This window comes from Vanessa atalanta, chromosome 3 (genome assembly GCF_905147765.1).
Source record: "Vanessa atalanta chromosome 3, ilVanAtal1.2, whole genome shotgun sequence".
NCBI lineage: Eukaryota > Metazoa > Arthropoda > Insecta > Lepidoptera > Nymphalidae > Vanessa > Vanessa atalanta.
The window spans coordinates 6,793,694-6,901,665 of record NC_061873.1 but is presented as its reverse complement, the minus strand read 5'-3'; the positions used below and the strand labels follow the sequence as shown (position 1 = coordinate 6,901,665).

The window sequence follows — 107,972 nt, the reverse complement described above, 5'->3', positions numbered from 1 at the left end:
TGTTCAAAACATGATTACATGATAAAGAAACATGGAAATAGTATCTTTAAAGCGTTTATCCACTGGGTTACACGCAGCAGGTAATACTTCTTAAAAATGCATTCTCCCAGCATGGCACTGAGGAAATTCAGTGATTTCGATTACTATATCGTCGTAAAACGAAGGTATACAAGGTATTTGTTGTTGATTAATATAAATATGTAAACGCAACCTTTCCAATTAACCCATACCTCGGTATAGAATTATGAGCTAGCCATTAGACAAATTTATTATATAAAAAATTAACAGAAAGGTTTCTTTCAATATAAATCCTATAATTTTCTTTAAATAAACTTTAAACCGATCGATGCTGCTATTTTCTCAGCCAAGCGGCGACACCCAATAAATACCAATGCGAGATTTTATTTTTTTATTTACAATCTGAATACTTTGATTAAAAAAAACGCAAACGATTAGGATTTATACATTTGGATCTTTGCGTATAAAAATTAAAATACAATACGTAATGTATTTTCCCGCCATTTTTTTCATATGACACCTAAATCCAAATAAATTAATTATTAAATCAAAATAGACTTTAAAACAATGGGAGCAACTACACAAGAATTTGAAATATTTGAACAGCAATTTATAGAATTAATTGGTGAATATCAGACAATTTCGGTATGTTTTTTTGTTTCTTTAAGAAAACAACATGTAAGTTACTTTTTATCTTAACAAGTATGATTAATACTCTTAATCCCGATATTTTCAACTTCAAATTTATTTACGGCACATAAAACTTGAATATTAATATTCAGAACTAAATATATATAAACTCCCATTATATTTTTCTATGATTAAAAACCACCAAAGTAGTCGACGTTTCGCTGATATAATTAATCTAATTAAGTTTGACTTAAGAAATGTTCTTCGTAGAAGTAATTCTTGTGGTTTCAAAATTAATCCCATTTAAATATTAATTATTTTTATCAGCAGTAAGAAAATTATTCCTTTAATCCCCATTTAAGTTATTATTATCGGCAGTAAGAATTTGATTCCTGGCGTGAATTACATTATTTTTAATAACACTGTTATTTCATATAACAGGAATGTAAAAGAATATTGATCACTTTCGAAAACGACTTTTCTTGGACGTTACAAATTAGTGAAGTAAGCAAAAAATGGTTTTTGTCCAGTTGTTTCCATCCATCGATTATCAATTCCTACCAAGATACGCAATAGCACAATTTATCTACTATGCGTACTGTTCAATTCCAATACTCCCAACTAATTAAAACAACGATTTAAATAAATGAAACATTCACGTAACCATTTTCTTTGAAGTGATGATAACCTAATCATAAAAATTTCCTTCTCAATTTTTTTCCTTTTATTCAAAACCCTATTCTGTCTGTAGTACGTTTGAGCACTGACCCTTTGACATCAGACGTGGTCAATCTGTTAATATCTTCAAAAATCAAGTAATAGCTTATTATTTAAATCGTCTCTTTAATTTTTATATATATTTTTAGTTAAAATTAAAATGCTAGGTATATTTTAATTAATTTACGTGGACTGTTCTGTACTCAAAGGTCGCCTGGAAGATATTTAAGCAATAAGACCGCTTTTCGTACAAAATTCTGTATCGAACATTATATCTCTGTATATTATTTTTTTAGTTTTTTTAGTGTACAATAAAATTAAATATTAAAGTGGACATATCTGAAGTCTTTACTGTTTTGTTTATCTAACTTATTTCTAACAAAGTATTGGTCACTACCACTACTAGCATAACTTTTGTCTTAATCTAAGAGGAATATGCAATATCCGAACAAAATAATGTCTAGTTTAAAGGTTAATTGAAATGGTACACTTGTTTGCTGTTTTTGAAGGGAAATGGGGTAGGTATAATAAGACACGTCTGCACTGTTTGACAATGTTTTTAATAATGAATATTAAATAATCAAGTAAAGCTGTTCGTTGATTGAATGAGTGGTGAGCGAATGTGAATGAGTGAAAGATTGAATAATATAATGAAAGAGAAATCTATTATGTATAGAGGCTTGAATTTTTGTATATTCCAACAGTCCCCCTCAAAAATACAAGTTAATATAATATAACAATACCATAACATAATTTCTTTCATTACTCATTTTTACAAATAAAATACTAACTATTTAGTTACATAAACCATAGTTTTATTTATTAAATAAACTCATTCCTTCATTTACTTGATTAACACAAAACATGAATTATTTTTCAAAACAAATTTAAATTCTTTCTTAATTCTATAAATCTCTTGGAGGGTATCGCTTTTGTGAACATGTCAGCTAGTTGATTTCCTGTGGAAATAGGTTCTAGCTTTATTATTTGATTAGCGATTTGTTCCCTAATAAAATGATATTTTATATCTATGTGCTTAGATTTTTTGTGATTTGTGGGGTTATTGGCAATACATATACAACTATTATTGTCTTCAAATATTACAATAGGCTCTGTTATTTGTATAGAAATACTATTTAACAATGACCTTATCCAGACTGCTTCTCTCACAGCCTCAAAGAGAGCCATGTATTCAGCTTCCGTTGAAGAGACGGCGACAGTATTTTGTTTTCGTGTGGTCCACGAAATTGTACAATTATTAAAAGCCTTAAACAAATAGCCAGTTGTACTTTTTCTGTCGTTCTCGTCACCTCCCCAGTCGGAATCTGCATACCCACTTATTATCTCTTTATATTCAGATTTTTTATAAACTAATTTTAAATTAATTGTACCTTTAATGTATCGTAAGAGATGTTTTAAATATTTCCACAACTCTTCGTTATTTTTAGATTGATATCTACTTAATATATTAATACAAGCACAAATATCTGGCCTTGTGCAAAGCATTGAATACATAAGGCATCCTATAACATTTTTACAAGGTGCATCATAGTGAGTGTCTGAATTTAAAGCTACAAAATTGATTTTAGAAGGAAAAGGTGAATTCGATGGATTACAATCTTTCATAGAAAATTTATTTAGAACATTTTGCAAATATGTTGTTTGATCTAAAGAAATTGTATTAGTTGTTCTTTGAATTCTAATACCAAGAAATAGTTTTAAGTCCTTCAAATCAGTCATTTGAAATTTTTGCATTAAACTGTTTTTAAACGCTTGTAATAAATTACTATTTTTAGTAGTAATAATTAAATCATCAACGTACAGAACTATATACACGTTTTTATCTATACAATTTTTATCTAATATGTACAGACAAGGATCTAATTCAGAGTTCTTAAAACCCATTTCCTTGAGAATGAGATCGAACCGTGCATACCAACACCTGGACGACTGCTTTAGGCCATATAATGTTTTATTCAATTTACAAACCTGGTTATTACTTGCTAAAATACCTTCCGGTACTTCCATATAAATATTTTCTTTCAATATACCATTTAGAAACGCGGTTTTAACGTCCATGTGGTGTAAATGTAAATCAAACTGATTTGCCAGTGCTAATATAAATCTAAAAGTAGTTATCCGAGCCACTGGTGCGAACGTTTCGTGATAGTCTTGTAAATACTCTTGAGTGAAACCTCGAGCAACCAACCGAGCTTTATAACGTGTAGGTTCACCAAATTCATTATTTTTAATTGTAAATACCCACTTGCAACTTATAATATTAACATTTTTCGGTCTAATAACTAATGTCCACGTTTGGTTGCTTCGAAGCGACTCAATTTCATCCTGTATAGCGTTCAACCACTTATCAGAATCGTGCCTATCGAAAATATTCTTATATGATGTAGGTAAAGATTGCGTATCATTAAAAAGAGATAAAAATAAATCAGGATCGTGCATTTGCTTATAATTCTTTGGGGGTAATTCTCGAATTCTTTCGCTACGTCTTAAATTAGTGGTATTCGATGAACCGTCCAACGAATTGTCATTAAAAGAATCTTGTTGTTGATCTATTTTTAGCTTTGCCGAATCAATTTCGGGCTTACTAAATTTTGAAAGGGTTTCAATGTTGTCACTACTGCTACGTGTAGGGCGTGATTTTTCAAAGTTTAACTCGTCAAAAATAACATCGCGAGCTATAAAAACTTGATTATTTTCGATATTGAATAATCTATAACCGTTTGCATCGTAACCGATCAATATTGACTTGAAAGATTTCTCATCAAATTTAGTTTTTCTAGCTTTGTTATGAACGTATGCAGTAGATCCAAACATTTTTAAATGATTTATTTTCGGCCTTTTACCATGCCACATTTCGTATGGTGTTTTATTTATCAGAGTTTTAGTGGGTAGTATGTTAATTAAATAAGTAGCTGTTAAAACAGCTTCACCCCAAAATATTTTATTTAATTTCGCACTTGTAACCAATGTTCGAGCCATTTCGGTTAATGTACGATTCATTCTTTCTGATACACCATTTTGTTGTGGGGTGTAAGGAACCGTTAAATGATACATTATCCCTTTGTCAACACAAAATTCTTTGAATTCGTTTGAAAGATACTCTCGGCCATTATCGCAATATAAATTAACAACTTTAGAATTAAATAAATTTTCACATTTTGTTACGTAGTCTTTCATACATTTATATGCTTCAGATTTAGAATGCATCAAATACGTTACTGTATAATGAGTAAAATCGTCAATAAAAGTAATAAAATAATTTTTATCATCAAATGTAGGTGGTGTAATAGGACCACAAATATCGGAATGAACTATAAAAAGTGGCCTATTTCTGACTGATTTATCTTTTGATTTTGCAAAGGGCAACCGCGACTGTTTACCAAGTATGCAAGACTCACATAATGTATCATTAGGCATAATATCATTAATTAGGTAACTATCATCAATTAAGTTTTTTAGAATGTTAAATTTATTTTTGTTTAAGTGACCTAGACGCTTATGCCATAGTTCGTAAGATGTAGAAGTTTGAGACAAATTTAAATTATGTTGAGATCGCGTATGCACTTGAAAAACTAATTTAAATAAATTATTACTGATAACACTCGATACTAAACACTTGATACTATTGTTAATATAAACACTGTTATTTTTAAATATAACAACCATACCTCCTTGTTGAATACGATATACAGATATTAAATTACATGGCACGTCCGGCGCATATAATACATTATTAATCGCCCCTTGAAAACCTAAATTAGTAGTGACATTTATTTTACCTTTACCAAACGCTTGAATGCTTTCATTGTTCTTAGCTATACCAATTTTAATCGGTATTGTGAACTCTGAGTAGGAAGAAAATAATTCCTTACTATTTACAACGTGGTCAGTTGCACCCGAATCTAAAATGAAAACAATATTATTAATATGATGTTTATAAGAATTTGACAACTTACACGTTGAAAACATAAATGCGAAACTGTCCTCGTTATCGTTTCTGATTTGCAAAGCGCTCGCAGCTGCTGTTTTACTGCCGCTACTACCTCCATTTTGTTGTAACTTTTTGAAAAATCGACAATCCTTCTTCATATGATTTCGTCGTCCACAATAATCACAATATAATTTTGAAATTTTATATGATGAATTTCCGGCGTATGACTTCTTTTTATAATAATTATATGATTTCCTTTTATCGAATCCAATTTTGTTCTGCGATTTGAATTTATTCGTTGATGTATATAAAACTTTGAGTTCTGTCGTCGTGGTATTCTTTAGTTTGACTTCGTGATCTAGAAGACGAGTTTTTACAAAAGATAGATGCAATTGTTCCTCTCCAAGTGTTTCCAGTGCCGTTATAACACCATCGTATGATGTGGGTAGAGTTAAAAGTAAATGTGATATTTTATCCATCTCATCCAATTTTGCACCAGCCGATATTAATTCAGTAATGATATTATCGAAATTGTTAAAATGTTCGAATAGTGTCACATCTGGCTGTAGTTTCATATTAAGTAACTGTTTACGTAAAGCTAATTGAGTCGCTAAGCTCCTCCGCTCATATACTTTGTCTAGTTCGGCCATTATGGATTTTGCAGTAGAAGAACCTCTTGCAAAGCTTAAAAATGTGTCACCCAAGTAATCTACAATCGTACCTTTTGCTAGCATATTCTTCTTAATCCACTCATTATCTGGTATTGGTGGTGGTTCTTCGTCAATAACAGGCAATAACTGCATTTCTTCTAGTAGTGACCTTATACGAAACTTCCAAGTACTATAGCGATCACCGTTAAATTGTTGTATATTTCTTTTACTTCGCGAATCCATTTTGAGTAACACTTTTACTATTAATTTTAATTATTTAAACAACTTTAAACATGACCTGGGCCCATAACCTGAAGGGAAATGGGGTAGGTATAATAAGACACGTCTGCACTGTTTGACAATGTTTTTAATAATGAATATTAAATAATCAAGTAAAGCTGTTCGTTGATTGAATGAGTGGTGAGCGAATGTGAATGAGTGAAAGATTGAATAATATAATGAAAGAGAAATCTATTATGTATAGAGGCTTGAATTTTTGTATATTCCAACAGTTTTTGCTATATTTTATATGTGTTAATAACTGACACAATTAAATAAATTAACAATGTTTGAGAATATTTAAATGACAAGAAATAAAATTGTTATCAAAATTCTATGTGAATTAAAAAAATAATATTATATAAAATGATATATATTACAAACTGACAGAAAGAAAGGGAAATAGAGGAATAGGTCACCAGGAACCCTTCAGCATAACTCTTTTCCTTACGTGATGGTTTCCGCCAGTTCAATGTCATTCAAAAAGTATTGTAAACGCTAATGGTTTAATAAATATAAAAAAAAAATAATTATATATCATGTAAGGGTTCCGAAAAGCAGTTGCGTGCAGAGCTTCGTAAAGAGGCAACGCGTGCAGAGGGAGCCGAAGCAGCGCGAGATGCGGCAGAGCGGGCGGCGGCGGAAACTCGCGCCAGCGCCACCGCCGCCACCGCCGGCGCCGCACAGGCCGCCAAGGCACTCGCATCGGCACAGGAAGAGCTTGTCACTGTTAAAATGCAATTGGATTTGTCGGTGAGCCATTAAAAAAAAGGCTTCCTCTTTTAATATACACAAATCCTTTTAAGATTCTATTTTAACTTCCAATATTCAATGTTTCTAAAAATAAATATTGTTAAACGAATCGATGGTGTGCTTAAATAATAAACATATATTTTTGTTTGCCAGGAAAATCAGCGCAGACTCTTTGAAGATAAATGCACTGAGATGTCTGATAAAATAAACTGCTTACAAAAAGAATTACAGCAACTGCAACCTCTACAGTCCGCACACGGTACCATACAGCGTCAGTATATCGAATTACAGGGACGCATTCAAAACGTCACAGAAGAAGCACGGAGGTTCCTAACCGTCCTTATCGACTCATTTTGTTGCTTATTTTTTGTTTATGAACTAGGTTTATAATATTTGGTTTCAAGCGAGGTGTCCAAACTTGAGGTTGAACTTCAAAGAGTAGAGCGTTGCGCCGGCGCGGGCGCCGAGTTGCGCGAGCGCGCGCGGCTCGCGGCGGCGGCGCATGCGCGCGAGCGGACACTCGCAGCCAACGAGCTCGCTCACACTACTCGAGAGCTGCACGCAGCTAATGGTATACAATTCGAACATATTGACTCGAGAAAAAATATATCATATAAGCGAAAGATATTTACATTTCAATTTGTTTTTATTAATAGGTATCTCAACGTTACTAACAACAATATTAATGATTTTTCAGCTGAAATAGCTCGACTCAAAATTAAAGTAACCGAGTTACAGTATCAGTTATCCAATAGAGAGTCCCTCAACGAGAAGCATGACCCGGAATCTCAAGCTTTAGCCGAAGTGCGTGCGGCTTTAGAAGCTGAGAGATCAGGAACGGCTAAGTTAGAACGGGCGTTAGCTGCGGCTTTAGCTGATAACGCTACTTTAGCGTCTGAATTACATATAAAAGATAACGATTCATCCGTAGAAAAAACTTCAATACCAGAAAACCCTTCGTCTAATATATGCCCCATAGATTCATTTCTTGCAGACTAAAAATAATTTTGAAATGTACTTTCACTTTAAGAAATGATAGTAAAAAAAATATATTACTTTATATTTTTTATTTGGTAGGCCTGAAATTAATAAACACTAAACCTTTATAATGACGTCATTTAGTACATATTTTTCATTATTAAATAGAAAAGTCCATATTTTTTTACAATTTGCAGTTGTCGCACGCGGCTTCGCTCGCGTTTTAGGGCTTGGTCATCAGGTGTCAGGTAAATAAAAGCAACCTATATCCTTCAGTGGAGTTGAAGCTTACCTCATACCATTTTTCGTCCAATTCGCTAGAGTGGTTTGGTCGTGAAAGAGCATCAGACAGACAGACAGACAGAGATACTTGCACATTTGCAATATTAGTATAGAACTATAGATAAGCTCTAAAATGCTTTTACCTATATAAGTAGATGATTTTTCACAATGCACCAATTGCAAATAAACAATCATTATTAATTATATTAGAGGTGATTTAAATATATCTTAAATTATTGCAAGCGTTTAATTTAAAGCTCAAAACTACATTCAAAAAACTATTGTGGGTGAACCAGCTCACTCAATGTTCACCATTTTGCAGTCGAAACGAGTTTCCAAATTAGGACATGGATGATTTAACCTTTATTTTTAAACATTTAAATAAATGAAGAGTATGCTATGGATCTGGTTATTGCATAACAATAATTCATATTGTAAGAATTTGTGTATGAGTACCGTTGAACATAACAGAAATAGAAACCGGTGGACGACCTATTGTACTGCATCATGCTAAAACCTGTTTCTAGATATGCGCTTGACCACACCGAACGATATAATATTCTGCATAATTTAGGAAATCTTACTAAATAATCCATAATTTGAAATATATCTAATTAAAATATTTGCTTTCATTGATTTATAACTTAGACTAAATCCTCTAATAGAATTATTACGACGATTTAACTCAATAAGTCGAGTGATAGATAGGCTATAGACTTATAGTACAGGTATTTTTAATTTGTATTTATATTTTCCAAGTTGTTTCTAATATGTTTATTTTTTAATGACATATTTTAGTTTCTTTTTATTAATACACATTAATTAATCAATAAGTTTTGGAAAGAATGGAAAATATCTCAGATATCTAAGGAAAATACGCTAGACGTTTAATCTTGCGCAGTTTGTTAAATGATCAAGGATATTTACAAAATACCAGAAAACGTAAATAAAATAGTCACTGCAAATATAAACATTGTTCTATTTAATCACTCATGCATATTTTAATGCTTAAAAAACTATTAACATTGTTCGTTTGTTCATTTTTAAATACCCGTATATCATATCTACCGTGCACAGGAAACATCGTCCAATGTTATGTGGGCAGTATTTCCTCACTGTTTTGGTCGATGGAGGTAGAGTGGGTGCAATAAGCAAGCTGTGACGCGGGGTTTTCGCAAGGCTTCGCGGCGCCCCACCTCGCAGCCGACCTGCGTAGGCGCCTCGACTGTGTATTGTGGTACTGTACGCAGTCAGTCATTCTTCGACATCGCAAGTCGTGGCCACTTTGCGCGACGGCCCAGACCAACGCACAAATAATGTGCATCTGATAGAAACGATCTGTGATATAGTGTTAAGTTACATGCAATAACTGAAAGTGAAAAGTTTTATTCGAGTGAAATCTCATGGATATCATAACGGCACTTAATATAAAGTGAGCACGATTCTGCGCTTTTGTTTCATAACACAAAAATCTTATAAACACCATCGTTATAAACTATTGACCATACGGTAGGGAAAGCGAAAAATTATGAGAATATCAAATATTTATTTACTTATAAAGCATGTATGAATATAGTATGTATCAGTTCCGTGATCTGATACCAAACACATTGTATTATTGTAGAGAAAGTACCTTTCTACAATTACAAGCCTATTTTCATTTATTCTGTGCATAAATCTGTACCTTCATGGTTCAAATGAATTTGAAACTTTATTGGAACCAGATTAATCTTCAACTAACTACTGGTTACATAAGAATGACAGCATAATAAAAATATAAGTATATAAATATACATAACATTTGCCTTATTAGGCTAAAAGACTATTCCACCAACGCAAATAGATGTATGTAATGTTTATACAGTGAGTCAGAAAAGTCTGAGGACTCAAGGACGGTGAGCTCAATATGTGGAAACAGTTATCATGAGAATTCAATGGGTACATTACAATAAGCCACCCACGACACCTGCCATCTCTTTTATTAGCTTAGAGTATTGTCCGCACGACATAAATTGTTGTGTTAATAAAATAATTATACGTATGTTATTTACATGTAAATAACTTGTTTATATGTTTTACGCGAAGCAGTCGATTCTAACAATAAATGATTTTTATGCATATTTTGCAACTATGTAAGTATATTAGTATAATATTATGGCATTAACACAAGATATAACAAATATACACCTGGGAAATATTTCAAAAATATATACTTTAATACAAATATTTGAATTAGCTATTAATTGCCATTTGGGAACACTTAATATTTTTCCTCATAGTTTCTGAGAGCTTTTCTTAAAGACCCAGTAAGTCGTTATCCCGAAATATTCATACTTGTCGAGTAATAAAACAATAAGTCGGACACTTTATTTATATAATATATATATTTAGAGTTGTGTTACGTAATAGTGTATGAGTAAACATACATTTAGGTGCCTTGGTGGCGTTGTTGGCTTTGTAGTCTAGTGATAGCTGACTTACTTTTATGGCTGATTCCAATCGTATTATCAGTAGCAGGTCGAAGCTTGTATGTTGCCACTTTACAAATTGTCTGAACTCTCTCTAGTCGTATAGGATCGCTCACCTATCTGATTATGACAGAGAGTGTTCTTGTGTTGTATACAGACTTTACCATACTATTGTCTCCTAAATACCTAGTTGGCTATTTCTTGTTGAGATTGACAACCGAATCAACACCAAAAATTATTCCTTAATAACACTAAAAAACCTTTAATAAATTAATAGCTTTATCCATATTCATTTGTTTGATCAAAATCAACCTTATATATTAAAACTAAAAAAAGACAACGATACTAAAAATTATGATTTTAATTTCAAATAACTGTTTTTTTATGGTATACCATAGGTATAGGTAGGGAGGAGTGCTAATGGACCACCTGATTTTAAGTTATCACCACCGCCCATAGAAATTGACACTGTAAGAAATTTACTTACAGTGTCAATTTAATTAACCATTCCTTACACCGCCAATGCGCCATGAACCATGGAAACTAAAGACCCTTGTGCCTGTAGGTACACTGACTCACACACCTTTCAAACCGAAACATAACAATACTACGTATTACTGTTTGGCGGTAGAGTATCCATTGAGGGAGTGGTACCTAACTAGACCGGCTTGCAGAAAACCCTACAACCGGCAAATGTTGACTATTTGTTACTCATATGATTATGATCTATGTAATAACATACAAACTTCTTTTTTATTTCAGTAAAATGAAGAACCATGCTCTATTCTACTTTTTAATGGTTTTAATTACATCAAGCACGGTTCAGTGGTAAGTCCCTTACTCTACTTTACTAAGTTAGTTTACTTTTATCAACTCTCAGTGTAAAATATCTTCTTATAAACTCTGTTGTGGTTAAACCAAAGACACGCTTCAACTTTCAACTTTATAATAGAAATTCAAATAAAACATTGGACTTGTAATATTACTACGTTTATTTTTAGCAAAAAAAGAATGAAAAAAGAATTAATCATTTAATTTAAACTGCAAAATTTTCGTTAGAATTGAAACTGGTCAAATTACAATTATAAAGAAAAAAAATCTTATTAGTTTTTTTCAACGAATAATAATAATAATTGATCAATACATTTTCCCATGAAGACACAGTTTAAAAAAATCATGTCATTTTACTGTATAGACACTTATAAGCAATAACGACGCATTCGCGACTTGAAACGGTTTTTATCACCACTTGTAACCGTAATTATTGTTAGTTGAAATTAATTAAAATAACTTTCGTTATGAATTATGTAAAAAAAATGTGAAATAAGTAAAAAATATATTTTAAAACAAATAGAACGATAGCGCCGATAATATATTTTCTTGCTTGTATATAAGTATGTATAGTGGATAAACTTGAATAGAGACCAATATTCCATGGACAAAATAAATAAGTTTATTTGTGATTTCCTAATAATATATTTGAACATCTGTTTAAATGTACAATACAATAATGTTATTATTTTTTTAGAAGGCAAAAATAACATTTATACCTTAATTGCTATTCTAAATGAATGAACGAAGATGCCAACAGTTCGTTATTGAGACAATTATATAATAAATAAATGTTCTTGTTAAGATAGTCCATTTTGACATTATTATTTTTTTAATATTTTGTAGCGTATCAGTATTAGGACCAAAAGCGCTAAGGCCGTTTGGAAATTATAAAGTCTCCATAGCCGGCGGTTCCCGCGCCCACAACCTATATGTTGCGGTAGAGGGCAAGCGAGCTACTGGAGAGCAGTTCTCACAAGGAAGACTTGTGCAGGTTCCACCAGCTGCCTCCAGGCTAATAGATTTGGAAGTGAGTTCCTTAAAAACATCCTAACAAAAATTGTCACATGAATATCTTGGAAAATATTTCTATGACTGAAGCTTAATACTAAAACAATATGCTTAATGTAGTTAATGACAAATGACTCATTATTATTTGTCATGTTTTATGTGTCATTTATGTCACATATAACATGTGATTCACGATCGATTGTGTATTTAATATTAATAATAATAATAATATTAAGATAATTTATCTTCAGCTATGCCTATAAAGTCGAAAATATATATATGTTTCATTTTACGCAGATAGGGGACCCTGGGCCTGGTAAGTACAGGCTGATAGCTCGGTCTACCTCAGGTCCTCTTTTCGCAGCATCAGCCTCCCTAGTTTATCAACCGAGGAGTTTTTGTATTTTCATACAAACTGATAAACGAGTGTATCAACCTGGAGATACAATAAACTTCAGAGTTATTGCTTTGGACAAGTAAGTAGAGGCAAATCTTTTAAAATAAATACGAAATTGAGATCGTTATTATTATTAAAATCTTTTGCCTAATTCTTTTAAAATAAATATTAAAAAAATAGCATACAATTAGAGCACAAAACATTAACACACAAACTAAAACACTTTCGATTGTAACATCACAAAGCGATCCAAGTGTTCGCACCCTAAGATTACGTGTGATTACCGCGCGGTCGTCGACCCGTTGCGCAGATACCTGCCGTTGACGGTACACAAACCGTGAGCGAGTTGAACACGAGAGTCGTCGTTGTGCTAGTGGGCCACTGTTCCGCTCCACTTGATAGTTCTTAAAGATCAGTTTATTAAACCCGTGTTATTGTGTTTATTAAAACCGCGGTAAGTGGTCACCACTGCCTATAGATATTGGCGAAGTAAGAAATTTTAACTACTCCTTAAATCGTATAATGCGCGATTAATCTTGGGAACTAAGACGTTATTTCTTTTGTGCCTTTCATTACACTGACTCACTCACCCTTCAAACAGGAACACTAGAATAGGTGTATCTGCTTGTCAGTAGAATACACGTGGTATCTACTGGCATGCACAAAGCCCATATACCATCATGAAGTAAAATGTTCTAAGTTATTAAAACGCTTGTCATGTTTGGTTGCGTTGGCTCACCTTTGTACGAGAGTACTTGCACAATTGTTTTGAGAAATTATTATTAACCATTGTTTTAAAAGTACTGTCGAAGTCAATACACACACATATTTCCGATGACTACTTTAGGAGGAGGTTCGTTTTCATAAGTTTCTATATTCCCAACACAGATACTTGTTACCATTATCAAGCACGGTGGACGTGAGCCTGTTAGACACGGGTGGGTCACCGGTGCGCCAATGGGCCGCTAAGCCTTTGGATCGAGGAATTTTCGCCGAAGAATTGCTCCTAGCTGACGAACCAGCGCTTGGACAATGGACTATACAAGTACTTATTTCTAATGGTCTATACTTAAACTAGTCGGACATTTATTTACAAATCATTGATGTTGTTAAACGCACTTTTATATTATTCCATTTATAACTTTTCAAGCCTTTTTTCCAAGTTCACGACCAGTATTGTTACTATCTTCTAACATATATTTTACAACATATTATGATTTTTCTTTGAAGTTAAAATTCTTTCAAACAGGTTTCCTCGTATGTGTTGCATGTAATATGTTACAATTTTAAGAAAAATACGGTAATATTTTGATACAAATGAATTCCAACTAAAAACCGGTAAGCCGGACGTATAGCCTCCAACCAACAAGATAACCTTTGTCAGTGCAAAATAATGTTAATTTGTAAATTACGCTTTTTTTGCTAAAGGTCGAAGTTCGCGGACAAAAATACTCCCGGCAGATATTGGTAGCAGATTATGTGCTACCCAAATTCCATATGGATGTGCAAATGCCAAAGGAAATGTTATTCAGCGATGGGCGTTTCAACATAAATGTTACTGCCAAGTACGTTATTATCTTCTTAAACAACGAGCGACCACAACACTGGTACCATAGGAATTTAAGTAATTAAAACCTACTTGTTTAAGAAAGAAAATATTCACCGTAGTGAAATAATATCTTGAAATACTTGAATACTTAAGTTACTGACTTATATTAAGTTACACAGTTACATAATGAACATGTTTCAGTTATGTCAACTCACTATATTTTAATATGAGGTTTTTTATATTTATCTACTTTTGTTTAAATGAATATTACATAGAGTCATAGCTCATGATTCAGATTAAAATATTTATTTTATATTATCTATTCTGAAAATAATTTAAAAACTGAAAATATCTAATTTTCTAAAAGTACCATTTTAGATCTATAGAGTTTCCGAACCACAATAACAAAGATAATATTTTTCAATGAGCAAAGCTCTTTTCAATATTGTAATATAAAAATCTAATTCAATATACGTCATAATAATTATATACATCAATTTACGAAACACAAAATGTCTGTGAGTTATTATTAGATATTGGAAACTAATTTTCTGTTCAAAGGAGACGTAATCCCTTGCTTATTGAGAAAACAAGAATTCATTTTGTATTTTACTGCTATGGAAAATGATAAGATTTGTGAAAATAAAGTTGTCTGTTATGTCTTATATACGTAATGTTAATATCGAATTTCCGTATTAAAAAGTTTGAGGAAAGTCAAAAATGATCTCTGATTGACAGCATCTACCGACACCAGTTAATTGCGTGGGAGGTGTCATATGAATGCGAAATCAAAGATAGACTCTCTTTTTCCCTACTCTCATAATCCAATGGGAAGGTAATCTGTTCGAACGGAGAGAGTATACCTATGCGTCGGTCCATAGATATTTTACTTTTCGAAGAACACTGACAAATTAATTTAATCTGAATATCTTCTTTATTAGATAGAATAATGAAACAAATACTTATTAAATAATTTTATAAATTCGTTCGCAGCCATTTCAATGGACTTCCAGTCAAAGGTGAACTGACCATATCTGCTTATGCAGTTTTCTTCTCTGGCCTATTACAACCAGTATTCTCGACACCCGCTCGAAAAGTCATCGACTTTAATGGTCAAGCAGACATAGTGTACGACCTAAAGACTGACCTAGATCTTGCAGAAGATGCTGCAAGACCATTAGTAGTTGAAGCCGTTTTAGAAGAGAAAGACACATTGATACGTCAAAACATTACGACGAGGATTCTCCTCCTACGAACTCCGTACAGACTTAAAGTAACAGCTCCCGATCGATTTAAACCTACTCTTCCATACATTGTTCAGGTACGGTTAAACTGGTGAATAAATTCGAAAAAAATTGTACCTAATAATTGTATGTGTTTTAATATTATTAAATAATTATAGATCGAATTAGTAAACTCTTCTGGGCAAACTATGAAAATATCTGGTGACGTCATTGTTGAGCGACTATGGGACGACGGAGCTCCTGTTAACAAAACTACTATAGCTCTTACTAAAGGCTTCGCAAAATATACTTTCACACCAGATTTGGCTCACGAAAATTCAACCCTTAATTTAGTGGTATGTTGTGTATCGTATATTTTATTTCCAAGTGCATTCTTTATCATCGGTTTTCTACTAAAGCATCTGACAACACTTAAGGTATCTTAAGTGTCTAACAGCACTTAAGATATTTTAGCCAAACTGGCATTTGATATAAGTAATAAGAGTTTTCTGTGATTTGTGTAATTGTATGTGTGTTTATGTGCAATTTTCGGAATTGATCGAAGATTTTAAATTATGTATTATTATTAGATTAAGTACAAAGAAATTTCGGAGCGGGTGGTAAACGTCCAGAAAAGTATGGAAACTGGTGGACAATTCTTAGTGATGGAGCTTCTAACCCGCAATACTTCCGTGGGTGACGAGATGCGGGCTCGGATCACCGCTACTGAGCCGATGGATCTCGTTCATTATGTCATCATCGGTCGCGGTGATATCCTCGTTGCCAAGACTTTAGAAGTAAGTACATTATTTTTTAATTCAAAGATAGGAAGACGAACCTTAGTCATACTCACCTACTTTTTGTAGAAACTCTAAAGACATTAGCATTCTAAGAGAAATAAATATTCCTACAACTGGCAATTAATACAAGATTTGTATAGCGATATCTAAGAATAACAGATTTAGAGTATTATCTTTTACTTCCTGTAACTCGTCTGCTACACGGTCACTTGATAACCGTGCGAATGTGTGCGCGTGCAGTTGAGCCCGGCGCGGCGCAGCGTGGACGTGTCGGAGCGCGTGTCCGCGGGGATGTCCCCGGGCTGCACGCTGCTGGCGTGGTACCCGCGCCTCGCCGCCGACGCCGTGCGCGCCGCCGCGCTCTACGCGCCGCAAGGCCAGCTGCTGCGGCACCAGGTACCGCGGCAACTTGTGACTAAATCATACTTTAGTTATGTATATAGTCCTATTGCAATGAGCACCACAATTAATGTTCTACTCTTAACAAAGGAGTCCAAAAATACGCAGATAATTTATTGTTTTAAAGCTATAACAACATTCATTTTTTTTGTTAAATTTAAATTTCAACCAATAAGGCAAATTCTTTTCGATTCCCTTTCCATAAAACTTGGAACTTACCGATTATGTAGCTTTTATTACCTACAGTTTGTCCTTTATCAAATAATTTGAAATCATCTCATAGTTTGCCAAAAGTTTGTGTGGTACGATCAATTGCTATATCTTAAAAAAAAATGAATCATACATATTACATACATATTATTTAATGCTAACCTAAATTAAATTTATGTTAAACTGTCCTTATAAGTAACTTGTTTTTATTTATATTCAATATTGGATGAAGCATAAAAATGGTACAACTGTTAAATATGAAACAGGTAACAGTGACGTCAGTTACATCAGGCTCCTTACTCCGACCTAACGGGTTGGTGGAGTTCCGTGTGACGGGCGAGCCTGGCGCGCAGGCCGCCCTCATCGGGGGCGACGAAAGCTCCATCGCGACTGGACTGGCCGACGACAATGGATTGGGCAGTGGCCTTGATATGCATACGGTATAATATTTGAAATAATATAAACATGTGCATTCGATATAAAAAAATCTAAATATCTTATATATTTAAATGTTTTGTATTTTACAACCTCACAAACACATAACTATTTACTTATTTCATATTGCATTTAATAATGTATTTACTGTTGTTATGTAACATACACGCATAATAGAATTGTGGCACTAACGTAGTGATTCTACCGATATCTTAATCACACACAGTAAAAACCGTGGCGTAATGCTAGTGACATTTTTGTACGCTCATAATAAATAGGAATACTAAAGTTATGCTACTTATATTTTTATATTTCCGAAACAAAAAATAACCAAAACCTTTGTTTTTAAAATATTAGGATAATTTTATTTGGTTATTGCGTTTAAATACTTTAACTTTGTAAATAGATCGAACGAGAAGTGGAAAGCTACAGTGGACTAAAACATTCGCTCTTCAAAAACGAAGACCATTTGCCGAGTTTGGGACTAGACTTAGGGGGGAAAAATACAACCGATGTATTTACAGTATGTATTATATTGTAATTATATTGAAGATTATTATTATTATCTGAATGTTATTTTCTATATCTTTTATTTACATTTTGTTTTAGAACGCCGGTGTAGTGTTTCTGACTGATGGTCTCGTTATTAAAGGCGATCATAAAGGTAGTTGTCAAGTCTGTAATTAAAGAACGGTTTATATTAACAATATCTGCCTTTAGCAAGCGACGTATCAATTGTTGAATAATTATTTACCGTCCTGCGTGCAGACGGTTCGTCGGTGGAAACGGGCACGCGCGCGCCGCAGGCCGGCCCGTACGCCTTCAGCCGCGTGCCGCCGCCGCCCGCGCCGAGACACTACCTCACGCGCACACTCTCGCCGCACACCACGTGGATGTTCACCAATCTCACAATCGGGTAAGACGAATTCGTCCCGCAGCTATTCTTATGACTCGTACAAATGTGATGAATTTATTTCGAAATATCCAGTAGATGCAGTTAAACATAAATTCAGATATTATATATATCGGATATATATTTACGGATATCTTACCAGGGTGTCCATACGTTGACAATACAAAAAAACATTTACAAACAACAACAAACAAACATTTCATATTCATTAGCTTTGAACATGCATAGGAGAAAGTCGATTGTATAAAAACTTTTATCGCCGTAAAATGGATTCGGTAAATTATATGAGTCTTCATTCGAAAATACTTTCGCCGTAACTTAACAAAACGATAAGGTTCTAATAAAAATGAATATTCACTTTCGTGTCATTTAACAGGTAGGTTTTGTTTCAGTAATGACGGCATGGGCACCAGGGAGCGCTGGTCACCAATTACCCCCGGTGAATGGTCGGTCGGTGCCTTTGCGATCCATCCCACTTTAGGGTTAGGTCTGGCTGCACCGCGCAAATTGACCACTGCTCTACCGCTCTCCATGACTGCCGAGCTCCCGGAAAGTCTACAAAAGGGGGAGACCATAGCCATCATAATAACGCTCAAGAGCTCCCTTACTGTAGATACTTCAGTCGAAGTAACTTTCCACAATTCCGATCAGTATTTCGAATTCGAACCTTTAGAGAATAACGTCGATTCATCTAAAAGTAAGTACCTACTACTTTGGTTATCTCAGTTTATTATAAATTCAGAAATACAGCAGTCCTAAGACTTATTCCTATTTTAACATATTTAAAAAACAATATGAATATATTATAACAAAGCCTATTTACTGGAAATGCAAGATATCATATTACTATTATCATTATTTTTAGTTCCATCCATCCCACAAGATTTCAAAATTGCCAATAGTTTTCCTTTTAAGAATTTCTAAATTCCAGCTCGGCTTTAGAATGTTTGCAATGTTACATTCTCGTGCCTCAGAAATCGCGTAAAAGTTTCGCTTGCGCTTGATTTCTCTTTTGTCATGTCGGTTTACTGTCTCAAAGAATTAGGAAATTAGAAAGTGCATCTTTACGAGAATACGACCACGCTATAGTACCTGCATATTGGACGAATTCTTTAAATATGCTTGTATTCATAATTAATGTCCATGGTGTGGTCAGAAATCGAGCTGTTCCGTCGCGTGCGCGTCACGGTGCCGGCGCGCGCGCTCGCCAGCACGGCCTTCCTCGTGTCGGCGTCGCGTGCGGGCGAGGCGCCCGTCATCGTCGAGGCTAACGGGAACGGAGTCTCCGCCTCACTATTTCGGACCATCGATGTTAAGGTGAGTCTACACGTTACAAAGACACATCTTTCATAATTGTACGGACGGTTTTATCTTTGCGGTGTACTATTTCTATCTTACGCGTTTATATTCTAACTAGAAGTTAGTTACATTATTGAACTCATGGCACCGTGTGCATGAACATGTCGTCAATTTTAGTATAAAGATACTAGTCTCAATTTATATCACAAAATATGTTTCTTGCCTACCTACCAGTCACAAATCTCATTTGTGTTCTAAATGTCGAATATAATTTAATAATGAAATTGTAGACATATCCTGATAATTAAGTTAAATACACATGTTTATAATTTCAAAAACTAAATAAAATATACTGTATAACCGGATCACCATTTATGACAACACGTAATAAGTCACGTTCGTCATTTTAAGATTACAGAGCAACATTTCTATACCTAATAAATATTGTTTACAATATAAACAGCCTTAGGAAAAACAATATAATAAAAAAAAAAATATGGCGGTACAATTACGAATCGCAGTCACGTTTCATTAAGAGCGCATACTAACGAGGAATTTAAATACAAGGCAAATGAATGCTAGTAGTTTTTCCTCAGTTTATGTGATCGAGTATGTGTACTTCAGTAAACACAGTTGTTAAGGCCTCGTGTTACATACATTAATATTTTCTCTCCATTGTTAGCTCGGAAGGCAACATCGGTTTCTCATGATTCATACGTAAGAAGTATACGATGGAAATAATTACGTAATTAAAGATTTTGCTCTATCAAAGAGAAACAGTTTTTTGAACGATTGAAATGTTTACAGACGTTCTTTTTACATAGAACTATAATTGGACTTTTTCTTCAAATTTTGATTTATATGTAAGTAGTGATATTGCTTCAAAGTATTTCAATGAGTTTTTCATGGTTTATGTTAATTATAGTAAGTTTTTTTATGTTATATGTATGTAGACAAATGACATAAGATAATTAATTAACAAATTAAATAACAATAAACAATACGTTTTTTTTTTTTAAACTCAATTATGAAGTTCTTAAGCACAGCGACCTCAAGCTGAAGTGTAATCTCTAAAGAAACAAAAAACAGTCCTTAAAACAAAGGCGTCAAAATATAAAGTAATTTTTTTTAAAAAATAATCCTGGTAAATCTGTTAGTTTTTTTTTAATGTATCATATATTTTTCAATCTGTATTAAAGACTACTAGAGACTACTAACATAATCTATACTAATAGTATATATGCGAAAATAACTGTGTCTGTCTGTAAAGCTTGAAATCCAATTAAGGAGATCAGTTTCTTTTTTATGCTCTAATGTCTGACGACCAACACCCTAAAATGCGAGCAAAGCCGCGGGCAACAACGAGTATCTAAAAATAACTTAAAACTTATTTCAGGACGGATATGTTGAAGACATTTGGTCATGGGCACTCCTGGACGGTCGGCGTGGAGTAGCTCGAGTGAACGTCTCGTTGTCACCAGCAGCTGGCACTAAGCTAGGCGCTGTGTCCTTAGAAGCCACTGGCGATCTGCTGGCTAATGCTCTGAGGGCGATGAAAGCGCCTCCTGTTGTCGCAGCAGACGCTAATTATGCGCTTCGGCCAATGGCTCGAGCGTGCATTTTACTGGATTATCTTCAGGTTCAAAGATTAATAATTGCAATTTTTTATTGTATTTAAAAAATGAATACTGTGATATTTTTTTTTTATAATAAAATATTCTAATATTAATTTAAAAAATAACGTGAAACGACCATTTGTGTAGATATAGTCAGGTACCAATGGCGAGTCGAATATGAATTGTTTATATTTTCATAGGCAACGGAGCAAGATGACGAGACTACGATAGTCAAGGAAGCTCGTGTTCAGGCAGCCACTGGCTACCAACGTCTTATGGCTTTCCGCCGACCGGACGGCTCCTTCTCACAAGAAATCGGCGACGAAGCTATATCTGATGTCTGGTTAGTATACTTAACAATAAATGAAGTACTAACTTTACTTTTCAGCAGCATCTCTTTGGTACATCCCCTGTCCACTGATCGAATTAATAATTATTCAATTCATTTATAAACTAAACAGGCGGTTCGATCACATTGTATTTTATCAGGTTACGTCTAATACAAGGTGTTGTAACGTAGGATGACATCGGTGGCGGCGCGCTGGCTGTCGCGCTCGTCTCGCTACGTGGAGGTGTCGCCCGAGGCGGCGGCGGCGGCGGCGCGCTGGCTGGTGGGCGCGCAGGGGGCGGACGGCAGCTGGCCGCAGCCGCGCCAGCGGAACGACCCGCACGCCCAGGCCGGCGTGCCGCTCACCGCGCGCGCCCTGCTCGCCCTGCTGGAGACCAAGGTACGGGCCCGGTGTGACCTCATATTGAAAAGTTGTAACGTCGCGTCAGCTATACCACAAACATTGTAACAATATTTTTAAAAAGGAAACAAGACCTGATGTTAAAATTGTTACGCACATCTAAACTCATTCCTCGTTATTCATTACTAACTCAAAAATGACAATGGTTGTCATCTTGGTATTTGGTTTTATCAATGTAGGGTATTGAGGATGCTTTCGCACGGTTTGCATTTGCTATCGCAAAATAATGAAACGTAATCGCTGTAATAGCTTGATATGGGTGAAGCTAACAAAACAAAAGGCGATAAAGTTAAAACATTATCATTCAATATTCTAGTTGTATCCGTTAATAAGATAATAATTGTGAGTTTGAGATTCGATTAGGTAGCAATTAAAAACATTGATCCTGAGTCCATATACCTTGGCATTTTACTTACTGGTGATGTGGTTGAAACGCTTGCAACATCAAATCACAATTACTAACTTTTTATACTTATATTATTTAACAAAAATATTATATTTATAATATTAATTTCCTCGTTATTGTTTTACGCATATATCCCATCCCCAGCATTAAATCTGTCGTGTGCGATCCAAGGATCAATATTTCACAGATTTTGAATCTTCTATCTGAATATTCAAACGTCGATATTGCTTGGTACAAAAATTATATTCCAGTATTCCTTTCATGTCCTTAAAATCAAGAGCAGATACGAAACAATAGAAGACACAACGCAAATAGGGCTTTCTTGATTCGGATACCTCGTAAAGCACTAGCAATAAATTCACTTCTAGCGCCGCCGCAGAAAATGTGTTAAATCTTCAGCATATTTTCAAATTCGTTCCTCACTCGTCGCAGGCCAATGATGTGCTGTACAAGAACGCCATCAACAAGGCCACGGACTACCTGGCCCGCGCGCTGTCGGCCGACTTGGACGCCTACTCGCTGGCGGCGCTGGGCGGCGCGCTGGCCGCCGCGCGGCACCCGCAGGCGGCGCAGGCCCTGCAGCTCCTCGACCAGTACTCGAACACCACGGGTGATTATAACGTTCCTACTTTTCCTAACATATATTGTTTTCTTAAATTTATTCGTTACTTACTATTTTTTAAAGTCCTTGATTATGTTGCTGTAAATAAATAAATAGTCTTGAATATTGTTGTTGTTACAGGATCTGCCCTATATTGGCCGCGTAAAATACCAGCTTCAGAGTGGAGGAATCCGTGGTTAAAGGGAAATAGTCTAGAGGCTTCGACAGCGGCGTGGGCTCTGCGCGCTATGCTGGCTTCCAACCTTATAGAAGAATCAGTTCCCGTTGCTCGCTATCTATTGCAAGCGCTAGGACCGAAAGACCAAGATCCTGATGTGGTATGATATTACTTATCAAATTTTCAATACATTTTTTATATTAAAGCTCTCTTAAAGCTCTTTATCGATAAACTAAAAATCTGGATTTTCCGAAAAGCATTAATAAATATAATTGCCCAGTTGATTTATAAAATATACACAAATAAAGAACGTAGTAATTTTCCCCCCCAATCGTAGTGACCCAACCAAGTCATCACCAATTGTTTCTTTAGATACGAGAACCTTATACATATTTGCTGTCCCATTTGATATTAATAAATGTCACCGGCTCTATAATCATTTTTTGTTCCAGTTGGACGCGTTATCGCAGTTTGCGCAAACAATAAAAACAGCTACTAAGCTGAGGGTGTCGGTCGCAGTCTCCGGATCTGAAGAGCCGCGGCAGTTCAACATAGACAATGACAATGCTCTCATCATACAAACGCAATTGGTAATAATCTTTAAAAATTGTTTACCATTTTTTCAAATTTGAATTACTTTATGCTACATTTCTACAGCGTTTCATTTTCGCTGTGTCAAATATTGCGTAGCTTACTGAACCCAGTTAACCTCAAATTAATGTTGCGCAATTATGTGTTCCTACTGTGTCGCAGGTGCGTGAAGTGCGCAATGCGAGCGCAACTACGGAAGGTCGCGGCGTGTGCGCGGTCGGTCTGACTGCGCGCGGGCGCACTAACGTGACGGGAGCGTGGCCGCGATACACGCTCGACCCTCGCGTCGACCAGGTCTCGACCCGACACCGCCTTCAGCTCTCCGTTTGCGTTGGGTGAGTGATCGGTTTCTTTTAGAGGGTCCCATGTAATTAGATTGACTACAAGAAAATTAGTTATACCTAATCCGTGTTCGAAATTATTAATACCCTACTTGTTACGTTCAAAAAACCCTTGATCGTAGAGACCCTAAAATATTTTCTTATTTTTAGATTTGTTCCAGTAGGAAATGAAACTGAAAGTGGATTAGCGCTTCTTACAGTACAGCTACCTTCAGGATATTTAGCTGACATAAACACAATTACAGAATTAACGGTAAATGTTATTTTTAACAATATAAAATATCAATATATTTATCACATATATAAAAATTCTAAAACTTGACTGGTCTTGAAAACTTACTTAAGCGGGTTTCATACACGCTTGAGATTCGTTTATTGTCGTCACTTACTTTTTTTTATTACGTGCAACCGACTCTAACGCAAATATGGTCGCAGGCGGCGCGGCACGTGGTGGGAGCACGGCTGTATGCTGGTGGGGCGCGAGTGTCGGCGTGGCTGCGCGCGGGCGTGTCGGAGCGCTGTGCCACGCTGGCGGCACCGCGAGCGCTCGCCATTGCGCGACAGCGTCCAGCCTGGGTCACACTCGTCGACCTATATGACTCCAGTGAGTAAACGCATATCCAAAAATATGCTATACGTGCTCGAACTTATATCGTAAACCCTTTACCGTTACCTTGTATGAAGAACTACGGTGTTACAGATAACGACCCCTTAGAAGTAATTGACCCCTAGACTTAATTAGGATAAGGTAAAGAACCGTTTCCGTGCCCGCAGGCCACCGCGCCCGCGTGTTCTACCAGACCGTGTCGAGCTCGGCGTGCGACGTGTGCCGCGCGTGGCCGTCGTGCGAGCGCGCGTGCGGCGCGGCGGCCGGGCAGCTCGCGCCCGCGCCCGCGCCCGTCCCGCGCGCGCCCTCGCCCGCCGCGCGCGCCTCGCTCTCCGCCCTGCCGCTGCTGCTGCTACTGCCACTACTGCGGTAGTCGGGCATCACACCAGCAAGAGATGTATTTAACCCGCCACGGGAGTAAAGAAAACGCTCATAAGAACGAGAGTCATCTTCAATAATGTAAATAAATAAAATTGTAAATTGAATTGTAATTGTCACTTTTCTATTGTGACTATTCAGGCTGTCTATGAATGAACTAAACAAAGTGTTTCTGTGATCCTAAGTTATTAATATCACAAGTTTTAAAGACCAGTTCCAACTTTTCATAAGAAAAGTTCAATTTAAAAACAATAAGTCGATGAAACAAATATTTACGTAATGAATTTAATAATCTCTTTTCTTTTATCCCCTAAATATTACTTGAAGCGAATTTATCTACCTATTACTCAAAAATTCATGTAATAGTATAACTAAGAAAAGAAGAGCTACCTCAAAGGCTTATAACTAAAAATTAAGGTTGATGTGTTTTATTGTCATTGATTCGAATTCGTAAAAGCATAGTTTAATTAACAAAAAGATCAATCACAAAGAAAAACCTTTGTTGATTTTTTTTTATTTACTGAAAATTATTTTCCAAGAACGTGCATTTGATTACAAACATTGTGTATATTGAGTGTCGTTTGCCTAGTGTTACTTCGTCACAAGATTATCGCCGAGGAGAACCTTATTTAATAAGATTTATTATTTCCATAATTTCTAACAATCATAGTCAATGTTAAAATGTTAACTATCGTCATTCTGAACTGGAAGTTTTCTTTCATATAAGCTTTAATAATCGTAATAGAACTGTTGTTATAATTATAATGTTCTTTAAATAAAGTATTACATTTTTTAAATAATAAAAAAAATATCGCAGTTTATTCTTTTCTTTTCGAGGAAATAATAGAATTCGATAAAATGTAGGATAGCAGATAAAATATAACACACAAACATATCTATTATTATTTTTCTATATAATATAATGTAATTTAAACACATAACAGCAAATTATATTAAATTTTCTTAATCTTTTATTTCTTTATTAATTCATTTAAAAAATATATTTTCTATACATTTTTTTCTTAGTGTTTTTTATTGGTAAAATTCAATTTCTGAACTTGTTTTATTTTCTCATGGTTGTGAAAATTTTTGTTTTACTTTTTAGTACAAGTGTGAATACTGTGTGTATTATTTATATCTATATTAAATTATAAATTATTCAAAGAAATAAATACACTTACAAAACTAAATGGCAACTCTTATTTTTATAGTTTTGCACCGTAAAGAATATTACTGAAGAACACATTATATATTTTCTGGTTGAAAAAGTTTATGCAAAGAAAAACTCGAAATTTTTAAATAAGTATATTTAATATAATTTTATTCGTCGTCTTTTCCTATATTTGTACAAATTGTTTAAGCTGTGTAAAATATATTTACTTAAATAATTATTAGGTAGAATATTCTTATTTTTTTTTTAACTCGAATTTTTCGTATTTAAGTAAATATACATATGCAAGCACAACCGAAAAATAAATGAAAATATATTCTATTAAATATCTATTTTTCTGATCATCCAATGGAAAAATCCCAAAACGGAGAAAGACATCGTCAATGGAACTGCGGACGCTTTGATCCAACTCCACAGACTGCAAAAGGATTTCAGATAAAAAAGTTTAATAAGATAAGACACATGAAATATATGACATATATAATAAAAATCATATTTTATTACTCAATAATACATGTGATATTGAAAGAAATTTTAAATTTGTAGAACTGTAAGTCGTAGGTATTTCTTTTAGGATATAGGTAGACAGATGAGCAAATGGGTTAACTGACGGTAAGTGGTCATTGCTGACAATGGCACTGTAAGAAATATTAACCATTTTTACATCGCCAAAACGCTACCAACTTAATAAGATGTTATGTCCCTTCTATAAAATAAATAATTATTATTGAAATGCCCGGCAGATTCTGTTCAAATCTAATACACAGTCGATATTGCTTGTTCATACAAATTAGGATTATAGAATATAAAAATCTTCACTCACTCATATGGATCGTCGGAGATATAAAATGGTTGCGTGGGCAGTAGGCCGCAATCAGCTATGTATACGCGCATCTCAGGACGATCTTCGATATCGGTTGGAGTCTGTTCAACTATATGCACGACTTTCTGACCTTCCACTACCTTTTTAATTAAAGATTACATTATTAATAAAACATAAAATTATAAATATGTAAAACCTTTAAATGAAGGTTTAGCTTTATTGAATCACTATCAACAAATTAAGGGCCAAGGACAGGTTTATTCTAATTAACCGGGGGCAATAAGTAATATTGATATGTCAAATCTTTACTAATGAGTGTCCGCTAAATATTTCTGCGTGTAAGATAGAATTGTATCACCTGGATTAATAGATAGAGAATTCCCATTTGGGATAAAATCTCTAATCTGTTTTTTTTTTCTAACACATTTTTGTCAATAATGTGAGTTACAGATTTTCGCGGTAACACGGGCAGACTCAATTAAGTACATCGTAATTCAATAACAATTGAATTACGTCACATCACCTTTCCTATAACTGTATGTAAACTGTCCAACCACGGAGTGCCCTTTGTTGTTATAATAAATTGACAGCCATTAGTGTTCTTTCCTGAAATCAAGGTATATATATGTATATAAAATAAGAATATTGTTCCCTTCATGTCAAATTAATTCATAAAATTTAAATTGATATTTATTTGCAATCTAAGTAGTAGTCAGCAAATTAGTTGATAAATGAAAATACGTGTACGGCGCTTGTAATATAATGGTATTTAAAATTCGGACAGTTCACGGAACTCACCTTTATTAGCCATAGAAACAAAACCTGCTACAGTGTGTTCTGTGTCTAAATTTTCGTCGTCAAACGTTTCACCATAAATACTTATAGAGCCTTTACCATCGTCTGACACAACATCACCTCCTGCAAAGAGTTTAGTATTTTTCAAATATAAATGCTCATTATTTTTTTTAATTATTTCAAAACTAATAACTTACCTTGTATCATGAATCTTTTAATTATACGATTGAAACTAGTATTTTTATACGATTTTCCTTTTATACCTTTTGTTGCAAGGACCTTAAAATTTTTTACGGCTTTCGGCGCTAAATCTCCAAAAAGTCCTATAACAATTCGGCCTATATGCTTATTCTCTCTATGAACATCCAAATAAACTTGATCAGTTACTCGAAAATGACGCGCCTGTAAGCAAATAGTAGTACTCTAATTTATTTATAGTTTTCAAATAATCAGCCCGATCTTTATTAAAAAGTTTATCCTCTTACACTGATTGCACAAAATATTTGTAGAACAATTGTTAATAATAAATGTAACTTCATATTGGAATAACACCTATGTCCATATACACTCAGAAATGGAATAAAAGCAAAGTTTGTAAGAGTCGTCGATAATTGGATAAAAGATTACAGTTCGGAAGTCTTATAAATGCATCGCACCATCATAAATATAATATGTTGGTATCTATTAAATATTAACTAGGTTTACGTGGTTTGGGATATACAAACCCATCAAAGCAACTTTTTAGTGTTTTTTTTTTGTAATTTCTTACTTCAAATCACTGCTATTATTTATAGTTTCACAAGTATTACAAGTATACTAGTAGCAGCTAGTATATTGGTATATTGATTTACAATCAAATACTTATATGAGATCTAGTAATTTCCCAGATATTTCTACATAATATAGATAAGAATAAATATTATAAGATATTTGTATGTCACTTAGTTTATATCCGTAAATACACATATCTAGTATTTAATAGTAGGAAGAGATTATATGATAACAAGAAAACCAGCATTCAAATTCAAAACAAGTTTTTAATTGATGCCTCTTGGTTTCATTAAAAACAACTAGTAAACCGGCTTCGCTTCGCATGGGAAGAACAAAGGGGGTTCACGTGGCTAAAGATAGGTCAAATGATCTGTGACATAACAAGAAACACATTTCCGTAGCTATTTGAAGATGTTATGGATATATTGCCTGCTTCATCTTACGATGTGACTTTTAACTTAAAATCACCTTGATCTACATACTGACTTTTAAATGTCGTCATTTTAAATTAACGAATTATTTAGTTGGTGACATGTAGTGAGCAGCAGTGAGATAAAAGCAACGTAATTATATCCAATTTAAGTAGCCAGTTGAAACAGCACTTGTCAAACTTGATATGGCTCTATCTATGCCCAACTTCGGAAAACTCAACAAACCTTAAACACCTAAGTAGTTCTAGTATACCTTTTTGGATACTGGTTTGGGTTTGAAACTTTTTTTTATTTATATATATAAATTAAAGATAAATGTTTATTTAATACACTGAGGTTCGACGACATTTATTTTATGGTGTTACATGTATTGTGGTTTTTGCGAGGTAAACTAAGAGGTACCTACATAGTTTCGCAAAGTAAAGCTTAGAACTGTTAAACAATTTCAGTATTATATCTATAGATTATTTTCATTATTATGACTATCCCTTAGTCCCTCTGGTATAGTCGGTATCTTTATTCTTATAATATTGCAGGCCCAAAGTTCTAGATTCAAACGCTGAATCAATAAAAATGGTCGCAAGTGGCAAAAGTAAGTTTAAGCTTCCCTTGGTGTTGTTTTATTCAAAATGCTGATGTTAATAAAAAAATCTTGAAGGGAATAAATATGAAAACTGAGGTTACGTGCCCCATTTATTTTATTATTCCTAATTGTTATTACAAAAAATGGAGGACTAGTAGTTTAGTATACTAGTAGTTAGAAATAAAAATAATCCATAACGAAATCTACAGTGAATGGTAAGCAGCGGCGGCCTTAGGGAGTGGCGAACGGGGCATCGCCCAGCGCCTCGCTCTTGCAGGGGTCTCGCGCAAAAATCCAAGCAAAATTGAAATAGATTTTTTTTTTAACTTTTGTTTTTGGTGCCTAATTATTTATTAAGATTATAACAGTAAATTAAAATAAATTTAGTTAACTAATTTATTAATTCAGAACATAATATATCGCACCTCGAAACACTTGAAGATTGGTTTTTTAATCGCATAGTACTCGGCCCATGCTTTAATTAAAGATTTTAGTGTAAGGAAGACGCCAAAAACATCAATTTAAAAATTAAAATTTCTTTATTTATTAATTTTGTAATTCTTTCGATGTAAAATATTTTAAAAGTACACAAATTATATTTATTTCTATAACTTTACCATCACTCGTTAAAAAAAACAAATACTTTAGGTACTAACCAAAAAACCAGACCTACTTTCGAATCACATACATACTTTTCACCGAAGACAGGGGGCCTCGCAAAGACCTACCGCTCGGAGCCTCGCAATGGGTAAGACCGCCGCTGATGGTAAGAAGCCATTATTGAGATCCAAATGCAGTTCAAAATAAAAAGATAGTGCTTGATAAAAAAAAAACATTGTCAGAAGTTGATATGGAAACCTACAAAAGACAATATAAATATAAACAAGACTGTATCATTAGGGTCTTTTCCTTTAAACAGAAAAAAAAACATATTGTCAGTTCTCAGCTGTCATTTTGACGGCTACTCAGGCATTTGTTGTTTGTTTGACAGTAACTGTAAATTAAGCTTTAGAGTATGAATGCAAAATAAAAATAATTTTCTTGTTATATTTCGGGATAAAATTATATCAACAAACTTAGTTCTGTTGAGGTCTGTCAACGTTAAAAGTAAATATGACTGTAAACAGTACTATTGCTCACCAACGCTTAATACTTAGCGGAGACCGGGAAAGGTAAAACGTCACTGTTATGTCCTCAATAACTTTATATTTAATAACAAAAACATTAATAAGACTACAAGTATATTTTACTAATGAAATATTTATGTGAAAAATTATAATTTTCATTATATTTGCCATAAGTTACTTGACAAACATTATGTAGTATTAAAAGTGTTTCATGTTAATTAGAATATAGTTATATTGTGTATTCTTTTATGTTTGAATTGAAAATAATGAAATATGTACCTACTGTTGAATAATGTACATTTATAGGTTTAAAGAACTACTGAGACGTCGGTTAATTGAATGTGGTTGGAGGGATCAAGTAAGGATGCTGTGCCGAGAAGTAGTTAAAGAAAATGAGGGCAACAATGTCACATTTGATATGTTACTGACAAGAGTAACTCCTCAAGCTAGAGCTCTTGTCCCAGACTCTGTAAAAAAGGAACTATTGCTAAAACTTAAGACTCACCTTCTAACACAGAAAGATCAATAACATATTATTTTTAAGCTTTATAAATGTATGCCTTGTATTTAATTTTTCATTTAATAAAATAATCACTATAAGAAATATAATAAAATTATAAGTTTACAACCAACAGTATATTTTTATTTTAACCAAAATACATATTGCTTACATACACACAAACAATACTGCCATTATATACTATTAAAGATACAATTGTATCTGACATGTTATGGATTGATTAAGTTGGGATTGTCATGGAAATGGAATAACAAATTTTAATTACTGTACAAGTAGGTAAAAATGGCAATAAATATATTTTAATGTTTATTTATACATGACAACATCATCATTAAAAAAAAAAAAACAAAACAATTTTACTATGTAAATTGAACATAATGTTAAACTGATCTATCCTTGTGCATTATTTGCATAATAATAATAATAATATATACAGGTTTATATTATACATAGTTATTAAGGAATAGAAAATAGTTATAAAAGAAAATAGTTGCTATGATTAGCAATACGAAAAAAAGTCTTGTAACAATCAAAACCAGAACCAACCATTACATAAAAAATATATTTCTATATTCAAGGACAAAACATAAGATATGTTTATATTTTGAGATTATTCCTCTTGTTAGTAAGACAATTCTGGACAAGAAATTACTTATGGTTTAATATAGATTATTTCAATATTTTCATGCGTCTTCTGTACTGTCTCACTGTATATATATATATATATATATATATATATATATATATATATATATATATATGACGCAATTATTAACTTTCAATTACAATTGAAATGTTTATTAATAATTTACCTACTATAATTTCACATCAAATACTTTGAGCAATATAAATACCTAATCAATAATCTCTGTGATTTAAAGTTGCATAAATGTTGTGTTGATAGTATTAACACATATTATTTAATGCAGTATGTACTATATGCAATATATAATCAGCTGAACAATTGTCATTAATCTACATGGTAATACATAAACATAAATGTCTACTTTTTGTATTTATTATAAAAGGTGGGGCATTATGAAAACATATAATTCGAAAGTTTTTGTGCCATAGACACGATAATTCTAGGCTTATTTCATAACAAAAAAGGCCTTTCGAAATAGAGATACTATTATTCAAAAATACATTTATAAATGAAAATGATATATTTTTTAATTTATAGGGTCCTGTTATCATTGTGTTTAAGTATTTCTCATCTATAGATATAATTTTATATTGTTTGACAACAATTTCCCTTTGGTAAGAACTTCACTAGATAGTAACTATTTATACAAAGATTCAATTAATGTCTTAGATATATGACACTTGTGATATATTTAATTACGAAAAATACTCTCTTGAATAAAATACATTTCATATTTTATACAAGTTTAAAGCATGTAAGTATATTGTGATAGTTAATTATTATGCAAACTGTACTGACATTTAACACGTCAGCAACAGAGATCAATGCAGTATTCATAAACAATTTTCATTCTTATAATATATTTTTTTATACCTGAATCACAGGACAATAATCACGTGAACTAATTCATTCTAATATAAAAGAAAAGATTCATTACCAATCGCGAGTTTAGAATAAATAAATGCATTAAATAGTATATAAAAAAATGTATAATGAAATAATGAGCAATCAATTTTCCTAGAATAACATCCTTAAAGCTTTTAGATGCCCGATTTACACTCAATATATATATATATTTTATTTCCTTATTTAAACTGTATGTACAGGGATATACAATGGAATGTTTTATGGACTTTTTATACCATTATGGGTATAATATTTGATCACACATATCTTACTCAAATATTAATAACAATATCAGTACTCTCTTATATAATTATGCCTAATAGTTATATTTTACCTTAAATTAAACCATAACATGATTCTACTTATACACCGACTAATTGATTATTAATTTCCACAATACTGCTGATTACCAATGAGCAATTCATATTTAGGAGCTACATGCAATGCATGTTTTGCCACGAATAATAATATAAATTTAATAAAATAATCAAATTTCGAAAGCTTTTCGAACGAATCGATCTACGATTGTCATTTTTTAATTAAAATATACAATCAATGTATTAAACGTAATCAGCAACGGTTTGCAATTCTTGAGCATATTTATTAAAAATCGTATAATAATCAAAAAATCGTCATCAAGTGCAATAAAAGGTACAAAATGATTGCTAAAAATAAAACATTTACGATTTTATAATTTAAAATCACAAAAGAGGACCAAAAATGTTTGTGTAATAAATAATTATTTTACCAAATAAATTTAAACACAAAACATAGAAATATGATTAGTGAATTTTTATAAATTTAGATTTTAAATAAATTGAGCAAATTAGTAAATGACTTAATAAATATTAATATTTTAAAAAAAATATATAAAAAATACAATTAAATACGACAACAAACAATAGTCCATATGAAATGGGTAACATTGCCATTGGATGGTCCTCTTAATGATTTAATTAATAATAAATAAAATAGATAATATTATTTATAAATTTCAACACTGACAATATTCTCAGAGCGAGTTTACTGAGGAATATTATGAAGTGGCAACTAATTATAATTGAAGATTATATTATGTATTTGATTAGAAATATATTCCTATCAAAAAGAGATTCATTAGTAAGACTTAGAAAAGAGTGTTTGACTTATAAGCTTGCATTATCAAGAAAATACAATTAAAATTAGCTTTAATACAATATATCTCTATTTATCTAAATAAAATTCATAGGGACGATTAGCTGCTTAAAACATTTAGAAATAACAAGCCATAACGTAACTATCATTCAACATCACATAATAAAATTTCGAAATGAATAACACAACAGCTTCGGCGACTATTGGCCAATTACAACCCGCGCTCAATTCACGCTAAATTTTGATTCCTTTGGCTCTCTTCGAATCAATATGGCATATTTACAAATACAACTATTTTAAATAGTAGATACCTAAAATGAAGAAAAAGTATACGTTGTAAAATACGCATATTTTTTTTTTAAATTTCATTAATTACTTTTTCTCCTAATAAAAATAAAGGTTTTGTAGCAGATCTTATTGCAATTGTAAACAATCTTTTAACCCAACTATCATTCTTACTTTATAACTAAAATACCAATAACGAAACTTATTTATAATAATAACCTTTAACAAAAACTATTCTTATATATACTCTCAGGACTCGGATAAATTCTATATATTATTGCGTTATATGTTAATATGTGCTAAAAATCCAATAGCTAGTTCGGTCTCGTGGAACTTCATAGATTCAGATCGAGAACTACTTAGTTAAACACACACATCACATTCCCTAATTACCTCCACCTATCCACACCGAGACGATTCGAGTGAATAAATATCAATCCCGACTCGAATCTCATCGTCTATCCAGATCTCGATTAGCGAGACTCATATACTATTATATTAGTTACCACCGTGCTACCTACAAAGTAGAATTAGACAAAAACCCTAATGAGAAAATATTCAGAAAATAATTAGTCGGTCCGGCGAGTAGGTGCTGCGAGTGGTGCGGCGTGCGAGCGCCGCGCGGGCTAGGAGAGTGCGCGGCGCGGGCGCGCGCGCATGCGCGGCGGCGGCCCGCGCGACACCAGCACCAACGCCGACGCCAGCGCCATGCGCACCGGCGCGCGCCCGCCGCCCGGCAGCCTGCCGAGGGAGATCGAACTGATTAGTTGCCCTGAGTCCTCCAGTGTCAGCAATGATTTGAAATATTATATTTTTATAATGGATCAATATCATTGGATTATTTTTTTATTAGAATAGTTTTTTTCGGCTCTACAAAACACCCTATTCGATGTTTTTTTTTTATGTCATAGGTGGCAAACGAGCAGGACTCTCACCTTATGGAAAGTGACTACCACCACCCACGGACATCTGCAACACCGGGGGGCTTGCAGATGCGGGCTTTAAGGAAGGAGTACGCTCTTTTCTTGAAGGTTCCCAAGTCGTATCGGTTTGGAAAAACCGCCGGCGAAAGCTGCTTCCACAGAGTAGTAGTGCGAGGCAGAAAATGTCTTAAAAATCGCGCTGTTGTGGATTTTTGGACATCAATGCGGGTGAAACTTGGAATTTTGACGAGATGTCCGAAGGTGAAATTGAGTAGCCGGGATTAATCCAAACATTTCCTATGTGATGACGCCTAATGCGTAGGTTTGGCAGAAAAAAAACGTTAAGATCGGTGCCAACTCGGGAGCACATGTCCGTAGCACGATTGGAGTCTTATCAATATCCAAGGAAAGAAGTGATTTACGAACTGCACTTTGCAGGAATTTAACCTCCGGCATCGTGGTATCATACCGCGGGATTGTTGGTGGTGACTTTCCTCGGTCATCCAGAGTCGAATTCGACGCGAAGAGAGAGCCTAAAAGATCAGCTTTCTCCTTTGCGGTATAGGCCAATGACTCAACATCCTTGTGCAGAGATGGAAAGGAAAGCTGACAGAAATTTTAGAGCATTTGTTCAGCCTTAGCGAGAGACCAAAACGCACGTATTCTTGAAGGGAGGCACACCAGTCTCTCGCCAATTCTGCCAATGTGGAGTACATTGTCTTCACTTTAGCAATCACGTTTTTGAAGGACCTAGAGGCAGAATTATATTCTTTTCTAAATGCGCTGGTCTTTACATCACGAGACGCCTATGCCTTAGCCCAGTCATGGTAACGTTCCCATTTTCGGCGTGAGGCCGTTTTGCAGAAACGACCAAACCAGGGCTGGGACTTGCCACCAATGGGTACCGCAGAATAAGGAATGAACAGTTCCATGCCCTGAAGTACCATATCGGCAACAGAGTCAGCAACAACGCTCGGATCATCCGGCGAGAAACAAACCTACCCCCATGGGTAGGATGCAAAGAAGGACCGCATCCCATACCCAATTTGCTGACTTGTAGTGCCACACGCGACGGCAGCCCACAAAACGAGGTCGTGAGTACCAGTAGTTGTAAGTAAGCACTGCACTCCGAACGAGACAGTGGTCCGACGAGCCCACAGGGGATCGACAATGACTTTGGTTTTACAAGATTTCGCTCGACAACTGATGCGGGAATAGCACTTCTTAAACATATTTACGATGCTTGGGAAAAATTACAGAATGCTATTGGAGTATTCTGTGATTTGTCTAAAGCATGTGATTGTGTAGAACACGAGACGCTTCTGTATAAGCTCAAATACTACGGTATTAAAGGTAAAGCTCTTGATCTCATTGCTTCATATTTAAGTCAAAGAGTCCAGCAAGTTTTCATTAATGGCATAAAGTCTTCTGGATCTACGTTAAAAATGGGTGTTCCCCAAGGATACATTTTGGGTCCCTTTCTATTTCTAGTATATATAAATGATCTTCCTTTTATGTTAAAGGTATTTGTGATATAGTGTTGTTTGCTGACGATACTTCACTGATTTTTAAGGTAGACAGGAAAAAAACTGACTATGACGACGTGAACGGTGCATTATCACAGATACACGATTGGTTTTCAGTAAATAATTTAGTTTTAAATACTCAAAAAACAAAATGTGTAGTTTTTACCATACCCAAAGTTAGAAAGCAAAATTATAATATATCTTTAAATGGTGGCCGTCTTGATGTAGCCGATACTACGGTTTTCAGTGGAGTGAAACTTCAGTGGAGTCCTCATTTATCATCCCTGACAGAAAGACTCAGCTCCGCAGCATACGCGGTTAGAAAAGTTAGACAACTAACTGATATTGATACCGCTCGTCTAGTATATTTAGGTTATTTTCACAGTATTATGTCATATGGCATATTACTTTGGGGTAATGCTGCAGATATTGAATCTATTTTTATTTTACAAAAGGGAGCAATGACTCTATTTTTAGATATTGAGATATTGAAAAAGAGTAACTATTGAGTTTATTGTCGGTTCTTCTCGGTAGAATCTAAATTCCGAACAGGTGGTAGCTTTACTTTAAATAGTTTGTTAAATGACGATTCAAAAGTGCTTGTAAAAGCCTACTTGAATAAAGTATATTTTGATTTTGATTTTGACTTAATAGCTATCCAGATGGGAAGTCAGCAGAATGTCCAACAGGTAAGGTGTATGATGCTCCACGTCCGGTTTTCGCGTTGGCGAGGTGACCAGTTGTGTTAAATCATATGCTAAAGCGAAGTCAAGAAAATATCTACCCGCATGATCGATAGTGCGTGATCCATTCGGCAAGGTGGACATTAAAATCGCCAAGAATTACGTCCCGATTACGTCCCGTCGAAATACGAATTAAATCCCTGCGGATGGAATCTGCTGCAGCACGGAATCTGTAGTCATTTGGATGTGCTCAACCAGTCGGTCGGTTTCGGCATTACCGCTATGGGACCTATAACGGCACACGTAGATTCGCGGATGGTCGTCGCAGTCTATACGCAGCCAGATAATCGATAGGTCCCGCCCTTCAACGCTGCCGAGGCGTCGAGCGCTGATATCATCTCTGACGTAAACGCACACCCCAGCTCGCAGCACAAAGGAATGTTCCAATTTGTACCCGGGGTAAGAAAGAAAAGTCGTATCGACAGGAGAGGATATCTGGGTCTCGGTAAGAAAGAGCAAGGCCGGCTTCGCCGTCTCAAGGTGAAAGTGAACGGCATTCAGGTGCAGTTGAGTCCCCTTATGTTGCAGAAGTCCACAGTGAGCGTGCTAGGGGTTGCCTTATGATGCCTGCTCCGCTTGCCCCGAACAGTGGCATGGACATCCCTGCTCAGGTGGTGTACGTCCTGAGCATGAATGCCCAGAGAGGGATTCTCCACCGCCGTCGCTGATGGTACCCTCCTGGGGTAACGAAACCAAATTCTGCACAACTATCATGTTTTGGGGGGAACGGGGATCGGATTCTCACATACCGGACGAAACGCGGTAGCTTAGCTACCATTTTACGCCGATTTTAAGTGAGAGAGTGGTATTTCCCCGGCGTGTCGGCCCATTCGGCTACAACCCGAAGGTATGCAGTGTGGCCAAACCACTTAAAAAATTTGGCCGGCTTGGCGTCATCTCCTTTGAATAAATAATGTAAGTATAAAAATCAAGAGTCGGACTCGCAAGTGACAAATCGATCAAGTAGAAGCGACCATTTATCTCCTCGTGGTGCGCATAGTCTAGTTTTCAATAGCCAAATGGGACGTTTCCTTAAATAACGTTTTTTTATATATTTCAAGTCCAATGATATGTGCAAGTGATAGTGTGGCCGTTTGCGGCGCCTCACCTGACGAGCAGCGAGGTGACGGCGGCGCGGCCGTCGGCGGTGGGCTCGATGGCGACGGGGCGGAGCTCGGCGCGGCGGCGGCGGCCCCACGCGCCGCCGTTCAGCACCACGCGCACCGCCGCGAAAGGCCGCTTCGCCATGTGCAGCATCTGACGAGCAAGCCACGAAATTAAACAACAATTACTGTATGTATGTATTATTGCTTATGAAGATACAATGTACATTTTTTTTTCTATTGATAATAGTATCATTAAGTTAATAGATTTCAGATATAGATAAAAACTAATCAATATTTTTGTAACTTAAATTTTGAAATATAAACTACAATAACATCACCAGTACCATAATGTTGGGTTATATACCCAACGGGTATATAACCCAACATTATGGTACTGGTACTGGTAAATTAAATAATCGTTTTAGAAATGCAATTGAACCATTTGAACATCGCCAAGTGTTATTGACATATTATCATGAAAAATGTTACGTTAATAAACTATTTTTTACAAATTACTTACTCTAAAATTTTTTTACCCAACGGGTATATAACCCAACATTATGGTACTGGTACTGGTAAATTAAATAATCGTTTTAGAAATGCAATTGAACCATTTGAACATCGCCAAGTGTTATTGACATATTATCATGAAAAATGTTACGTTAATAAACTATTGTTTACAAATTACTTACTCTAAAATTTTTTTACCCAACGGGTATATAACCCAACATTATGGTACTGGTACTGGTAAATTAAATAATCGTTTTAGAAATGCAATTGAACCATTTGAACATCGCCAAGTGTTATTGACATATTATCATGAAAAATGTTACGTTAATAAACTATTGTTTACAAATTACTTACTCTAAAATTTTTTTACCCAACGGGTATATAACCCAACATTATGGTACTGGTACTGGTAAATTAAATAATCGTTTTAGAAATGCAATTGAACCATTTGAACATCGCCAAGTGTTATTGACATATTATCATGAAAAATGTTACGTTAATAAACTATTGTTTACAAATTACTTACTCTAAAATTTTTGTTTTTTTATTATTATTATTGTTTTCAATAATTTGTGATGCCTAGCCTTTGTTGCTTTTTCAATTATTTGTTTTTATTTGTACTATTATTATTCATACACACTGCTTGAATAGTAAACTATTTTTATTTAATTATTATTTTTGCTCATGTTAAATAGAAATATTAAATAGAAATGTCAAACGAAAATAAAAGTAAAGCAGAATAACGTGCGCTCTGACAGCCCTGAGTTTGAACTTCACGCGTGAAACACGCGTCGTGTACTGTGTTAGTGTCATTGGAGCCATAGAATAGCCTTTAAATTTTAATTTATGTTAATTATTGATAAAGATGTTAAATAATTGAAAAAACATCGCGTAAAATGGTAAGCAATTATACACTGTAGGTAAGAACTCACCTCTACGACGTGTCTTCTTCTTGCTCTACGAACATCGGCAGCTTGTTTTGCCTTCCATGCCACGACACACGCCGCCAAGAAAAGGAAAAAGCAGGAGAAAAACACCGAGAAGAAGACAAACAAATCTATATGCAGTTGATCCTGGCGAAAGAAGGTTACACCGAAACTCGCTAAGCCATCTTCAAAGTGTGTCGCTCGGATAATAATGTAAAACTTGGTATGCGTCAAATCGTGGACGTTCTGTGGTAGAGTCAGAACGAGGCGGTTACGTAGATTCTTGACGCGAAGTAACACATTCCTCTTATCTACAGTCACATACGTAGCGAGGTCTTTAGCTGTGAAATCGGCAAGAGAATATTCTGTTTTGTCGTAGTACCAAGTAGTTTTTCCAGGTTTTTCCGGTACATGATCGTCGAAAGATGGCATTTTCCGGAACGGTTCGTGTTTGTAATAAGTCGGATCCAGGTCTACCGCATGTGCCCCTGTACTCGAATTTACCGAAACCACAAAGGAACTATCATTGGGGCTCATGTACAAATCCACCGCGCCTTGAGTGACATCGACTATTACACGTATATCGACGTTCATATATCTGGGATTAACAGCTACGAAGACCGTCTGACCCGGGTACAGCGGACGAGGTTTGATTTTGCACTCATCTGTAATGAAAATTTTCTATTAAAGTAATATTATTCAAGGTCATGGTAATTCATGCTCACGGGTAACAAATAATATTATAATTTAAACAAATTTTTAAATCACTTCTTAACTGCGCAAAGTGTGGATAACATGGCTCTTGCTTGCGCACTACATACCAGGCATCGCCAGCGACGATATCCTTTTTCCCTTAAAAAGTTAAAGAAATATTTTAGAGGAGTCACCCACCTATAGATTTTCCGTCGAAGCAAAGCTTGTTCTCAATATTAATAGTCTTGTAGCACTGGTGACCGTTGCGTGGGTCTCCCATGTAGAGGTCGCGACATTTGACGCACTGGTAGCGCCAGCACTCTTGCGCAGAGTTTTTGCTGGAGCTGGCGGTCTGGCACGTCGCGTCGCTCTCCGTGTTGTTGCCGCAATTGCATTTCTCGCCCGTCACCGGGTCGCACGTGTCCCCGTGGCCGTGACACTCGCATCTGAAATCAATGGTGACAAAAATGTTATACTTACACGATAATTTTATTTTTAAAGTGAAATTTTAAGATAAATAATGGTATTATTGAAATGTAGAAATCACAAGCAAAATTTAGATACGCACGGTCGACACGGATCTCGGAAATCTTCTGATCCCCTGAAGTATCCTTCGATACAACGTTCGCAGCGAGGTCCGTCGGTGTTGTTCGCGCAGCGCACACATCGCGCCTTGGCCGCTCCTTCCCGGTAATACTCTTCCAAGTCGGCGCTGTTTATGTCCCGTACAAGCGATACGTCGGCGTCGTTCGTACATACTAAGGTGTGACCGTGACAGAAGACTGAGCACGGGATACACTGACCGTTGTCCGTAGGATCGCCTACGAAATTTGGCTTACATTTTTCACATTGGCTACCCTGTGGCAAAACAATAATATTGTAAAATGTATTATCTGAAGCAAAACTAAATTTTATTTACAAAGACCAATAAATACATATTTTACTCAGAAGTATAAAATGGATTATATATTTGTCTACACAAAAAATAAAATTAAACAGAAGTTTGCTAGTATTGTCCCTGTATAAAATGTTTAGAAGTAAATAATAATTATAATACAGTGCCGGAGGTACAGCTAATTTAATTTTCACAAACTTGGATTGAATCTAATATTTAATCGAAATTTTATCAAAGAAGTGCCTAATGTCCCTAATAAACACTACTCGAATAAACGAATAAACGAATCAAAAATCATACCAACTAACCATAGTATTATTGTGACACTCCGTACAGACGTCCAGCTTATCAGGACCCTCGCAGTGCGAGTGTCCGTTGCACTGACACTGTATAGTGCAGTTTGCGCCCACGTATCCGAAGTCGCAGCGACAGCGGTCGGGTTGCACACACAGACCGCGCACGCAGCCCTGCGAGCACACGGCTGCGCACACGCCGCCCACACGCTTGTGCCCCGCGCCGCACTGGCACTCGTAGCCTGTCGGCAAGTCGCGGCATACCTGCACATGCGACAAGCGATGTGTTAATTTTATTCCTCTTAGCACGATTTTGAGGCATCAAGACCGAACTCCTGAATAAATAGACTCACCTCGGATTCTGCTTTACATTGATGGTGATTATTTTCACATTCATTTTCAGGTGGACAGCGAGTGTAATGCCAGGAAAACGTGTCGTTCGTCTCATTTGTTTGGTGGACGTTAGAGTATACGGCGGCACAAGTCGTTCGAGAGGAATATTCCAATGGAGAATCGATGGATCCCTCGGTACAGACGCCCTCCCCGTTCGCTCCTTCCAGTGCACACCAGCCACAATGAGAATGATGGAGACATTCGGTACATTGTTCGAAAGTACCACAAGGCGCTGGACATTTATTTTTATCTGCTTTGGTTAAAACTAATCCACATACGCCGCCCGCGCAATACAACGGCTGATACGAAGGGGAAATACAAGTGCCGAGATAGCTTGCCCAGTGGCATTCGGAAGAGCCACCTTCCGCTCCTTCTGAATTGAGACAGGACTGACAATCGTCGTACAGGTGACATCGACTAGGACAATCTTCTTTAGTAACTCCAAAATACGAATGTACAAGTTTCGGTGAGAGTGCACGTAAACTCGCGCGTCCTGGTTCTTCTATTATAGCGCAAGTCCAGTTATAAAGCTCTAATGGATCGTTTGTTATTCTTGTTATTTGTGCTAAAACATAAAAATAGAAAACGTAAAACACAATTTTTTCTTCTTTTTAATTCACTAATTTCAATTATACGAAAGAGCACACCCACCTCCTCGATTCGCTAGCCGTGTCCAAGAACATTGATTCGAAACACATTTGTCACAGTCTGGTGCTACACATCTTAGTTCTGGACACTGGGCTGAATCACTGATATATGTGGTTCCAGCATTACATTTTATACTTATACAAGATTCGTCTGTTGGCACGCATTCACCTGAATGATATAATAAAAATTAGTTACTAAATTCTATAGATTTCTAGCAAGCTTGTATTAAGAAATGAATTCATACCAATTCCTGCTGCACACGTTTCGCACCACCGACAAGCCGGTTTTTCTTCCGGATACAATGGCCAAGCAGCCAAACAAGACACGCATGAAGTAAAATTTTCACACGGTCGTCTTGCCACTAAATCCGCATCACAAGCTGCGCCCGCGTTAGTAGAAATTCTATCACCACCCTCACATCCCGGTTTATCTACAGAATAGCATTTTTTGTAATCTCCCGTGCTACAGAAACTGCAGCCCATGTGACTTCTACACTCAATTTTACTAGCGCTCCATAGCGAACATAAATCATCGGGCAGGGTAACACGAGTAACTTGACAGTTGGCACTTCCAGTCCAGCCCCCTACGATATAAATATTCCAATCATTTTCTGACTCCATGTCTATCGCCATAGCATGTGCTATCGTGCGTGGTGGTGGATGATCGAGGACACTTGGACCTGTAAAAATAAATTATGAGTTAAACATAATTTAGTAAAAAATCAGGTACTTGATTTACATCTTTTTGGAATACAAACCTTTGGAAAGCTTAACCCATTGGTTACAACTGTAAATATAAGCAATCAGTTTATTTGTTCTTTTATCCGGAATCGTTCGTCCGCCAAACACGATCATATAATCATTTGTTGTAACAGCTGAGTGTAAATACGTTGCTCTTGGTAAGTTGTCGTGGCCGTTTAAACTTGGAAAGGTTGGTAATTCACTCCAGTTTTTCGATGGGTAATGGAACGAAAATAGTTTATTTGATATTATAGTTCCATTATACATGTACAGTATTCCTCCGAAAACATATAGACTTTGAGAAGGGGCATGATAAACCGTACTATGGCCAATTAATCCGACTGGTTTGGATCCACCACAACTCAATTTTATCCATTTGTCATTATCCAAATCGAATTCCCACATATCTGTCATAAATCCTTCTTCTAAGGAGAAGCCGCCAATCAGGACAAGACTTTCGTAATCCTGATATTTTTGCAGTGTTAATGTATGTCCAGCAAGTGGTGGAGGAGATTCTTCTTTACTTTTAATTTGACTCCATCGACGCTCCTTTAAACTAAACTGCCAAAAATCTCTTAATGTTTTATTTTGGCCACTTTTTTCTTGAAGACTGAGGCCACCAAAAATATAGATATTTTGCTTGGAATGGTAGATTTCAGCTGCGTGAAAGTATCGTCCTTCGGGCATTTTTGGGTCAGGTGTAGCGTCGACGTTTACTTGCATCCAAGTGTTATTTTTTGTATCATAAAATCTTATATCATTTAATGGTCCATGCGAAAGCGAGTAGCCACCAAACATCCATAAACCTCGTCTATCTGCTACTAGACTGTGTCCAAATCTTGGTAGGGTTTTCCTCAAATGATCTAAGCCGTCTGAGAGAAAATCGGAATTGAAAAGTTCCGTGAATACAAGTTGTGATTTATCCAGTTTAAGAGAGCAATCATCGCCCCCATACCCCTCGCTACAAAGACATCGTCCATAGCTAGTGTCACACACTCCACTTTTAATATGTATGCTACAGTTGTTACGACATATTTCTACATTGCATTCATATCCACCGAAGCCTTCTCTGCAAATACAATGCCTGTTTTTACATATTCTGGGCCAAGAACAATATCCATCGCAGGCCAAAACATTGTAAACGCCCTCAAATCCTTGCTCAGGTTGGCTCTGTTTATAATGAACCGTCAAATTACCACTTCGAGCTTCTACGACACCTGAAGAGGCCCCATTACAAAAAACACCCAAAAGTTGACTTTGTTGATTGTTACTTAAATCCGGCACACCGCCCAAACCATCATACACATACACTGCATTTTGGTCGCATGGCACATTGAACGTCGACGAGTTTACTGTAAATTGTATAATGGCATCTTTTACGTTTTCAGCTGATATAATCCATAGACATTCCTTGGCGGGTCCTATACTTTTTATATCTGGATCGATTTTATAGGAACCAATGCCTTCAGTTTGCGAAGCATTTAACATTCCTCTAGGCTCACATTGATAATAGCATCTGCCTCCGTGGCGGGGATCTCCATAAAATTTGGGTTTACAGCGTTCACAATTTTGACCCTCGGTGTTATCTTTACAAATACATTCACCTGTAGCCACGTCACAAACACCCCGGGTCTCGTCACCATGATCGTTACAATCGCAACGTCGACATCCTTGTCCAGCAGTCGCATTGCCGTGGCTACCGGGCTTACATGATTCACAAAATTCACCTTCGGTCCAGTCTTGACATTCATCACATCGACCTACACCCGTTCTGCATGTCGAGTGATTGTGACATCCACAATTAATCGAACAATCGGCTCCCGTCCAACCCAAATCACAGTGACATTTGTACTGTGGAGCACCTAAACAATATCCGTGAATACAGTTATTATAACAAGTTCGCATGCAACTTTTTTTTCCATCTCCTATATATCCCTGTTTACATTTGCAAGTATACGACCCGTGCGTGTTGTTACAAACGGCATTTTCGTGACAATCGTGTAGTCTCAGTCCACACTCATCCACGTCCGGACACTGTGCGTATGCCCACCCCGCGTCCGCCGAAGTCACATTCAGTAGGGAAGCGCAATCCACGTGCGAACGGGTAAAATCACCCTCCGTACACATACCGTTGATCGGATTCTCGTGGGAATGACACCAGCCGCAACCCATACTGCGCAAGCAAGTCGAACATTGCACGTGAGACTGACACGATTTGCACTGACCGGACTTCCTAGTCGCTTCGTCGGCGGGCGTCGAAGCGCGATCGAGCCACTCGCGACACAAGCCGAACTGATACTCGCTCGTGTAGACGCTGAAGCTGAAGCACTGCCGCGTGGCCTCGCACCAGACGCAGCGGCCGCGCTCGTCGAGGCAGTGCTCGCAGTCGAGGCGCATGCGGCAGGGCGCGGGGCACTCCGACGCGTCCACCACGGCGCCGCCGGCGCGCCCGCGCCGCGCGCATCGCGCCTCGTCCGCCCACCACTCGCAGTAGTTCCCCGACACGCAGCGCTCGCAGCTGATGTAGTTGGAGCAGTTGGGGCACGCGGCGGGCAACAGAGTCAGGTACCTCCATTCGCCGTCGATGGCGCACGTCTGCGTCTCGTCGATGTTTCTTTGCTCGCAGCGATTGGTCAGCTCGCACCACCCGCATGCCGCATCCGAGAGACACAGCAGGCAATTGTCGTAATTTGAGCACTGACCGTTCGAGTAGGGCTCCAGAAACTCAAATGTGAAAGCCTTGAAATAAAAAGAACAAATTAGTACTGATTTTTTTTATCTAAAATTTAATGAAAAACTAGTCGTACCTTAGCGCTTTCTTGAGACTTATTGTGTTGTAATTCCATTTTGGCGTGATGATGGGACGGATATAGGCCCGTATGTAGTGAGTCATTAGCGTGCATGTCTATTGCGAGACGGCCGGGCTGCAGAGTTGGCCAGTCTATTGAGGAACAAGCGGAAGGTTGTGCTGTCAAATTAGCAACGGATTCCGTGCTCTCTCCGAGGTTGAGTGACAAGTTGGAGTATCCGGCGCACATGTGTAATGTTTCTCCTGTACCGTTCCAATACTGTGGTATATGTAGCCAACCTCGTAGCCTTGCTTCACTAGATCCAATAAATATGTGATTACTGCCCCCTCCTGTACCCCAATCGACAGTCGTCGCATTCACAACAGAAACACCATCCGGATGATTCCAATCCGCAGGCTGCTGATATCTAAGAAATGTAAGGCCTGGTCGTTTGTCTAATATTTTGCATTCATCTGGAGTTGTTACTTCTGTACCGGTCGTACCCCACCAACCTGGATTTTCAGAAGGTGTATCTTCTCCACAGACACCGTAGTTATCTGAAATTAGCAGCCAAATTTAAGATATTTTATCTAAATGTAGAGTACATAGTACTAAATATTTAGTGTTTCAATATTTATTGGTGGATATAATAAAATGGTTTTCGTGATTCTAAATTGTTTGAATATACATACAATGTGCCTGTGACGGCATCGTACTAAATAATACATCTAATTAATATGGCGTTTTAAGACCAAACAAAAAAAACAATCAAATACATTAATTTACTTAGCCTCAGGACTTTCTTTCAATTTCATTAATTTACAACATCCTATAACATTATGGAAGTTATTGTTATATAAATACTATCGGATCAATAACTTAGGGCCAAAGACTTAAAAAGTTGCCGTTCCAGACTATTCATTCATAGAATTATTAACTTAAAGGAATGCCGGCTGAAGTCAAAGTGCGGGTTGCGGGTGAGCGGGTGCGTCCTACGCTCGCGCTGCGTTGGCGAGGCGATGTCGTTTTGACATTTTATTAAACTAATTTTGCAAATTGTATTTAACTTTGTTTTAATTTCACTTTTTTAATATTCGTCCATTCGTTTTTTCGATAATGTCAGCCTTATTAACGAGTATTCATCGTCGTTTCATTTAATGTGATGACGTCAGCGCCACTCTGTGTATTACAATAGATAGAAATATTTTGCCAATTTATGCTAGAACTAATAACATTTAAGCTGTAGGACCATCAACCTTGATTTTATTATTTTTTTAAATTTTTCGATTAAATTAAACGTTTCTTTTACCACTTTTTGGCTATTTTTGTTATTTGGTAAAACAAAAAAATATATAGACATATAAATGTGCATTTCCTATCATATTCACATATACATATTCTAATAACTAAAAATGTTAGGAGCTCGGTCTACGACAGAGAAAGCTCCTCGTAGGTCACAAAAGGAATCCATACCGAACGCTACTTGGCAAACTCAATTCGTGGATATCTTCCTTGACGGAGCCTTACAATTGACGGAACTTAAAATCGAATCTACTGAGGAGAGTAAACGATGTGCTTTTTCCGATGATTCACTTCCCATTATCATCGCAAAAATATATATGCCTAAAGGCCTAACGTAACGTCTCATGTGGTAATAGGAATGACAAAACTTCCGCATAACGAGAATCCATATCCACGTTGTTTGTCGCAAACGACTTAATAGCTTATCACGTGAAATAATTTAGCCTAACCCTCAACAATTATCTCTAAAAGCATTTCAAGCGTCTAGTCTTCTGGACCGATAAGTTACAGGTACCATACTCCGAACTGAAGGAAGAGGTTCACTACAGTTATAAAAGATCACATTTGGTACCTGTGGAACGCTGGGACACCGCTCAGCAAAGTCTAGTAGCGTAACCTACATGGCAAAGCGGAGGGCAATCCGTAAAGTCGACGAAAACTTGACAACAATTCCATAAAACCATATATATTTCCTGGTGTAATATTATGTAATAGATATAAAAAAACTCATAAACTCACCGTCTTTATGGTGACATCGAGCGTTTTGAACACACCAACTGCATTGATACAAGCCTAGCTTAGTGCTAACGGAAATAAGTGGCGTGCGAGAACTATTTTTTCCTAAGGCGGGACCGTGGATGAGACACGAATGACAGTCACCAAGAGCTGGACAGATGCCACCGCATCGTATCGATTGTAAATTAGTGGTACAATTCGATCCTATTGTTCTTCCATAGCAAATCTAAAAAATATATAAAATTAGGAAATAAAAATAAAACAAAAAAATGCTTTTGCATTTTCTAAAATCATGTCAAGTACTTTAAAAAACATTTATAGACTACTTTATACTACGAAATTGATTTTATATAAATGTCATGTAAGAAATTATTTACATCATCAGCTGAACACCACCCGCACTCGGGATCAGCGAGGCATTCGGGCTGCGTACGATGTCTCGGGCACGCAGACTCTGGATCCTTGTCGATAATACCGGCGTGCCAACTTGGCACGACATACGCTAGGAGATCACCTGAAAATATTTATGTATATTATAACGATAAACAAAAACCTTTAGCAGAGCTATATTTCCAAGATTATTTATTTTACAAAAACCCTATACAACATCTGAGAACAAAGAACTAATTAACATACAAATTGAATGACTCTTAAATATAAAATATTCTTGCGTAACATTCTATAATTACTTTAAAGGGTGGAACACACCTGCATAATCAAAACAGCGGAAGTGAGCAATACTCGGCATCATCTGTAAAGGTACCGTCACACAGTTGTTAAACTAAAGCTTGTTAAGAGACAGAGTTTTTTGTTGTGGCATCTCACGTCCGCTTTATTTGGTCGCACACATGTGTTCTATCCCTAATTCATAACATCGAGTCAGTCTCATTTTATTAATATTGTAATATTAATAATAAATTTTTATTTTATATGTAATATAAAATTTATCTGTTAGTTTAAGATCAAACATAATTGTTCACTTTAAAAGCAACAGTTTATATAAGTATGACGTTCTGTCTTGTCGCTAGTGTAGAATTATCTTTAAATAGTAAAGCTAATTTTACACAGTTTACTCTATCTATGATAAATCATACTAATATTATGTGTTAGAAATCTTCTAATACTTTGTATAAATTATATATACATACATGTATATTTATTTATATTATGATTTACGCAGGCCGTAACGTGATGTTAAATAATCTTTCTCAAGAATATGACTTTCCATAACAAAAATTTAACTGATAATTCCATAGATTAAATAAAAAAAAAAAACAAACAAACTTCAGCTTTATTGTTATACAGTATAGACGTATAATAAGATATTCTGAAAATAATTTATGGTAACTAATCCAATATTTATGGCACAACACAAATATAAGTAAATATAACATTTGTATTTTATAGTGTTAGTTTGTATCTCTAATGTCAATGTTGTTATGTTAATTTTATGTTACGTTTAATATACCTACATAAATCGTTTTAATGAGTTTTACTTACGTAAAAAAATAAATCTTTATGTGTATTATGATGTCGAAGTTTCCATAGCTAAACGCGCTAATTTCAATAACTGCCTGAATTATCTTTTCAAATATAAATACTAGTTAACTTCCAGGCAGGATATATTGCATACATATATAATTGTATTTAACTAACATGACTGTATTTTTAGATGTTGAAAAAGAGTAACTGCCGAGTTTCTTTGGCTTTTCTCGGTAGAATCTACCTTCCGAACCGGTGGTAGCTTCACTTAATATAGTTTGTTAAATGTCGATACAAAAGTGCTTGTAAAAGCCTACTTGAATAACAGACTGACAAATGGGTCCTGGTAAAGAGTAACTACCGCCATAGTCATTGGTGCGAGAAGAATATTAACAATCCCTTACATCGTCAACAAACGCGCCAGTTACCTTGGTAATTTAGATGTTATGCTAACGCTACTTTTACTCACTCGCCCTTCAGACCAAAACGCACCAATCCTATGCTATTTATCTGCAGAACATGTAATGATGGGGTGGTAATTATCCAAACGGGGTTATTAGTCGGCTTTTTTTAAAGATAGGAAAAAGAGCAGTAACTAAAAAAAGTTTACCAATCTGACGTACGAAACGGGCATTCTTATATTAAATATCTATAGCTATATATATTATAGTTTTTATCATCGCAATTAATATATATTAAAATAGTCTAATTCAATATATTTCACCAAAAAGTTTTTATAAGGTACCTACCATTCACATTGCCATGATAACCGCCGGCAATGAGCAAAGTAGAGGGTGGCTTGAGCGTAGCGGCGTGTGCGAATACTCCTTGCTTTTTAGGATAAAACTTGCGAGTCTTGCCTAGAACGTCCAACGGTATCCAGGAATGACATCCGAGGTGGTAGAGATACATTTGTCCATCGTAGCAGATTTCTTCCCTGTTATGACGGTGGGAGTATCCACCGAACACAATCAAATAGTTCCCTGAAATAAGTAAAATGTTGCCATGTATAAAATATTGTTGTATAGTAACCATAGATCTGAGTCAAATACAAATTTAAAATCTAAGAAAGTAATAAATATTTTTTAAACGATTCTAAACTAAATCATAGTATCGTGAATAAACGCCCTCTTGAAAACGGAACACTACAATACTAAGTAACGCTGTTTGGGGGGGGGGGGATACCTACCCAGCCGGGCTTGCACGAAGCCGAACCACCAACTAAACACACTAACATACAAATCATGTATACTACAAAATATTATGTAGATGATAATAAAGTGTGGATTTAATATTAGTTTACGCAAATTGTCACATAGATTTAATCACGTTATATGTAATTATAATTTAATACTAATTCCTTGTCATTCCTCGACATTTTGAACCGGTAGTATCTATATTGCATTCAATTCAAACTTGATAATTGACGATCAAAACTGCTTATATAACCCTCCGCGGATAAAGTTGATTTTTCAATTTAATTACATCCCATAATATTTAGTAGTGATATTTGCCTCCGTTGAACATTAAAGGGTTAAGCATAATATAAAGCGATCGTTTTCTAACTTCGGAAAAGGTAATATCGATATAAATGACTCATCATGACTGTCTCACATAACCAAATTGATACTAGTTTGACCAGTTTCCGTCGAGTCACGCACACAAATTGCACTTCGTTAATACTAAATAGGCTTGTTAAATAAAAGCGGTTAGTAATTACCGATGACCGTCGCAGTGTGGAAAGCTCGCTCGCGCGGAACGTAGGTATCGCGCAAATGAGCCCGTGGATAGTGGATTTCGCTCCAATGCTTGTAGTCTAGGTCAAAAGCGAACATTCGATCAGAGAGTTTGGAAAACCTTTAAGGAAAAGAAAAAAACAGCTTAGAGTCAATCAATTATTTAATTAAACTAATGATGTCACGCATACGTACCGAGCGACGCTCGCGACTACACCGCCGTACACCAGGATAGAGTTGGAGTGCTGGTGGTAGACTGCGGTGTGAGCGACCACGCGCACGTCCAGCTCCTTACCACCTCGAACTTGAACTTTCTCCCATGTTTCATTACCATTGTCACTCAATTTTATTTTGTAAAGGCTGAAAACCAATAAAAACCGCAAAAACATTTATAATTAGATCGTTTTTATTTTTGTTATAAATTGTCAGAAATAAAATACATGCCTTATTTGTTACAATTTCAATTTACAATAACAATTACAGATTGAATTCTTTGACGTTTTTATGTTGACGGAATTTATTTACAAAGTATTTTCTAGACTGTCCTTGCAAATAAATCTAATTGGTTTGTTTACGATGCACACTAGTCATCCTGAGCACTATATGTCGTAACATTTATGACGCTATAGGGTACACAAAATAAAAAAAATATGCAAAAAAAAAATTAAACAAAAAAAGTGCTTTATGTAATTCTTTAGGGTTTAATGTATCTTCGAATTTCATCAAAATAGGTTCAGGCGAATTATTACGTAACAAAATAGACGGACAGTTGAGAGTAAATTTCTCATTCAAAATTATAATTAATTAGGTTTTTAATTATGTATAAAATAAAGATATTCCCAAAATATGTTTAGTTGCCTTATTTATTAAGATTAGTAGTGACGTGCAAATATACACTAACAGCTTTATATAATAGTATTTTAAATAAACTAACCTTGACGAGAATTCGCCATCAACTGTACTTCCACCGAAAAGATACAATTCATCCTTGACGGCGGTTAAGGTATGACGCGTCAAGCCGGGCGGGCTGAATGTGGAGTTCGCTGCTCTAAGCGTCCACATATTGGCCACTGCGTCATAATACCACAGCTCCGAAGAGAGACTACCGTCTGATAGCTTCCCACCATACAATATAAAACCATTTTTGCAAGCACATGCGGAGTGCCCGTACCTCGGTTCAGGCTTGGTATAATTAGATTTGATATTCAAACTAAGAAATTCGGGACGATCAGTAAATTGTAAATAGCTTTCAGAGTATGGGGTCGATGTGGGCGTATACATAAGAGGTAATGTGGTTTTGTCATGGTTCGAAAATGAAGTCAATAGCAAATTAAAGAGTGAACTCCGATTTCCAATCTGCCAACTGCCATCGATGTTGCCCTGAAATAACAGGTACATGGGTCACCAATACCAGCATATTGGTCATTACTTTTATATGATGCATATGCATGTATAAAAAAATATGTTTCATATAGCTATTATCCCAAGTCTGGCTAGAAAATATATTGTTTATTTCTTATACAAAAGTTAACAACCCTTAGTCTGTAAATTTAGCATTGTTACACACCGTGTCTCGGAGAACGCGTAAAGTTTTTGGGCTTGTGCCTAAACTCTTCGATCGTGTCCGATGAGCCGTCCCATCGGATTATGCGAGTAGAGAAACAGCGTTGACTAGCAACATATCCTGTTAAGTTGGCTAGTCCATTGAAAACGCTGCTATGGTCGTAATCACGCGCACCTAAACCATTCAGCGTGTACAGCTGTAGTTGACCCGAAAAGTCTTCTGGCATAGTAACAATGCATTAGAAATAGAGTTAGCGCAAGACAAATAGGGTTGTTATTACAAATTTGCCGCACGTTAGCATTTTTAAAAATAAAAACGATTGCTGCATAATAATTGCGAGACAAAATTAAATAATACATGTAATTTCAAGAGAAGACACGACACACACAACCATAATAGTAAAAACCGGCCAAGTACGAGTCGAACTCCCGCACGAAGGGTTCCGTATTATCTATAAAAACGGCCAAAAAATAATGTCTGTTGTTTGAGAGCCGCAGTTATTGTTTGTTGCTATAGCGGCGGTAAAAATAGATCTGTAAAAATTTGAAGTGTCTAACTATCACGGTTCATGAGATACAACCTGGAACAGACGGACAGACGGACAGCGGAGTCTTAGTAACACGGTCCCGTTTTACCCTTGGGGTACGGAACCCTAAAAACAAATGAGTAAGACATCTAAAAGTGAATCTAGCACTTACAGCTATGTTCATAGATGAAAAAGCTACTCACCTTGGTAAATAAGGTTAATAAGGATTTATCAATTTCTTCATTGGTAGGATAACGTCTTAATACTTTTCCGTTTTCGTCATACCATTGACTAGTAGAAAATCTGTGAATCAAGGATATTTCATGTACAAGGAAGTTTACTATTGTGATAATTGTATTAAAGGCTTTATATACAAAATAAATAATAGTACTCTTGTTGTATTGTGTTATGCATTGTATTGTTTTATTTACATAATTGATATGCCTTGTATAGGCATTTAAAATGATTGAAAAACTGATAGTCAACAAAATAGACACAAGTACATCCATTTATACATTATAAAGCAACGAGAGATACATGATTACATATTTTGTTGACAAAGCTATTCATGTATATATAGACATGTTTTTGTGATGTCATTTCATTATATCTCCCCAGACGAACCATCCCTGCAATGAAGTCTAACAAATGGACCACTTCATAGCAAGTGGTCTTGGCCTTCAGAGACCAGAAAAATAATAATCTGCCTGTTCAGATATAAGATACTATATGTTTCTCTGTTACTGCTTTAGCTTAGTCACCACACGAAGGGGTAAACCACAATACAGAGTTATATTTAGCGGTAGATTAATTAATGAGTAAGCAGTATTCACCAAGACAGACCTTTATAAAGCCTAACAACTTTTACACATTTTAATTAATATAACTCCAAAAATATAATTTTTGATAATACTTATGCCAAAAATATTAGAATGCATTTTTAATAATAAAAAAAAAATCTATATTCAATCCTATGTAAATAAAAAATACACTATAGAGGGTATATTGAGCGCAAGATCAAACAATACAAAAAAAAACAAGCAACCTCTGTAAATGTTATAAAATTTTAGTAAGAACTTACTTGTAAATCTCTAATAAGCTTAAAACTCTATTCAGATCATATCCTCCAAACACATATAGAGAGTCCGTTTGGTTAACATACACAGCAGAGTGGGCCGCTCTCTTTGTCATGCCACTCTCAGTGTGAGATATCCAATGCCAGCTATTACCTTCTTTATCAGCATGTTTCAAGGAACATGATTCACCAGAATATCTGTAATAAATTACCAATACTAATCCATACATGTATAATTATAGGCTTTACATTGAATATATGTCGTAGGACATAAATGTTAACATAGTTTTGCAAATATCCTGTTAAAGAACCAAGGCCTGTTTTTAATGATGCATGTCCTCAATATAATGAAATGTAAAACTGTTGTGTTTGATTGGATATTAAACTCGGCATCAAGGATCACATAATTATTCTATCCTAGATAAATCTAATATAATTATAATTTTAATAAACCACTTCTTAAAATCAGTAAAATGGTAACAATTATTGCATTAATATATTTTCTCCTTGGTCTTTATTTAGTCTGCATAATATATTTATAATGAATTGTATAGAATAAATTACTAATGAAATATGAAAGAAATTATGATTTAAGACATAGGTTGATTTAATCAAGGTCTTATTATTCCATAATTATGATGTATTTTTAACCATTACAAGTTTTATTATATAATATGACCTTATCATTAATCATATATTATATTTGACCTTTAGAGAAACACAATGAAAACTCACCCTTTTTTACAATGACACCTGTCACCTTTACACTGACCATTTCCAGAGCATCCACTAGGACAAAGTTCTACACTGCAATCAGGCCCACCCCAGGTACCAACACAAAAGCACTTATTGGACATACACAAGCCTCGCCCAGTACAATTGTTGGGACAGTTGTGAATAGCATATGTAGCCCTGAATCCATCTAGCACATAGTTTGTATCACTATACAGTAATATTAACATCTACAATCAAAAGACACCTGTTACTTATCCAAAAATAGTGAATGCTATATACTTTGTTATATTAAAACTTACATATCCACTTGAAGCGGTTACATTTTGTGGCTCTGTTTTCCCACTGAAACTTCCTAATAGTGGAGCATCAAACGAATCACCATCATACACAAATACATAGTCATATGAACATTCCGTTCCCATACGAAGGAAGCTTAATGTAATGTACTGACTTTTATTTGCAGCTTTAATAAGCCATTCGCAATGTGAATCCTAAAATAAAATTAAAACGAATATTTAAATTGTTACATTGCAATATACCAATATTTATCTTTTAACGTAAACCTACTTGCGTGTAGTTGGAGTTACTGGGGCCATCAGTAATAATTCCGCTTGGTTCTGTGAAAACCCTACGAGATTTGTCGCAAGGTGCTGTAGAGGCAGCGCACAATACAGCTAGGCATGTCCAGCTGAGAACTACTAAACTTGCACTTTTCTTCCGAATACGTGGGTAAAACATGCCTCTTCCAATTTGTCGCAAAACATAAATCGAACATCAGAGCCATATAATCATGAAATTACGACTAATATCACTAAAATGTTAAATAAACAACACTCATTTATATGACATCTACTTCAAGGCTAACTACTATAGAATATGGATATTACCACTATATCTTAAAAATGTTTTGGCTGATGAAAAAGATATTGCTTTCTAGCTAAAAAAATGTTTACAATTCTAATATTAATGACATTTTAATACTTTCTAACGAGTTTTCCACAAACAAACAATCAAATCCATCACAGCATTTTTGACATTTCAACTCAGATTTATTTATCATAAAGTCTTATCTGTGGTTTGAGACAAATGAACTCCATTAGAGTTCCTAATATCATTTAAAAAGAAAAATTAAAGAACAAATATCTTGAAAAAATTAAAAGTAAAGAATATTATTTCTAAATATTTTAATATTGCTTATATTTATTTATTTTTAAGCTTTTAAAAAATTACGTATTAACGTGAGTATCGTGTACTGATACTAGATGGCATTGATTACTTAAAATAAAATAATTCAATTTTTTTTTCAAATTCTATTAAATTATTAACAGAGGTTGGGGATATTAAGTACAAACAAAAAAGCTTGTAAGTACATATACTCATATCAGTAACTTAATCGAAAGTATATTAGAGATTAAAGAAAAAAATGCGTGATTTGTACCCATTTTAGGAGATTTACAATATCATGAGATTAAAGAGAATTACAATATATTGAGAGTAAAGGTATTTACTTAGAAATACTGTTATTCAATTAGGTGCATATTAAGACAAACAATCAAAAATAGACATTAATATAAAAAAGAAAAAATCATATTGACATGCAGACTGCATTATAATTATAAAATAGCTATTACAAATTCGTATCAGTGTCTTACGGAAGTAGAAACTTAATATTCTTCTTGCTTACTATTTAACTAGAATTGTATTTCACGTAGTTTGTATTTAATATATATTGTTACATAATTATTTGTACTATTTGTGTTGTATTTGTTTGTTTAGATGTACGTATTATATTAAGTTAAACTTATTTTAGTCGACAAATTTATTTAAATTATCGACGTACATACATATGATATTTTTCACCTTGCTTATGGTTGGCTGGTAAAGAATTATTTTAATATTAACCGGGTTTTTTGTAAAATTTAATATTTATCTATTGATTTTTGAAATATACAGTTCAGTGATTAGTAAAAAAATGATTTAATGGACTTCGTACCAATATAATTCGAGTTAAAAATGTAGAGACCCGATTATGAGCAGATTATCCTTCACAGAACAGTTAAAAAAGGTTTTAATGATATTTAATCTTTAATGTTTTTATCTTTTATTTATATTTAATCTTTTATTTATATTTATTTTTATCTTTTATTTATATTTAATTAATAATATAATTAAATTTACAAATTGAACCGCATAGTGTATAAATATTGTATGTGTGTGCTAAAATAATTTGTATATGACAGTGAGGCAGCTGATTATTTTTATATCTATTTCGACGATTTTTTTTTCATAAGTAGACATAGAATCTGAATTTTATGTCCTTGCGTTAGTGTTGTATTTTTAACATCTCTCAGGATATAAGAGATGCTTTCAAAAATTTCTCTTAAGTAAGCAATATCAAAACATAAAAGACGTGATAATAACTTTAAGGACTTTTACGTTTTTATTCCTAATTAATATTTACAAGCATATTTACAAGCCTTAACCTACTAGCAACTAAAGAATACCGTAAAATGAACTGTTCGAAAAAGCTAAATAAATGCCTCGTTGGAGGCTGTATTATAATTCAGGAACGGAGTCAACGATAGCGCGTTTTAATCTACTAGTGCTTCCATCTGTTTTCATTTTCGAGAAAAGCGGAAAGCTCGGAAAAGCGCTGTAAAATTCTCGTAAATAACAAATATTTTAACATTAATTTATTTATGCGATAACTTAAAAAAATCGAACTTCGAATTTATGTACGCGTTTCAATGTGCAACGTATCTGATACAATAAGGGTTACTGCAAAAAAATATGTTGTCAGACGATATAAAAACTAGTTATTATGATAGTTTTTTTATTAAAGAGTCTTGTTACTATAAATATTAATATTGTTTTAAAAGTTTTTCGTATATCAAAGAATGATAACGTTATAATATTTCTATAAATAAGAGATATATAAATGATACTTAAAATAATTGATCAATGTGAGCTTATCTAGGAAAAATTGAACTTATAATCAATTAGTTTTGCCACAAAGTTGATTTGTTACTTTGTCATTAAAAATTTAGACCAAACAAATTTTCTTGGATAATCATTTTCATAGCATTACTTTAAACTAAATAATTAAGTCCAATTTGAGTAATTTTACGATTTGTTTTAGATATTTAATCATTTATTTTAGTTTTTTTTATGTACATAACAAAAACAACACTATCGATAACTACTAGCATTAGTGACTAGTGTTACAAAGTGTAAACAAACACAGTACCACTAAGTTTGAAGTGTTGCACTGTGTTATAGTTATGTACATATAAATATTGAAATAACATTCTAAATTTAAATAATTTAATTTAATTATTATATAGATACTCGTACATAGTTTTGGATCAAGGCCACATTTTTAACGAATATTCTAACGAATGTCTGAGATAATAGAGCATGAAAAAAATAAAAATAAACACTTGTACTTATTACTCTCATTATGCCTATTTTATAAATTTAAATATACCAAAAATGTTCATATTTGATAATGAAAAGGTCGATATTTTCCTGTGGAGGATGTATACATGTATACACTTCTCAAAAAACGGTACAATTCGAAATGTCCCAAAATCTCAGCCCGGTGGTATAATTTTTTAAATATCGTATGTTAGACTAGCTAAGCAGTACATTTTAAGTTACGATTTTTTGTCGATGGAATTATGTAGAAATTACGTCTGTTGTGTGATGATTGATACGTAACTACCAATGTATTAATGATTGTAATATTTAGTTTTAAGTACGTGTAGATTTTCATATATTTCATCATGTTGCCTTCTTGATACCCTTACATGGTTGAGAGTTGCTGGAAAAAGCTATAATGACAAATATATACATTATAATAATCTTTGTGGTATTTTTTTACCCTATTTAAAAACCAGTTTTCACTATTTAAGGGATCCATACGCATACTACCTTGCATATTTCGTTGTGCAATTAATTTTATGTGACACATTCCGTTGTGATATCTATTGTGCGAATTCGAAAATAAATTGGACCTTACTCTTTTTCGCAAACTCTCTTTACGAAAAGGTTTAATTTTGTCTTCATGATTCAAAATTTAGTGATTAATATTGATAATAAAAAATTAAAGTACAATTTTTTAATTAGGGGTAAGTTACCAACATTAATATAAAGTGATGCTTATACTTTTAAATTAGTCAATAATTCGTTTTCTTTAAATATATATTAGGTATCCCATAATATTATTGTCGTACTTAGTAATCATCATTAAAGAATACTTTTTTTGAAAATCTGTAAAATTGCTTGTTTGATTAAAAATTGAGGTTATGGAGTAGTTAAAATTCGCTTTTGGGTTCAGAGTGGTTGGTGTAAGGTTATACTAGAAGAACAAAAGGCCGTTCAGTAGGCGGCTAAGATGAGTATCGATCGCTCCGGCTGCTGACTCGACAGTCGCACTCCAGCGTGGCGGGGTGCGGGAAACGCACCGCGTTCCACATTGCCAGGACTAGGTGGCTTAAAAATAAAAAAAAATAGCCAAAGATATACTCAGTTGAAAATAATAAATAACCGTGATGGTGAAAAATGCACTGTATTCTTAAGTATTTATCTTTCTTTGATAGAAATATATATTAAATCATAATAATTTTAATAAATAAATAACAAATCGCTAAATCAATTAAAGTAATCACTCGTAAACAGTTCTCAAACTCAAAACTCAGAGCGTTTTAATCTAACACTTTCAAAAAGCACTGGCTGAAAAACATAATACCGTAAGTTTTTGTAGTTTTTTTTACGTACTTAATTATTATACTTTCTACTATTTCTGGAACAAAAACAAATATATGTTAGCAGGATTTTTTAATTAGAACTGAGATAAGTCACGTTAAGAACAAAGCGTTTAAAAAAGCTCAGCGTTTTTTACGCAACGATTATTTAAACTCTCGTGCGTATTATTATTAAATGTTAAATAATTTTATATGTTCTGTATAATTATTTTTCTACTATCGATCGACTTTTGTGTATCTGTCATTGTTTGTCTGATTTTCTTAAATTATATAATTCAATAATATATATTTATTAAATTTATATGTTCTAATAAAGTGCATTTTAAAAGTCTTGTTTACAGTATATAATCATGCTTATTATATACACTTATTCCAAATTATAGGAGGTGAAAATTAATAAATCATTAAAGCGTGCATGAGTACTGGAAGGGGCTGTTGAAGATTTTTCACGCGGAATGAAGTGATAACCGCTAATGACATGCCCGAAGCGCTAACTCATCCACAACCAACACTTTAATTTAATTATAAACATATGATAATAAAATTATATACATAATAATAATATTATATAAATAATTATAATAACGATTAAGTATTTAAGAAGCGTGAGAACAGTGAAAAAACATTAAACTACTCAAGTGAAATTAAATTTAACCCCTGGTGATAAGATGCTGGACTGATTTTCAGTCCTCATATACAAATGTTTTAATATATAATTATAGACAAAATACCAGTAACTGACTCATCACGAGATCTCGGAAAATATAGATCCGATTGACTTGAATTTTAGCATAGTTACTCCTTTCGCTCACTAAGAATGGATTTTTAAGGGGAGGGGGAGTGGGTAATCTGTAACTTTATATCCATTTTACCCGTACAAAGTCGGCACAGACAACTAATAATGCTATAATCGATAAATCCTTTATAACATAAAATTATAGTACGAAGAAAGTTTAAAAGATTTTACCATTTGTATGATAGATATTGCCATATCTATATATCTACTCTGCGAAATTGACTTTCAATCGAAACATTCAGATGATTTAAGGGTATTTTGTACATTTATTATAAACCGATGACAATATTCTTAAATATTTAATGTATTTTATGATTTATCCATATCTCAAAGTAAAAATTAAAGAAACAACCTGTAAATGTTCCACTGCTGATGTAAAGCCTCATCTCCTTTCATTGGACACATTCCTCATGATGTTTTCCATCACTGTCGAACACAGATCTTTTATAAACACAAATAAATGACAAAATTAGAGACGAATTATTCTTTTCGGTTACTTATTTATATTAATTATTATAAAAAATAATTTTCATGCATGATATCGTTTACTAGCTTGTGGTAACTTATAGGGCTGCAAATTCACCTTCCTGGGTTCGAATCTTAAAGCAAAATCTTTATAACAAATAGTTATTGTAACTATTGATTTTGCCTACTACACATCTTTTGTATATAAATCTTCCGTGCAGTTTGGCTACGAGCTCGAAATTCGGTCAGGATTATACCTGCTACGCAACTGCCCAAAAAGGAGTGTAATATTATCGGGGTTCATGTATGTATGGATGACAGATATGATGAGAGACTAAATTAGCAAATAAATCATATCATCTCATAGAATTTGACCAAACCAGTTTTAAAATATTTTCAGTTCTATGTTCCAAATAAGTTTTATTGCGAAGTTTTTAATAGTTCTGGTCTTTTTCATTAAAAAAAAATAACACGCTGAGCTGCAAGATTATAAATAGACCGGTCAGTTCATTCCACTGAAGTTTTGAGTCTAAAGTGATTCCTAGAAATACTGTAGTGTCAGTAATATTTCAATCACTAGCACTATTGTTTAAAGTTAGGTAAGGCATACACATTTTGTCTTTTTGGCATTTAGAACTAAATTATTTTTTGTAAACCAACTTTGTATCAGTATTAAAGCACTGCTTAAATCGTCATAATTAGCCTTTTCCTGTCAACTTTAAAAAGTAATGAAGTATCATAAGCAAACATTACAATATCACAAATATCTTTAACATAAAAAGGAAGAACATCAAATATAACAAAAATAAAAAGCCAAAATTGAACCAAAATTGATCCTTTAGGAACACCTCTCTCAGTCTCAATACAGATACAGAAGACTTTATTCTAATAATAGACACCTGTTGAATGAATTCTTTGATTCAAGTTTCAAGCAATGAGATTGACCATTAAAACCTTAATGTTATAGCTTGTACAAAAGCGTTTCGTGCTCTACACAATCAAATGCTTTGGATAAGTCACAAAATACTCGAATAGCATCCTGTGATATCCGTACATCGTATATACATATATATCCAGTTATATTCCAGCATCAGTTGTTGAGTGACCCCTAGTAAAGCCGTATATTTTACTATGAAATATTTGCACCGAAGTTAACGAGAAGTTGATTTAACATTTTATTTTCAAATGTTTTGCTTAACGACGTAAGTATACAAATAGGTCTATAATTACATAGATCGCTTTTGTTCCCACTTGTAATAATTGGTATTATTGTACTTTATTTTATTCAGGAAATTAACCCGTTTGTTTAAATTAAGGCTGTATACAGAGCTATATCATAAATTATAGTATTGATTAGGTTGTCATTAGTTTTGTAATGTCAAGCATTCTAAATACCTATATAATATCGAACGTAGTAGCTCGTTCAAATGAAAATTCAACGCTAATTATATTTTAAATGGGAATTTATCTCAGTGGGTATTTTATCGCAAAAAGTTTCAGAAGCATTTGTCACTTCCAAATCCAAATGTACTTACCTATTTCCATAAGCAAAATTTTGTTTAGGTTACCAGCAAACACTGTTACTTAACACCCATGTCACCTAGATTTGATCATCTGAACTTAGGATTTGGTTTTTTATATTAATAGATTTTTCATGAGTACAAAATAATTCAAAAGTTTTCGAATTCCACTTAACGTGTTCCACAAAGGTACTCATAATCATGGTCATAACTTTATTAATTGGAATAAATAATAATAATAATAATAACGGTCTACATATAATATTATGTAAAAAATATATATAAATTAGACTTCTACTAATTAATTAATAAAAAAATAGAATTTGCTATACCCCAGAGCTCATTGGAACTGTATACAGTTAGATGCTAGTTATCATTTGGCAACATTAACTGAGGCAGATCTCAAAAAAAAAATTACTAGTATCTCACCAGTATCGTTTATTTTTACACTAAATGACTAATTTAAAAAAATCAAAAAGTCCTAAGACCAGAACTTTTCAAAACTTCGCTTTCAAACTTATTTAGAAAATAGAACTCAAAAGATAGCATATCATTTTTTCAAAGCGCAATTTTTATAATCTAATCGATCGAACTATTGTTAAACTTATCAACAACTGTAGAACTACGCTAGATGCCACTAGAACTGAAGTTTTTTTGTGAGATGCTAATTTCATACACATAATAAAAATAATTTGAGTGCCATTGATATCTCTTCTATAAAAACATACTATGATTATTCACCCCAGTTTATTTTTAAGCAGAATAAAGATAACAATTTTTCTAGCCAAAACTATTAAAATATCTATTTCTCGAAAAAAAAACATCCTAACTAATCTATCCTACAAGAAAATGATTAGTTTACGATGCATAATATCATAACAAAACCTGTCTTTAATAGCGCTCTTGTGAACGAGCGTGACGTTACATTCTAAGCGCCGTTTACCATGTAAATGAACTGACTGCGACCGTCCATTTTTTTAAACACAAACACCACACATTGTGTCCAATGTTTATTCTGTCTCCTGATTTCGGACGCATATTTGCTGGAAAATTTTATATTCGTTTTTCTGAACTCTACCTTTGTTAAAGGTATTTTTTTTTTTAATTTAGAATACTAAAGACAATTTTCATATATAATATTTGTTCATTTCATTAAAGTAAATATTAACATAGTGTTTCTTTATTTTGTATTATAAAATAAACTTACTACAAATGTTTGACTGCTATTTAGCGGTAGAGCTACTTTTAGGCGAGGATATGTAAGAACCTTGCCCCTGGGACCGTCCACTCCACATCATCATACAAATGGCGCATTAGCCCCGCGGCCGGACGCACCTTATCTGCCTCTCAACTATATTTGTTCTGCAGCGGATTACTAGAGATTTACCACGGTCACCGACCATTAGCAACAGATTACGAGTCCTGTGCAAAGAGAAGTTATCTTTAATGTTAATTTAATTTTTCTAATATCTATAAATTTATTTAATTACTCTTGTATAACTATACAGCTATTTTTAATTTTGTCATTAATTTTATAATTATTAAATATAATTTTAGTAAAATTACTTATAAATAAAATATTTACGTATTTAGTTATAAAATAGTTGTCCTTTTATGTTGTTTACCTAGAACTCTATTTTCCTAATAAGCAGAATGTTTGTAACTTACAATGCATTGTGTCTAATGGATACATGAGAACATCCAAGTTTCCTCATAATGATTTTTTTTACTACAACATTAATTACAAATATAAATTTAATACAAACAATATATACAGGTTTTGTTGGGATTTGAACATGTGACCTTTTTTTAAATGCATTTGTTTTATCCAAAGAGCCTTTTCGACTTATATACGATATTCTTTAAAGAACATTTTGGAATTTTAATTTTTACGTTCAGTTTTATTTTGTTTCTATAGACATTTGTAAATCTGAACTCAAACATCAGTTAAATGTTAAATTATTTACCATTTTCTCATGGGTTTATATGGAATGAGATACTAAAATAATTATTTATTTAAGACAGACTCCGTAAATAGCTTAGAATTTACGTCCACGGGTGCGATAACGCGGCTCCGCTATAAATCAGCGGTCTGTCGATGTGGGGCCGCCCTATTGCAGCTCGCGGCCTGATTTGTCGCGTCCACATTATGCCAATGTATGGACAAATAGAGTGGTTAAGTTTGTATCGATATTAAAAGAAAAAACAAAAAAAATATATCTAGATAGAAAAGAATTACAATATTAGACAAATATACAAGTTTTCCTCAACTTTTAATCCAAACCTTTTAATCCAAACATAATTGAGTTAAGTAAATTAGCATTAGCATTAGCAGCCTGTAAATTTTCCCACTGCTGGGCTAAAGGCCTCCTCTCCCTTTGCGCTGCTCCAATGCGGGTTGGCGGAATACACATGTGGCAGAATTTCGTTGAAATTAGACACATGCAGGTTTCCCTCACGATGTTTTCCTTCACCGCCGAGCACGAGATGAATTATAAACACAAATTAAGCACATGAAAATTCAGTGGTGCCTGCCTGGGTTTGAACCCGAAATCATCGGTTACGATGCACGCGTTCTAACCACTGGGCCATCTCGGCTCTTAAGTAAATTAACACTAAGAAATTATACAGCTTTTTATATTATACATATATATGTAATTTTTTTTAATTCTCATAAGGACATGAAATTTAATTTACAATATATATATACAAGTATATTAGTATGAATAAAACGTTTAATTTTTATCGATGTTTATTGTGTAATATATACAGCACTAGCTCTCGTTTATAGCCAAGCAATAAAGCGTCGCTCAGTAAAGTTGTCCCCACACGGTCAAGAATATCTTTAACTATTATTGAGGTCCACTTGCATAATCACATCGTTTTGTGACATATAAACATTTACCAAGTTATTTGTAAGATTTTCGTATGTACCATATTTTTTCATATATTTTATTTGTTCTCAAACATCATAACGATAAATAATCAATTAATTATCTTTACTGATGTAACATTATTACCTAAAAGTAGCTTTAAATGAAACAAAGCGTTAAACAGAAGCGTACACTGACCCTTACTTAACACAACGGTGTTAAACTGTGACCTAATTACAGATTAATACGCTTAAGCGGAAACCTCACCAAGCAGGTTCAAATGGCACGGAAGACCGACTGCGTAATACGTATGAATAGTGACTGGGAAACGAGCTAATAGTCAACAATAGCTATTTTACTTTGATTCTTCTCAATTGCTTAAGTTTCGCGACTAAGTAGATTTATAGTTTCCTCCCCATTCATTATCTGTATTGAACTACGCTGCCGGTGGTGTCCAAACGCGTGGCATAAATCTGAATGCAACTAATAAATAGCCCGCCAAGAAAACTTTCCTCCGTTCTGACATAAGTTTTAGAAGTTCGCCCCGTTTGATTTCACACTGAGTGTGATAAATGTATCCAATAAGAATAAATTTTTCGCTAGTTTTCAACAAGTATTGAATAATTTTAAAAGGTTGATTTTTATACGTGAAGCGAAGTATCATTGACATCGTGGCGTATATTTTATAATTAATATAACGATGATTTTGATTATATAAAAATAGCTCTGTGCTGTTTGACGAACGTTATAGATTATTATTTCTTTGTGTCTCAGAGTATTTTTGTCTTAAAGTTTATAATTTGTTTCAATAAATCTATCTAAAGCTTTGGCTTTTTTATACTTGTACAGATATAATTTTTCCACATACATATATAATCATAATATTATTTAAATTAATGCCGCCTTTTAAGCAAAGGTTAATTTTTTTTCTGGACAAAAAGATTCTATATATCAAAACGTATGCGATTACATATATCGCCAAGTTAACTGTCATCGAGTAAAATAAAAAGAATTATAGCGGAAATCATAACCCGTCCCTCTATTTCAATTTCCTAATATTATTTCTTTTTTGTTAGCATTTTTTTTTATTTACGAAAACAAGGAGGCCATAACTCTTACCGCTTGATCAGATATAGCAGTAATGGCAATAATGGATCCTGGTCAGCGGCCCGCATGCAAATAAATCTGCGGACCGATGCAATGATGTGTAGAGAATGGGGTCCGGTAACAGTTGATATCGCTACCGGCGGCTGGCCCGCTGGCCTACTTGACCGCCACCTGAAATAATTCAAAACTACATTGTGAAAACGTTATAGTCTAGCTCAACAATATAGATTTTGGGGATTTATTTTTAATTTTCGAGTGATTAGAGTCTGTAAATCGCAACTGAAGATAACGCCTTTAAATCCTAACAATCACCACTGAGATTTCATGTCAATTCAAGAAGGAAAACATCACGAGGAAATCTGCATGTATCGAATGAAATTCTGTCACATGTTTATCAAACAACCTGCATTTGAGCCGCGCTGATAAGCTCCATACAATCTTTTTAAAATTACAAAAGAAGAAGTCGCTTGTTTTAGCCATTCCCAGCATATTGGGATGTCATTTACAGGTTAAATGTTCAGTAATAGACCAACCATTTGAAATAAATACTTTTTACTCAAGTATACGAATAAAACGGAATGTCTTAAGAGTTAGGTTAATCATTTTTACTATACAAGTGAGTAGAGCTTGTATATAATATAAACAAGAACTAAAAATATGTACTATATTATAATATTTATTAAAACCTATAAAAAGTATATTATGAAAAATTGTAAATAATAAAATAAAGACCATTTCAATATATTATCCATTACCATAAGTTATATTTGAGTCAAATTTCTAACGAAAAATATTTTTGTAAAGTTTGAATTTCCTGGCAAAGTATAGTAGTCAAAAAACTATTAAGCATTTTGCAATCTATTCCAAAATTTTCATTTATAAGCAACATCATATAAAACACATAAGAAAGGGTAATAGAATTATTCAGTTATTATTTTTATGACCCTTACAAATGGTTTCTATTTTAAGAATGTATAATACAAATCTGTTGCTTAAATTATTTGTCATTTGAAATATTTGAAGGGTTGCTTGGTCTAACAATAATCCATGTTTAATTCATTGACTTTTGACCGTATCAGAAACGGTTAATGTTTTTTTTATTGAAAAACTTTTTACTTTAGGCTATGATTTGAGATTTTCTATTTTATCTTAATATATTTCAATTGAAACTAAACTGACATAATTTATCAGACATTTTTTTAGGTATGGGCAAAGAATCTTTACCTGCGTTGTTTTATCCGGAAAACGGGCAGCGATAAAAGTCAGAGCAAATGGCAGTCAATAAAATAAATAGCGATGGCAGGGTGTTCTGTAAATAAGTCGGTGCCCAAGCGCGGGGCGACGATCGCCTTTTTTATTGGCGCCTCGATTGCTCTCGACACGACGAGTGTAAAGCGGCGAGCGGCTGCAACAACGCTGATGCCGCAGATTATATGAACTGATTAGAAATAGAATTCCCCGCTGTGTGTTATCAACAAGAACACCCATGCACTTTAAAAAACAAAACAAACTCATGTTATAAAACGTGTATTATGACATAAAATTGATCTAACATTCTGTATCTACTTTTGTAAAGGATTTTTTTTTAATTTAATCTTGCTCCTTAGATTATATTATATTTTTTTTAGTAGCGACTTTTTTATACTATTGTACCTACGCTTCAATATTTCAATTTATCAGTTACACTAAAACTCTTAACTAGTAATTCCTTTTAGGCTATAAATGAATTTTATTTAATCTCAATTGAAACAAACTTTTTTTTTTATGTTTTACTAAATTAGATTTTCTCAACTATTCGAGAAACCACTCAATGTCAATATCTTTAGTATCGGAGACTTGTGTTAAGATAATAATAAAGTATTCCGCACGTATCGCATTCGGTCGCGAGGCGGCGCCCAGATAGATGTATTAATTTGTAAGAATTTGTCGTTGGACCCTCGCCCTCCACTGAACTTGAATTCCAATCACGAACTACAAGTTCCGTAATTGCAGCTAATAATTTCTTTAAATAGCTGTAAATACAGTGGACACTGAAGTCCCGATTTCATTCTTTTCTTACAATACTTACATCAAATCGATTATTCTTGAATGATTATAATCAAGACATATTTAAAGGTTATAGAAATTACACTATATATATAATAAATAAAAAAGAATAAATTTTTATTTATGACAACAGTAAAAAAAACTAATAAGTTCCGCTCCTGTTTTTATGTGTTCGGAGCGACTACATTTATTATAGTGGCAGTATAGTGGACGTGGTGTCACTGCGTCGCTTTAGGCTACGAGCTCTCTCAAGGGACTCGTCAGTGCCGGCAGACCTAATCCAATCACGGCTATTGGTCTGATCACACGCCTGCTCTACCTACGGACTAAAGCTGCTATTGATTATCGCTAGCACCTGACATAATTTTATTCTGTTTTACATAAACACAGAATCTTTAGATTTTCTCAAACATTGATTTTTTTTGCCATATTAAATAATAATGTAAGACCAACTGAAAAAAAATATTATTTCTTATGTAAAATTATCATCGTGACAATCGATGTCAAATATTTGTCTCGTAAATTACGTAATTTATATGCCTATATCTTAATCTAGGTCCTAGTCTAGCTCAATGTTAAGCTTCTTTCGCGATCTCTTTTTATTCGTGATATGATAGGAAACGGACTGTTAATTTCATAATTAAAATACCTAGAAATGTAAAAGCGAAGTATTCGTTATTAATAATAATATACAATTATTGTTTATAATTAATTAATAGAATGTACTCGTATATTATATAAATTGAAAGTCCTACGCGGGGCCTACGAGCTACGAGGCGTAGTTTCCTGAGAGACAGTCAGTTAATTTACCTAAGCATCTTACTGCTATCAGCGCTACGCCCGCTAGGATTATGGTAATTGTTAATTTGTAATGCTGTTATCTCTCTTTGTGTTCTACAGAGAATGCTGTAAACCTAAATTACACATTATAGATGAGTAAATTATACGTATTAATCAATTTCTTTTGGATAAAAATAACTACTATAGATTTTTCCAATATATTAATCTAAGACTTATACGGTCAATTAGATGCCTAATGAAAGACACGTCATAGAATGATGTGACGTATTAAAGGAATCCGCGATGGTCGAGCCCGGTCGCCTCAGGGCAAAGGTAATGGGCGCGAGAAGCGAGGGGACCGACGATAAGTCACCCGGCCATCTGATATCAGCGAATCAATGACCGCCCCGCTATGATACATGGGATTATCAACCGTTTATAGTTTTAGCTGCGGCTACCGAATTAATACTGCGGAAATATCACCTATAAATTTTATAACTCAAATGCGTTCATTAGTAGATAGATTAATGGCTGACTATATTTTTGACAATGGTAACATTTTAATATACTGCATAAGTGCGTATTACTGATAAAGTTTAATTTATATTTTAATATATAGCGATAGTATTTCAATAGAATATCTTTGTTTTATAATAAAATTCAATAATAGTTACTTCAAACACAACTATACACAATAATGTAAGAAATACTGGCTGTTAAAAAACCTTTCGAGAAATAGTAAAAAAAAACAATGTTTTGAACACAATAAAGTTGGAATTCGGCAATTAATAAACGTAGAAACGCTGGACATCTGTCACTAGCATTATTGTTAAATCAGACAGGTTTTAAGGGCCTCGCCCTGTCACCGCGAGTCTGTTTCAGGCGAGAGAGGGCGCTTGTTAGCGCGAACGTGCCTCGCGCTCGCCCGCCGGTAAACACGTGGGTAGATAACAATCTATTTGGATTGCCTCTATATTTCATTTTTCCTCCTGTACCCCGCGCTAACTAGATAGACGCGCATCATGCCCAGAAAAAGGAAATACGGGAGCGCCTCTCTTAAAAAAGAATTTACCCTGTTTGTAGTCGTGTATACTGAGAATGTTTAACGTCTTAATTTTCACGAGGAAATATTGAATGTTCAAAGTGAGCGTATTTGTGTTTGATAACGATCACAACGCTTCAATCATCGTTTATTTCTCAAATACTAATAGAAAACAAAACAATGTTTTCAGAATAAATAAAAATGAATTACACTATTAATAATAGAGCCGAGCTTGCAGAATGAATGATCGAATGAATTTTGACCAAAAAGCAAAGGGTCAAACAAAAAATGCTTCTGAGTTTCAATGTGTTTAATTTCTCTTTAAAATTGATATTATGCTCGCAGTATTGGAAATACAAGAGAATATGCATGGTCGTATCTAATTCGCCGACATATATTATATATATGTATATGGAGAAAAGGCCTGTGTGCCCACAATCGGGACATTTCGGGATGATTCTAGTCAACTTAAGTAAGTATAAATTTTATGCGAAAATGTTCGCGATCGTGTCCTTTGATGACTTTCGAGTTAGTTTTTTCAGAATAAGTCTGCTATTAAGTTTGTTTTTCTAATAAGCCCGAGAAAAGGTGTCAAATTACGGTTAGTTAGGCAGTATTTGCTCGGAGAGCATTGGTCAGCCAATAGGTTGTGCACACGGCGCTCCCTATTCTATGGAAATGCAATCACGAATACCACCGTAGTGTCTTCGCAAACGCAGCTCGAATACGAAAATTATTTGCTTTAAAAATATTACAATTTACAAACGACTAGAAGGTAGCATAAAATATTTGTTGGCAATTATATATAAGAGATAGAAAGTTTATGATCATTGAAACAAATCATAGCTGATGTACTTATCAAATAAGAATAAATAAATTGAGCCGAGCTGACTCTGTGGATATAATACGTGGATCTTTGAAATAAATTATAAACATTTTCCTCGAAATGAGTTAAAACCCAGCAGGTTATTTTGAGATTTAGAGGCGTTTCTGTGAATGTAATTATTCTTTATTAAAATAAAAATCAAATGACCTTAAAATATGACAGTGTATTATCTCGTAAGTGTAGTACGTACTTGTACTTCGAGCGAATCTTTAGCCGGATATACTTAAACTATCAAATTAACTTCACAGGTTTAGCAAAAAGTCCTTTCACAAGCCCATCAACTCTTCGCCCTTTTTACAGAGACAGAAGGGTTTTATTATTTTTTAAGTATACGCTCGTTTGCACGCGAATGGGCTACTTAACCACGAATAGAGGCTCCCACCGCAGATTTCACCCTATACTAACTCTATTGCGCAATTTTATGTAAAAGATAATAGTTCGGCCCCGCTTTTCACTTGTTTCTTTGGTCGTTTGAATCAAACACATTTTCTCAATACGATACATGATAAACATAAAATTTTAATATAGCTGCGTCTGTTTGTATAAAATAAATGAATGAAAAGCCATGAAAATTGGCTTGATCATTGGAAATAAATTAATATTCAATAATTACACATAGCAACCGGCGAATAAGTTTTTACAAACATAGTCAAGGACTACAAAAAATTTTTTTTATTTATAGTATCGAGGGAAACATTTAGGCCACCACGGTATGTGGCCACTATTTTAAATTAAAAGACTGTGTCCACAGACATCGGCTACTTCCTTAATTCTATATTTCTTATACACTATGGATACGTTACCTATGAAAAATAAAGATCCATCATTGCCTGTTATTACACCGTCTTACTCATACTTTAACCAAAAACAAAGAAATGGTGTTCAGCGGCACAAAAAGTAATATCTACTCAATCGAAAATGAACGGTATGTATTTAATATATTAATAATAAGTGACATTTTATTCATATTACTGATAAATATTTTTATTTTATTTTTATTTTTTTTGTACTGGTATCATTAAAATTAATTTTAAAAGTCGGTTTGTAAAATATTATATGAAACATAAAGTCCTTCTATTCTGAGAAACACCAATTGCGAAAACTTATATAATATACGCACGCAATATTTGAGTAATAAGAACTTAATAAAATATGAAATTAATTTTCAAAAAAGTAACGATGCCATATTTTTGACACAGAATGATAGAGAAATAACCGATCGCATGTATATCAATATAATCCGCTTTGAAGACAGCAGTTGTTACTATTGGACAGGTATGGCATGGGATCGTAATACGGACCTAACGTGAAACGTGACTTGGTTGGAAAATAGTAGGCTCGTCAAAACTTTATACGAATCCATGTTCAATAGGAAAAAATGCGGACAGATCGAAAACATCCTTTCCGAATGTATTGATGCTGTAAATATTCAAAGAATTATATAAAGTAAATCAATACTATTATATTATACATTATACTCCTGAAATATATTTAATATTATTTATAAATATTTTTAGTGCATGATTTGTGTACTTGAGAGTAGGTATGCACAAAAATATAAAACGATAATACGGGGGTATTATTCCTTGAATTTCAACGCATGGCAAGTTTTCCTTGCATTTCCTATCAGCTACATATTGATATTTCTCTATAATTCTATAAAAGAATGTTTTCTTATATTCAAATAATTATTATAATGTCGATTCAATTTATAAATACTGCTATCTTCATTTCAAATATCTACCAGCATTGAAAAAGGATTACATTATCGTCTCAAAGTAATAACAATAACTATCATTATGTAATTTGTATTTATTAACCGTTAAAACGCAAGAGGAGTCGTTCCGGAATCACTAATTTGCAACCCTCAAGCGATTGTGCTGGCGGGTTGTGAGCGACAAGGCATTTGATTCTTATTCATAGCGGGGGCGCGTCGACCGCGACCTAACGATTTGATAATGTATTCACTTGATAAAGCGGAAGGTGGTACTTCGCGAGTACCGCATTAAAAAACCAATTACAGCGTGACTAAATCGCGACGCCGCTCTCGGCTATTTGTCAGACTCCAAAGGGATAAAAGTATATTTTAAATTTAATTTCACGCAATTTTTAAAATTGGGGGACAGCGGGTAATATTATTTTTTATTGAGCGCCGGTAACGAAGTTTATTAATCGAATGTTGAGGCAACGATCTTGGCGAGCTTATGCAGGGGTGGCTTTTTTATTGTATAAAACTTGTGTAGTGCCAAAAGTATATTTAAAATATTATATGATTTTTAATTTACATTTTCAGACGTATGACAAAAATATTAAATGTTTTTTTAATTTCTCTCATTTTTTCATTTTTATTCTTAGTTTTATATATCAAGTTAAGAAATTGCAGCTCACTCACTGTTCAATTTTAAGTTAGTAGGGCTCCGTGTAACTAACAGCCGCCCTAATACAATAACGGCCGGAACAAACTGCGCTATAAAATATCACCAGTGAATAAATCAGTTTTGCTGTGATGCGCCCGTGTTCCTTCCCCTACCTTAGTAACTATCAAAGATTTATGCTCATAGAAAATAATGTTATAGATAAAATATTAATTGACCAGTAGGTAGGTATAATTAATTGTCGAAACTATTACATAATTTAATATTATTTGGTCTTACTAGAAAAATATATATATAATTAAATTTCAGTTAATTTAGAGTTTTTTTTTATCCGCAAAACATTTAGTATATTACCATTAAATAAGATGGGTTTGTTAAAAAACTCTTTTTTTTAGTACAAATAATATTTTTATAGAACCTTACAAAAAACATATTAATTCACTTGAGAGACCACAATAAAGCAGCCGAGTATAAGTGTAAGGCATGAGCAGAAATGCAGCATCAGTATTCGAGGCAGTGAGCGTGAAACAGCGGTGCGTGTGGCGCCCTCCCGCACTGATTGAGCCGCGACAAGTTAAACCATTTGAAACAATTTAATAGAGATCAAAAATTCAGAGCCCCACGACGCCCGCACTAACTTTTGAAGTTTTTCCCTCGCTAAAGGGATTATCGGTGAGCAGGAGCAGGGGATGTATTATAGGCTTTTTTGGATTTTTTTATACAATAACTTCATTCTCTTAATTTTTGTATGTATTACAGTAAGTAGGTGACATACAATTGTTGCTATTATTATTCTATAAGATGCATTTACTGTTGGTACCTAGGACTTTCTGTGGTCGTGTGCTGAGTATGCTTATTCTACCGCTAAACTATACTTTATAACGGTTCTATTCTGTTTTGAACAGTGAGTGAGCTGCAATTACTTGGTGGTAGGGCTTTACCCACTCATCAGATATTCTACCGCCACACAGCAGAACTCAGTATTGTTGCGTTCCAGTTTGAAGGGTGAGTGAGCCAGTGTAACTACAGGTACAAGGAACGTAACATCTTAGTTCCCAAGGTTGGTAGCGCATTGGTGATATAAGGAATAATATTTCTTACAACGCCATTGTCTATGGGCGGTGATGACGACTTACCGATATCACAAAAAAATAATAATTACAAAGCCTATTAGTAGCAGTGTCAAACCTATTTAAAAATAAAACTTTAATTACATCTTGTCATTATTTTCTACTTCCTACGTGTTAGTCAATAAAAATTATAATATTACTAGTTGTATACCTCATAGGATGTGGTGTATATCCTATCTAAAATACTATGCAAGGACCCAACTATTTTTTCTTAAGTGTAAGACCTTTTTGGTAACCTACGTTGCCTATAGCAATTTCACAATGGAGTTCCAACAATGTCGAATATCTTTATATAATTTAAACTTTATGAAATAAATGTATAACGATGTAAGAATTTTTCAACAATTCCCATATTTGTTAATTTCAAAATTTACGAACTTACAAACTATCATCCTAAATTCGATAGTGATGAATTTTCAAAAAAGTTTTATCGACTGCCTTTGACTTATTAACTGAAGCCAAACTTATATCCTCTATTTAACCCCCTTGAGTGATGAAATTTTGAAAATCTCTTCCTCAGTCCTATAACCTACATTCCCTAAAGATTTTCTGTGAAAATTATCATCCTGTTAGAACCACCGGCTTGGGCTGTGTCATTCACACTGGCACATAACCAAAAATGTCAGCAATTAAACAACTTAAAATTTAGTTGCAACATTCGACCAATACATACTAACAAGTAAAATTAATATAAAAATGTTGATGTTTTTAATGTTTCATTATAATAATAATGTAATATCTTATTACATTAATAAGTAAATGATAAAAAAATGTACAATTATTTGTTATTTTATACCTCGACTAATATATTTTTTTACAAAAACAGACAAAGTTCTTCTTAAATAAGTATATATCTCGTATATAAAAAATAGTTTTTGTTATTCGTATTATTAAAACTTCTGACATAACTAGTGCTATTCAAAGCAAATTAAATTCTTTACTTTTCGATTAAACATAAAGCTTGGGTCGAGCTCGAACCTTAATAAAATTATCATTACTGCCATCAAAACACTAGTCTAGTAAAAGACTAGCAAGAATGCTAACAGTTGTCAACGTTAATGCTAATTGTATTATCTGATATAAAAATTAAACAAATCTTATCAAAGAAACGTGTATAATAATTTTAACCAACTATTCGAACGCAAATGCATGAAAACCATACCTTTTAATAACCCCACTTATCCTATATTTTTAATAACATATTATAATAAAGGAAAAAACATTTGTTCCTGGAATAAAGCTTTATATTATTGAAGTCCCTGATCGAATTCATGTATCTACTCCACTTCTTAGCTGGAAGGCTATCAACGTAAATATCTGCAGCTTTCGCGTTGCTTCCGAGGAAACGGAGGTAACCGTTTTTTCTTTACAATTTTGAATCTAATTTTAATAGATATAAGGTTGAAAATTATTACTCTGAACGGAGATGATACTATATCGCTCCAAAGCAAGTGGATATGCGATTGCGATATGATAGGATCAGGGTTCATCGGAGCATGACCGAGAAAGACGCTCCGAGCAACTCACAGAGGGCACCTCAGTAAAAACTAATACCATTTCACAGCACCGAGTGTTCTGTAAGTTATAGATTTGAAAATATAACTTTTGATCCAAGGATTATTTTAGTATACCAAAGATAAATATAGTATTAAGTTAGTAGGTATAATTTACAATAAAATTAAAGCGTAAACTAAGTCACATCAAGCATTTTATTTTGTTGCAAATTCCTCAAGCTTTTGGATCACGATAGCTTACAGTTTCAAAAATTTCATATGTTATCTAGTATATAATATACCTTACGAGATACATCATATAGCTAAATATGTTTACACCGTCAGAAAAAAAATTAATAATATCGCTGGCAAAACTGTTATGCTTATTGATGTACAGATTACAACTACATACATTTAAAAATGATTGAATGAAAAAAAAAACTAAATTATCTATTATGAATCATTAAAACATATGACTGTCTGATTGACATATATGACATATAACAGTAGATGTATTAGTAAGAAGATACTCAAAATTCACTGCATACGAACATTAAATATCAGAATGCTATATGCGACATTGAGACATAATAATTATAATGATACACGTCTGAAAATGGCGTATAACTAGTAAGCGAAAGTCAGGTATCAAAAATTCGCGAGTGAGATACAAAGTGAATACAGGAGTGGGTGAGATACAGGATCGCATTGCAATTATTTATTTTTTTTTAGATATTTTAAACAGCACGTACACCCGCTGTACATTTAAATTAAAATGTAATACAGCGGGTAGTGGGTTAAATACCCGCTACCCGCTGTAGTTTATAGATTTCACTTTAAGTATCAAATTGCGATTAGAATAATGTTGCAAGATTAAAAATTTCTTATAAAAACTAAAAATAATTATGTATCAAGATGTAATTATTTTACTTTAATTTTTAATCATTTTTTTTTTAAAGTTAAGATATCAAACTCAATTGAACGCTAAAGTACATTTTCAGTTTCCTTTTCATCAGATTTTGTTTATTGTACAGAAAATGTAGACACGATTCAAGTGACAAAATATTATGTAGTAATGTTTTATTTGATAATATTTTAATTTTGTAACCACTAAGCTAAATAGAAAACATGTATCGTGGGATTATTGCAAAGTATAATCGAGCAGAACTTCTTCCCTACCCGGCTCATCCGATAAACACAAGCGACCGGAACGATGTACCCTATTCGCATCAATCGCACTATTGATTGTCACTGAAAACTTATAGCTCCTGTTTAAATCTAAAAAAATGCTCCACACACGCCGATACAAACGTACCGATGGCGAAGCGATACAAAGAATTTTATTACTGTCATAGATGAAACTGATTTTATTACCTTCATAAATATTATAGTTTTATGTAGCTTTCCTTGTAATGTTTTGCGTGCGACTGGCGAGGATAAGTTTAATATGAATTAAAAAATATATATATTAAAAAAAAAATATTTCTGTAGTTTTTTATACATACAAAAAATTCGTACACAAAGTATATTATATATGAGAATAAGACCATTCTATTAAAAAAATAAATATATAATTACAACAAATATTATAGTCGTACCATTCAATTAAAACTCAAAGGTGAGTTTTGTATGATATTACACTAATCAGCAATTTTCTGAAGTATCTTGTTACTGCAACTACCTATTGAATTCTCTGTATTGTAATTCTACAAAAAAATACATTTATTATTAATGTATTTGTATATGCTCAATGATGTTCTGAAGCATTATTACGTATCCTTTTGCCACCTATAATAAAAAAAAGTATAGGATTTACATTAGCAGCCTGTAAATTTCCCACTGCTGGGCTAAGGCCTCCTCTCCCTTGAGAAGAAAATTTGGAGCATATTCCACCACGCTGCTCCAATGCGGGTTGGTGGGCTACACATGTGGCAGAATTTCGTTCAAATTAGACACATGCAGGTTTCCTCACGATGTTTTCCTTCACCGCCGAGCACGCGTTCTAACCACTGGGCCATCTCTGCTCTAAAAAAAAACGTATAGGATAGGACGCCTTAATCTTTTAATTAATGTTTTTTTATTCAATGGGATATTCGCATCATAATTATGCTTTTAATAGAAATCTTTATCGTGCTATTAAAAGACGACTGAGTGGTGCAGTGATTCATTAAAAAACTTCAATACTGACTGCCTTGGTTTCGATCCCTTAGACAGAACTACAGAACACATGATCTTCGTCCAGGAAGTTTGGATTATGTCTATACAATTATGTCTTCGTATAGCGAACGTTAAATTTATAGGATCACTATTTGAATTGAAAAATAATACCATATTTAGTCGATTTGAAATTAAATAATTGATGTTGGATAAACTCAATTTTCTTTCTACTACGTTTTATTAATACAAATAAAATATCGCATAAATAAAACATGAATTTATTTGCTTCCAATACATTTTTAATTAAAATGAATATGAAATGCGTAGCTTGCTGAATTTCTTAAAGTATTAATTTAATACCAAATAGTGTAAATCATAATTCAATTCATAACCATTGAAGTAAAATAATCTCAAGATTGATTCTATGCAATCTCCGCCGTCGTTTGATTAAATTCCAAGAAGATCCTACAAAGTTTCCATCAGTTCGGATGTAATGACCGTCTTTGATAAGTCCCAATCCTTTTGAAGAAAGCGTATTAAATTTAAATTCACAGAGGTTTAGTGGTGAGTCAAAAGAGATTATATTTTTCCAATACAAAATAAACACAATCATGACTAATCGGATCTCGTCAAATGACCGGTCATTTGGTGGAACGACCGTCAATCGAAGAATGTCCCCGTGACTATCTAAAGTATTGAGATAATAGAAGAGGGGGTCGGTACGAGAGTCCCCGGACACAGGCGAGGGCAGTCAGGAATAATGTAAGTGTCCGGGGTGACATTTGCACCGAACTGCCGGCGACCTCTGCCTCTTACTTATGCGGTTTTTAATATTTTTATTGTAATGGCTTTGGTCACTTTGGCACAGGAGTGGTATAGATAATCTTACACTTTTAAATAAAAATATTTTCTTTATAAAATTTAAAGAGAATTTGTATAAATAATATCCATATATCATCACATGTAAGTAAATAAGTATTAGTATATATTTATATATTATACTACGACGTACTTCAAGGTTTTAGATGGTCCTGAAGAATACGTGTAATGTTAAATAGAGATTGAGTTTTCAAATCAAGGATAAAATTTAATAAAAACACGAGTTTTTTTTTTGTTTATAAAACTGCTAGTAACTGATTTGTGAGATATATATGATATTGCAAATGATAAAACTTCAAATACCTAGAAACGAATAATATTAAAACAATTGAATGTCGTGAACAGTCTCACATAATTTCAGGCTCTCCGTATTCCGTATTCTGAGGTAAAGGCTATAAGAAAACGTGTAAAAAACAGCTGTGGTGTTTCCCGACACCCTCGCGGTCACTATTATTGGTGGCTCGACAGCGGTCGCCGTAAAACTGCCCATAAAGCATACTATTGTAGCTCCGATACATATCACCGCATTTATTAAAACTTTGGATTAAAAAAATATGTTAGCATAACCATAAGAACAAATAAAATCTAGGTGAACATAAAACATGCGAGAAGTCTCAAGCCTTGAAGGCACAATGTAATATATTAGCTGAAATGAAATCTGTCAGAAATCATTTATAGCGAAGGAGTTCTGTTATTAAAATGTAGCAGACATCAGGAACGCGGACGATGGTTCGGGAGTCCGGGAGGTCGAGGCGTCTCCGCGCCGGCTGCGACCGCGACGCGATCTGATTTATTACCCGAACAGCAGTATTTTATTCGGCGGGCGCCTCAAGAAAACTATAAGTTTCCGTTCGGCAGGACCAGGGGAGTAGCCCAGTAAATATTGTCTCCGCTCACTGCATCGATACATATAGACAGATATCGATATTTATTACTCTGTATTTAAAGATAATTCGCTAATGGATTAGGCCTTTATAAGCTAAGCGTTGTTAATAAAAGTTTAACGCTGTTATTTGACAAATTATTAGGTGATTTTTTTGTCACCATTCTCAACATATTGTATCGGTTTAATTTAGCGTATTAAATATGAACAACTAATCCAATTATTTTGAATAATCGAACACAATTACATGGTTTTAATTTAATAAAATAACTTTTTGGTTAGTAGGTATTCACATACAATCAATTTGGTCCAAGCGCTCAATAAGAACTTACAAAGAATATAAAAATACTATAAAGGTTTCAGTATAGCTTTGACAGGAACCTGTTTTAAATTCTCTAGTAAATTTTGATCCTTATCATTCTGACACTTTATTCAAACGCTAGAGACGGCAGACATTCAAAATGAAGGCAATTTGCTCGTCAACGTGAACTATGCCCTCGGCGCTATACAAAATATAATAAAATGAACTGTTTTGAAAGACCTAAAGATAAAATATATTAAAATAGATGTTTAGTGAGTTCATTTTATAAACTTTCATCTATCTTTTTGGTTTAGAGAATTTAAGAAATTATTTAAGAAAAAACAATCTTTTATGTTGACAAGACCACAGTAACCAGTTAGGTTATTCCGTTATCCTTAACCATTGTATTTTTTTTTAAATCTATAACCTTGGCCTGTCTGATTCTATTTACGTAAACTTAAAGGAGGAAAAAGTTACTTCTCGTCTTAGAAAATGAGTTCCTATGTACTGAATATAAAAAAAATCCGCTCAGTTTATTTCGCCGGCTCTTCTAAGATTCGATCGGTGGTACATTTTTTGTTTCTGTACTAACCACCATTACACGATATTTTTTCTTAAGCCACTATGTATTATATTATAATATTCTTTTATATTTTATGTAGAAAACACTTAGCATAAAAAACTTTAATTAATAACTACGACAAAAATGGTCCATTGCCGAAAACATCATTAATGGATCACAAATGAGTAAGCGATCGGCGTCGTCCCCTGGTGTTAATAATTCCCCATTAATGAGACATCAATGTCAACGACGCCCGCCCTGCACCAAATGACGATCGTGCGTACGCCTGAGCCTTGACTCGCTGTAGATATCTACTAACTGACACACCCTTTTTCGCTTAATTACATTAAGTAGTGTTTAGAGATTTCGTGAGACTTATCTCTGTTATTTTATAATGACGAGTCATCTACACTGATACAATATAATGCGAAAGTACCTCTTCACGCTTAAACCGCTGAACATATTCATATCTGTCGACCTCCATGGTCGAGTAGTGTGTACACCGGTTTTCATGGGTACGCCTACTCCGAGGTCCCGGGTTCGATTCCCGGCCGAGTCGATGTAGAAAAATTTCAGTAGCTTTCTATGTTGTCTTGGGTCTGGATGTTTGTGGTACCGTCGTTACTTCTGATATCCATAACACAAGTGCTTTAGCTACTTACATTGGGATCAGAGTAATGTATGTGATGTTGTCCAATATTTATCATATTTATCATATTGAGAAGAAATCTGGTATTGATATAGTTTGGATTCCATTGAAGAACATAGGCTACTTTTTTATCTCACTCCTCGAGAGCGTAACATCGTGGGTAACTGTTTATGTGCTATATAAGTAATAGGTAATTTTTTTATACATATTTTTTATAATTTAAGCCGCAGATTGAGCTTGGTTATCGATAAAGTACAAAAAAGTTAGTAAAATATTCATTTGTTTTAGGCAAGTAGACGATCAAGTGGATCTGGCACTGTTACAAGTATAAAGGACTTACAGACGATATAGTCTGTTACTACTCTAACTCAATCAACCTTGATACAAAGCAATTGAAAGTATTATTTGGCAGTAAAATCATTGATGAGTGAGTAGCAAAGTCGAGTGAGTTTTCGAATAAGATTTCACGTTCCGAAACAATCTAATTAAATAAAAATATCAATAACTGAAAACACGTATAAAGTAATTGATTTAAAAATACTTCAATCAAATGCAGCTTCAAGTTGTGTTGCAACTTCATAATTACATCGGAAAATCTCATCGTTGTTAGAAAACTTTCAGGAAATTATACTGCCATCGGAAATTCGCGGTTTGTGGTGCTTTATTTTGTTTATTATTATAAGAAATATTTTATAGTAAGTAATGTAAAATGTGTCACTGCTGGCCTAAGGCTTCCTCACATTTTTAGGGGAAATTTTGGAGTTTATTCTACCATGCTCCTCCATTATGAGTTGACCGATACACATGTAGCATCGTTCAGAAGATGCAAATTAAGTCACGATGTTTTCCTTCACCGCTAATTACGAAATTAATTATAATCATAGATTATTAAACACAAGAAAATTCAGATTTGCTTGCTCAGTGACTCACATATTCTAACCACTAGACAATAATAATAATACAAAAATTATTACGAATCAAGCAAACCGTTTATTAATAACAGAAAAGAATCTATAGATGCAATTCTATCCGTTGATGGTATACACTACCACGGCTATAGTATTAAATTTTTCACAACAGTTTAACAAAAAATACAATAAATAATGACACAGAAATGAACTATAAGTTAGCGTCGGGACTAAGCTTGTAAGTATAAAGAAAATCCATTGAGCAAATAAGGCTAATACCAATTACAAGTATTAGACACCGTCCGTGACGGATTAGAGTAAGCTTCTGTTCGACTAGACTAGACGCATTGTCGTTAATTAAATAATAATATAATCTTAAGGACCTTGTCGCGTGTTTTAAGTGTTTGTACTTTGTTATAACATCTGCCATAGATATTGTTTTACTTTCGTCTCAATCATCGACTTTTTAAGATTATTTTAATTAAATCAATTAAAAAGGCGTTATACTTATTTCTTTTTTATCTACTTCAATACAGAAGTATAATAAAGCTTAAAATATTCTAAATTCGTTGCATTTTTCTTAATTATAATAAAATTATGCAATTTAGGTATAAGAAAGAGGTGAATGACCGTTGGGACATAATAACCTACTTGGGAAATATTGTTTTTATTATTCTGCAATAATCTTCGAAATCTTTTGTTACATTTATACTGTTAAGTCATCTATATTTTACATTATATACTTATATATTTGATGTTATGGTTTGTTCGTAATATGAATAAATTATTTTACAAAAAAAGTAAAAATACATAATATTTTGAACAGAAGTATGTAGAATACTAGAACACAGTAAAATGAAGCTACCACCAAACAGCAAAAATTATTGATCATATTATTTATCTTCTATGTGGTAGAAAAAAATAATGTGTTTATACAAAGAGTAGAAATAAAAAACGAAAAACTAAGGTAAGTCAAACTAAATGACTATGTGCCTGAATTTGTATTCGAATATAAAAATAGGCCTATACAAAATCCGATCATGACGTTTGCTTCAAGTATCATTAATTTGACAATTTATGCTTAAAGCACACAGCTATTCTGCTTTAAAAACAATACACATTGTACCACAGACCACTTACAATTAGGTATCTGGTTTATTTGTTTGTCAATATTAAGTTTCAATTGGTGGTAGGGCTTTGTGCCGTCTGGATATGTAGCACCCACTCATCTTATATCCTACCGTTACGTCTTTTTTCCAATCGTAGGTTGTGATATCTATATGTATGTCGATACTTCTTATGATCATTTAAATATCGGTTTAAATCAATAATTTATTCACAGGTTTCAATATACTTACATTACTTAATGAAACATGTTTTAGACATTTACTTTAAAATATTTTCAAGCATTTATATTTATGATCTCGTTTCTTGTCAATTGGTTTTATTAATAAAATAATAGCTTTAAGAGAGAAATCGCATAATCGTTGGTGATTAATGATCTCGAAACAAGTGTTCAATCAGTGTGTGGTCAGACGGGCGTAGCAGCAGTAATCGTAGGGAAACGTCGAGCGTAAATCCCGCTCAGATCAAAACAATGGACACTAATGACACTGTAATAGCATTACAAACTATGTTAGCTGTGGGGAGGCTTTATATCGTATAACATTTAGCGAATAACGTGTACACGTACTAATTCGTCGAAAACATTTCAATGAAATTAGGAATATTAGAAAGAAAATCGTTTGGGACTCGATGGTAGGCGGAAACTTGCCTAACTGATGGTAAGTGTTCACGTCGGCTCATAGACATTGATACTGTAAATCATTCCACATATTTTGCCACTAACCTTGGGAAGTGCGATGTTATGTCCCTTGGGCTTGTAGTTAAACTGGCTCACTCACCTTTTAAACAGGAACACAACAACACTAAGTTATGTTGTTTGGCGGTGGAATATTTGATGAATATCTAATAAGCGAGTGGTTCCCAAACGGACCTACACAAAGCCTAACACCAACTAAACTTATTCCGCCAGCGAGGGTTGCTGAATCCTCGATACACAAATTGTGGCAAAATTTCACGACTTATTGAATATTATGTACAAACATACCTACCTAATTTAACAAAAAAAAGGGTAAATGTAGTGTAGTACTAATAATTTTCTAAACATGTAATGTAATTTTTAGTAAACATAATTGTAAACATTTATGCTAATGATTTACCTAACTTTGTAATGACATTTATTTCTTTATTACTATAACACACACCAACGACTATTTCATAAGTAATTCCTATGTGTGCAGTTTATAAATTATAAATCTGTGTTATGTATATGTAATTTAGTATGCACAACATTTACAGAAGACGTATATATCTTTCCGGTTCTTCGTGGCAGAATCTACTTTCTGAACCGGTGTTATTTTTACATTAATCAACACTGTAACATAACGATTCAAAAGTGTTTTTATGAACCTATTTGAGTAAAAATTTTTTTTCGATGTCTGTTTAATTCCGTATAATAATGACATTCATATGTACTAATACAAAACCATCATCCTCTTGCCTTTATCCCAATTTTATTTGGGGTCAGCGCAGCATGTCTTCTTCTTCCATACTTCTCTATTTAAGGTCGTCTCACAAGCAACATTATTTTCTAGAATTGAATTAATTGAAGTGTTTTAGCCCGTTTACCGTCGAAGTCCAAAAATTAGATAGAATGAATATCCTTTATAAAAAATATCCAAGTTTATATTTCATGGTAATCTTTATATCAGTGTCGAAAGCACACACTAAACCAATATATTAATATATTATACATAACATTGAAAACAATATATTAAATTTCAAAGTTGATTATAAAAGGATTCCAATAGCGTCAATGTTATGAAATGTTCACCTTGGGTTTGTGCAACCTGATCGCGCCGGCACATTGTTTTCGCGAATTTGATCTCGTATAGCTTCTCCGGTCACAACCTACTGACAACACCGTGAGACAAACATAGTTGCAGTAAACGTGATCCAATACAAATCAAATCTCGCACTTGCGTTTTGATGTTTTGATATTTATTCAGGTTAATACGTTTTGCAATGGAATGTTTTATACTAGATAAATCTACCAAAATTTCATGTAAAATAACGCCAAGAATAAACCCAACATATTGCGTGCACTTTAAAAAAGTTGTCAGATCTTATGGAGAGAGAGAGAGAGAGAGAGTTAAGCTCCTAGCTCCACGCGCTAAAACTCATCATAGTGTTCTGCGTGAATCCTAGTCTTAAGTTCTCGCAATCCCTACATCTAAGGCAAAATCTGTGGCTCAAATATAACGCCGAGTTAGTGAATTACATTCTGTTCATAAGCCCATAGGAGTGTCAGATCACTTTTACGAATCGGCAAAGGCCCACGGCTTCATTTGAATTCGAAATTATAAATGTTCCCAATGCGCCCAATTAAGTTTAATTTCAATGTTTCAAAAATCCTTAGACTTGCTGAATTTAAAATATCATAGTAGAATGTCATAGCGTACTTTATATACATGTATCTATATATATCAATACGTATATAAACAATGTATTGTTATATTTACGCAATATTAATATTGAGGCCGTGACGCGCGTCGCTCCGGAAGGTGAGAAATTAAAATGTCACGTTAAAACAGTATTGTGTATTACTGTTATTAATTTATGTCTTCAAGAATAATATTCATTTGAAATTTGTCAAAAAGATTATTCTTCCACATCAATTACATACAAATAAACAAAAATCGTGATCTGACTTGAGAAATATAGGACCCAGCTGAACGGGAAATATTCTTTACTATTATGTTTTAGTCCAAAGGTATATGTGCAAACACACATGTACTCTCCATTTCCTTATTCAAGTCATTGTCCAATGATCGGCGAGAGTTTAGATTTAACAATTAATTAAAACGTGTAATCTGCTTAATACAATAAAATATGTGAGAACTAATGGAAAAAATAAATCGCATGTTATTTTTTAAAAAAATATTTCAATATCTGTTTCCATTAAGGTATTAAAAAACGCCTGTCAATATTTCACTCCTTAAGGAAAGACTTTCACCTGACTGACTGAAAATTTAATCCACATTGCGGTTCTGCAGAATCGAGCTGAATTTTTATATCTCAGAATTGCCATTAAATAAGTTATAAACCTCATATTTAAAAATTCTTAATACACAACTTTAAATAATATTTCTTCTGCGTGAAATGATTATTCGTCGATTTTCATGCCAGTTGTACACATTCTGAAAAGGTTCCTCGTAAATCAATAATTAAAATACCTTTTAGAATACATATTCTGTTTCAATACAATCTAAGGTTGTGTTGTTACCTTAAATTTTACTAGTGTAAAAAAATATATAAATATTTAAAAATGATATTATAGTATAATTTGATTTTTTCTTCTAAACTTTGGTATTTTATGACAAATTTAAAGTTGCTTTCTTTTCTACATTGTTATCTACAACTAATTGCCCCAATCATATTAATTTGAGGGTTAATATTACATAATTTCTATGAAATTTCAATTATACCTCGAGTATAAATTACTTACTAAAGTTCCTTACAAACACTTAATAATTAAATCCTTACAATAATCACACCGAGTTCCAAATACTAAGTGCTAAATAAAATCATCTTTAATTACGTGACTTTGTCTCTCAATAATTATTTGTACATATGCTTGTGTCTTAGTGACGTCACGTACACGGGATTGTTATTCTCTAGAATAGAAAAGACCGGATGTCCATATCAACATTGTGGGTCAGCAGACAAAACAAACTATTATCGACACCCCCGGATTTCTAGGTACTCCAAGCTTCTCGTTATACTGTTGCATTTGTAAGGTGATAGCTTTTTATATAATGAATTACATTCAGCAAATCTTTAATGTTCAATTTTATCACGTTAAAGTGGTTATTTTTTTAATTACTTTGGCATATGATAAATAATTTAACGTTTATTGTTATACTAGCTCCCCGTCCAGGCTTCGCACGGGTGCTGATACTAAACATATTACAGAATGTTCTGACATACAACGTTCACAGCTTTTTTGTCATTAGACAATACAACCCATTATGTCTCTACATTTTAAATCAGTAATATCTTCGAAAATATTTATTTAAATTACATGGTGTAAAAAAATAATTGATCTATATTTTTATTTCTCGTAAAAAGTAAAGAATAAAGAATGGTTACTCTAGGTTATCCTCAATAGATAGACATATGCCATAGTCGACTTTTTTTAGACCTTTTTAAGATGCACAATACTGTAGAACATTATTTTGACCTATCTCGTAGGGTTCAGCCAGCGTTTGCAATGTAAATGCAAAAAAATGTGTTTCTTACGACATCACATTAGTAACCTCTAAAATTATCAGTGTTTCTCTGCTATGTTATGCATGTATTATACATATAAACCTTCCTCTTGAATCACTCTATCTCCTAAAAAAACTTATCAAAATCCGTTGCGTAATTTTAAAGAACTAAACATGTCCCTATGTATATAGGGACAGACAGACAGCGGGAAGCGACTTTGTTTTATACTATATAGTGAAGTCGCGCGCGATCAGTAGGTATAATATGACCATATAATCACATCACATTTCGAAACTCTCTTACGTATTTTATTATATCTTATCTGTCTTTGGATTCCAACCAATTAAATAACCATTTCCAAAAAAATAATATTTGTTGGAAAACAAGGAGAACATTAATAACGTTAATTTTGCAAATATAAAATAGTTTATATAAAATTAACACCCAGTAATTGCCATTTCCATATATATTTGTCAGTTATTGGTTCTTGTTACTCTTACAGTTAATGTTTTATAAATGTACCACGTTAAACATTTTATTCTATATATATTTTATTAGGACATTTTTCTTTCTTTAAAAATTCTTATAAATTGAAAGCAGCATACAGAAATTTCCAAAATTGATGTCGATTTCCCAGGTTCCATTGTGACGGGTGGCGCGGTAATAGCATGTACCGGTTCGTTTGCCGACAATCGCGTTTGTGGCGACGCCCTGCGGTGCGCACCCGCTCCACCTCGCGCACTCTCTACAGGGAAAACTGGAAAAATAAGTCGAGTGTCGACGTGAAATCTTAACAACGAGACATTTATAATTCATAAAATTACAACACATCACACGATGTATCCTTTTTGTGAACGAGGTAAAAGTTTTGTTTCTTATTTAGCTTTAAAGACAATTTTAATCAAAAATGTATTTTTGATTTCCTTTTGAAAAAGAAAATATTAAGCGTTATTATTATCACATTAAAACAAATGCTAATACAGCTAAAAAGAAAGAGTTTGTTTTTTAGCTTAAAATTAATTTTCACAAAATAGGTCATACAAATAGTGAAGTCCACACACGATGGTTAAGTTAGTATCTTTCTTGTAACGATAAAAAAGACTTCTTATCTCGTCTCATTTTATTCTCATATAAATAACTTGACATTACTGTTTCTAAAATACCTTTTTAATAAGAATAAAATTAACTAAATAACAATCTTCTTTAGATACTAACTCATCTTTGATATTAAGTAGGCGACGACACACTCGAGACGCAGGTCTATCTATCTAGGATCAAAAGCCGGCTGCGTCAGTATACCTGTATAATTCGCTTAATTTTTGTCATGAAGAGAACGTTTAATAACTACTCAATTACGTAGTAGAATTTCTTTTTATTAGTAGCAATTTTATCGAATTCTTATTCAGCATTAATTACAATTAATACAATCGACAGATTTTCAGAAAAGGTAAGGATGTTATAAACCTTAAATATTCATAATGTCTCGAAGCTTAGTCGATAACAATAAAACACATGCCTAATCGCTGAGAGAATCGAAAGGGCACGAGTATTATCCAAAAATCCCACAAATAAAATTCCAATTACGGGAAAGAAATGACATATTCCGTTTGCACAAATCCTTAAAACGTCATCCAGATATCCATTACATGTCTATTAAATCTTACGACATATATTTGTGGGGCTCAGTCAGCAGAGATTCCCCTCGCAAACACGGCGCCGATTACGAGCTCGGCCGACTGGAGTAAACGAATATAAAACACATGCGGGAAGACGAATGCAAAATGTACGAGGCAAAGTTTTGCATAGGTAAACACTAGGCAGGACCCCTTCCGCGAACAACCATCAATAGCCTTGGGAAATTCATATCTCACGCAGATCAAGTTTAAATACATCAGATACTCGTCCTCATGCTTATTTATAATATATACATTTTATACTTTCACGTCTAAAATGTTATTATGTAAAATAGAAAGTAACATTTCGTTCTACTTAGTTCAAATTCTTGTAGTTATATGTATAAAAAATATATAGTCTATAGAACGGTATGAAATGAATGGACTACTCTAGACCACCCGCTTAGATCACCCTTTTCAAAGTTGGGTCGACAACAGCGACAATGCTCGATAAATAACCAAGTGTTTGATATCACTTAATATTTTAATTGTCTTTTGAATATGAATAAAAATTAAAATATTTTACAGTAGGAAAAAACTTCAATTAAAAGCCGATATGTTCCGTTGAATATAATGTTATACGATCGATATTAAGACCGTGGTTTTAATGTTACGAACAAACCACTGCATTTCCGAATGATAAACTGGTGTTCGGTAGTGAAAGAAAACGTAAGGCAATGTGTCCAGAAAATGTTGCGACTTACGTTTTTCCTAGTCTACAGCTTCAGATCTTGAAATTTGCTCAAGTCAGGCCAATATAGCGTTGTTAACTAATTTTTAAATAAAAAACTAAGTTGATACAGGTAGTTTTACACTTAGCCGTGTTACACTTATCAGTCGTGACTGATCCCATCCCGTTGAACCATAAGTGTTACGGAATAGATAATACAGCTATAAACAAGTGTGGCTCACTATAATATATTCCTAGTAGTTAGTTAGTATACATTGGAAATTACTAGTGTAATCGAAAGGCATGCTTCTTAAAAGGTAAGTAGGCCTTTGTCCCATTACTGAACATTTGTTTTGGTTGTTACTGCATAAAAAAGGGAAGGACCTATAGGAACAGCAATTATTGCTTAGTAAGAAATACCAAGCTACGATTTATAAGACCCTGTTAAGAAGGGAACTAGAACAATTAACAAATTTTCATATGTCATATAAAAAATATTATAAATACAATATTTATGAATCTTGCAGGTGGTTGTCAACCGTGGACAAACAACGGCACGTGGAGCCAAATCTAGTGAAAACCTGACCTACAAGGCTAATTTGAAGGACATCGAGAAAAGGAGAGTAACCTGACGTAGCAGAGTCTAAAGTGATGAGTCGCGCGTGGCCGGCGCTGGGGCCGTCGGGCGCTGGCGGTCGCTCACTCGGTGACGAGCACGACCTATCGATTGGCAATAGTGCCTAGTTAGCGATCCGCGCCACTCCCGCGACCCGCCGCGCCCCTTTACCTCTTCCCATATACGTGCTATACCTGACCAAATCAACCTTATTATTAATAACATTTATTAGAAATCAAAATAAATAGAAGAGGAAAAATACGAACATTTCTTTCTTACACAATTTGCTTATATTGGATATATGGCTTAGATATAGCTAGATATACCTGAAAAAGAACTGTGAGCTTAAATTGTAACTTAATTTAATTTAATAAGCTTGTCTTTGAGAGGTCACTGGATGTGATTTACTGTTTACATATAGATAGAATAAATAATATAAAAAATGGTTATTTGAAATGAAATTTAATAATTTCGAAACTAAGTATATATAAGGTTTAATAACTAATAACGATCTATAAGGTATGTGTTTTAGTTTATAGCACTTAAAAAATAGGCGATCTATTTTAATTTTTTTTTTTTAGCATTAGCAGCCTGTAATTTTTCCCACTGCTGGGCTAAAGGCCTCCTCTCCCTTTGAGGAGAAGGTTTAAATATCTACTAGAAATCCGAAAATATAAAGGCTCACTGACAATAACAATTCTACTCAAGATTTTAACTAAATGTTGGATGGATGTTTATTTCCAGTCAAATAGAAAATTTAATAATAAACTTAAATTTCCCATCACTCAATATTATTGTCATGGATAAGACGCAAAAAATAAACAAAACAATACTTTTTAGAAACGATATTACATTCACTTAATTATTGAAAAGAGTATTTATTAGTAAAAAAAGGTTGTACAAAATTGTTCAAAAATAGTTTATTTTAAAACATAATATTAGAAAATATGTTACGAAACTACGGAGGTCGACCCAGAACGGGAGTATCGACCGACGCGACCCTGCCGAGCTGGCATAATGCTGCCTCAGCTGCAAGTAAGCGCTACGCTTCTACGCCATCAGCCCTTTTCCAACAAACAAAACAAACGGTTTAATATTTTGTCCTTTATTTTGTAATGTTAGAGTATGTTCGTCTAATTAAAGTGATCGTTTAATAAAGAGATTTACTTTAAGAAATTATTTAACTTTAAGCCAAATCTCAACGCACTCAAGTATTAACTAACATTATAATCATCTGAATAATCAATATTTATATATTGTAATTAATTAAAACTAATTTTGTGTAATAATTAAATTAAATTTCATAGTTGTTTATTTAATTTTTTCTAAAGTTAATTTAGTGTCTCCACGGTCCTGCTGTCCGTTCTGTTCTTTGCGTTATTATCTTATTTATAATTTAATTGATATTATTTTAATGTGTCTGCAAGGTTTTATTACCAGGCCGCATCATATATTGTGATAACGACTTCTCTTAGCTTTAACAAAGAAAATAGTATGTGTATTAATTCGAATGAATATATCCAGTGGACTAGAATAAAGCGGGCTAAGCTGCCGCGTGTATCTCCAAGATACAGCAGTGTTGTATTTTCAGCATTCAATATTTTAAAGAAAATAAGATTACAATTGAAGAAGAATGACATTAAGAGCAGGAAATTTTAAAGTTAAATTACTGTTAATTTTGCAAAAATCGAAAACAAAATATAGTTTATTCATATAGGCTTTTACAAGCACTTTAGAATCCTCGTTTTACAAAACTGTATTAACCGTTACCACTGGTTTGGAATATTGATTCTGCCGAAATAACCGGTGAGAAACTCAGTAATTTGTCTTTTCCAACATTTGAAATAAAAAACTATGTCAGTTAAATGCCTACAATTATATATAGTTACCTGAAAGTCATTGAGGTTTTTTAACAAAAGTTTATGAATCGGAAAATTTAAAAGTATTGTCACTTTAAAAGTTTCTGTTTCTCGCTTCTTCTACTAGTAACTTTAGTGTAAACTTCTACAACTTTTAGTGATCCGACTACTGCCTCTTTGTAAAACAGGCAGTAGTCGGAGATAATACGTCATTTTTGGATAAAATTTGGTTATTAGCTGGTTATAAAGTTATATAATGCTTAAAATATATATCTACTATTCTATATTATCAACGTCTAAAAAAATACTGTTATGAACCTATGGAGGTCAATTCATTGCGGGAGTATCGACCGTCGCGACCCTGCCGAGCTGACAAGCTACTGCTTCAGCTCCGAGTACTTCTATCTTCTCATCAAACATTATTTTCTTGTAAATATTTATGAAATATTATACCTTTGTATATGTAAGTAGGTAAAGTGCTTTCTATCGTCTCTTTGTATTCGTCTTAATCCTTTGTAATCGTCTTAGTCCTTAATAACTTAAAAAATCAAAATATTATACTTTTTTTTCGTAGTAACGTATAACGCTAAGTATGTACAAATATAACCCCCATTTTATTATAGACTGGAGATTGAAGTACACGGACATCATCATAAATACAGTCGATATTGACTGACTCTTTATTGTACAACTTTGGCTAAATAAAATCATAGTTTCATCTAAAATGGAAAGTTGAGTTGAATGGTGACGTCACAGTAGCACCCGACCTTGCCACTAGAAAAATGTGCCGCGTCGCCGCAGCCGGGCTCTGCTGGCTCATCACTACGCGCGGCCATCGCACCCTCTACGCCGTCTACAGTAAGCGGCGTCCCAATCTTCCTACTACACCGAATGATAATTTGGATGAGAATCTATAGTTTTAACTTTTAATACTCTTAGAATAATATGATTATATAAAACAGCTTAATTAATCTACGCAGAAAAAAAATTCCCACGACTTGGTTGATAGTATTATGATATATATTAGGTATATGAATTATTTGAATAATTATTTAGATGATTCTTTAAATAATTATTATATGTTTAGTTAAGTTATTTTTTATATATATTTTAGAACATAATGTTTATAGGGAATATAAAGTGTGAATATAAAAAAAATATGAAAAGCATGATATATTACTTACATTAGATTCATTTTTAAGGAGGTAACACAGTAAAATTAATTATTAAGAAATGACATAGTTTGGTACCAGGTACTCTGATGTTCGTTAGTACTGTTGTTTATGTTATAAAATAGTAAGCAAATACATTCTAATATTTTCGATATGAAAACTATACTTATGTATCAGTATCATTATATCAAATAAATACGTGTTCAAATTGAACATTTATTTTTTAAAAGTAATATATCGTTAAATCATTGATAACATTAATTTCCCTTATATCAACGGCATGTCTATAAAACTGAGTAATTGTACGATATATTATGATGATGTACAGCAACAAAATGGGCCATTTCGCCGCCGGACCGCAGTAACAATGCCCATAATTCTCCTAGACTTCATTAACAGCCTTCCATTTGCATGACAGCCTCGACTTACATACAACTACAGCTTATAATAAGCGCTCTGTAGATAAGAACCGAGCATGGACATGGCTCTCTCCTGCAAAACCATGCTAAAATTACTAATAAACGACGAAAACTCATTGGAATTTGAACTTTAAAGCTGAGGAGTAAAATTTACAGAGCGTTTTGTAGCTGAAATGTTTTTTGTATTCAGAACTTAATAGGCGGCGTAGTTTCTCTCGTTCTGACGGGGCGTGGCGACGGAGGACACGCCCTGTCTCCCACCACTAAGCCTTTGGCTTTACAAGATCGCTATGAATAGTATTGTACATACAAACGTACATAACTACGATATTATAATATAAGACAATAGCTATAAGGTACATCGAAATAAAAATACAATATTAGTAGGTAAGTATAAAAAATATTAATTAATTTGATGGATGATAAGGTATTCACATGTTTGATAATGTATTTTTAAAAATATAGTGCACTTAGACAATTAAGTGCTTAAATTCGGTAACATTTATTTGAATAAGTGGCAACATAAAAAAATGAGATATTCGCTTTTTGGATAGGTATACCTAATACATGCAGACTTTTTTTATTAACGGTATATTCTTGGTGATTTTTAGTATTATTATTTAACGAAATCAATTTATAAAACAAGCTCTGAAGCGATCAGTGGTGTTTATTACCTAATATTTATATGCTAATATTGCATTTATGAATAAATTAGATGTAGAACAGATATTTTTTTTCAAGAATGTCTATATTATAATTTATAATAAACTATAACTATTAGGTATAATATTGTCGTAAGTAGTTGAAATCTGAAATATTCTAACAAAAAAATAAAATGTATCTAACAAAGAAATATATTTTATAATAAGTATTATTTTTTTGTGTAATTTAATTATATTATATAGAAACACTGTCTTCTCAAGGAATGTTATTATCGAGGAACATGATGCCCTAACACTTCTAATAACAAAGGGTATTGAATTACGATTTGTAAGAAATCCGTCAGTTCGCGACGCGTAAGTACCGCAACAATGTTGGTTTCCTGTTTATTTTCACATGCACGGCACAAACACATGCATAACACTACTTGATATTATTTATCGTAAACAAGTTTATAATTATTAGATACATTATTTAGTATAATCTCTTATATCAATTTTAAAAGTAAATATAAACTTACGAATCCACGTTTTTCCACGACGAAAGTATTTCATATTATGTATACCTACTTAGGTACTTATTATTTTTATACCGTCGATAATGTGTTGTTTAAATGGATTAGCTGTACCTATTAACATAAGTAAATTGTTTTTCTCTTCTTATTTAAAACAATCATTTTTAATATAATAAATATATGATAAATATGTGTTAGTCATCATCTAAGTTACCCTATCATTTATCCTACCCTACCCTACCTTAAGTACCCTATACTTATCATTTCATTACCAATTGTGTACGTATTATATAGATTTTTAAAACAATATTAAGAATAATATAATCACAAATATTTAGTGAACACTTTAGCACTTATGTGATATAAACAAAATATTAAATTTCATACTTTTAAAATTTAAATTTCTACAAAAAATACTTCTAGTAGTTACATAGAAAATAATAGTGTCTTTTTTGTAGAAAAACAATCTTTACTTTTTACGGTTTTGTGGGAATGTGTTTAAAATGAATTTGAAACTTGTACATCTCCTAAAAATTAACGCACCAGAATTATGTAAAACTATGTGTAGTGAAAGAATTATGTAAGCCTTCTCAGTAACAACACGGCGTGCAACTCCAAGCAGCAGTGAGATATATGTCCAATATAATCGAGATTAGTTCAGATTTTATCTCAGCGTTTAACTGTCTCTAACATAAAGAATAATTGCATTCAAATGAAATGGAAGTTTTTCTTCTAAATTATATTATAAAATACACTATTCATTTACATTTAGAATACATAAAATATATCTTTTAAGTTGAATACTAAATTTTTAATGTTTTTAAAACTCAGAACATATAATGATATATACTCTCCGCCCACAGCACAATAAGCGCACTAAGCGGCCAAAAATATTTTTAAGCAACGGCACCTCATTGATGGTCCAAGAGTTGACCATCATCGGCGAGGCGGCATCCAATGTATGGCACCTAGGATTTTTGCACCCCCTGGACCCTAAGACGGGCCTAATTTTATTTGATGAAAATTAGCAAAATTATTCCTAAGAATCAAATACCAATCAATGTTGATTAAGTAGGTAGCAAAAATAAGTATATAAAATAAAACAAATCTTATTATGATTTTTATTTTATTTACATTTCATTGATTACTTACCGAATACAATGAATAATATGATTTTTAATATATCTAAATTTTTAGTAAACAGAAGTGTGTAGGTAGGTAATAATTGCAAGCATTGCATTTCGCGACCTAATTAAATGAAACTATTGGGCAATCGCCTGATGTCGCTAACTTGCAATATTGCTCAATCAACTTCAATAAGTCATTGGACTCGTTGTAACCGTGATATAATTATGTATTATATGATATATCACTGATAGAATTATTGTTATTAGTAAATACAATGATGCAGGCAATATGCATGATTACACGATACTAAAAACTAAACTATACAATATTTATGTACTTATGTGTATTTGGTACATTCTTATGTATAATCTCTATGAATTGTTATTATATTATTTTATTTGTAAAAATTTATTACATCTGGACACTAAGTAGTTTAATACTCAAGTCACATATCGAACTTTTTCACATTATTTATTTTTATCTTTTTAAATATGTAAATGAATTAGGAACGACAAACTCGGATTGAGTGTACGGATTCGGATTATCCTACCATTTCAATCAAGGAAACTAATAACTATGTAGTACTAGTACTACCAAATGTAATGTAATACCAAAACTTCAAGCTTCTATTATAAATAATATAATTTTTTTTTTTTTTAGCATTAGCAGCCCGTAAATGTCCCACTGCTGGGATAAAGGCCTCCTCTCCCTTTGAGGAGAAGGTTTGGAGCATATTCCACCACGCTGCTCCAATGCGGGTTGGCGGAATAATTTTTTTTATGAAAAGTAAAAACAAAAATGAATTACCTATCCTTGCTAAAAAGCTACAAAATTAACTACTAAATGACATTAAATAATAGTGTATTTATTTATTTTGTAATATTCTTAAAAAGTATTAAAATAAACAAAGACAATGTATTTAAAAAATTAAACATCTTTAATAAATTATGAATAGTAGATAGTTTAATTATGAAGAATATTTATAATGTCAGTGTAAAGTTGAATTGCATAGTTGATTATTAAGGCGTATTATTCAATAAAGGATTTTACAAATGCGAGTAGGTATGTAGTAGATAAAAAAGCTTAGAGATTGTATTCCATACAGAATAAATAATAATCATTTAATTACTATGTAATTAAGTGTCGGAAAAGAGTCTCTTGTGAAATTTTATCGGATCTAAGTATATTTCGAAATGGTGGACAATTTAAATAAACCTTGTAAAACGACTATTCAAAAGTGTTCTTAAGAAACTACTTGAATTGAGTATAGTTCGATTTGATCTGACTTGAAATACAAACTTAATATTTATAAAACAATTATTTAAGTTTAGTTATTAGTAAATGCGTTTTTTAACTAAGTACATATTAATTATTGTTTGTGTAACAAGATGTACTTAATAAATAAACAAAATATATTTATATATTCTTGATTGGCATTGTATTTCAGTTTCATACTTCCAGTCTTACTTACCCCTTTTTCATAGAAGGTATATTTAATAGTTGTACTGAAATTAAATAGTTCGTATAACAATATTTCTTTAGTAAATTAGAGCTGCTCGTAAGAATATTTAAATTTGTGACTTACTTAAATGAATAATATTAAAAATAATAGTTATACGTGACGTGTAGAATTGGTTTAATTCAATATGAATTCTGTCAATACTTCATCGCTTATTTGAGATTATCGCGGATGAAAGACTGATAATAATAATAATTGGTGATAGATGTCATCTTACTTTATAAGTAATATATTGTGACCGAGTCTATTATTAAATTCATATTTACTTGACTCATTAGTATTATTGTGTACAATCAAGTATCATATAAATAATAATATATTTCTGTTTCGCTTATTTTAAAAACGGTAGGACATCTCTTATTATTTAAATAATAAGAGGTGTCCTACCGTTGCATTGTATTGCATACCATAAAATGTTTTCAACATGACATAAGTAGGTAGATCGATTGTTTCTTTGATATTCTACTTTATGCGGAAAATAGTCATTATTAGAGGACTTTTAAGTACTTATATCTTTTATCTTTAAATTTTTTTACTCCTGTTTTCTTAAAATATTAGTTATTTGCAGATTAATTCTTCTTTGTAATATTTTATCCATGATATATTTTATTATTGTATTTATTTATTTTATTATTTTTATTTATTTCTGTATTTTTACTCTCATAAACTTTTGTCTTACGGCTTTGGTTAGCTGAAACGATTATTTTTACAAGGGAAAGGTCGAATAATTTTATAAAACAATGATAAATAAAATGATACATTATTTAAGAATATTTTATTAGGAAAACAGAAATCCTAAAGTTAATATTCGTCATTTATGTAACTATTTACAATTATTTTCGATTAATTAGATGAGTCATTATAACTTATGTATAATCTTTAATATTACATATACTTTAACGAAGCTATGAATAATATTATACGACACAACCATATATTTAACACGGTGTTTAGATAGCCATCTTATTCAGATATCACGGCTTAATAGTTCCACCATTTAAAAAACTATAAAACTGGAACTGATGATAATTATCATTAACTTTTCAAACTTAACAAAAGCATGAGCAGTCCGTCATCGCAGGGCTTCAATAGCGCTGCCAGGCGCATGCTGAAGAGGAGGCGCCAGAAGTAGCGGCAGAAGCGGCGGCGGACCGCGGTGCCGCTCCCTGCCGTCACAGCTCCGAAAAGAACTCCGGGGAGGAATGTGGAGTAGGAGGTGCATGGCCTGCGTGCTGTGGCACCGCATGTTCACGTCCCACCAGCGCCAGTCGCTGCTTCAGCACGTCCCGCTCGTGTGATACACGTGCGACCTGCAGTTGTAGAAGGTGGATTTCATCTTGCAGGGACCTGTTGGCCAATTCTAATTCTTGTCGTTGCTGAAGCCTCTTGCTTCGACAATTTTGTGCATAGCCACGATTTTTAAGTGTACGCCGTTTTTGTTTCAATCGTGTAACGTCTTCTCGTGGAAATCCATGTAATCTTTTATTTAGTTCGCGTACACTCAATGTCATCAATAAATCATCACTTATTAGATCATCCCCACACGATGATGGCTGGTAGGATTGATGTTGACCTGTACGTGGTGACACTGCAGAGCATGAACTCGACGGACGTAAGCCAACTTGTTGTAAATGATGATCCTGTTCCCTCCATTCACGACGATCCCACTCCTCAAAACTACCGCAAGGAACTGTACGCATATCGAGAGGTTCGCGCATATGAGGTAACCACAACACGTCATCCACAGGGGGAGCACGACATGGACTACGACCGACGGGCGCGGGTGGAGTCTCTGGAGGAGTACTGGGATCTACCGCGATTGCTACATGTGGTTGTGGATACGGGCCTGCATCAGGCCACTGACGACAAGCGCGAGCGCAAGCAGGTAATGTTTCAACAAGTTCATGCCAGCCTGCCCGTAGAGGTTCACGCTTAACAAGATGATGATCTTCAAGATGATCTAATTCAAAATTTTGGACATATTCGTCAGCGAGCTGATCCTCATCAGCATCACGGTGTGGCTGAGGCGTTAGAGTTTGCATGGCACCCGCCTGAGAACAGTCGACGAGTGTATGTTCTACCATGGAGCCGTACGGGGCACGCGCCTGCCGGAAACGGACTGCCGCGGCGACGCAGGGCGGCACGAGACTCCGCCCTCTAGTCCAATGACGTTATGCGACGCGCGCAACTTCACTACAGCCTTTATCATTGCAAACATAAGTTCTCTACATCAAGACATCATAATATAAACACAGCACACATTTACAACTCAGGTTTCATAAGATATTATGTACTTAACGCATGTGCGCTGATCACATTATAAACCTTATAATGTCAAATTAAATAATAATTTACTATAAGAAATTTGATAAAAACTGAACAAAACGATACATAAAACAAACAAAATAGAATTTAAAGTTACTTTAAATCATTTAAATAATCTTAACACAATTAATTACCTAAATAAAAACCGTATTATAAAAATTAAATTAAATGTAAATTATTTTCAATAAATCACTTTTCGGGATAGACTTTGGCAGTTAGGTGGCTAACATTAGAACAAAGTGATTTCACGCGTCGGCGGGCACGAAGGGGTTAACAAGTCAGCGTAATTTCAAATTACATTTAATCACCGATCTGCCCGCACTCTAAACATTTAACCCTTGCTTATTATCCGCAAATAATTGAAACGATGCGCCCATTATTGTAACAGCAGCCAGTTATAATTAAAAGTATATATGAGATGTTGTAAGGAAATTAGGTCCTGGGTACTTACTTTTACAATTATAAATTTTACATTAAAAATTACAACTAATTTTTATAGGTACTGCTTGCTTTGCATTGCTGTTGTACGAGTACGTTATGGTGATGTAAAAAAAGAAAGAAAATTGTATTCAATAGCATTATAATTAAAAAAACATTCATTAATTAAATGCAAATAAAGTACGTAAATGTTAATTACACCTAGCATTTTAATCACATTAATAAATAAGATTTTGTAACATATGATTTTTTTATGATATTATACATTTATTGAAATCTATAAATTTTCGATCTCATCACAAGTAAAATAATAATAATTATTAATAACATTTATAAAGAATAATATCAGTAATATATCACCAATTACCATTACATATTTTACATTTACAGCAGCCTGTAAATTTCCCACTGGGCTAAGGCCTCCTCTCCCTTTTGAGGAGAAGGTTTAGAGCCAATGCCACCACGCTGCTCCAATACGGGTTGGTGGAATACACATGTAGCAGAATTTCGTTTAAATTAGACACATGCAGGTTTCCTCACGATGTTTTCCTTCACCGCCGAGCACGAAATGAATTATAAACACAAATTAAGCACATGAAAATTCAGTGGTGCCTGCCTGGGCTTGAACCCGAAATCATAGGTTAAGATGCAGGCGTTCTAACCACTGAGCCATCTCGGCTCTACCTAATACCTAACCTAACCTAATACCCTAAAACTCTTTAAATATATATCTGTATTCATTCGGTTCATTTTATTTATTATTATTCCAATAATATATTAAGAAAAAGAGGAACCTTTGGAATAATCTAAGTAAAAGAAAAAAATATAGGTAGGTGTCACTTTTCGACAGTCTTAAATTATATTCAGAAATAATTCAAAGGCGTCCTCTACGATCTGACTGCACGTTCAAACAACATAGTTACTAGCTGGAATTTTGCTTTATGATAAAGGTAGATTTAGTTAGACGAGGTAGGGTTGGTGTGCGCTGCGGCGTGCGAGTGCGGCGGGCCGTGGGCTGACGCCGTTGTTTGCTCGCCACGGTCAACATTGTTAGCGGAGCCAACGCTGCCGCAAATGTTATTACATGATTACTCGCGCCCGCCCGCCGAACGCCGCCCGTCACGTAGCGATCGCTCTGTTTGATCCCGCACTCCACTAATTGCATCGATTAATGCTAAGAGTTCCTTGATTTAAAGTAAGTCTTATGACGACTTCAAATATTTCGATATATTGCAACTCCATAACTCAATGTTCCATGATTTATGAGTCTAATAATTGTGAATTACATAGGTTTATAATTCCATAACATCAACTACCCAAATAGGCATAGACAGCTAAATTAAAATCATTTAAATAAAACTTTTTCTTGTTGCCATTATTAAGTAAAAAAATAAAATTTAATATTATAGCAAAGTACTATATACATATAAGTATTTATATTAAGTATTGTAGTATAATTTCTTTTCAATATTATACAAAATTAATATGTTAAAATAAGTTTTTTATTCATTGTATCTTGCTTGTTGTTAAACAATAGTAAGAGCGGCACAGGTAGAGCGATAGCGCGGTCGAGAGGCGGACTCCCGGCGGCGGGACACGTACCGTCGCTATCGGAGCCTCTTCATCAATTGATCTGCCGTCCTCACTTACAGAGCGGATGTCGCAACGAGTTCTGCTTAATTTTATTTTAAATTACATAAATTATTTAAACGTTCTTAAGCGAATTTTATTATTTTCTTATGAAAAAGTAAAGGAGAAATTATCTCAAACAAATGTCGAAAATTTTAATGTAAGTATTATTTAGTAACAGACTCAAAGGTATGACTGACTGTCGCGAGTTGTTTGTTAATTGCTTGGGCGATTTCTTTAGTGTAATATTCTTCTGAGAGACTAGACATACATAGCTACTCCTTCGATAAAATAAAGGTACCTTATACAATGACTGTTGACACGGTACACAGAGGTAACTTGTCAGTACGTTCCATATTAAGTGTCATTAAATCCATCCAACATTTTTGATGCATTTTTGCATAAGAGTTAAATGGGACATATTTTTATAGTTTATATGTACTAGTCACTAGTTTATCTTGAGTTGAGTTTGAGTTGTATTTTAAAGCTGCAATGAATGCAGCTAATTTCAGGACCAGTCGACAGATAAGATAACAGAATAGCTGGATAACGAAAATAAAAATAAAAGATATAAAATAGAGCATGATATTATATTTAATTATACTATTACAATGCAAGATTGTAAGAGTTAGTGAAATCTTGTTGTGATCTGTGACCTTCATTGCTATCTGATTACCGTTCGTCGACCCCTACACATGTCTTATTGCCGAGTCAGAGGTTGCACGCTTTAGCAATTATTCATAGGCTTAATAATAATAATGTTCTAAAATGAATTATTAATTAAATATTTAAAATTTAGAAAAAAAACTTAGATATTAAATAAAATATATTCATTTAAAAAGGGAAAGTTTTTTTAGTCATTCATGTAGCTTAATATTTTTTGTCTTACAATATGATATACCTATCCCTGAATGGATTTGCAATACTTTTAGTACACTAATTAAAGTTTAGTTATGGGTTTAGTACAATTAATTCTAAATTAGGTATGGTTACATAGTATTCTGATATATACTTATGAAGATATACAAGACTGTTTAATTATTATTTCCACATTAATAAAGTAGTGTGGTCATCTTATGTATTGTCTAAATAAGGTGTGTATTTGCTACTAAGTCAATCACGCGTTTAAGCCGGTAAGCTGATTGTACTTTATACCGACATTAACAACACCCTAAGTTACTTAGATTGATTAATGTAATAATATTATTAACGCACGATCAACCTTGATAACCTTTTTAATATTGCACTATTTTATTTATAAATGTATTTAGTTACAAACTTCTCTCGGCGCAAGGTTAGATTAGATTTTGTTTATTTAGCAAGTAATATCTATACGTATATCTGACATCTCGTTTACAAAAGAATATTACTACGAATTTATATGCTAAAAATAAGTCCTAACCCATGGCCCCACGTGCTGAAAAAGGACCCTCTAAGGCTAAAGTCTTTTCTCCTTTTGAGGATAAGTGTTAGAACTTATTCAATCATACTGGTCTAATACGGGTTGGTGGCCATATAATAGTTTTTCATATGACACCTGCAGGTTTTCCATGAATGTTTCCTTCGCAGTCGATTATTTATAAACACAAATTAAACACATTTGAAATTCGAAATATTTGCCCCGGTTCGAACCCGTCATTTTTGGTTACGATTCAATTAATTTGACCACAAATTTGAAAAAAATGTCCTAATAAAAACATTTTAAAACATTGAAACTTTTTATATACATACAATCTCAGCTAATACGCGCTTCACTTTGCGTTACGCCCCTTGCTTGCAAACTATTGTTGCAAAACAAGATATAAATAACAATCATAGATTTTTTCTGTTACTCGCACATTGTTGAGCAATGACCACGCAGAATATTTAAGCGCTATCTACTATGTAGTTACTCGCCAACGCAGATTATAATTTTTTATGAATATTAATGTATACAGGCAGGACCACTTACACTTTGTTATTATTCTTCCTAATAAAAAAATTATGTCACATGTCATGTGTTATATCTAAGCGGATTATGATGAAACTTTGGTAAAGGCTTCAATTGCATACGCCAGAGAAGGCCCTCTTCTAAAAAACAAGATATTTTTATCAAACTAAAAATATTTGATTTCTCAGTTCGGAAGGTGTGACGGGCAGATACGTTTACTTATACATATGTGTATTAGTGTATGCAAGTCAATGGGCAAATAGTATTAAAAAAAATTGTAATGGTTGCTATCGTTCGTATTCTTCGGTGCTACCACTCATCCTTTTTTTTAAATCTAATTAAACTTATAATATTTCAACTAAATCAGTCTTATAATAAAAGGTTATTGTGTTATTAGTGTTATAATAAAAAGTTATTATGTTATTAGTGTTATAATAAAAGGTTATTGTTGTAATCAACTTTACTATAAATTTACCTCCTAAATTACCTTCTATCGAATTATCAAATTATTTTTTAAAGAATATGAAGAAGTATAGTTATGTATACAAGTATAAGATCTGAAAAAGTTGGCGGGCCTGACTGGTTGCAGATGGCGGAGCGGCAGGAGTTTTGGGGAAATTGAAAGGCCGATGTTCAGCGGTGGATAACGATTGCCCGAAGTTGTTGATTGCGTGCCGAACATGCAATGTTTACTATATAAATATTATACATAAATATTATATTTTCTGTAGTAGGTATGCAAGACGACTGGAAGATTTAATGCATACTATAGATCACTAGTCTTAAAACCATGTTTATTAAAATAATTTTCTTTAATTTAATAATTTATGTTACAATAACGAGAAAATTAATGAAATGTCAAGAATTATCAAGACAAAATTAATTTAGTCTAGAAACTAAACTGAATACAAAAGGTAGGTACAGTAAAACCATTTGCTCAACTTTCTTTCGTTTAAAATTTTATAAATAATTATGATTTTATTAAACAGGTTCTATATATGTATCGTTACCTCGAAGTAATATGCAATATGACATAATACTATGAAAATAACCAAAATAAACAAGACGAGCAGTATCAATATCACTTAGTTGTCTAACTTTTCTAAGCGCGTATGCTGCGGAGCTGAGTCTACCTGTTAGGGACGATAAAAGAGGATTCCACTGCAGTTTAGAATCAAATGTTATTCTTAAAAAACACCATAGTGTCGGCTAAATCACTACATCCACCGATTAATGATATATTATAACTTTGCTTTCTAACATTCGGTAGGGTAAAAACTACACATTTTCCTTTTTGAGCATGCAAAACTAAATTATTTAATGTGAACCAACCGTGTATCTGTGATAATGCACTGTTTACATCGTCGTGGTTAGTTTTTTTCCTGTTCGACCTTAAAAATCAGTGAAGTATCGTTACCAAATAACACTATATCACAAATACCTTTAACACAGAAAGGAAGATCATTTATATATATTAGAAATAGAAAAGGGCCCATAATGTATCCTTGTGGAACACCCATTTTTAACGTAAAACCAGAAGACTTTATTCCAATAATAGAAACTTATTTGTCACTTTGACTTAAGTATGAAGCAAAGCCTTTAATACCGTAGTATTTTATCTTATAAAGAAGCGTTTCCTGTTCTACATATTTTATCCACACTTTGATTTTAAATAAAATAAATTAATAAACACTTCGCTACTTACGGTAAAGGTTAAACTGAACACTCAACTAATGCACAACTAGGGATTGCAATCCGGAAAAACGGATCCGATAATCCGGCGGATTCGGTATATACGGTTATACGTCTACCGGATCCAGGGACCGGATCCGGTGCTAGCAATTTTGGCAAAATGATAGAACTGTTACATGAGTAGACACTTTAAATGCGCTTAATTGTTAAAAACTCTTTAAGCTTGATTAAATTACATCGTTAATGTACTGCAGAACAAACTATCAGCACTGCTTAAAAATTTTCGTTTTTGATACGGAACTGATATTATTGGCATGAGCAAGAGTCATGGTCAAAGTAGGTATGTTTATGAATTGTTATGAACAGCTCTGCTTCGCACATTAGCTATGATTAGCTATGTCCATATTTTATATAAAAATAATGAAGAGATTGCAGATGACCGCCTGGCAAAAACGCCAACAACATCAAATTAATCAGATTCAGATGACGACGACACAACGAATGATGATGAGCAGGGAGTTACAGTTACAATAACTGATCCTCGTCATCCTTATCTTTCTAAGGCAGAAGTAATTCTTAGATACAATAAGTGCGAAAAGTGGTAAAGCTTTTCAAAAGATTGGCTACTAAAAACGATATGTAACTGCAAACGTATGTGACAGACGAAACAGGTAAAGAATAACGTCTTACTTTGGGTTATAACTAAAAACGTAATTAAATTTTTTTTACGTAAGTTGTTAAAACTAAATTTTCATTATTTTTTTAAATATCAATTGTGTGTATCACTTAAAAATGCTAACAAAATATCATAAAAGTATCCAATTTAATGTTGGCATTAAATAGGAGTCAATCACTTTGGGGTGATCATTCTGACGTGACGACGTAAAGTGAGATGCTGGACCGGTAGTAAAGCTACCACAGTATCTTCTCGGTAGTATCTACTTTCCGAACCGATGGTAACTTTACAAAAACTGGTTTTTTTT

General features: G+C 33.7%; 6 protein-coding genes across 6 annotated transcripts; 3 read left to right on the top strand and 3 right to left on the bottom strand.

Annotated features, from left to right (window-relative positions):
* Window positions 1–585: 585 nt before the first annotated feature.
* Window positions 586–7,998, top strand: LOC125077399 (rootletin-like). The gene is made up of 5 exons (XM_047689330.1): window positions 586–663; window positions 6,793–6,999; window positions 7,153–7,325; window positions 7,404–7,570; window positions 7,697–7,998. The coding sequence occupies exons 1-5, from the start codon at window positions 586–588 to the stop codon at window positions 7,996–7,998; spliced, it is 927 nt and encodes a 308-aa protein (XP_047545286.1).
* A 1,462-nt stretch (window positions 7,999–9,460) lies between these two features.
* On the top strand, window positions 9,461–26,186 carry LOC125076866 (CD109 antigen-like). Its single transcript, XM_047688589.1, has 26 exons — window positions 9,461–9,691; window positions 11,490–11,555; window positions 12,405–12,588; window positions 12,867–13,045; window positions 13,855–14,011; window positions 14,395–14,531; window positions 15,509–15,836; window positions 15,918–16,094; window positions 16,329–16,535; window positions 16,779–16,934; window positions 17,414–17,587; window positions 17,989–18,105; window positions 18,192–18,246; window positions 18,351–18,498; window positions 18,888–19,192; window positions 19,652–19,812; window positions 21,191–21,433; window positions 21,611–21,753; window positions 21,931–22,138; window positions 22,998–23,175; window positions 23,308–23,504; window positions 23,797–23,934; window positions 24,098–24,270; window positions 24,427–24,529; window positions 24,712–24,880; window positions 25,051–26,186. The coding sequence occupies exons 1-26, from the start codon at window positions 9,663–9,665 to the stop codon at window positions 25,254–25,256; spliced, it is 4,338 nt and encodes a 1,445-aa protein (XP_047544545.1). The 5' UTR covers window positions 9,461–9,662; the 3' UTR covers window positions 25,257–26,186.
* Window positions 26,187–26,670: 484 nt separating this feature from the next.
* LOC125077116 (peptidyl-prolyl cis-trans isomerase, rhodopsin-specific isozyme-like) lies at window positions 26,671–28,613 on the bottom strand. The gene is made up of 6 exons (XM_047688922.1): window positions 28,536–28,613; window positions 28,248–28,452; window positions 28,054–28,173; window positions 27,779–27,861; window positions 27,256–27,395; window positions 26,671–26,850 (listed from the first exon to the last, which is right to left on the bottom strand). Exons 1-6 carry the CDS (start codon window positions 28,587–28,589, stop codon window positions 26,754–26,756), a joined length of 699 nt encoding a protein of 232 aa, XP_047544878.1. The 5' UTR covers window positions 28,590–28,613; the 3' UTR covers window positions 26,671–26,753.
* A 2,188-nt stretch (window positions 28,614–30,801) lies between these two features.
* On the top strand, window positions 30,802–31,594 carry LOC125077178 (enhancer of yellow 2 transcription factor-like). The gene is made up of 2 exons (XM_047689016.1): window positions 30,802–31,007; window positions 31,269–31,594. Exons 1-2 carry the CDS (start codon window positions 30,949–30,951, stop codon window positions 31,489–31,491), a joined length of 282 nt encoding a protein of 93 aa, XP_047544972.1. The 5' UTR covers window positions 30,802–30,948; the 3' UTR covers window positions 31,492–31,594.
* A 2,265-nt stretch (window positions 31,595–33,859) lies between these two features.
* LOC125076827 (multiple epidermal growth factor-like domains protein 8) lies at window positions 33,860–56,802 on the bottom strand. Its single transcript, XM_047688527.1, has 23 exons — window positions 56,681–56,802; window positions 56,361–56,604; window positions 56,093–56,284; window positions 55,794–56,020; window positions 55,065–55,256; window positions 54,187–54,286; window positions 52,828–53,273; window positions 52,089–52,253; window positions 51,878–52,014; window positions 50,907–51,140; window positions 49,053–49,189; window positions 48,679–48,901; window positions 46,657–47,195; window positions 43,867–46,588; window positions 43,354–43,788; window positions 43,113–43,277; window positions 42,422–43,026; window positions 42,084–42,332; window positions 41,449–41,738; window positions 41,079–41,326; window positions 40,194–40,852; window positions 38,754–38,902; window positions 33,860–35,194 (listed from the first exon to the last, which is right to left on the bottom strand). The coding sequence occupies exons 2-23, from the start codon at window positions 56,529–56,531 to the stop codon at window positions 35,080–35,082; spliced, it is 8,400 nt and encodes a 2,799-aa protein (XP_047544483.1). The 5' UTR covers window positions 56,532–56,604; window positions 56,681–56,802; the 3' UTR covers window positions 33,860–35,079.
* Window positions 56,803–99,741: 42,939 nt separating this feature from the next.
* On the bottom strand, window positions 99,742–101,176 carry LOC125077200 (transcription factor MafA-like). The gene has a single exon (XM_047689056.1). The coding sequence runs from the start codon at window positions 101,057–101,059 to the stop codon at window positions 100,148–100,150; it is 912 nt and encodes a 303-aa protein (XP_047545012.1). The 5' UTR covers window positions 101,060–101,176; the 3' UTR covers window positions 99,742–100,147.
* Between the last annotated feature and the right edge of the window lie 6,796 nt (window positions 101,177–107,972).

What these genes read in the sequence shown, in the direction of transcription:
- LOC125077200 (XM_047689056.1), bottom strand. Translation starts at nt 101,059, where the DNA reads ATGGTAGAACATACACTCGTCGACTGTTCTCAGGCGGGTGCCATGCAA.
- LOC125077399 (XM_047689330.1), top strand. Translation starts at nt 586, where the DNA reads ATGGGAGCAACTACACAAGAATTTGAAATATTTGAACAGCAATTTATA. An exon ending in GTGAATATCAGACAATTTCG is followed by an intron (nt 664 to 6,792) that starts GTATGTTTTTTT and finishes ATATCATGTAAG; the next exon opens with GGTTCCGAAAAGCAGTTGCG. An exon ending in GTCACAGAAGAAGCACGGAG is followed by an intron (nt 7,326 to 7,403) that starts GTTCCTAACCGT and finishes TTTGGTTTCAAG; the next exon opens with CGAGGTGTCCAAACTTGAGG.
- LOC125076866 (XM_047688589.1), top strand. Translation starts at nt 9,663, where the DNA reads ATGGATATCATAACGGCACTTAATATAAA. An exon ending in GCCAGCTGCTGCGGCACCAG is followed by an intron (nt 16,935 to 17,413) that starts GTACCGCGGCAA and finishes AATATGAAACAG; the next exon opens with GTAACAGTGACGTCAGTTAC. An exon ending in TTCACCAATCTCACAATCGG is followed by an intron (nt 18,499 to 18,887) that starts GTAAGACGAATT and finishes GTTTTGTTTCAG; the next exon opens with TAATGACGGCATGGGCACCA.
- LOC125077116 (XM_047688922.1), bottom strand. Translation starts at nt 28,589, where the DNA reads ATGAAGTTACATTTATTATTAACAATTGTTCTACAAATATTTTGTGCA. An exon ending in AAATATTTTGTGCAATCAGT is followed by an intron (nt 28,453 to 28,535) that starts GTAAGAGGATAA and finishes ATTTGCTTACAG; the next exon opens with GCGCGTCATTTTCGAGTAAC. An exon ending in TGTTTCTATGGCTAATAAAG is followed by an intron (nt 27,862 to 28,053) that starts GTGAGTTCCGTG and finishes CCTTGATTTCAG; the next exon opens with GAAAGAACACTAATGGCTGT.
- LOC125077178 (XM_047689016.1), top strand. Translation starts at nt 30,949, where the DNA reads ATGACTGTAAACAGTACTATTGCTCACCAACGCTTAATACTTAGCGGA. An exon ending in CTTAGCGGAGACCGGGAAAG is followed by an intron (nt 31,008 to 31,268) that starts GTAAAACGTCAC and finishes GTACATTTATAG; the next exon opens with GTTTAAAGAACTACTGAGAC.
- LOC125076827 (XM_047688527.1), bottom strand. Translation starts at nt 56,531, where the DNA reads ATGTTTTACCCACGTATTCGGAAGAAAAGTGCAAGTTTAGTAGTTCTC. An exon ending in AGTCTCAAGAAAGCGCTAAG is followed by an intron (nt 46,589 to 46,656) that starts GTACGACTAGTT and finishes TTTTATTTCAAG; the next exon opens with GCTTTCACATTTGAGTTTCT. An exon ending in GAAGAAGACACGTCGTAGAG is followed by an intron (nt 38,903 to 40,193) that starts GTGAGTTCTTAC and finishes CTTGCTCGTCAG; the next exon opens with ATGCTGCACATGGCGAAGCG.